Raw genomic sequence first — 142487 nt, 5'->3', positions numbered from 1 at the left:
TCAGTTATATATATATATATATATATAATATATATATATATATATATATATATATATATCACTAAGAACTCTTTGACCCGGCATGGGTTCGAATCCTGGCCGGGTCAAAGAGTTCTTAGTGATATATGGCTTGCGCGTTCATGCACCTTTCTCACTAATATATATCTATATATATATATATATTATATATATATATATATATATATATATATATATATATATATATATATATATACATATATATATATATATATATATATATATATATATATATATATATAATATATATATATATATATTATATATGTCGTACCTAATAGCCAGAACGCACTTCTCAGCCTACTATTCAAGGCCCGATTTGCCTAATAAGCCAAGTTTTCATGAATTAATGTTTTTTCGTCTACCTAACCTACCTAACCTAACCTAACCTAGCTTTTTTTGACTACCTAACCTAACCTTACCTATAAATATAGGTTAAGTTAGGTTAGGTAGGGTTGGTTAGGTTCGGTCATATATCTACGTTAATTTTAACTCCAATAAAAAAAAATTGACCTCATACATAGAGAAAAGGGTTGCTTTATCATTTCATAAAAAAAAATTATAGTAAATATATTAATTCAGGAAAACTTGGCTTATTAGGCAAATCGGGCCTTGAATAGTAGGCTGAGAAGTGAGTTCTGGCTACTAGGTACGACATATATATATATATATACATATATATATATATATATATATATATATATATATATATATATATATATATATATATATATATATATATATAATTTTTCTTTTAAGAGGAAATTTGCAGGGAACTTACACACCTTGCTGTACGGATGCCTATCTGCTAGGGTGTCAATTATGAACGAAAACGGTCGACGTCAAGCTCAGCTACAGGTGGCCAAACTTTGATCATGTTTCACTCAGGTAAGTAATTTACAACTTCAAGGTGTGACACAGCTTTCATTTATTAATCAATATACATGCAAAATACACCTTATATATAGAGTTTGTGCTTCTACAAATCTATCAGGACATTTTAATCCAAAGTCCATTTGTTGATTTTATAAATATTTATAAACATCATCTATTGCATATTTTTGGAAGGGGAACTTTGAATAATTGTATTATTGCACTAAACACTTTTTTTTATAAAACTGCTTGACGAAATCCTTTATTCTATGCTAATGTGATATCTGAGTGTTATAGAAATGATTTTAGTTAACACATGTGTTCCCTGAGAGTTTTTGAAAATGTTGAAAATTCGTTGCATAATACGTTGTGCATTTATTTCTCCCTTTCTATTTAGGGTGTGATGCTGAAACTTGGCCCAGTTGCAGCCCTTTCCTTCACCATTCCGCAAATAAATTTTTAAGAAAATTGCCTAACTTTTACTTTCCCCCAATAAACACCCTTAGTCAAACTAGAAATGCTTTACAAATCAAGGGACCTCGAATGTGGAATGACCTTCCCAATTATGTTATAGACAGTACCTCTCCCAACCAGTTTAAGATAAAATCTAAGTACCACCTAATTAACTCAATGTAACCTACCCACCCCAAAATGTCAACCCATGTCTTACGATTTTAAACAATGCTGTTTGTTGACCAAATTGTATTTTTGCTTTTTTTTCTGCCATGTTTCCTTCCCCCGGTTGCAACCCGCTCTCGCGCAAGACAACACATATATGACTTAATGCTTAATAGAATTCCTAACACAGATGTGTCCAAATTCAACTCAAACCTTAGAAATCTAATACTAGATAACAGACTGAACAAAAACCATTTAATTATCGCAGGGGACTTTAATATTGACCTTTGCGAGCCTGAACATCCTACTGCTGTTAGATTCCTCAACTGTATGAATTCCTACTTCCTTATACCCTTAATCACTAGACCTACTAGAATCACTGATAGTACTGCCACGACTTTAGATCACATCTGGACCTATATAACCTCTCCGCTTACTTCAGGTATAATCACCGATAGCACTACAGACCATTACCCCACATTTCTCTTAACTAACATTAACAAACCACCTTTAGAGACAAGGGAGTTCAGCTTTAGGCTGCACAATGAAACTGCTATAGACAATTTTATAACTACTGCTGCAAATGTCAACCGGGAGTCCGAGTTAGGTAACATAGGGGACATCAACCTAGCAGTGCAATCTTTTCTTCAAAAAACTCTCAGCCTTTATAACACCCACTGTCCTATGCTTACGAAACAAGTCACAACCAAAAGGCTTAACAATCCTTGGCTTACAAAGGGAATACTTAAATCCATTAATAAAAAACATGACCTTGAGAAGAAGTATCGGTTAGGAACCGTCTAAAGAATTACTCGTTAGTGCTTTCTAAAATAATTAGACGAACCAAAACTAAATACTACTAAGATAAATTTACCCAAATAAAGAGCAACATTAAAAAAACTTGTAGCACACTTTCACAAATATTGGGATCAAAGAAGATTTTAAATAATAAACCAACACTCCTGTCCAATAACGATGGTCAGCTTTCAGCCTCTGATTCTGCTATTGAGTTCAATAGGGTCTTCTCTTCCATTGGGTCATCCCTTGCAAATGACATTCCATCTTCCAGTACTGATGTTAAGGACTATCTTACAGGTAATTATCCACAATCTCTGTACCTAAAGCCTACAAATTCCACTGACGTTAATGAGATAATCCTTTCCCTTAAAACCAAGTCTAGTGCCCTTGAGAAAATACCAACTTTAATTTACAAAAAAGCCTCCAGATCTTTAGCCCCTGCTATTGCATTGCTCTTTAACAAGTCACTTGAACTCCAAACCTTTCCAGATATTCTAAAAAAAAAGCGAGAGTAACCCCTGTCCACAAATGGGGTGATCTCACAGATGTTAACAACTACAGACCTATATCAATCCTGCCTAACTTATCAAAAATATTTGAAAAACTAATCTACAAGCAGCTTTACTCTTATCTAGCCAAACACAATATACTTAGCTCTTGTCAATATGGCTTCAGACCCAGAAAAAGCACTAATGATGCACTTATTAGTATGATTAACTTGATTCATGCAGCTCTTAATAAAAATGAGTTTCCTGTTGGGTTATTTGTGGACCTACGTAAGGCTTTTGACACTGTCAACCACCAAAACCTTCTTCTTAAATTACTTCATTATGGAGTCAGAGGACACTCCCTACAATACCTCAAGTCTTACCTTACTGACAGGCTCCAGTATGTTTCTGTGTTCTATGTTTCCACAGACCCATCATACAAGTGGTATTGGACCCCTTACCCACCTAACAGCTGGTAGTGGACCCTACCACTACCATCCTGCAGTAGGTAGTAGTGGCGCGAGTATAAGATTTATTCGCTACAGGGCGAGTAAGTCTCATACTGGCTACAGTAGACACTATACCATCCTGTTTGCAGTAGTTTACCCCATAGACATTCCAACGTAACATCATTTTCTGTAGACGTTCCTTCAATACATTCGTTAAAGATTTTTAAAGCACAAACTAGTGTATATAATGTTGATTGGTGAAGCACTATTATTCTATGTAGTAATTTATAGTGCTTATTATAATTTACTAAGAACAACTGATAGTTCTCAAAACAAAACTACGAAACTTCAATAGGATGTAACTGATCTGTAATATTCTAAGAGCATGGACGTAGATTCAGGAAGCTCTGTGTATTTCTTCGTAAGGGGTTTGCTACGAAGGTTCCTAAGTGCGCCCTAAGAAGATGCTTAGGTGCGATTCAATAAGGTCCACTTAGGAAGAAAATTGTTGGTTCACCTACGTCTCGATAGAGGTCACTACTGTGTTTCGTTTGGCCAATCAGAAAGCAGCAACATTTTTCATATTGAAGATTTGGCGCTGGCTTATCGGAGCTCTACTGCCTCCTATTTACGTCGAATTTTCTTATAAAATTAGTATATTTCGAAGTAAAACAATGTTTTTTCAACTTCTACAGCCAGTACCGACATTGTATTAAACAAATATGTTACATTTGTTGTTTACCTACGTAATTCTAAGAGATACTGTGTAGCTGTCCTTGTTGCTCGGAAGATGCGCTGACAATTATTGTATATATTTACTGAATTTACCCAAGGGCCACTAACTATCTAGTGGCCTCGAAGAGGACAGAAAGCCGGCGGCTTGTTAAAGAGCCCGCCAATTATCTTAATGATATTTTTTAGCTGGAATTTGGCATTTACGGCTTCAGCGGGTAGGCGGTTTCATGAGTTTATAGCTCTCTTGGTGGAAAAAAACATCTGTTTTCAGTCCTACTTGAGAGAACATACTCCAACACTATATCTGTGATTGTCCTGTTATCAGTGACTTCATACCAAATGGTATGAGGTATTTTGAGCTTTGTAATTACTTCATACACTCAGGAATATTGGAAGATATTCTTGTGCTGCACCCAGATTTTGCCAGTGGGGGCTAATAGATCAGCATTAAGTATTTTGTTCTCTCCTAATTCCATGTATAACTGGTCATCCTGTGAGGTGATGATGTTGGATGAGCTTGTAGCTGGTTTTTGATCTACACTGTGTGGTCCTTTATACACAATAGGGAAGCAGCACATTGCTGTGTATACCTAAACATGTTTAAAAATACATTGTTTGAGAGGAGTCTGGTAGAAACTGGTAAGAGTAATTATAATATAATGTTTCCATGATTCAGTGCTTACCTCTTGTGAAAATTGCTTAGAGTTGTTTAGTCAGAATTGATTTTTTTTTTGTATTGAGGATGGTATTTTCTAAACTGATTCCATGTACAGTATGTCTAACCATCCTGTGAGATGGGAGTATTAGATAAACTTATAGCTAGTTTTTTATCTACACTGTGTAATATTCCATATAGAATAGGGTAGTAGTACATTGCTGTGTATATCTAATCATCTTAATAAAAAAAATCAGTAATATAGATTTTAAATTATAGTTTGTATTATTACAAATTCAGTACTGTATTATCCTTATTAAATCATGTTGACCATAGATCATTAAGATCTCATGTTGATATGTAATAGTCATATTTCTTTTGAACTGCTAATCCATGCTAATCATTCATTAAATTGTGCATTATGTCTTAATTTTTCACTTCCTTGGATATACTGTACAGTACAAAAAGATAGGATAAAAATAAACTTGTAATATTTCTTTCATTATATTTTTCATTTAAATAACTGAATCAATATTTTTACAGCTGACAGGATTTGTTTTACCATACAGGTGCATTATTTGTTAAAAAAAAATTTGGTTTATTGTTACACACAATGGTGCTACAAAGCCTTTCCAGCTTGGTGCCTTCTTTTAATACTTACTGATTAAAAAATAAATAATAAATACATTTTATTCAGGAAAAGTACATACAGTTGATTTACAAACATAATGTTGGATTTATAGACAGAGCTAGTACATACAATACCTAAAGCCACTAATACTCATAGCATTTTGGGCAAGGTGTGGGGGAAAAAACACAGACTAAAACTTAATAGTAATCGGGATTAGGTATAAATTGTGTTGAAAGAAGGAATAAAAAATACAAAAAGGGGGGTTAACATAGCATAAATCAGCAATTGCACATGTTGGTGAACAGCGTTGTTTAAAAAATAGCAAGACATGGGTTGACATTTAGGAAGTAAGTTAGGTTACATGGAGTTAATTAGGCAGTACTTGGTTTAACTCTTAAACTGGTTGAGAGAGGTACAGCCTTTGACATGATTCGGGAGGTCATTCCACATTCTGGGTCCCTTGATTTGTAGAGCACTTCTAGTTTGGTTACACACAGCCAAATTGAGTAACAGGAAGAGGTCTTGGACACAAATTTGTTCCATGCTAAATGTAGAGGAATCAGCTGAGCATTCCTCAAATAAAATAAGTTGCCTCAGCTTATAAGGTAAATAAAATAAGCATTTCTCGAATAAGTAGCTGCCTCACCTCACTGCCTTACTGCTACGTAACCTTCCCGGCATGGTGCCTTCTTTTGATAATTACTTGTTCCACACCCAAATTGTATAACAGGATGAGGTCTTGGACCCCTACTTCCCTCTCTCTTTTTTAATAATCTATATAGTCATAATTATAGCTTTAAGTATTCAATGAATAAAGTTTGACATTTTTACCCTTTTCCTTACCTAACATCATTTGTGCAGCATATTTTTATTTTATGTCTCACCCAGATTTAATTTCAAAATAAAACCAAACTAAATAAATTAGAAATGGGTATGTATAGCTAAGGTACACCCTTACTTCTAGGTGAACAGGGGCATTTGGTGATAGTAAATTATCCCATCAGGCAGGGCTCATCACCTCTCATATTTCATGTTCACCAGTGTTTATTTACTTAATAACTACTGGTATAATATCTTGCAATTATAAAACTAATTCTACTATCATCAAACACATATTTACTTCAAGTTTCAAGCAGAGAATGCATATATAACTAACACGAAGGATTCCTCTTCACTAGATTCACCAGCTATAATATTTTGGTCATGTTGCAATATCATAAATCGATCCCAGTGTTATGTAGTAGAAAAAATGACTTATATCCAGTTTATGTAAAGCTACGAGTGGTCGAAACCACACTTAAATCCCGGAATGAACTTACGAAGGTTTTTCCACTTGGGGTAGTTAATTGAATACGGACGTAGCCGCCACGAAGGCGCTAAGAGGAAAAACGTTCTTAGCTAAGAGGAAAAACCTTCGTAAGTACCTTCCTGAATCCGGCCCATGGACAATAGCAGGTACATTTCACAACCCATGTGGGACCTGAAAACTGCAATTTTCATTATAATTGAACCAATCACGACTATTCTGCTGTCTACGGCGACGGACGGGTACTGTGAGACGTAAATTAGTACGTGAGGAAGAGTTTGGGCCTTGGAAAAAAGATAACTGGGAATTGTTATGATCTCAGCCTACAGGAGAAACGAGTCTCCCTCCTTGAGAGTTATTCGTCAAGCCTGACCTGATTAGAAGGTCTAGCGAATATTGAAGTGATAACGCATATGTAAAATAGTTGCTTGGATATGTATAACAGTTTGAGATCATGGGCAATGAAGAAGAAAACAGATAAATGACTGGCGAGGAGATGTGGACATTTTGCTGGAGGCGTGAGGCTCGCTTCCGGAGGACCTTGACCTCACTTGAGTGCCAGACATCGCAGGGGGAAGCCGCGCTCCATTTGAGCTCCCGCCAGAAGGGAACCCCTAGTGATATATCTCGAAGAGAAGAGAAGTGTGTAGACGTGCCAGCTGTGGGACCGAGCTGGGAACGTTGTGGTATCAAGTCCTGGTCGACGAGCAGAGTTTAATAAGCTACTCAGAGGCATTTTCGTGGGCTGTGTGGAGCGCCCTGACCAGACGCCGTCAGAGGAAAAGCGCCCTCGATCAGTTAATCTGTGGTAAGCACGATATACGCCAGTTCATAGTGATCACTTGTAGTTGGTCGTGTGCCCAGCGACGGTAGCAATGTTTATTTATAAGTTAGACATGTTTTAATAAGGCAGAAAGCCTGAAATAGGAGAGTGAAGAGGGAGGAGCACGGAGCGACGTCCGCCCCCTCTGAGCGCTGGCGGACGACTGAGGGAGCCTGGCTCTTGACGGAGGAAGACCCTCCCAGCGAGTGAGGACCGCCGCCAGGCGAGGTGGAGTATGGACCCGCCCAAAACGGGGGAGTCCACTCTCACTGTATGTGGAGAACAGATAGAGGTTTGAGGCAAGCATATTGTGTGGTTATTTTTGTTTATGTGTTAAAGGGGAACATTTTATTGGAGTGTCGATGGGTTGCAGGTTTGTCTTTTGGGGAAGAAGTTGCTGAGAACTTCGAAGCCAGCAGATGAAGTAGCTGATGAGACTCCAAGGTAGTGGAGCAGAGGACCTCGAGCTGTGAGGAGAAGCAGCAGTGAAGAGGAGTGTCACGTGCTTCTGTAGAGGTGGAGAAGCACCATAGTTGCTCGGGGAAACTTCATGGTGTAGCAGCCAAGAGAGCTGTGGAGGACCCTAGCAGAAGGGTGAAGCACCGTAGTTGCTCAAGGAAACTTCATGATAGCAGCCTGGAGGAGCTGCAGAGGATCCTGGTAGTGAAGCCCGGAAGAACCTAAGGATATTAGGGTAGTGAACTTCCAGAGGTGGAAGGGGAAGTTCTGGTGGATTACTTATAGGGAGTTGATAGTGTTTGGTTGTCATTAGCGTGCAAGACGCAGTGAGAGGTGAGTGACTGTTGGCATTCTTACGTCAAGGAGTTTTTTATACTGAAGTATCAATGAACATTTATACTGGTATATGTTATTGCATTCAAATGCTGATTTTCTATATATATATGTTATCTTGCTGATGGTGCAACAGTGTATGTAGGCTTGATCAACTTGAGGAGGTTAATAGTATCAGGTGGTGAACCAGGAGATAGGATACCACTTGATAAGCTGATAATAGAGTTCTGATGGTGTTGGAGTGCAACCTGATTGTGATATTATAGAGTATAGGATTCATTATTATATGTGTGTATGTATCGTGTATGTGCTTTGTCCAGTAAATGTGTCACAATTTGCTGGTGTTTGCCCTTGTCCTAGTGAGGCTTCCCAGGAGGTAGTAAAGAAGGAGAGAGAGAGAGAAAGAACCAAGAACCACTGCCGTGGACAGGGTAAAAGGTAATACTAATAAGTCAAAAAGGGGATTGAGGAGATCATATCACCTAAGGAGAGAGTGGGGAGTCACAGCGGCTCGAGTGGGTGTGTGCACGTGACAACGAGGCTAAGTGTTGGAGCCGCATCCCCTAAACGTGTGACATTGAGCCCCTCTCCAAGAGCCAGAAGCGCCAAGGGTGATCTCCTAGTATAAGCACTCTGCCGAACTGTGGGTTGGGTTGTCCATAGAGAAGGATCAACGACGACAACACCAACCAACCCACAGTCTATATAAATTGGGGGCCTGTCCGGGAGAGTGAACTGACACACCCACACCCTGTCCAAGAGTGGATTTGTACACCCCTGCTGAGATAAACTGTGTGACCGCAGGTGTATACTCTCTCTCTTGGGAAGACTCACAGGACAAAGATGGATAAGGTGCAAGCGTTTGTGGAGTCAGGCAAGCCTGAGGACTTGGAAGGTTGCACGAGGGATCAATTGAAACAAATAGCAGAAAAATGTGGCCTTAGGTTGAAAGCATCTAAAGTAGCTGGGATGAAGGATGAGATCCTGAGGCAGTTAAGAGCCAAAAATGAAGTGGAAGAGCAAGGAGCCCAAAAAGGAGCTGAAAGTGGAAAGGAGGATGATGGGCAGGATGAAGTGAGATCCCAGGGATCGAGTAGGAGCAGCAAGAGTAGCCGCAGTAGCAGGAGTAGCCGAAATAGGAGCTTGGAGAGATTCCAGTTAGAGCTCCAGATGCAGCAACAACGAGAGGACAAGGAGAGACAGTTCCAGCTGGAAAAGATGAAATTAGAACTCCAGATGAAAAATGAAGCAGAGAAGGAAAAAGAAAAAACCAGACTGGAAATAGAAAAAGAGAAAGCAAGACTAGAGATGGAGAAAGAAAAAGAGAAAACTAGAGTAAGAGAACTGGAGTTGGAACAGGAGAAAGAAAAAGAGAAAACCAGAGTAAGGGAACTGGAGTTGGAACAGGAGAAAGAAAAAGCCCAAGTCGAAAAAGAAAAAGAGAGAACAAAACAAATGCAGATAGAAGCGAATAGAACCTTGGCTGAGCAAAGGATTGAACATGGGTTGCCAGAGAGCACCACCCAGGTATCACACCCACCAGATGTTAGGGTTAGGGAGAAGGACATTCCCTTGTTTGTTCCCGAAGAGGCAGAGAGCTTTTTCGAGCATTTGAAAAAGTAGCCTGTATCAAGGAGTGGCCACAGGAGGAATGGGCCCAGCTGGTCCAGTTAAGATTGACCGGTGCAGCCAGGGAGGCATACACCCAATTGTCACTGGAAGAGTGCCAGGATTACGCCACAGTAAAGAGCAGCATATTGCGCTCGTTTCAGTTAACCCCAGAAGCTTATAGGAAGCGCTTCAGAAATGATCAAAGTTGGAGCGTGTACGTTTGCTGAGACAGCAAGGGATCTGGAAAGACGATTCCAGAAGTGGATTGAGGCTGCTGGAGTTGGATCTTACGCTGACCTGAAGCAACTGATGGTCATGGAGAAGTTCTTGGAGATGATGCATCCCGAAACAAAGTTCAAATCCAAGAAGCAAGGATAAAGGAGGTGAAAGATGCCGCAGATAGGGCGGATATGATTACTGAAGCATACAAGAGCTTAAGAGAGAACAGAGTAAGAAGCGAGGCGAGACGCAGCAATAGCAGACCCAGTGGAGTCTGGGGAGGAAGAAGTTTTGGGGGGCAGACAAGCAGACCAGCTAGTTTTAAGCCCCAGGAAGGAAAGTTGCCGAGTCCGCCTGCTGGAGGTAAGCAGGAAAATAAAAATGTGCAGAGGAGACAAGAGTCCAATGAAGCTCCACAGAGTATGAGTAGTACATCTGGCCCGAGGAACTCCAATACGAGTGGGCAGAGTCAGAGCCACTCGGGGGCGTATAGGAGAGATTTCTCCCAAATGAGATGCTACAAGTGCAACAGATCAGGTCACATGATGCGAGATTGTCGGCAGGGCAAGAGAGTCGTGGCCCTGACGACATGTGATCCCCGGAAGAAGTACGTTGATGTACAACAAGACAAACCACAGAAGGTAGATTTGATGAACGAGCGGTATAGGCCGTTCATTAGTAAAGGTTGGGTCGGCATAGAAGGTCAACCCGAGGTGGAGGTTAGTATCCTCAGGGATACTGGAGCCAATCAGAGCTTGATTCTGAGAGGCCTAATAAGAAATGATCGACTGTTAGCTGGCAGTAGGAGGATAAAGGTTCATGGGTTGTTGTCTAAGAGTGACATGCCCGTGTGTGCTGTCCAGTTGAAGTCAGATTATTTGTCGGCGGAGGTGATGTTGGGAGTGTGCCCCAACATACCTGTTCCAGGAGTCCAAGTGATCCTGGGGAACGACTTGTGTGGGTCCAAGGTGCTGCCAGAGCTGATAGTAAAAGCTGTGCCGGAGGTGAACCAGAAGGACCGCGGTACAAGTGGAACGCCGGCAAGATAGATCTAGCCAGCATCCTTGAAAATGAGGCAGAGGACAGTCAAGTCATCGTATACCCGGCCTGTGTAGTGACAGAGTCGGACGTAGCCGCCGAGGAAGACATTGGAGATGATATGGCAGTGTCGACTCCACCAAGGGAGGAGGTCAACATGGACATGTCTGGGCTGTTCGACGAAGATCGAGCTCAGAAGAATGAGGATTCGAGGAGACAGGAAGTGAAAATGACCCTACCTGAAAAGTTCAGCGTGAACCGAGCGGACCTGATTAGGGCTCAGAAAGAGGAGTTTATAGTTCTAATCAGGGAGGCAAAAGGGGGAAATTCATGTCCGGAGTCCCCCGTGTACTACTACTTGGACGATGATGTACTAATGAGGAAATGGCGACCGGACAAAGCCGGCGCAGATAAGGTATGGTTGGAGAAGCACCAAGTGTTAGTGCCGAAGAGTTTAGGGCGGCTGTGTTAGAACTAGCCCACTCCGTAGATATGGCAGGGCACTTGGGGGTGAAGAAGACCTTAAATAAGGTGCAGGAGCACTTCTACTGGCCGAACGTGTGGAAGGAGGTAAAGAAATATTGTAGGACATGTTTGGCGTGCCAACGTGCAGGTAAGCCGGCTCCGGCTATACCAAAGCACCCTTAAAGCCCATACCGGCATTTGGCGAGCCTTTTGAGAGAGTCTTGATAGACTGTGTAGGTCCGTTGCCGAGGACCAGAAAAGGCCACGAGTACTTACTGACCATAATGTGCATGGCCACCCGTTTCCCTGAAGCAATCCCCCTGAGAAGAGTGACGTCGAGAGCCGTTCTGGATAGACTACAGAACTACATTGCGTGGGTAGGAATGCCCAAGGTTATCCAGACGGACCAGGGGAGTGTCTTCCAGTCGAAGTTGTTTAGGGAAACTGTGAAAGGATGGAGAGTAGAGCAAGTGCGCTCGTCACCGTATCACCCTCAGTCGCAGGGAGCATTGGAGCGTTTCCATGGAACGCTAAAGAGCTTGTTGAGGATATACTGTGCTGAGGAAGGGAGTAGTTGGGACGAGGCATTACCATCCGTGTTGTTCGCCATCAGGGATGCGGTAGTAGAATCACTCGGATTCACCCCATTTCAACTGGTGTACGGACACTCCGTGAGGAGCCCAGTGGGCGCGCTGAAGGAGCAGCTCACCGTGGATAGGCCTAAGGTGGACGTGGGAAAATATGTGAAGACTTTTAGAGAGCGACTCTCTAGGGCCAGAGATTTGGCCAAGGAAAATTTGAGGACATCCCAGGCAGAGATGGTAAGGTACCACAATAGGAAGGCGAAGGGCAGGAAATTTCAAGAAGGAGATCAGGTGTTAGTCCTGCTACCGGTAAAAGGAAGTATATACGAGTCGAGATTTTGTGGACCATATACCATCCAGAAGGCATTAGGGGATGTGAATTATGTAATCCACATGCCAGATCGTCCGAGGAAGTCACAGGTTTGCCACGTGAACATGATAAAGAGGTACTATGACAGAGATAAGCCTCTAGGCGATGAAGAACCGATGGAAACCCCATTGCAGGCGACGGTGCTGTGTGGAGGAGACGGAAAAGGGATAGAAGAGGAGAACTGTAAGTTAGAGAAGGCCGATGGCGCGAAGATATCAAATACAGAAAGCCTGGCCAAGATAGGTGAGCGTCTGGGTCATTTGGAGGATGACCAACGACAGGAGCTAGTGGAGATCCTACGGAGGAATAAGTCGTTATTCACGGACGTGCCTAGAAGACACCGCGGAACGGTGCACGAAGTGAATGTAGGGAGTGCTGAGCCCATCAAGCAGCACCCTTACAGAGTTAACCCGGAGAAAGCAGCGGCAATGAGAGCAGAAGTGAAGTATCTGCTAGATAACGACTTGGCAGAGGTTAGCGACAGTGACTGGAGTTCGCCGTGCCTCCTCGTGAAGAAGAGTGACGGCACGTACCGGTTCTGTACCGATTATAGGAAAGTGAATGCACTCACGGTCGCTGACTCGTTTCCGATACCGCGCATTGACGATTGCATAGATCGGATTGGGAGTGCACGGTATGTCTCGAAGATAGACCTGTTGAAGGGATACTACCAGATTCCCCTGTCTGAGGAGGCCAAGAGGATCTCAGCGTTCGTGACACCCGACGGCTTGTACCAATATAAAGTGGTGCCGTTCGGAATGAAGAATAGTGGTAGTTGTTTTCAACGAGTAATGAATCAGGTATTACAAGGCGCGACTGGATGTGCAGTGTACATCGATGATATTGTGGTGTTCGCTGATTCCTGGAAGGATCACGTGGATCGACTTTTAGATTTGTTCGATCGGTTGGAGAAGGCCAACATGACGATCAACTTGGCAAAAAGCGAGTTCGGGAGAGCCGCCTGGAGTACCTTGGATATATAGTAGGGCAAGGCGAGGTTGCTCCGGTAAGAACAAAGGTGGAGGCCATTGACAACTTCCGGTGCCCAGGAGTAAGAAAGAATTGTTGAGATACCTCGGTATGATTGGGTATTACCGGAAGTTCTGTGAAAATTTCTCCACCGTAGCCGCTCCTATGACGAGTTTGCTATCAAAGAGCAAGAAGTGGGAGTGGAATGGAACAGCACAAGAAGCGTTTGAGAAGACCAAAAGACTGTTGACTGAGGCACCTGTACTAGTGTCGCCAGATTTTGAAGCGCCGTTTACGTTATTTGTAGATGCCAGTGATATAGGGGCCGGAGCTGTACTGACGCAGCAGAATGATGGAATTTACCGCCCCGTGTCCTTCTTCTCGAAGAAGTTCGTTAAGCACCAGAGGTCGTACAGTACAGTTGAGAAAGAGACTTTGGCCCTGGTGATGGCATTGAAACATTTTGAAGTGTATGTGAGTGGGGGGGGACACCCAGTGACGGTGTATACAGACCATAATCCCCTAGTTTTCCTGAAGAAAATGAAGCATGCAAACCAGAGATTAACCAGATGGTTTTTATCGCTCCAAGAGTATGACCTGGTGATAACGCACATAGAGGGCGAGACAATGTAGTGGCTGATGCGTTATCTCGAGCCTAGCCACTAGAATAACTCTCAAAAATAAGGGGAGGGGAGTGTTATGATCTCAGCCTACAGGGAAACGAGTCTCCCTCCTTGAGAGTTATTCGTCAAGCCTGACCTGATTAGAAGGTCTAGCGAATATTGAAGTGATAACACATATGTAAAATAGTTGCTTGGATATGTATAACAGTTTGAGATCATGGGCAATGAAGAAGAAAACAGATAAATGACTGGCGAGGAGATGTGGACATTTTGCTGGAGGCGTGAGGCTCGCTTCCGGAGGACCTTGACCTCACTTGAGTGCCAGACATCGCAGGGGGAAGCCGCGCTCCATTTGAGCTCCCGCCAGAAGGGAACCCCTAGTGATATATCTCGAAGAGAAGAGAAGTGTGTAGACGTGCCAGCTGGGACCGAGCTGGGAACGTTGTGGTATCAAGTCCTGGTCGACGAGCAGAGTTTAATAAGCTACTCAGAGGCATTTTCGTGGGCTGTGTGGAGCGCCCTGACCAGACGCCGTCAGAGGAAAAGCGCCCTCGATCAGTTAATCTGTGGTAAGCACGATATACGCCAGTTCATAGTGATCACTTGTAGTTGGTCGTGTGCCCAGCGACGGTAGCAATGTTTATTTATAAGTTAGACATGTTTTAATAAGGCAGAAAGCCTGAAATAGGAGAGTGAAGAGGGAGGAGCACGGAGCGACGTCCGCCCCCTCTGAGCGCTGGCGGACGACTGAGGGAGCCTGGCTCTTGACGGAGGAAGACCCTCCCAGCGAGTGAGGACCGCCGCCAGGCGAGGTGGAGTATGGACCCGCCCAAAACGGGGGAGTCCACTCTCACTGTATGTGGAGAACAGATAGAGGTTTGAGGCAAGCATATTGTGTGGTTATTTTTGTTTATGTGTTAAAGGGGAACATTTTATTGGAGTGTCGATGGGTTGCAGGTTTGTCTTTTGGGGAAGAAGTTGCTGAGAACTTCGAAGCCAGCAGATGAAGTAGCTGATGAGACTCCAAGGTAGTGGAGCAGAGGACCTCGAGCTGTGAGGAGAAGCAGCAGTGAAGAGGAGTGTCACGTGCTTCTGTAGAGGTGGAGAAGCACCATAGTTGCTCGGGGAAACTTCATGGTGTAGCAGCCAAGAGAGCTGTGGAGGACCCTAGCAGAAGGGTGAAGCACCGTAGTTGCTCAAGGAAACTTCATGATAGCAGCCTGGAGGAGCTGCAGAGGATCCTGGTAGTGAAGCCCGGAAGAACCTAAGGATATTAGGGTAGTGAACTTCCAGAGGTGGAAGGGGAAGTTCTGGTGGATTACTTATAGGGAGTTGATAGTGTTTGGTTGTCATTAGCGTGCAAGACGCAGTGAGAGGTGAGTGACTGTTGGCATTCTTACGTCAAGGAGTTTTTTATACTGAAGTATCAATGAACATTTATACTGGTATATGTTATTGCATTCAAATGCTGATTTTCTATATATATATGTTATCTTGCTGATGGTGCAACAGTGTATGTAGGCTTGATCAACTTGAGGAGGTTAATAGTATCAGGTGGTGAACCAGGAGATAGGATACCACTTGATAAGCTGATAATAGAGTTCTGATGGTGTTGGAGTGCAACCTGATTGTGATATTATAGAGTATAGGATTCATTATTATTATATGTGTGTATGTATCGTGTATGTGCTTTGTCCAGTAAATGTGTCACAATTTGCTGGTGTTTGCCCTTGTCCTAGTGAGGCTTCCCAGGAGGTAGTAAAGAAAGGAGAGAGAGAGAGAAAGAACCAAGAACCACTGCCGTGGACAGGGTAAAAGGTAATACTAATAAGTCAAAAATGGGATTGAGGAGATCATATCACCTAAGGAGAGAGTGGGGAGTCACAGCGGCTCGAGTGGGTGTGTGCACGTGACAACGAGGCTAAGTGTTGGAGCCGCATCCCCTAAACGTGTGACGTTGAGCCCCTCTCCAAGAGCCAGAAGCGCCAAGGGTGATCTCCTAGTATAAGCACTCTGCCGAACTGTGGGTTGGGTTGTCCATAGAGAAGGATCAACGACGACAACACCAACCAACCCACAGTCTATAATAGAATATACCACATATGTACTAATTCATATGCAATTCATATTGACTTTAAGCATTAAGTCATATATGTGCTGTCTTGTGCGAGAGCGGGTTGCCTTTTTTTAATTTTTTTTCTTATTTTTTCTCAACACAATATATACTTTAATCTCAATTAGTATTAAGTTTTAGCCTTAGTGTTTTTCCTGCCCGAAACGCTTTGCGTAATAGTGGCTTAAGGCATTGTATGTACTAGCTCAATCTATAAATCCATCAACTTTTGTATTTCACCTTGTATGTATGTACTTTACCTGAATAAATATTTGTATTTGTATATGTATTTGTAGGGGCAGGCTGCTTATACTGGCAGTGCTTGCATATTGTTGAAGCAGCATGACGGCATAATCAACAGGTGAATGGTGATCAAGTTAACGTCTGCTAGGATGAGAAATCGTTTTAATTTTATTCCACGTTTGGGATGAGGATGTTGCATGATTAATGTCTTGCAAAAACTGTTCGCAGTGCTGGTTATATACTTGTTCCTTTAGCTTTGTAAACTCTCGGCTGGCCGTAAGAAATATGTTGGGGGATGTCAGTTGTTTTTTATTTATTTATTTTATTTATTTACATACAAGAAGGTTTAGATTAGTTCATTTATTATGCACACCATACCCATCTTGTGGGCGGTAGTGGAAAAGGTTACAGAGGCACATACTGGGCTCAGGGACTGAACCCCACAATTCATTTAGCTAAGCAAGTTACAATCTTGATGAGCTAGTTACAAAATTCAATATAAGTCGTCACATCAACAGTGGATTCGAGATCGACCTCAAGTACAGGTTGTAAATTAAGCAACTGCATGACATGTGGAGAGCTAGTGTCAAAATTTATATGTTTGTCCTGCACACCGCCCCCCATCCAGTGGGCAGCGGTGGATAGGTTACAATCACTTAGTTACTACCTACAGTTAGCAAACTGGAGATATTTATCTAAAATTTCTGGTAGCAGATCATTTTGAATGAAATATTGACACATCGCTGGAACATTGGTTATAAAATTCTCTCTAAATTCACGTATATATTCGCACTCCATCACATAGTGACGGAGGGTGTGCGAATAATTTTGTTGACAGTTTACATTTGGTCAGGTCGACATCAGCAGATAATGAGAATTCCCAGAGATACTTGTAACCCTGTCTTCTAAAAACCTAACTAAAAATACTCTCCTGTCTAATAACGATGGTCAGCCTCTGATTCTGCTATTGAGTTCAATAGGTTCATCCCTTGCTAATGATATTCCATCTTCCAGTACTGACATTTAGGACTATCTTACAGGTAACTATCCACAGTGTCTGTACCTAAAGCCTATTAATTCCACTGACGTCAATGAGATAATCCTTTCCCTTAAAACCAAGTCTGGTGCCCTTGAGGAGATACCAACTTTAATCTACAAAAAAGCCTCCAGATCTTTAGCCCCTGCTATTGCTTTGCTCTTCAACAAGTCACTTGAACTCCAAACCTTTCCAGATATTCTAAAAAAAGCGAGAGTAACGCCTGTCCACAAATGTGGTGATCTCACAGATGTTAACAACTACAGACCTATATCAATCCTGCCAAACTTGTCAAAAAATTTTGAAAAACTAATCTATAAGCAGCTTTACTCATATCTAGCCAAACTCAATATACTTAGCCCTTGCCAATATGGCTTCAGGCCCAAAAAAAGCACTAACGATGCACTTATTAGTATGCTTAACTCGATTCATACAGCTCTTGATAAAAATGAGTTCCCTGTTGGGTTATTTGTGGACCTGCTTAAAGCTTTCGATACTGTCAACCACCAAAACCTTCTTCTTCAATTACATCATTATAGTGTCAGAGGACACTCCCTACAATACCTCAAATCCTACCTTACTGACAGGCTCCAATGTGTTTCTGTGAATAATACAATTTCTCCCACCCTACCCATCAACATTGGTGTTCCCCAGGGCAGCATACTTGGCCCTCTCCTCTTTCTCATCTACATTAATGACCTTCCAAATGCCTCCCAACACCTCAAACCAATTCTATTTGCTGACGACACAACCTTCATTTACTCCAGTCCTGATCCCCTTGCTCTAAATGCCACAGTAAATACTGAGCTTAATAAAGTCCATCTGTGGCTAACTGCTAACAAACTCACCCTTAACATTGACAAAACTTTCTATATTCTGTTTGGCAATAAATCCTCTAATCCAATAAATCTCAAAATAAACAATACCCAAATTTGTAACAAATTAGATGGCAAATTCCTTGGCATTCTCATTGACCACAAGCTGAATTTCCAGGGACACATTCTAAACATATCAAAAAAAGTTTCAAAAACTGTGGGCATTCTTTCTAAGATCAGATATTATGTACCACGCCCTGCCCTGGTGACTCTCTATTACTCCCTTATCTATCCATATCTCAACTATGGTATTTGTGCTTGGGGCTCTACTACCCAAAATCACTTACGTCCTCTAATTACTCAACACAAAGCTGCTATTAGGACAATATCCAATTCTGGCCCCAGACATCACTCGGTACCCCTACTTAAATCTCTGAATATGTTAGACATTAAGTCACTGCACATTCTCTCATGTGTATTATACATATATAAAACGCTTAACTATAATGCCAATCCTGATCTCAAAAGCTTCATAGAAGGTTGTATCAGAACCCATGAGCATCACACCAGAAATAAATACAGTTTTGATATTCCTAGAGTACGACTTAATCAAACTAGAAATGCTCTACAAATCAAGGGGCCCAGAATGTGGAATGACCTTCCCAACCATGTTAAAGACTGTACCTCTCTCAACCAGTTTAAGTTAAAAGTGAAGCTATACCTAATAAATTCCCTGTAACTCACCTTACCCCTCTGTTGTCAGCCCATGTATGTTTTTTGTTTTTTTTTTGTTTTTCAAATCAACGCTGTTTGAATGTAATTTTCTGTAATAATTTGTAATTGTATTTGTGCTGCTTTTTCAACAATGTTCCCCCCTCTTTTACCTCTATTTTTATTTGTACTCAACACATCTTATTCATTTTACCCATTAGTTTTAAGCTTTAGTCATTAATGTTTTTCCTGCCCGAAACGCTTTGCGTAATAGTGGCTTTAGGCATTGTATGTACTAGCTCTATCTATAAAGCCAACAAACTTTGTAAAATCTCTTTATGTATGTACCTTACCTAAATAAAATTTTATTATTATTATTATTATTATTATTATTATAACCGAGTCTAAGCCGAGCAGTAGTAACATCTAGAAGTCTGCTGATTTTATTGGATGATCCATAGATGTGTGGCTCCTCTTGCATGATAGTATGATGATAGATGGAATTACTGGTGTCAATTTTACTTTGCCTCAGATCTACAAGATCTGAGGTACATTGGGATTATGAGGATACATAGTATAGTAATTACAATCTTGTAAAGCCACTAGTACGCGCAGCGTTTCGGGCAGGTCCTTAATCTAAGAAAATTTTAAGTATGTAAATACTTGCAAAATTTAAAAAAAAAATGATAACAGTTACAAAGCAAGAAAAAAAATAAAAGATGAGAGAAAATTGTAGGTATATTAAGCACATAGGTAGCTCAGATTTATGTGTTTTATACTGCTCAGCTAGGACGAGAACTCTTGTCATGCAGGGGCTTTAGGCGTGTGTCATGCAGGGGCTTAAGGCGTGAGTCAGTGAACCACCTCTGTCCCTACCTCACTGTTTTGGGTCCAATTTTATTTAGGTAAGGTACATACATAAAGAGATTTTACAAAGTTTGTTGGCTTTATAGATAGAGCTAGTACATACAATGCCTAAAGCCACTATTACGCAAAGCGTTTCGGGCAGGAAAAACATTAATGACTAAAGCTTAAAACTAATGGGTAAAATGAATAAGATGTGTTCTCAACACTTTTTATTCTTTATGCTCAATTAGTATTAAGTTCTAGATATTAATGTTTTTCTTGCCCGAAACGCATTGCGTAATAGTGGCTTTAGGCATTGTATGTACTAGCTCTATCTATATATCAATCCATTAATGTAACATCACTTGTATGTATATACCTTACCTGAATAAACATCTCTGTATCTCTCTCTCTCTCTCAATGGATTTTGTCTTTACTAGGCGTGTGCAGAGCTCTGCACATGCGCAGAAGTGCATCCACTAAGATAGAACTGTGTCCTTTAACAATTATATTATCGTGTGCTATTATATTTAAAGATACAATTCCAAGTACATTCTCTTAATGGAAAACACGAGGAAAACATAAATGTTTAATGGTAACAACCAGTAGTAAATAAAAATAACAAGATTTAAAAATAAAATAACCAGAAAAAACATTGGAACTCGTGTATGGGCCTCGAGCGCCATTTTCTCAACAGCAGCTGGTATGAATCCAGACACGAGCATAAAACCTTGATACAAACTGCACCTATCATAAATAAAAAGCACCACCATTGACCGCCAAGTGCTAACATTAAGTATAACTCTAAGAAACAACACTCAAGCCTTGCCTAACCGTCAACATTGACGCCGGACCCCACGTCTCCTGCTATCACCATTCATGCAGTCATCCGGAGAAAACCTTCACAAAACTGCACCTATCATAAGAGAAGATGAAGACTCACCAGTGTCCATACTGTGGGAAGGTATTCATTGATCTTGGACACATGAAGATTCACATGTTAGTGCATTCAGGAGACAAACCTCATAAATGTCCAGAGTGTGGAAAGAGATTCAGTCATCTTGGAAGTATGAAGCGTCACATGTTAGTGCATTCAGATGCTAGACTTCATGAGTGTCCAGAGTGTGGGAAGAGATTCAAACGTCTCTGAGATATGAAGACTCACATGTTAGTGCACTCAGGTAACAAACCTCACGAGTGTCCAGAGTGTGGGAAGAGATACAAGCAGCTTGGATGTATGAAGACTCACAGGATGAAGCACGCGGATGAGAGACCTTTTAAATGTGCCGATTGTGGAAAAACATTTAGAACACGTAAAGCTATAATAGCACACATGTTTGTGCATTCACGTGAGCAACCTCATGAATGTCCTGAGTGTGGGAAGAAATTCAGTCGTCTTGGAGATATGAAGACTCACATGTTAGTGCATTCAGGTAACAAACATCACGAGTGTCCAGTGTGTGGGATGAGATTCAGTCGTCTTGGAGTTATGAAGACTCACATGTTAGTGCATTCAGGTAACAGACCTCACGAATGTCCAGAGTGTGGGAAGAGATTCAAGCTGCTTGGAAGTATGAATGAATTCTAAATGAGAATCTAGCGATCCGCGCTAATCTCCAACAACAACAACAAGAAATAACCCTCCTCCGCGAGGAAATTAGAAACTGCAAGGCAAGCCAAGACCAACTACAGCATGATTTAAATGATCTCCGTGAGGAAAGCAACCTTCTGAAAACTGATGAAGCCATTAAAAAACAGGAGGAAGCCCTCAACAAAATGACTGCATGTATCAGTACATTTTCAGCCCAGCGTTCTGTCTCCCAGGATGAACAAGACCAGCAAAAGCTGCTAGACTCTGTTATAGTGTCGTCCCAAGATATACCTGTGGAACATGATGGTGAAAACTGTGTCGAAATAGCTCTGGATCTCATAAAAGACAAATTGCAGCTCATTCTAAACAAATCTGACGTTATTGCTGCCTACAGAGTAGGCAAAAAGAATCCATCAAGTCAAAACCAACGGAAAATTCGCCTGAAGCTGTCTTCCCAGTTCACGAAATCCGATCTAGTCCGGACAGCTGTAGCCCAACGGAAGGGATTATACATCAACGAGTGCTTGACTAGGAACAGACAGCACCTCCTCTACCGCCTGCGTCAAATCCGTCAAAAAAACCCAGATGCGATTCATCAGTACTTCGTTAGAGATGGACTGATAAAGGTGAGAAAAACCGCAGAGGGCAAAATGTTCACAATTACTAAAGAAGAGAACCTCAACGCTTTCCTCTCCCAATGTGGTCTGTCTCAGCTCATTATCACTCCCAGTGAATTAACTTAATTAACCCCCTGTCAACTAGTGGGGCTAGGTTTCCTAAGTCTCATTGTTTCATTTTCTGACTTAATTTTTAACTTACTCTTAACTAGTCATTTACTGAAATTATTTAATTGAGTGCATAAATAGTTCTTCAGGTCTTATTAATTATACAGTCATAACTGAACTATTTATAGTTAATAATCATTAGCTTAAATTTGCCTATGCTTATTATTCAACTTTTCTTTGATTCCATTTATTACCTAGGTTGCCTAGCCTCGCCATGCTCCCTTACTCCATTGTACCCCTGGCTTTGCCTGTATCTCAAATTGTAAATTGTTACTTACAGTGTACCTGAGAGTACTTGTAAGCAATCTACCTCATTTTTCATTTTTGCTCAATTTGTTTTTGTATTGCTTAGTCTTGTTTATATTTTTGTTTTGTATTTCTATATCTTGTGTTTTGTATAGTCCATGTTTATATGTTTTTTCGTTAATCTCATTTATTACCTAGGTTGCCTAGCCTAGCCATACTCCCTTACTCCATTGTACCCCTGTAAGCCCCTTTTGAGTTTGCTTTGTTCTGTATTGTGTACATCTTTTTCCCTATTTTATAGCTTATTTCTACCTTGTTATTTGCCTTTCTTCCCTTGTTTTTACTGCAATCAGCTTTTTTTATGCAGACAAGTATAGACCCTGAACTTAACCTCTTATCCACTATCTATGACAATTATCACTTTAATGATCTAAATTGCAGATATTTTGCAGCACATGATGTAAACAATGTATTAACTCATAATCACAATATCTCTGTAATCAATTTGAACGTTAGATCCCTAGGTAAACACTTCGATGATGTTAGTGCCTTGATTGAAGCTATTGACAACAAATTCTCTTTTATTATACTTACTGAAACATGGTTGAAAGAGGATACTACTCAGCTCTTTAACATGCCTAACTACTCAGCAATTCACAACTGTCGTCAAATTCAGAGAGGTGGTGGCACTGCTCTTTACTACCACCAAGAACTAACATGCTTAAAAGAAATTAGAACCAGAGACTGCTATGGGGAGTATATCTTCGCCAGCTTCAGAGTCAAGGGTGCCGAGTCTGTCCTGACTGTGGGTGCAGTTTATAGAATTCCTAACACTGATGTGTCCGAATTCAACTCAAACCTTAGAAATCTAACACTTGATAACAGACTGAACAAAAACCACCTAATTATCGCAGGGGACTTTAATATTGACCTTTGCGAGCCTGAACACCCCACTGCTGTTAGCTTCCTCAACTGTATGAATTCCTGCTTCCTCATACCCTTAATCACTAGACCTACTAGAATCACTGATAGCACTGCCACGACGCTCGATCACATCTGGACAAACATAACCTCTCCGCTTACTTCAGGTATAATCACCGATAGCACTACAGATCATTACCCCACATTTCTCTTAACTAACATTAGCAAACCACTTCTTGAGTCAAGAGTGATACGTTTTAGACTACACAATGAAACTGCTATAGACAATTTTATAACTGCTGCTGATGTCAACTGGGAGTCCGAGTTAGGTAACATAGTGGACATCAACCTTGCAGTACAATCTTTTCTTCAAAAACTCATAGCCTTTATAATACCCACTGTCCTATGCTTACAAAACAAGTCACAACCAAAAGGCTTAACAATCCCTGGCTTACAAAGGGAATACTTAAATCTATTAATAAAAAACATGACCTTGAGAAGAAGTATAGGTTAGGAATTGTCTCCAAAGAATTCTCAAAGAATTACTCATTATTGCTGTCTAAGATAATTAGACGAGCCAAAACTAAATACTACGAAGATAAATTTACCCAAATAAAGAGCAACATTAAACAAACTTGGAGAACAATTTCTCAAATATTGGGATCAAAGAAGTCTTTAAATAACAAACCGACTCTCCTGTCTAATAACGATGGTCAGCTTTCAGCCTCTGATTCTGCTACTGAGTTCAATAGGTTCTTCTCTTCCATTGGTTCATCCCTTGCAAATGATATTCCATCTTCCAATACAGACATTAATGACTATCTTTCAGGTAACTATCCACAGTCTCTGTACCTAAAGCCTATTAATTCCACTGACGTCAATGAGATAATCCTTTCCCTTAAAACCAAGTCTGGTGCCCTTGAGGAGATACCAACTTTAATTTACAAAAAAGCCTCCAGAACTTTAGCCCCTGCTATTGCTTTGCTCTTCAACAAGTCACTTGAACTCCAAACCTTCCTAGATATTCTAAAAAAAGCGAGAGTAACGCCTGTCCACAAATGTGGTAATCTCACAGATGTTAACAACTACAGACCTATATCTATCCTGCCAAACTTGTCAAAAATTTTTGAAAAACTAATCTATAAGCAGCTTTACTCATATCTAGCCAAACTCAATATACTTAGCCCTTGCCAATTTGGCTTCAGACCCAAAAAAAGCACTAACGATGCACTTATTAGTATGCTTAACTCGATTCATACAGCTCTTGATAAAAATGAGTTCTCTGTTGGGTTGTTTGTGGACCTGCGTAAAGCTTTTGACACTGTCAACCACCAAAACCTTCTTCTTAAATTACATCATTATGGAGTCAGAGGACACTCCCTACAATACCTCAAATCCTACCTTACTGACAGGCTCCAATATGTTTCTGTGAATAATACAATTTCTCCCACCCTACCCATCAACATTGGTGTTCCCCAGGGCAGCATACTTGGCCCTCTCTTCTTTCTCATCTACATTAATGACCTTCCAAATGCCTCCCAACACCTCAAACCAATTCTATTTGCTGATGACACAACCTTCATTTACTCCAGTCCTGAACCCCTTGCTCTAAATGCCACAGTAAATACTGAACTAAATAAAATAAAGTCCATCTGTGGCTAACTGCCAACAAACTCACCCTTAACATTGACAAAACCTTTTATATTCTGTTTGGCAATAAATCCTCTAATCAAATAAATCTCAAAATAAACAATACCCAAATTTGTAACAAATTAGATGGCAAATTCCTTGGCATTCTCATTGACCACAAGCTTAATTTCCAGGGACACATTCCAAACATATCAAAAAAAGTTTCAAAATCTGTGGGCATTCTTTCTAAGATCAGATATTATGTACCACACCCTGCCCTGGTGACTCTCTATTACTCCCTTATCTATCCATATCTCAACTATGGTATTTGTGCTTGGGGCTCTACTACCCAAAATCACTTACGTCCTCTAATTACTCAACACAAAGCTGCTATTAGGACAATATCCAATTCTGGCCCCAGACATCACTCGGTACCCCTACTTAAATCTCTGAATATGTTAGACATTAAGTCACTGCACATTCTCTCATGTGTATTATACATATATAAAACGCTAAACTATAATGCCAATCCTGATCTCAAAAGCTTCATAGAAGGTTGTATCAGAACCCATGAGCATCACACCAGAAATAAATACAGTTTTGATATTCCTAGAGTACGACTTAATCAAACTAGAAATGCTCTACAAATCAAGGGGCCCAGAATGTGGAATGACCTTCCCAACCATGTTAAAGACTGTACCTCTCTCAACCAGTTTAAGTTAAAAGCGAAGCTATACCTAATAAATTCCCTGTAACCTACCTTACCCTTCTATTGTCAACCAATGTCTGTTTTTTTCTTTAAAGAGCGCTGTTTGTCGACATAATTGTATTTGTGCTGCTTTTTCATCTATGTTTTCATTTCTTGTTTTCATTCTACTCATTATGCTCAATTAGTATTAAGCTTGTCATTTAAGTTTATCATGCCCGAAACGCTTTGCGTAATAGTGGCTTTAGGCATTGTATGTACTAGCTCTATCTATAAATCCACCAATATTTGTATCACCCCTTCTATGTATGTACTTTACCTGAATAAATATTTGAATTTGAATTTGAATTTGAATGAAGCGTCACAGGATGATGCATGCTGATGAAAAACCTTTTGAATGTGCCGAGTGTGGCAAAAAATTTAGAACTCGTGGACAAATAATTAAGCACATGCTTATGCATTCACGTGATCAACCTCATGAGTGTTCAGAGTGTGGGAAGAGATTCAATTTGCTAAAACATATGAAGAACCACAAGATGATTCATTCAGGTGATTGACTAAACACTTCGAGTGTGGAAGATAATTGAGAGAATGTTGAGGTATAATGAGGCACATATTTTAAATTAATTTACCTTTAATCTGATATACAATTTGAAAATTGAGTGTCATCATGAAAATATTGTACTATCACCATGTTAATTGGATGTCCTTCAGTGGTAATTATGTCATGTTTTGTTTGAGAAATACGCTTCATCATGAAAGGTAAAGATCTAAAGGAATTTTATTTTCTTCTTTTATGAGGGTTAAAGGCTCCTCACAGATCAAGCAAGAACTAGAGACGCTGTCAGTGTAGAAGTTAGGTGCTCCTCATAGACCAAGCAAGAACTAGAGATGCTGTCAGTGTAGAAGTTAGGTGCTCCTCATAGATTAGGCAGGAAAAAAGGTGTTAGTGTACAAAAACTCATAATTGATCAAAGGTAAAAAAATATTTGTTTATTTTAACAAGGATAAAACAAAGTTTTAAATGTATCATGTCTTCATATTTCCATGAATATTGTTTTTCTGTTTTTGTTTTCTGTAGAATCTCATATAATATAATAATTTATTTAGGAAAAGTACATACATAGTTGCAGAGTTACAGTACAAACATTCTGTTAGATTTAAAGATAGAAATAGTATATACAATACCTAAAGCCACTAGTATGCATAGCGTTTCGGGCAAGGTGAGGTGGGGGAAAAAACACTTAGACCAAAACTTAATAGTAATCGAGCTTAAAGTATAAATTGCGTTGAAAGAAAAAACAATAATAAAAGATAATAAAGGGGGGAACATGGTAGAAAATAGCCAATATAAAAGTTGGTCAACAAACAGTCTTTTTTTTTTTTAAATAATAAGACATGGGATGACATTTACAAGGCAGGCAGGTTACATGGAGTTAATTAGGTAGTACTTAGTTTTCATCTTAAACTGGTTGAGAGAGGTACAATCTTTGACATGATTGGGAAGGTCATTCCACATTCTACATTCCACATTAACATAAAATCTCCATAACATTTCATTGTAATATGATTTAATATTGGAGCTGGTGTAGAAAACAGTTTGAGATGTTCTAAAGATGAAACCATTTCATTAGGTCAAGAAATATAAATTCATTTATTGAAGGCATTAAAAGCTCATCAGATTCCCATGCAAACTCATGTCCATTTTTTTTATTTTTGTTTAGGCTTATTTATGGGTTTATACTATTCTTGATTAGAAATATAAATCACTTGAGGAGTATAGTAGCGTGACTGGCATTTGTAACTGTCAGAGTTATATTTTTTTTGTTAGCCTAACTTTAGCAGTTAGAAATATAGCAGTTAGCTATATTTCCCAATCTGACAATTATATTAGCCTGACTTGCAATTATGTCAGCCTGATGTAATTATGTTAGCCTGACTGGTAATTACGTTATCCTGACTAGCAATTGTGTGAGCCCGACTGGCCATTATGTTAGCATGACTGGCAATTATGCTAGCCCGACAGGCAATTAGCATGACTGGCAATTATGCTACCCCGACTGGCAATTATGCTAGCCCGACTGGCAATTATGCTAGCCCCAACTGGCAATTATACTAGCACGACTGGCAATTATGCAAGCCAGACTTGCAATTTTATTACCCTGATGTGTAATTATGTTAGCCTGATTGGTATTTATGTTAGCCTTACTGGCAAATATGCTAGCCTGAATAGCAGTTATATTATCCTGTAACTGGCAATTATCTTATCCTGTAAATGGCAATCATATTAGCCTGCAACTGGCAATTTTGTTAGCCTGACTGGCAATTTTATTAGCCTTAATGAATAATAATAATAATAATAATTTTTATTTAGACAAAGGTACATACATAAAGAGATTTTACAAAGTTTTTTGGCTTTATAGATAGAGCTAGTACATACAATGTCTAAAGCCACTATTACGCAAAGCGTTTCGGGCAGGAAAAAACACTACTGACTAAAGCTTAAAACTAATGGGTAAAAAGAAAAAAATGCGTTGAGTACAAATAAAAATAGAGGTAAAAGAGGGGGGAACATTGGTGAAAAAACAGCACAAATACAATTACAAATTAATACAGAAAATTACATTAAAACAGTGTTGATTTGAAAAACAAAAAAACAAAAAACATACATGGGTTGACAATAGAGGGGTAAGGTAGGTTACAGGGATAAGGTAGGTTACAGGGAAAATTATATTAGCCTTATTAACAATTATATAAGCCTGTAACTAGCAATTTTTTTAGCCTAACTGGCAATTATATTGACCTTATTGACACTTAGCCTTATCGACAATTATAATAGCCTGTAACTGGCAATTTTAAAAGCCTGACTGACAATTATATTTGCCTTACTAGCTGTACCCGGACATGTGCGTTGCTGAGCCACAGCAACCTTCCATGTCGCCCAGTCCTCCCCACCTTTCCCCCCCTCACCTGTCTCCTTGGCCTCCCAACCATTCCCCACTCCATCGTCCTCCACACCAATCCCCGCTCCACCATCCCCTCTTCCTTCCCACTATGCCCCACTTCCCTGTCCCTTTGTCCTTCCCACCATTCTCCATTCCCCCATCCCCTCGTCCCCACCATCCCAAACTCCCCCATCCCCTCCTCCTTCCCCACCATTACCCCCCTCCCTTGTCCCCTAGTCCTATCCACCATCTCTCACTTTCGACCCCTCGTCATCCCCACCATTCTCCACTCCCTTGTCCAAGGCCTTCCGAAATGGTCTGATGTTCCCATCAGAAAATTGGGAACATCAAGTGATCTGATATTCCCATCACTGAGATATAAGAAAAACTTTAAAGATAAAATGAAAATATGAAAAAATAAAAAAATAAACTATACTCAGGAAATGAATGATATTGTAAACAACGCAGCTCAATTCCAATGCAATTCACACAAAATAATTAACTCAAAATGAAAATAAATCTAAATCTATGAAAATTCAATTTATCAGTGCAATCAGAAACATTGAAATGGAATTGTAACATATATAGTATAGCATGTGTGCTGCTCTTACATGCAACAGATGGCACTGTTTTTCAAGAAAAGCATAGTTTTACCTGTCACAGCCGTGGCATCTATACTTATACTTATGAAATGAACGGTATGGTAAACAACACAGCTCAATTCCAACACAATGTCACACAAAATAATTCAATCTATATAAATAAAAAAAGAAATGTTCGTTTGTGCATAACCGCTAATCTACGAAAGTTCTTCACCGATTGCTTTGAAATTTTCACACAATGTTCCATTCGCATCCGAGCAGGTTTTTATATACAGTACATACTATATAGATGTCACGTCTGTGACAGATAAGAAAATATGCTTTTTCTGAAAAAATGTGTTTTTCATGTGAGGGAAATCTTCGAAACCTCCTTACCGATTGTTTTGAAATTTTGACACAACGTTGCATTTGAATAGGTGAATCTTTTTATATATCTACTATATACATGCCTCACCTGTGACAGGAAAAAAACATGCTTTTCTTGAAAAGCAGCACCAACTGTTGGACGTAAGAGCAACACATGCTGTAATCTCCAAAAGTTTTTCCACTGATTGCTTTGAAAATTTGACACAACGTTGCATTCTAATAGGTGCATATATTTATATACCTACTATATAGATGCCACCCCTGTGACAGGTAAAAACATGCATTTTTGAAAAACAGCTGCATCTGTTGCTCATAATAGCAACATGCACGATATACTGTATGTCACAAATTCCATTTCAATGTTTCTGATTGCATTGATAAATTTTATTTTCATAAATTTTGATTTATTATATTTTTTATTGAATTATTTTGTGTGACATTGTGTTGGAATTGAGCTGTGTTGTTTACAATACCATTAATTTCGTAAGTATAAGTATAGATGCCACCCCTGTGATAGGTAAAACTATGCTTTTCTTGAAAAACAGCACCATCTGTTGCATGTAAGAGCAACACACATGCTATACTAAATGTGTTAAAATTCCATTTCAATGTTTCTGCCTTCATTGATAAATTGAATTTTCATAGATTTTGAATTATTTTCATTTTGATTTATTTATTTTGTATGATTTGCGTTGGATGTGAGCTGTATTGTTTACCATACCGTTCATTTCGTGAGTATTGTTTATTTTTTTTATTTTTTCATATTTTCATTTAATGTTTTTAACTGTTTTTCATATATTTCAGTGACGGGAACATCAGATCACTTCAAGTCAAATCAAATCAAATCAAATATATTTTCAGGTAAAAGTACATACATAGAGGATTAGTTATAAACATAATGTTGGATTTATAGATAGAGCTAGTACATGCAATACTTAAAGCCACTAGTACGCATAGCATTTCGGGCAAGGTGAGGTGGGGAAAAAAACACTTAGACAAAAATTTAATGTTCCCAATTTTGTTCCCAAGTTCCCACGTTTGGGAGCCGGTCGGCCAAGCGGACAGCACGCTGGACTTGTGATCCTGTGGTCCTGGGTTCGATCCCAGGCACCGGCGAGAAACAATGGGCAGAGTTTCTTTCACCCTATGCCCCTGTTACCTAGCAGTAAAATAGGTACCTGGGTGTTAGTCAGCTGTCACGGGCTGCTTCCTGGGGGTGGAGGCCTGGTCGAGGACCGGGCCGTGGGGACACTAAAGCCCCGAAATCATCTCAAGATAACCTCAAGATAACCCAATGTTCCTACTTGATGATCCCAATTTTCTGATGGGAACATCAGACCATTTGGAAAGGCATCAAACAAGGGAGTGGGAAATGTTGGGGATGACGAAGGGACGGAAGTGAGAGATGGTGGAGAGGACGAGGGGACAAGGGAGGGGGTAATGGTGGGGAAGGACGAGGGGACTGGGGAGTTTGGGATAGTGGGGATGAGGGGATGGGGGAATGGAGAATGTTGGAGAGGACAAAGGGACAGGGAGAGGGGCATGGTGGGAAGGACGAGGGGATGATGGAGTGGGGAATGGTGGGGAGGATGAGGGGATGGGGGAGTGGGGAATGGTTGGGAGGCCGAGGAGATGGGTGAGGGGGGAATGGTGGGGAGGACTGTGGGACAGGGAAAGTTGCTGTGGCTCAGCAACTACAGCAATGCGTGGCCGAGTTCAGCTAGTAAAAAATAAAATAAATCGAAATCCATGAGAATAAAATTTATCAATGTAATCGGAAACATTGAAATTGAATTCGTGACATATTTAGTATAGCATGCATGTTGCTATTATATGCAACAGACGGTACTGTTTTTTAAAAACGCATGTTCTTACCTGTCACAGGGATGGCATCAATAGAGTAGGCACAGTATATGAGAAGGTACATTGAGTTTGTGAGAGTACCCTCTCCTCCCTTTCCAGCATGTTGTTGTTGTGAGGGGCCTTGGTGGGCGGCTGCCAGAGTCTCTTGCTCCATGGGATAGTCCTCTGTCCTTTTGAAGCCTTATGATCATGCTGTCGTCTTCACAAATTGTGCTGGAAGTCTTTTCCTTTAACTTATGTTTCATTTTTCTCCCCTCACTTCTATTTTCTAATTGTCATTTGCCGCCGACCTTTTGCCAGTCTTGATTATTCTTTCGGACATTTTCTGTTTTGACGCCTGGGTGTTGGGGAGTCACACTCTCTCAACCGTAGAACTGTGGTACCCAACGTCGCGAGCGAGAGGAAGTTTTTATTGTCAATCCTCCTTTCGTCGCTGAACCCAATCTCAATGGACTGATGGTTCTTAAGGGGGTGTATACTTATGATGCACCCTTGGGGGTGCCCCCAGCCTGTCTCTTGTTGGGTGTCCTATCCTCTAATTGTGGCTCCATGGTGGGTATGGGGGCTCATTCATGAATGAAAGTAATTCCTTCTTGTTTCTTTGTCTCTGAATAATGATCCTCTTATAACTTCTCAGGCTCGTGGGGTGGGCAAAAAAGCCCCCGAGTCGGACTGTGCTGGAAGACCGAGCTCTGAAGCCTGTACCCGTGCTACATTGGGCCCAGACCAGACCCTCCCACTCCCTTCCCTCTGTGGTAGGATCGAGCGCCAACCCCCCGTGGTGGCCTCCTCGTCCTCTGGCACGGCTCTGTCTCTCACCGTGACTACTATGCCTGTCAACCCCTCTCTGGGGATTCTCAATGCCGTCCCCACCATGGCTGCACTCGTACGATCCCTTCCCATACTAATATGTGCCATGCCTTTAGTCCCGCTACATGGGCAAAATACTCTGATCTCAACCATCTGGATTCTACACCTAATGATTTCTCCCTCCATAAACACCTTGTTGATTTGGTAGATGCCTCCGTTACATTTAACCCCACCCATCTCGGTACACGTGTCGTCGCTGCTCTTCAGGATGCAGCTGCCCGCTTAGCCACATTGTCCTGCATTGGGGAGACTCCTGTTCGGGTCTCCAAAAACGCTCAGTTAACCCTCAAACTGCTAGGGGCCCAAATGGATTCAACACCCACAGGCGCAAAAAAAAAAAAAAAAAAAAAAAAAAAAAAAAAAAAAAAATTCTTTCGTCTTATAGAAGTATTCATTTTTGTTCCCTGATCACGGAAAAAAAATCTAAATCTAACCTAAAAATCGTAGGTGGCATATTTTAGTCGCAATAGGGTAGGGAAGTCTGGCAAAAAAGGGGCGTTGACTGAGCCTTCGCCAGACGAGGTCTACTCCGCCCGAGCTGTCAGTCGGCAGTTGCCACAAATATATTATTACCTAATTATTTCAATGTCTGATTTTTTCTCAGTTTTTTTGCAGTAATATTATTCAATACAGTGAATTGTGATATATTTATATAATAAAATGTGTGAACCATCCCTGTACTCAAAATTATGGTGCGCATATTAGTGATTCAATTATGTTCATAAAACAATAAACAAATAGTTGTGCTGTTGTTACACTATATACACAGGTTATATATAAGTATTTGCTTGTTTTGTTCACCATAACGAACCACTAAGTTGGTCTTGTGAGTCAAAAAGCAACGAGGAGTGTCCGCCACACACCAGCCAGCCACTCCCTCCCTCAACAACACTTCACTCACCCCATTCTCCTCCCACAATACTGTTTTTGCATTTATTCACTATACACGGTCGTTATATATTAGTATTTACATGTTTTGTTCACCATAACTGTACATTTAAGCTTGTATGGTGAGTAAAGACACGAAGACGTAGCTACTCACACAGTCAGGTGGTGGCGGCTGCCCTCAAGACCAAACGCACTAATATTTCTCCTCCAACAATATTGTTTGTGGTGTTATTACACTATATACACACATTATATATAAGTATCTACCTGTTTTATTCACCATACCTGTACAAATAAGCTGGTATGGTGCCCAAAGACCATAGTGGCCACCAATAAACATGGTAAGTCGTGCAGACGACGCACCTCTCTCACCAAAATGGCGACTCCCAACCTACTCCTATTGCTGTTATCACACTCTATTCACACGTTATATATAAGTATCTACATTTATGTTCACCATAGCAAACCACTAAGCTGGTATGGTGAGTGCAGTCAATAGCCACACACAGTCAAAAGACCACGCCACCACCCTCCCTTCCACAGCCTTACTCCTCCCTCCATGGAGCACAGCGCTAAATACCACCACAATCCTGCTATTATCAGAATCCTGGTCAGTTTTATCACAATCAGGGGTCTTTTATAATATTATCATCGCTAAATAATAGGATCATATATATTATGGCATTTGTAGGCGATGCTGTGAGCTCATGCTGCGTGTGCCATCATTGGTGGCTTGCTCAATACTAACGCTCTCACACCCAAGAATGTTGGCCTGGATTTTTTTTCTAGGTGGCATCTGGCAACTATCGGTCATGGCTGTACTATAGCTGCCCCTATCCCAGGCAGGGCGTTTAAATTATAGCGCTAGACACGAAAGCATATATAAATGATGTGTGCAGTTTCGGTTTTGTCACTGATATCATATATATATGATATGTGCAGTTTAAGGGTTAAACCCCAGTGTAAGCACTCTTCTCCCACACCATGTTGCAACAGGTGTTAGGGACCTAAAAGACTGCCACGAGGATGTTAAACATATCCTCGAAGCCCAAGGCTATTCTGTCCTCCAGGTGGACACGTCTGGCAACCTACCATTTAGGGAGCATAACCAAGCAAATATTGTGTCAGCCAGAAAAACAATCTGATAGATTACGAGATATTTCAAATCCAGGGATCCCGTTACAATGGTTGTACTATACAATCACTTGTACTGTCCCATCTGGAGTACTGCTCAGTACTCACTTCCTCCTTCAGAGCAGGAGAGATTGCTGAAATAGAGGGAATACAGAGAACATATAAGGCATACATAGATGCAAAAAGCACCTAAAATTATTGGGATCATCTCAAAACTCTCCAAATGTGCTCACTAGAAAGAAGATGAGAGAGATATCAAATAATATTCATGCGGAAGATACTGGAGGGCCAGGTACCAAATCTACATGGTAAAATAACAACGTACTGGAGTAAACGATATGTAAGAAAATGCAAAGTAAGAGTTTTTTACATTCTTGTAGTCACTAGGACGCATAACGTTTCGGGCAAGTCATAAATCCTAATTTTCCTCGGAATACGACCCACAAAATCATTTAACAATCAGATACCCATTCACTGCTGGGTGAACAGAGGCTACAGTAAAGGATTGGCACCAAGCAATTCCTCCCCATTCAGGATACGAACCCAGGTCAAAGCGCTAGTGAAACAACAGGTGTGTTACCACTTCACCACGGGGACACAATTATGATTCAATGTGATTTGTAATCTTATTTTTTCGAAGATTTTTTGATGTGTGGTTAGATATTAGTCTATAATTGTGAGAAGAGAGATTACCAGCTAGCTTTTAGACTATGTTGGAATGCAAGCCATCAGGTTGCACTCTGACATGAGTGCACTGTTGTGTACTCATGCTAGATTCTGTAATTCTTAAGTTAGACATATCTTGTTTGGTGTCTATGGGGAGCATAGACTCAGGGCTGTTCAGTAAGACTATGGTGGTCGCCGTAACTTTTCTGTGAGAAGTAGTGCAGCCATTAGCACGTATTTAACAAGTGTATGGACAGAGGGAGGATATGTGGTCAGGTAGGCCCAACAGTTCTCAACGCTTGTGTAAACACGGGCTGGATGCCATAACGTCATAGGCACCACGTGACTAGAGGAAGGCCCATAGTTGGTTGAGGCGACCCTAGGCCGTGCTGTACTTTTCTCTGATTGAAGTATTCGAAAATGGGAGAAGCGGCATCTAGGTGCTCGGCTGCCAAGGATTCTGAAAACCGCAACCGTCTTAGTAGAATGTGGAAGATTGTGCTAATGGCCCTTAGCCACAATCTAGATAAGAGGTTTAGTTCTGGGTCTATTAGTTTGCATAAAAGGGCTGTTTGATGGAAAAAAGGTAAAGGACAATTATAAAAAAAAGATCTAGATATAAACAAAATTATACAGATTATACAAAAAATGAGGTAGATTGCTTTAAGGTACTCTCAGGCACAAGGATCTAGATATAAAAAAATATACAAAACAATACAAAAAATGAGGTAGATTGCTTTTAGGTACTCTCAGGTACACAAAATGTAATAAATTGCACTTGGAGACACAGGCAAAGCCAGGGGTACATTGGAGCAACTGAGTATGGAGAGGCTAGGCAACCTAGGTACAGTAAATAAAGAAACAAAGAAATATAGATTGAATAATAATCATAAAGACAAAAAAAATAATAATTTCACTAATTTCTTTGTTGTCATCTGTGAAAGTTCCATAAACCTTGCACAAGGGCCCAATTCTGAATGTGGTTTTTGTTTTAGTTCCCCATCCCTATCTGGCTTGTTGTCGACGTGAGAGGGCTTTGTGGTCGGCTGCCATAGTGTGATGCTCCATGGGACAGTCCTCTGTCCTTTTGTGGCCTTATGCTCCTGCTGCAGTCTTCTCTAATTTTACCAGATAGCTTTTCCTTTTCCTTATGTTTCGTTTTTCTCCCACCCTCTTTTCCTTACTAATTGTCATTTCCTGCCGACCTTTTGCCTGTTTTGATTATTCTTTTGGACTTCTTTTATTTTGATGCCCGGTTGTTTGAGTAGGCGTCCTCTTGCACCCATAGAACTGTAGTACACAACGTCGAGAGCGAGGAGACCCTTTTATTGTCTATCTATTTAGCCTATTATGCAATAGATTTTTTTTTATTATATATTAGAGAGTAGGGTGTATTTTTGTAGAATCAAGTAAAGGTTCGTCTGGAAGACATAGCGGGATGTAGACAATGTTGACGTCATCAAAGTGATACCTATTGATAACTAAAGGTATAGGCATCATAACATCTTAACCCATCTAACCCCCTTTTTTTTAATAATAATAATAATAATAACATATGAAATATTTACATATACTGTAATATTATATACACTTAAAAAAAAGGAGAATGAGCGTATAATTTAAATTGGTTGAAGCTTGTTTTTTCAACACTCACAGTTATTAAAGAACATTATATAAAATTCTCTATTTATTAGGTATAAAATATTAGAGGGGAGGATAGGATATTTTATTATATAATAAGCCATTAACGAATCATGGTAAACTAATGGGCAATATAAAAAGAGGCATTTAAATTTTATAAATCTTTTAACATTTTAAAACATGTTAACTTATCTGTTGTACTTATTTGTTTCCTTGATGAATGAAAACATATCCTTAAAGATTCACCTGATGATGGCTATTAAGATGATTTTTCATATTAATATATTGGATGAATCCTTTAGCACATGTAGAGCACTTAAAAGGTCTCTCACCACTATGGATTTTCAAATGATTTTTCAGACTAGTAGGGTAGAGAAATTCTTTAGCACATGTAGGACATTTAAAGGGTTTCTCACCAGTATGGATTTTTAGATGATTTTTCAGACTAGTAGGGTAGAAGAATTCTTTAGCACATGTAGAGGACTTAAAAGGTTTCTCACCAATATGGATTTCCTGATGTGTCTTCAAATTATTTTTAACTTTAAAATGTTTACTACACATAGGACACTTAAAGGGCTTCTTCTCTGTATGTACTACCAAATGTCTAATCAAACTTGATTTAAAACTAAAAATTTTCCCACATGTAGTAAACTTGTGAGGTTTTTCGCCTGTATGAACTCTCATATGTATCTTTAAGGTGCGTAACCCTCTGAATTCCTCCCCACATGTAGTACACTTGTAAGGTTTTTCGCCAGTATGAACTCTCATATGTATCTTTAAGGTGCATAGCCATCTAAATTTTTCCCCACATGTTGTACATTTAAAGGGTTTCTCACCAGTATGGATTTTCAGATGATTTTTCAGACTAGTACGGTAGATGAACATTTTAGCACATGTAGGACACTTAAAGGGTTTCTCACCATTATGAATTTTCTGATGTGTCTTCAAACTATTTTTATCTTTAAAATGTTTATTGCACATAGGACACTTAAAGGGCTTATTCTCTGTATGTTTTACCAAATGTCTAATCAAACATGATTAGTCATATGAACTCTCATATGACTCTTTAAGAAGCATAGCCATCTGAATTTTTTATTGCAACCTGAACATTCATGATGTTTCTTCTCATTATTTATTTTCGGGGGCCTTTCTTTGTGATGTTGTGGTTGAAATGTTGGTAATGATGTTGTAGACTGTAAAGTTACATTGGATTGTTGTATTTGCAATGTTGTGTAATGATGTTGTAGATGTTAAGAGGCGGCAGTTGCTGGAGGACCTCTAGTGCTTAATATCTAGAGTCTAGTGTGCTTTGGAGAGTATGGAGCCTGTCTTACCCTCCTCTATCCCACTCACTAGGTTTACTACTGTTGAGTTGCAATGGGATAAGGAGCTGGTACAGTTTCACTCTGCTGGCATCAGGTCACAGCCGTATTGTACAAACTCTCCGGCCGCTGCCGTGATGCTTGCTGCCTGCTGCCACCAACTAGCTATTTATTTATTTGTGTAATGATCATCCCAGTCTGTGCTGTGCTTCATGAGGACTACATAAACAGCAAGCAGCAAGCGGCTTCTCTGTATATTGTATACAGACTCTCCTATTGGTTATTGTGCATTAAACAACTCTCCCTATGGTCCTTCCTCTTTGGGGTGCGGGAAATAACCAGCTAGGACGTCTTGTACTCACCACACATAAACACAGGGGTTACAGTAAACTGGTATTTTGGCTAACCTGGAGTTTTATTATGCCTTTGGTATTATCAGTTTTTATAGGTTCAAAAATTATTATCCTTATGTCAGATCCATAATAAAAATACTGTACATCTTTTAACTTTTTTTTTTTAAGCCCATTTGAATTCAGATTTTGTATTTATGTCATATAATAGACATTTTATTTAAGAAAATATTGTAATTTTTCCAAGTTTATCTAATTATATTGTCTCTTAAACATGGTTCATAATTTAGATTCTAAGGAATGCAACCCATCCTCCTGTTTAGAAAATACTTTTTGTAATTAGTGGACCATCATACGTATAGACATAATGGATAATTAGTAGAATTGGGTATGATGCACTTCACTCTTGTATAAATAAATAAATAAATAAATAATAAATAAATAAATTAGAATTCGAAAAAATAAAGCTAAAAACCAAACTTGAATATTCATAGGCCTTGTATAGCACATATATGTACTATATTTGGCCTCAGATAGCATGTATTAGGCTAGGAAGGTTAGGTTAGGTTAAGTTTTCTTTGCAAACATCAGTACAAAAACTTTCCGTTTGTCCAAATTCATTTGTATCGATTTCTACTTTCTAATTCCCTTTTACGTCAATATATGTACAATGGTCCTCATTGTTACTATAAGTATTACCTAAACAGGAGGATGGGCTGAAAGAATGAGACTTGTTTATTGTTTATTATGATCAACTTGCATGTCTTAAGGCATGACCCTTAATGAGCAGCACTCATAAAAATTGCCACCCTGCCTGTGAGCAAAATTCCGGTGCTAAATGTAATGAAATGTGGCTTTCTGGAGGAGTCCCAGTGATTAAAGTGCTGAGATTGCTCCATACTACATTGTCACATTAGTCTCAGAAGTTGTTTGGTCTACCGGATGCCAGAACCTGGTCTCTTCTCACAAAAATGCAATGAGCAAGTGAGAATTCACAAAAAAAAAAAAAAATCCAGAAAGTCAGTGAAGTTTTTACAGACAACTGGAGAGTCGCAGAAAATAAAGCCTCAATACCAAACAACCCTGCAAACGATTCACACAGAATAAAAGTTTCACTCAAACTATCTCAAACTCCATAGTACTGACTACTGCCACAACACCATCAGGTGGCCCAGTGTGCTTCACCATGCCCGGTCCTCAGCCCTCGGCTGACTCCCCATTTCAGTTTTGGAATTGATGAACTGACGACTCTGGTATCAGGCTTGGGAAAATAATAGAGCTAGCAGGGCTCCTCCAAAAAGAGGCGTTTCATTACATTCAATGGTGGGCTTCTAGAGGAAGCCTCCTGGTGGCTCCATGAAGCTAACCACAGAGAATAAAAATGGGACCTACCAGGAAGGAGAGGCAGCATGCACTAGAATGAGGAAGAGAATCCTGATGGAAGGCACAGCAGCCAAAAGCCAGCACACACTACCAACTGGGACCAGGAACACTGACTAAATACTGGGCTGCATGAACCATGTTAAACACCAAAATCCCCAAGCCCAAATATCAGCCCAGACTTGTTGTAGAAGACAGCACCTGTTGGGTAGATCGCAGGTTGGCTAGATTAATGACATAGCCCCCTCTGTTTAAATCCCTAAACATGCTAAAGATACACTCATTCCACACATTTTTGTGTGCTATTTACATGTACCAAACCTTGTTCCTAAATGCTAATCTGTATCTGGAACGCTTGATAAATGTAATAGAATCCATAAGCACCACACACCAGAAATAAATATCTTTTTGATATCCCCTAGACTCAAACTAAATCTGTGCAAACACTCCATGCAAATCAAAGGACCCAGTCTATGGAATTCACTTCCCTAATGAATTAAAAAATTGTCCAACCTATGCCGTATTCAAAGTAAACCAAAAGTACCTTATTTTATCTTCATAATTTCCTACCTTGTACTTCAAACTCGCACTGTTTTGTGCTACCCATCCCCCAATATTAGTACTTAAGACATGCAACCTCACTAGTGTAATAATTTCCATCAATTTATATTGTAGTTATTTTGTTGAACTCAAATTTTGCTACAATGTATTTATTAATAATCTTACCTAATCTGTAAGATTAAGACCTACCCAAAACTCTATATGTGTTAGTGGCTTTGCAAGAATTTAAGAACAACAATGTTATGTACTCCCACAAACCCAATGTACCATTACACACAGAAATCACACTAACGTGATGTATCAAATGAACAATCCACAAGGGCCGTGACGAGGATTCGAACCTGCGTCCGGGAGCATCCCAGACACTGTTCCCTGTCATAGCTCAGTCGATTAAGGCAGTGTCTGGGATGCTCCTGGATGCAGGTTCAAATCCTCACTACAACCCTTGTAGATTTGTTCATTTGATGCATCACTTTAGTGTGATTTCTGTGTGTATGATGTAAGGGCGAAGAGGGAGAACGACCTATTGACATAGCTCGAGTGCAGGGGGGAATTGTGTAAAACCCTGGTTTGTGCCTCGGAGAGGCTGCGGGATCCAGTAAGTTCAGTAGAACTTTGGTTCAATCTTTAACCCTGTCGTAGCTCAGTTGATTAAGGCAGTGTCTGGGATGCTCCTGACGCAGGTTCGAGTCCTCGTCACGGCCCTTGTGGATTTGTTCCAATGTATCATGCATAAAAATGAAAAAAAAATGTAAAAAGCACTGAAGATGATTTGAGAAATGTGAACCTTGGAGCAGGGAACAAAGGAAATGGGGTAAACAATAAGGCACACCAGTTATGAATGTGTAACGTCACAGTGTAATGAATTTACTCAGTTTCTATAATCGAGCCACAGAGATTTTACAGGAAAAAGAAGGTGGGTTGATTGCATCTATCTGGACCTAAAAAAAAACTTTCAATAGAGTTCCACATAGAGGTTGTTCTGGAAACTGGAATATATAGGAGGGGTTGACAGGCAAGCTTCTAACATGGATGAAAAATTTTCTGATAGAAAAATGAGGGCAGTAATCTGAGGCAATGTATCAGACTCAGACAAATCGACTTGAGAATGGTCCAGGATGGACCAAAACGTCGTCGTCCCTTCAACTTCTAGTGTGTGGTCTGGTCAACATATCAGACTGGAGGAATGTCACAAGTGGCGTACCACAGGGTTCAGTTCTTGCACTGGTAATGTTCATTGTCTACATAAATGATCTACCAGATGGAATACAGAATTATATCAACATGTTTGCTGATGATGCTAAGATAATAGGAAAGATAAGAAATTAGATGATTGTAATGCTCTCCAAGAAGACCAGGACAAAGTAAGTATATGGAACACCACTTGGCAAATGGAATTTAATGTGAATAAATGCCATGTTATGGAAAGAGGAATAGGAGAACATAGACCCCACACAACCTATAAATTATATGAGAAATCATTATTGAATTCTGATAAAGAGATCTAGGGGGAATTCTAGATAGAAAACTATCACCTGAGGACCACATCAAATTCAAATGTTTATTCAAGTAAAGTACATACATACAAGGTGTGATACAAACATTGATGAATTTATAGATAGAGCTCGTACATACAATGCCTAAAGCCACTATTACACAAAGCATTTCAGGCAGGAAAAACATTAAGACTAAAACTTAATACTAATTGAGATTAAAGCATAAATTGTGTTGAGAAAATAAAAAAATAAAAAAAGGGGGGAACATGGCAGAAAAACAGCAAATATACAATTTGGTCATCAAACAGCATTGTTTAAAATAGCAGACATGGGTTGATATTCAGGGGTAAGGTAGGTTACATGGAGTTAATTAGGTAGTGCTTAGTTTTTATCTTAAACTGATTGGGAGAGGTACAGTCTTTAACATGATTGGGAAGGTCATTCCACATTCTGGGTTTCTTGATTTGTAGAGAATTTCTAGTTTAATTAAGTCGTACTCTTGGAATATCAAATAGGTATTTGTTTCTGGTGTGGTGCTCATGGGTTCTGTTACAACCTTCTAAGAAGCTTTTAAGGTCAGGATTGACATTACAGTTCAGCATTTTATATATATAAAATACACATGAGAGGATGTGCAGTGACTTAATATCTAACATATTCAGAGATTTGAGTAGGGGTACCGAGTGATGTCTGGGCCCAGAGTTGGATATTGTCCTAATAGCAGCTTTGTGTTGAGTAATTAGAGGACGTAAATGATGTCCCCTGCCATGCCCTGGTGACGCTCTATTACTACCTCATCTATCCATATCTCAACTATGGCATTTGTGCTTGGGGTTCTACTACCCAAAATCATTTACGTCCTCTAATTACTCAACACAAAGCTGTTATTAGGACAATATCCAACTCTGGCCCCAGGCATCACTCGGTACCCCTACTCAAATCTCTGAATATGTTAGATATTAAGTCACTGCATATTCTCTCATGTGTATTATACATATATAAAACGCTGAACTGTAATGCCAATCCTGACCTCAAAAGCTTCATTGAAGGTTGTAACAGATCCCATGAGCACCACACCAGAAATAAATTCAGTTTTGATATTCCAAGAGTACGACTTAATCAAACTAGAAATGCTCTACAAATCAAGGGACCCAGAATGTGGAATGACCTTCCCAACCATGTTAAAGACTGTACCTCTCTCAACCAGTTTAAGATAAAAACGAAGCACTACCTAATAAATTCCCTGTAACCTACCTTACCCCCCTATTGTCAACCCATGTCTGTTTTCTTAAACAACGCTGTTTGTTGACCTAATTGTATTTGTGCTGCATTTTCAGCCATGTTTTCCCCTTTTTTATCTTTATTTTTATTTGTTCTCAACACATTTTATTCATTTATACCATGTTTTTCCTGCCCGAAACGCTTTGCCTAATTGTGGCTTTAGGCATTGTATGTATTAGCTCCATCTATAAATCGATCAAATTATGTAAAATCTCTTGTATGTATGTACCTTACCTGAATAAACATTTTATTCTATTTTATTTTATTTTATTTTGGGTAGTAGAATCCCAAACACAAATACCATAGTTGAGATAAGGATAAATGGGGGAGTAATAGAGCGTCACCAGGGCAGGGCGAGGTACATAATATCTGATCTTAGAAAGAATACCAACAGTTTTTGAAACTTTTTTTGATATATTTAGAATGTGTCGCTGGAAATTCAACTTGTTGTCAATTAGAACGCCAAGGAATTTGCCATCTACTTTGTTACAAATTTGGGTATTATTTATCCTGAGATTTATTTGATTTGAAGATTTATTGCCAAACAAAATATAAAAAGTTTTGTCAATGTTGAGGATAAGTTTGTTGCCAGTTAGCCAAAGATAAACTTTATTTAGCTCAGTATTCACTGTGACATTTAGAGCAAGGGGGTCAGGACTGGAGTAAATGAAGTTTGTGTCGTCAGCAAATAGAATTGGTTTGAGGTGTTGGGAGGCATTTGGAAGGTCATTAATGTAGATGAGAAAGAGGAGAGGGCCAAGTATGCTGCCCTGAGGAACACCAATGTTGATGGGTAGGGTGGGAGAAATTGAATTATTCACAGAAACATACTGAAGCCTGTCAGTAAGGTAGGATTTGAGGTATTGCAGGGAATTACCTTCGACTCCATAATGATGCAATTTAAGAAGGTTTTGGTGGTTGACAGTGTCGAAAGCCTTACCCAGGTCCACAAATAACCCAACAGGGAACTCATTTTTATCAAGAGTTGCATGTATCAAGTTAATCATACTAATAAGTGCATCGTTAGTGCTTTTTTGGGGTCTGAAGCCATATTGGCAAGAGCTAAGTATATTGTGTTTGGCTAGATAAGAGTAAAGCTGCTTGTAGATTAGTTTTTCAAATATTTTTGGCAAGTTTGGCAGGATTGATATAGGTCTGAAGTTGTTGACATCAGTGAGATCACCACATTTGTGGACAGGGGTTACTCTCGCTTTTTTTTTAGAATATCTGGAAAGGTTTGGAGTTCAAGTGACTTGTTGAAGAGCAATGCAATAGCAGGAGCTAAAGATCTGGAGGCTTTTTTGTAAATTAAAGATGGTATCTCCTCAAGGGCACTAGACTTGGTTTTAAGGGAAAGGAAAGTGTTAAGTTCATGTTTGCTATGAGACAGGTAGGATAGTGGTCAGTTCTATCATAGTGTATACCAGATACAAGGGGATCTGTTATGTTAGTCCATAAGTGACCCAAGGTAGTGGCAGATGTTTGAGTGACTCTGGTGGGCTTGGTGATTGTGAGGATTAGCATACAGGAGTTCATGCTGTTAAGGAAATAGTCAACTTGAGAGCAATTTTGTTGACCTAGGTCAATACTGAAATTTCCTCCCAGAATAGTGAGACTTTTGTTGAGATTGTTGTTTATGATAAGATTCCTTAGGTTATCTGAGAATGAAGCTATGTTAGTGTTACGGCCCTCTCGGGTCGCACTGGGTTCTTACTTCTGATGTTATTGAGGAAGGTATCCGGCCCAACGTAGTGGCTTTCAAGGGATGTGATCCTAACGCCAGTAAATTAAAAGGGGAAGGAAAGAAAGGCAAACACTTAATATTATAATTAACACCTTCACCAAATAAATATATATAGAAGATTACACGGGGGGGGGGAGGGGTGGAATATGAACACTATAATACACGGTTGTCTTCTTCTGAAGACTCTGGAACTTCTCGGTGCCAAGCTCTCGGTGCTCTCGTGGCCTCACGACGAATCCTTCGAGAAGCTGAGTCTACCCCGGCCAAAGGCCAGCCAAAACACAGTTCCACTGGGGGCACCGCCGTGGAGGCCGTCAACCACAAGTCCAGCAGATAGCTGGCAGGTTCCGAATCAGCAACGCTGGTTAGGCCACTCCACAGAGCGATACTAGGGTAGCGCCCTAGTCAGGAGCCTCGTGTGATACCACAGATCACTCTCCTTTCCACAATACCCCAGTGGTTAAGCGTCTCCACCAGTCAGTCCCGGGTATGACAATCCTTCAACTGCCACTTCATAGGCAGGGTAACACCACAGTGTTCATCCGGGAGGCGACTCACAACTGCTGCAGCAAAACACTTGGTGTCGAGACGGCTGCCTTGGGTAGACTGATCCAACCTCCATTACAGCAGTCCCAGGTCGACTCTGTAATCAGACACGTCATCAGTAACAGGGACACACTAAAGCACCTCACTTACAGGCTCAGACCCAAACGCCCACCTATCCACTCCATAGATGGCGTTGTCGTCTGAGCACCACCTCACCAGAGGTCAGCAGCGGCTGTGTTGTGAGCTGAACAGGACTGGAAACTGGCCCTCGTGGCCAGTACACCTCGTCCTCACCAGGTGTCGTCGTCCATTTGGAGGGGGTTTCGGGAGCTGACCCACAGATGGCGCGGTCGTCACTGCTCCGTGCTCGGACGCTGGATCCGGGTCCGTAACAGTTAGTATTAGTATTCTTGGCCTATTCCTAGACAAGAGACTCAACTTCAGCACCCACATTCAACACATAACTAAGAAAGTCTCTAAAACAGTTAGTATACCCTGCAAACTGCAAGAAAAATGACAGGTTGGATAACAAGAACTTTTCACACTAGAGAGTTCCTAGAGTACGTCTTAATCAAACTAGAAATTGGCTCTGCAAATCAAGGGGCCCAGAATGTGGAATGACCTTGCCAACCATGTTAAAGACTGTACCTCTCTCAACCAGTTTAAGATAAAAACTAACACTACCTAATAAATTCCCTGTAATCTACCTCACTCCTTTAATCAACACTGTTTGTCAACCTATTGTATTTGTGCTGCTTTTTTCAGTCATGTTACCCCTTTTTTTTTTTTATCTTTATTTGTATTTGTTCTCAACACCTTTTATCTTTATGCTCAATTAGTATTAAGTTCTAGATATTAATGTTTTTCTTGCCCGAAACGCATTGCGTAATAGTGGCTTTAGGCATTGTATGTACTAGCTCTATCTATATATCAATCCATTAATGTAACATCACTTGTATGTATATACCTTACCTGAATAAACATCTGAATCTGAATCTGAATCTGAATCTGAATCAGATGCTATACCGATGATGACACTTCAAAACGCTTGTGCTCTCTAGAGTGGAGTACTGCTGCACAATGACAGCCCCTTTCAAAGCTGGAGAAATTGCTGACCTGGAGAGCGTGCAGCGATCCTTTACTGCTAGAATCCACTCAGTAAAACACCTAAACTATTGGGACTGACTAAAGAGCCTAAATCTGTATTCCCTTGAGCGCAGGCGGGAGAGATACATAATAATTTACACGTGGAAAACACTAGAGGGGCTGGTCCCAAACCTGCACACAGAAATAACATCACATGAGACCAGAAGACATGGCAGGATGTGCAGAATACCCCCGTTGAAAAGCGGAGGTGCAACAGGTACTCTGAGAGAGAACTCTATCAACATCAGAGGCCCGAGACTGTTCAACTCGCTTCCGCTACACATAAGGGGCATAACTGGCAATCCCCTCACAGTGTTCAAGAGAGAACTGGATAAGCACCTCCAAAGGATACCTGATCAACCAGGCTGTGACTCATACGTCAGGCTGCGAGCAGAGTCCAACAGCCTGGTTGATCAGTCCAGCAACCAGGAGGCCTGGTCAACGACCGGGCCGCGGGGATGCTGAGCCCTGGAAGCACCTCAAGGTAACCTCAAGGTAACCCTCCAAAATAAGATATTATGTTCCTAACTCTGCTCTCCTCTCACTATATTATGCACTAATCTATCCCTATCTTAATTATGGTATTTGGGCATGGGGGTCTACTACTGCAAACCACCTCAAGCCATCATCACCCAGCAAAAATCTGCTATCAGAATAATAACAAACTCTGCTTTCAGACAACACTCAGCTCCCTTGTTTAAATCCCTTAACATGCTAAATATGAACTCCCTCCACACATTTTCTTGTGTCAACTACATTTACAAAACCCTGTTCTTAAATGCAAATCATGCTCTGAAACTCCCTGGGCAGATGTAATAGGACCCATTATCACCACACCAGAAATAAATATCTCTTTGATATCCCCAGGGTCAATCTTAATCTGTGTAAACACTCTATGCAAATTAAGGGACCTAGTCTATGGAACTCACTCCCTAATGAATTGAAAAGCTGTCAAACTTTTGCCTCATTTAAAAACAAAACCAAAAAGTACCTAATTTCATCTTCGTAGTTTCCTACACTAAGTTTTTAAATTTGCTCTGTATCTATATAGTGTTACCCAATCTCCCAATCTTTATGTACTTAATCCAAACAACTTTATCATTGTGTTCATTGCTGTCTTCTTTTATGTGCTAGCCATATGCTGTATTGTGCCTACTAAGTTTTGTTAAACTACCATTCAAGCTGTCATTGCAATCATTCTGAGCTACCTATGTGCTTTAATATACCTACAATTTTTCTCTCATCTTTTATTTTTTTCATGCTATGTAACTGTTATCATTTTAATAAATTTTGCAAGTATTTACCTACTTATAAGTTTCTTAGATTAAGGACCTGCCCGAAACGCTGCGCGTACTAATGGCTTTACAAGAATGTTATTACTATGCTATGTATCCTCACAATCCCAATGTACCTTCTTGTAAATAAATAAATAAATAAAATAAATAAATAAATAAATAAATAAATAAATAAATAACCTACCTTACCCCTATAATGTCAACCCATGTCTGTTATTTTAAACAATGCTGTTTGTCGACCAAATTGTAATTTTGCTGTTTATCTGCCATGTTCCCCCTTTTTTTTTTTTTTTTTTCTCAACACATTTTATACTTTAATCTCAATTAGTATTAAGTTTTAATTTTAGTGTTTTTCCTGCCCAAAACGCTTTGTGTAATAGTGGCTTTAAGCATTGTATGTACTAGCTCTATCTATAAATTCATCAATATTTGTATCACCCCTTGTATGTATGTACTTTACCTGAATAAACATTTGAATTTTGACTTTGATAGTACTGCCACGGCTCATGACCATATCTGGACTAACATAACCTCTCCTGTTACTTCAGGGATAATCATTGATAGAACCACTGACCATTACCCCACATTTCTCCTAACCAAACATTAACAAACCACCTCTAGATACAAGAAATATAAGCTTTATGCTGCACAATCAAACTTCTGTAGACAATTTTGTAGCTGCTGCTAATATCAACCGGGAGGGGTCCGTCTAATTACCACAAGCTACCACAAGCTTTACAAAGCTTCCTGGCAATACGTTAGTATGATACGTTAGTATCATAATAAATATTATGATACGTTAGTATCATAATAAATATGATATGTTAGGTTAGGCTGACCTAACCTAACCTAACCTATCCTATCCTAACCTAACCTAACCTAACTTAACCAAATTAAACCTAACTTAACCTAAGCTCTTTATTTTCGTCTAATTTCTTTATAAAAAGATACTTTTTCAGATTACAATAATTTTTTTTTTCCAACATTATAATGAGTAAATATATCATATTTATTCATTACTAACATATTGCCAGGAAGCTTTGTGAAGCTTGTGTAGCTTGTGGTAGCTTGCGGTAATTAATAAAATAATAAAATAATAAATATGTTTATTCAGGTAAGGTACATACTTACATACAAGTGATGTTACATTAATGGATTGACATATAGATAGAGCTAGTACATACAATGCCTAAAGCCACTATTACGCAATGCGTTTCGGGCAAGAAAACATTAATATCTAGAACTTAATACTAATTGAGCATAAAGAATAAAAAGTGTTGAGAACAAATACAAATACAGATAATAAAAAAAAAAGGGGGGGAACATGACTGAAAAAGCAGCACAAATACAATAGGTTGACAAACAGTGTTGATTAAACAAAAAAAAATTACAGACATGGGTTGACAATAGAGGAGTGAGGTAGGTTACAGGGAATTTATTAGGTAGTGTTTAGTTTTTATCTTAAACTGGTTGAGAGAGGTACAGTCTTTAACATGGTTGGGAAGGTCATTCCACATTCTGGGTTCCTTGATTTGTAGAGCATTTCTAGTTTGATTAAGTCGTACTCTAGGAATATCAAAACTGTATTTATTTCTGGTGTGATGCTCATGGGTTCTGTTACAACCTTCAATGAAGCTTTTGAGGTCAGGATTGGCATTACAGTTCAGCGTTTTATATATGTATAATACACAAGAGAGAATGTGCAGTGACTTAATATCTAACATATTCAGAGATTTGAGTAAGGGTACCGAGTGATGTCTGGGGCCAGAGTTGGATATTGTCCTAATAGCAGCTTTGTGTTGGGTAATAAGAGGACGTAAATGATTTTGGGTAGTAGAACCCCAAGCACAAATACCATAGTTGAGGTATGGATAGATGAGGGAGTAATAGAGCAGGGCGGGGTACATAATATCTGATCTTAGAAAGAATGCCAACAGTTTTTGAAACTTTTTTTGATATATTTAGAATGTGACCCTGGAAATTCAGCTTGTGGTCGATGAGAACACCAAGGAATTTGCCATCTAATTTGTTACAAATTTGGGTATTGTTTATTTTGAGATTTATCTGATTAGAGGATTTATTGCCAAACAGAATATAAAACGTTTTGTCAATGTTAAGGGTGAGTTTGTTGGCGGTTAGCCAAAGATGGACTTTCTCTAGCTCAGTATTTACTGTGGCATTTAGAGCAAGGGGGTCAGGACTGGAGTAAATGAAGGTTGTGTTGTCAGCAAATAGAATTGGTTTGAGGTGTTGGGAGGCATTTGGAAGGTCATTAATGTAGATGAGAAAGAGGAGAGGGCCAAGTATGCTGCCCTGAGGAACACCAATGTTGATGGGTAGGGTGGGAGAAATTGTATTATTCACAGAAACATACTGGAGCCTGTCAGTAAGATAAGATTTGAGGTATTGCAGGGAGTGTCCTCTGACTCCATAATGATGTAATTTAAGAAGAAGGTTTTGATGGTTGACAGTGTCAAAAGCCTTACGCAGGTCCACAAATAACCCAACAGGAAACTCATTTTTATCAAGAGCTGCGTGAATTAAGTTAATCATACTAATAAGTGCATCGTTAGTGCTTTTTTGGGGTCTGAAGCCATATTGACAAGAGCTAAGTATATTGTGTTTGGCTAGAAAGAGTAAAGCTGCTTGTAGATTAGTTTTTCGAATATTTTAGACAAGTTAGGCAGGATTGATATAGGTCTGTAGTTGTTAACATTTGTGAGATCACCACATTTGTGGACAGGGGTTACTCTTGCTTTTTTTTAGAATGTCAGGAAAGGTTTGGAGTTCAAGTGACTTGTTGAAGAGCAATGCAATAGCAGGGGCTAGAGATCTGGAGGCTTTTTTGTAAATTAAAGTTGGTATCTCCTAGAGGGCACTAGACTTGGTTTTAAGGGAAAGGATTATTTCATTGACATCAGTGGAACTAGTAGGCTTTAGGTACAGAGACTGTGGATAGTTACCTGTAAGATAGTCCTTAACATCAGTACAGGAAGATGGAATATCATTTGCAAGGGATGACCCAATGGAAGAGAAGAACCTATTGAACTCAATAGCAGAATCAGAGGCTGAAAGCTGACCAGCGTTATTGGTAATTAGACGGACCCGGTCCGTCTAATTACCACAAGCTACACAAGCTTCAGAAAGCTTCCTGGCAATACGTTAGTAATAAATAAATATGATATATTTAATCATTATAATGTTGGTGCTGAATGTACAACACAAAAAAACATAATTTTAATCTGAAAAAAGTATCTTTTTATAAAGAAATTAGACGAAAATAAAAAGCTGGTGACGCCAAATCAAGTCGACGATCCAAGCTTCGGTTATAAATAAATAAATAAATAAATAAATAAATGTTTATTTAGGTAAGGTACATACATACAAGAAATTTTTACAAAGATTGGTTGACTTATAGGTAGAGCTAGTACATACAATGCCTAAAGCCATTATTACGCAAAGCGTTTCGGGCATGAAAAACTTAAATGAGAAGCTTAATACTAATTGAGCATAAAGAGTAGAATGAAAACAAGAAATGAAAACATAGCTGAAAAAGCAGCACAAATACAATTATGTCGACAAACAGCGCTCTTAAAAAAAAACAGACATTGGTTGACAATAGAAGGGTAAGGTAGGTTACAGGGAATTTATTAGGTATAGCTTCGTTTTTATCTTAAACTGGTTGAGAGAGGTACAGTCTTTAACATAGTTGGGAAGGTCATTCCACATTCTGGGCCCCTTGATTTGTAGAGCATTTCTAGTTTGATTAAGTTAGGTTAGGTTTGGTTTAGTTAAGTTAGGTTAGGTTAGGTTAGGTTAGGATAGGTTAGGTAAGGTTAGGTTAGGTTAGGTTAGGTCAGCCTAACTTAACATATCATATTTATTCATTACTAACATATTGCCAGGAAGCTTTCTGAAGCTTGTGTAGCTTGTGGTAGCTTGTGGTAATTAGACGGACCCGACGGACCGACCGGGAGTCCGAATTAGGTAACATAGGGGACATCAACCCAGCAGTGCAATCATTTCTTCAAAAAACTCTCACCCTTTATAATATCCACTGTCCTATGCTAACGAAACAAGTGACTACTAAGAGGCTAAACAATCCATGACTAACAAAGGGGACTACTTAAATCTACTAATAAAAAACATGACCTTGAGAAGAAGTATAGGTTAGGAATCGTCTCCAAAGAATTTTCAAAGAATTACTCATCAGTGCTATCTAAAATAATTAGAAGAACCAAAATTAAATACTACGAAAATAAATTTACCCAAATAAAGGGCAACATTAAGAAAACATGGAGAACTATTTCACAAATACTGGGATCAAAAAAGATTTTAAATAAAAAAATGGTCTCTGATTTGAAATACAAATCGGAGATGTTTCTGAAGAGGGGGGACAAAGAAACAGTTGCGCAGTGCGCCCCGCGCAGATGCGCGGGAAGTCTGGGGTCATATAAATTCCGGGGCAGAGAGGGGCTCTCTCTCACTCCACCCGACCGTCGCAGCACTCGAAACTGTTATACCTAGTTCAAATGACATTTCATCTGCCATTAGGTTTCTGCAGAACGTGTTTGCCATGACCTAGATTCAGGAAGCTCTGTGTATTTCTTCATAAATGGGTTTGCTACGAAGGTTCCTAAGTGTACCCTAAGAAGATGCTTAGGTGCAATTCAATAACGTCCACTTAGGAAGAAAATTGTTGGTTCACCTGAGAGCCGATAGAGGTCACTACTGTGTTTCGTTTGGCCAATCAGAGAGCAGCAACATTCTTCATATTGAAGATTTAGCGCTGGCTTATAGGAGCTCTACTGCCTCCTATTTACGTCGAATTTTCTTATAAAATTAGTATATTTCGAAGTAAAACAATGTTTTTTCAACTTCTACAGCCAGCACCGACATTGTTGTAAACAAATATGTTACATTTGTTGTTTACCTACGTAATTCTAAGAGATACGAATTCTCCATCTCCAATTCTCCAATTCTCCAATTCTCTCCAATTCCATCTCCAATTCTCTCTCTCCAACTCTCCAACTCCATCTCCAATTCTCTCCATTCGAATTCTCCATCTCCAACCATGTTAAAGACTGTACCTCTCTCAACCAGTTTAAGATAAAAACTAAACAATACCTAATAAATTCCCTGTAACCCACCTCACTCCTTTATTGTCAACCCATGTCTGTTATTTTATTATTATTATTTTTTTTTTTAATCAACACTGTTTGTCAACCTATTGTATTTGTGCTGCTTTTTCAGTCATGTTCCCCCTTTTTTTTATCTTTATTTGTATTTGTTTTCAACACTTTTTATTCTTTATGCTCAATTAGTATTAAGTTCTAGATATTAATGTTTTTCTTGCCCGAAACGCATTGCGTAATAGTGGCTTTAGGCATTGTATGTACTAGCTCTATCTATATATCAATCCATTAATGTAACATCACTTGTATGTATGTACCTTACCTGAATAAACATATTTATTTATTTATTTATTTATTTATACTGTGTAGCTGTCCATGTTGCTCGGAAGATGCGCTGACAATTATTGTATATATTTACTGAATTTACCCAATGGCCACTAACTATCTAGTGACCTCGAAGAGGACAGAAAGCCGGCGGCTTGTTAAAGGGCCCGCCAATTGAATTAATGTTATTTTTTAGCTGGAATTTGGCATTTACGGCTTCAGCGGGTAGGCGGTTCCATGGGTTTATAGCCCTCTTGGTGGAAAAAAAAACATCTGTTTTCAGTCCTACTTGAGAGAACATACTCTCCAACACTATATCTGTGATTGTCCTGTTATCAGTGACTTCGTACCAAATGGTATGAGGTACTTTGAGTTCTGTAATTACTTCACACACTCAGGAATATTGGAAGATATTCTTGTGCTGCACCCAGATTTTGCCAGTGGAGGCTAATAGATCAGCATTAAGTATTTTGTTCTCTCCTAATTCCATGTATGACTGGCCATCCTGTGAGGTGAGGATGTTGGGTGAGCTTGTAGCTGGTTTTTGATCTACACTGTGTGGTCCTTTATACAGAATAGGGCAGCAGCACATTGCTGTGTAAACCTAAACATGTTTAAAAATACATTGTTTGAGAGGAGTTTTGTAGAAACTGGTAAGAGTAATTATAATATAATGTTTCCATGATTCAGTGCTTACCTCTTGTGAAAATTGCTTAGAGTTGTTTAGTCAGAGTTGATTTGTTTTTTGTATTGAGGCTGGTATTTTCTAAATTGATTCCATGTACAGTATGTCTAACCATCCTGTGAGATGGGAGTATTAGATAAACTTATAGCTAGTTTTTTATCTACACTGTGTAATATTCCATATCTCACAGTCTCCGTGGTATAGTGGTAAGACACTCGCCTGGCGTTCCGCGAGCGCTATGTCATGGGTTCGTATCCTGGCCGGGGAGGATTTACTGGGCGCAATTCCTTAACTGTAGCCTCTGTTTAACGCAACAGTAAAATGTGTACTTGGATGAAAAAACGATTCTTCGCGGCAGGGGATCGTATTCCAGGGACCTGCCCGAAATGCTACGCGTACTAGTGGCTGTACAAGAATGTAACAACTCTTGTATATATCTCAAAAAAAAAAAAAAAAAAAAAAAAAAAAAAAAAAAAAAAAAAAAAAAAAAAAAAATATAGAATAGGGTAGCAGCACATTGCTGTGTATACATAATCTTCTTAATAAAAAAAATCAGTAATAAAGATTTTAAATTATAGTTTGTATTATTACAAATACAGTACTGTATTATCCTTATTAAATCATGTTGACCATGGATCATTAAGATCTCATGTTGATATGTAATACAAGTCATATTTCTTTTGAACTGCTAATCCATGCTAATCATTCATTAAATTGTGCATTATGTCTTAATTTTTCACTTCCTTGGATATACTGTACAGTACAAAAAGATAGGATAAAAATAAACCAGTAATATTTCTTTCATTCTATTTTTCATTTAAATAACTGCATCAATATTTTTACAGCTGACAGGATTTGTTTTCCCATACAGGTGCATTATTTGTTAAAAAAAATTTGGTTTATTGTTACACACAATGGTGCTACATAGCCTTCCCAGCTTGGTGCCTTCTTTTAATACTTACTGATTAAAAAATAAATAATAAATACATTTTATTCAGGAAAAGTACATACAGTTGATTTACAAACATAATGTTGGATTTATAGGCAGAGCTAGTACATACAATACCTAAAGCCACTAATACTCATAGCATTTCGGGCAAGGTGTGGGGGGAAAAAAACACAGACTAAAACTTAATAGCAATCGAGATTAGGTATAAATTGTGTTGAAAGAAGGAATAAAAAATACAAAAAGGGGGTTAACATAGCATAAATCAGCAATTGCACATGTTGGTGAAGAGCGTTGTTTAAAAAATAGCAAGACATGGGTTGACATTTAGGAGGTAAGTTAGGTTACATGGAGTTAATTAGGCAGTACTTGGTTTAACTCTTAAACTGGTTGAGAGAGGTACAGCCTTTGACATGATTCGGGAGGTCATTCCACATTCTGGGTCCCTTGATTTGTAGAGCACTTCTAGTTTGGTTACACACAGCCAAATTGAGTAACAGGAAGAGGTCTTGGACACAAATTTCTTCCATGCTAAATGTAGAGGAATCAGCTGAGTATTCCTCAAATAAAATAAGTTGCCTCAGCTTATAAGGTAAATAAAATAAGCATTTCTCAAATAAGTAGCTGCCTCACCTCACTGCCTTACTGCTACATAGCCTTCCCGGCATGGTGCCTTCTTTTGATAATTACTTGTTCCACACCCAAATTGTATAACAAGAAGAGGTCTTGGACCCCTACTTCCCTCTCTCTTTTTTAGTAGTCTATATAGTAATAATTATAGCTTTAAGTATTCAATGAATAAAGTTTTTGACATTTTTACCCTTTTCCTTACCTAACATCATTTGTGCAGCATATTTTTATTTTATGTCTCACCCAGATTTAATTTCAAAATAAAACCAAACTAAATAAATTAGAAATGGGTATGTATAGCTAAGGTACACCCTTACTACTAGGTGAACAGGGGCATTTGGTGATAGTAAATGATCCCATCAGGCAGGGCTCATCACCTTCTCTCATATTTCATGTTCACCAGTGTTTATTTACTTAATAACTACTGGTATAATATCTTGCTATTATAAAACTAATTCTACTATCATCAAACACATATTTACTTCAAGTTTCAAGCAGAGAATGCATATATAACTAACACGAAGGATTACTCTTCACTAGATTCACCAGCTATAATATTTTGGTCATGTTCCAATATCATAAATCGATCCCAGTGTTATGTAGTAGAGAAAAAATGACTTATATCCAGTTTACGTAAAGCTACGAGTGGTCGAAACCACACTTAAATCCCGGAATGAACTTACGAAGATTTTTCCACTTAGGGTAGTTAATTGAATACGGACGTAGCCGCCACGAAGGCGCTAAGACGGAAAACGCTCTTAGCTAAGAGGAAAAACCTTCGTAAGTACCTTCCTGAATCCGGCCCCTGGTCTACATCGGCAGATAATGAGAATTCCCAGAGATACTTGTAACGAGTCTTAGTTAGTCCTTTGGGCTCTCTGCTGTTGCTCCCGGAGAGCTGGGGCGCCCTCCTTGGGCCTGTGCCGGGCGCCCCCGTGCCGTGCTGGTCGCGTGGCTGGCTTAGGGTCGGCGTGCCCCGGGCCGCGTCCCTAGTGGCCTGCGTTTGGTCTCCTCTCATGTGGGGCCCCGTCCAGCCGTGCCCGTCCGTGTCCAAGGGGCCCCGCAGCGCGGCGTGCCTAGGCGCGCGCCCTGCCCGGGGCCCCCCGTCGGCGGCCAGGCGTGCCCTTGCCGGCGTCGCCATGTGGCCAGGCGTGGTGGGCCCTACGCCCTTTGTGCTCTGCCTTGGGGCCCTTTCCCTCGCCGCCATCGACCACGTGTCTGGGCGTGCCTCGGCGTCCTTCCCGCCTTTCCTTCGGGGCTCCCTGCCGCCGGCCCGCCGGGTTCCCTGGGTGTCCCAGGGGGCCAGGTTTCGCCTTGTCCGAGGACATGTGTCGCCGTCGGCGACGGATTGTGGCCAGGTTCGGTCCTACGCCCGGGGCGCATGTTCTCGGCGGCGGCGGCACGTGGCCAGGCGTGGGCGGCCCTATGGCGGGCCCCGCCTTGGGGCCCATGTATGCCTTGCCGGGCCGTCACGTGCCTGGCCGGCAGGGCGTGCTTCTGCGTCCTTCCTGTTTCCCTCGGGTGTTCCCTGTTGCCGGTCTGCCGGCTTCCCTGGGATGTCCCCAGGGGTCGGGTCTCCCTGAGCGGACAGTCGTTGCCCCTGGCGACGACTCGTGGCCAGGTCCGGCCCTCCGCCCGGGCCTGCTACGGGGCACACGCCTGGTCGTGCTGCCACGTGGCACGGCGTTCCGTGGCGCGCACGGTTGGGCTGTGTCCCGCCCTTCCTGTTCCCTTTTGGGTGCTAATCCACGTGGCTTTGCGCCACGGCTTCCCATGTCGGGGCTCGGGCTGCCTTGCGCCCGTACGGCCGCCCTGTGTGCGCCCCCCCCCTCCCCCTTTTCGTCTAGGCCCTGAGCATGCCGTGTGGCAGCGCGTGGTTGGTAGGCCACGGGGTCCTTGCCGTGTGTGGTGTGCTCTTGTTAGGCACGTCGCCCTCGGACGTCTCGCCCGGCCGTGTTGCCCGGGGTGTTAGCCCCAGGCCCTCCGGTGTCCCGGAGTCCCCAAGTAAGTCTTCCCCAGAGTGGCGCCGATCAAGATGTCCCCAGACGTCCGTCGGCCGGTATAATATAATATGTATTAATATATAATACAATACTACAATGGTATAATAGTATAATATAACTGTATACTGTATAATATACAGTATGGTTGGTAGCGTGGTTGGTAGGCCACGGGGTCCTTGCCGTGTGTGGTGTGCTCTCTGCTAGGCACGTCGCCCTCTGACGTCCCGCCCGGCCGTGTTGCCCGGGGTGTTAGCCCCAGGCCCTTCGGTGTCCCGGAGTCCCCAGGTACGTCTTCCCCGAGTGGCGCCGATCAAGATGTCCCCAGACGTCCGTCGGCCGGTGTAAGTCCGGCATGTAGTCCCCAGACGTACGTCTGGCCGGTGTTGCCCGGTGTGTTATTTCAAGCTTTCCGCCGTCCAGGCCCTCAGGCACGTGCCCTGCTTGCCTGGGGGGTAGCCAGGACCGTTCCCACATGTCCTCCGTCTGGCCGGTGTTGCCGGCAAGTTGGTTCCCAGGCGCTCCCGCCTGGCCGGTGTAGCCTGGTGTGTTTGTCTTAAGCGCCCTGCCCGTCCGGTGTAGCAGGGATTCCTCCTACGTCGTAAGTTCAGCGTTCGTCTGCCTGCCCGTTCGCCTGTGTCGTCTGTTGTTCTTCTTCGTCGGAGGGAGACGCCGGCGTTGGAGCAAGGACCCGAGATCAGCTCGACGACGATGGCAGGTTTACGTCTACGGGTACGCACCACAGGCCCTGGGTTCGGCGTTAAAGCCGGCAATCCAGGATGACTTCGTTATGTTCGTTAAGTCCTCGGCGTCCAGTTCCAGGGGCCGTGCCCTGGACAGGGGGGTGGCCCCCATGTTGCCCGGGGCACGGTATCCTCCAGCAGATGGCGGCGTCGAAGCGTCGTCGGGAACGTCGTATATTTAATGATCCCCATTCTTTGCCTCCTTAAGACACTGTAAATTATGTCTTTCTCACACTTGGTGTGAGAAAAAATTTGGAAGGTTTCTTATCTTGTACTAGCAGACTTCTCGCGACATGCCTTGCCCTTATTCATATTTATGTTCCACATTTCAGCACCGACATGCCTCTGCTTTCAGATCACCTCGGATTCACTTTGCCCCAGCCTAATTTTACTCAGGCATTCGTAGCCTTGTGCATGTCGTACGTTCAATCTTCGCGTCCGCTGTGTCACAGTTTGCTTGTTCACTTTTCCTTGTCTTACGTCATTAAGTAAAGTCGCCAGGATGTCCTATTTGCAGAGTTATAAGTAATTTACTAAGTAAAGTCAGACAGGACGTCCTATTTGCAGTATTTGCGGGCCCTTAATTTGCTTTACGTTCCCTGGCCCTGCATTTTGCCTAGTTTCCTCAGTAGTTACAGTACTTTCGCTGGGCCCTTGCAGTTTATTCACGTCGCTTATTTGGTTATATTTATGTTATGCATCTCCTCCGTTCTCTTAATGTAACATGGCTATATTCCACGCCGATTGTATACCCTTATTTTGTACTTGCAGATACCACGTGACATGCCTGCCCTTTTCATAATTATGTTCTACATTTCAGCGCTAACATGCCTCCTGTTCCAGGTTACCTCGCTCTCTTTCCCAACCAGCCTCCTTAATTTACCCCGACAGTTGATGAGTTGCTTGTCGCACGTTTATTTGTACGTTGCTGTGTTCAGTATGCTTGCCTATGTTACCCTGCCTTCCTCATTAAGTAAAGTCAGCCAGGATGTGCTATTTGCAGAATTACTAAGTAAATTATTAAGTGAAGTCAGCCAGGCAGTGCTCGTTGCAGAGTTACTAAGAAATTATTAAGTAAAGTCAGCCAGGATGTGTTTTGCAGAGTTCCTAGAATTATTAAGTAAAGTCAGACAGGCTGTGCTATTTGCAGTTTCGCGGGCCCTTATTTTAGCTTCACGTCTCCTGGCCCTGCAATTTGCCTAGAGTCATAGGTAGTTACAGTAGTTTATGCTTGGCTATTGCAGTTTATTCACGTCACTTCTATGGTTATTTATGTTATGCTTTCCTCCGTTGCTTAATGTAAAATTGGTTTTATTTATTCTAGGGCGATTGTTCCATTTAGCCTACCACAATTTAATACATCTTACTTATTTGCTAACATTTGTGCTGTGCTTCATTTATGGTTGTCATTAAGTATGTTTCTATTTATTATAGGGCAAAATGTCCCATTCACCACTATTCATCCCTGTTACTCATTTGGTTACACTTGTGTCGTGCATCCTTTATGTTTGTTATAAAAACATTTTGTTTGTTTACTATAGGGCGATTTGTTACATTTAGCGTTACGTTATTTAGCTTACGTTAAATAAATAAAATAAATAAATTTACTCCGACAGTTGATGCGTTGCTCATGTCGCATGTTTATTTTTGCGTCGCTGTGTCCAGTATGCTCGCCCACTTTTACCCTGCCTTACGTCATTAAGTAAAGACAGCCAGGATGTGCTATTTGCAGAGTTACCAAGTAATTTATTAAGTAAAGTCAGACAGGCAGTGCTAGTTGCAGAGTTACTAAGTAAATTATTAAGTAAAGTCAGCCAGGATGTGCTATTTGCAGAGTTCCTAAGTATTATTAAGTAAAGTCAGACAGGATGTGCTATTTGCAGTATTCGCGGGCCCTTATTTTAGCTTCACGTCTCCTGGCCCTGCATTTTTGCCTAGTTTCATCGGTAGTTACAGTAGTTCATGCTTAGCTTTGCAGTTTAGTTTCCTCAGTGGTTACAGTATTTACGCTTGGCTCTTGCAGTTTATTCACGTTACTTATTTGGTTCTATTTATGTTATGCTTCACCCCCGTTCTCTTAATGAAAAATGGTTATATATGCACGCCGATTGTATCCCCTTATTTTGTACCTGCAGACATCACGTGCCATGACTTGCCCCTATTCAGGTGACCTGGACAGGGGGGTGGCCCCCACGTTGCCTGGGGCACGGTACACTCCAGCAGATGGCGGCGTCGAAGCGTCGTCGGGAACGTCGTATATGTAATGATATCCCGTTCTTTGCCTTCCTAAGACAATGTAAATTAGATTTTATACGCTTATATGGAAGGTTTCTTATTTTGTACTGGCAGACATCTCGCGACATGCCCTGCCCTTCCTCTTAATTACGTTCTACATTTCAGCACTAACATGCCCCCTGCTTTCAGATTACCACGGATTCCTTTTCCCAAACAGCCTACCTTAATTTACTCCGACAGTTGATGCTTTGCTCATGTCGCTTGTTTATTTTTTGCGTTGCTGTGTTCAGTATGTTTGTTCATTTTCCTTGCCTTACGTCATTAAGTAATGTCAGCCAGGATGTGCTATTTGCAGAGTTACTATGTAATTATTAAGTAGTCAGCCAGGATGTGCTATTTGCAGAGTTACTAAGTAAATTATTAAGTAAAGTCAGCCAGGATGTGCTATTTGCAGAGTTACTAAGTAAATTATTACGTAAAGTCAGCCAGGATGTGCTATTTGCAGAGTTACTAAGTAAATTATTAAGTAAAGTCACCCAGGATGTGCTATTTGCAGAGTTCCTAAGTAAATTATTAAGTAAAGTCAGCCAGGATGTGCTATTTGCAGAGTTACTAAGTAAATTATTAAGTAAAGTCAGCCAGGATGTGCTATTTGCAGAGTTACTAAGTAAATTATTAAGTCAGCCAGGATGTGCTATTCGCAGAGTTACTAATTACTAATTACTAGTCTTTTGCTGGGCTACCTTTATGCTTCTCCCCTTCCTGTCTAGGTATGTTTAGGTATGGCTAGCGGTGCGCGAGCCGCGGCTTATCGGTTGCCCCGCCCCACCCCCCTGGCTCCCTGTTTACTCGGTCTCGCCCGCTTACTTCCGCATTCTTCCACCCCATTCTACGTTATCGCCTCTCGCTTTTGGGCCTATGTCCTTTCTCAGACCGGGTTGTGTGCCGTCCAGCGCGCCTCGGCGACGTTATCTTTTCTTCGGCCCTCTGTCATTTCCGCCCCCCCCCCCAGCCGTGCGGGCTCGCCTGTGGGAAACGTCCCCTTGGTTCCTCCTACGTCTGCGTGTCTGTTAAATCTGTTATTGTTGGACTCGCAATTTGATTTGTATTTATTACGGCAAATTTTTCTCCCGCAATTTACTCTTTGTTTATGTTTCACGTTCAATTTGTTATTAAGGGACTATCAATTAGGATTTGTATTAATCTATTGCTTTGCCTCTCTGCCTTTAAGTTAATTTCAGCTAAGGTACGCTAGTTGCAGTGCATTCGGGTGGGGCCCCCCCCCCCACAATTTTTTTTTTCCTCCGGTTATTTCGTCCTATTACACTCGTTTCCCTCTTTATATATTCTGATTATTGTGCATTATGTTTGACCACCCATTCTTCATCGTATCGACAGTACATTAAGGTACATTCGGATGCTAACGAGAAGTTTAGCATGGCCTCACGCACGGTGTCAGGCAAAAAACTGGCCATTCGGCCTTCCTTTCGGCAAGCTCAAGCCAGTCAGTTAGCATGACGTCGGCCAGCTTGTGGTTGGCCAGCGCAGCCAGCATGCTGTTGGCCATAGGTCGCTAACGTTCTTTGGCATCCGGCCTTCTGGGCTATTTTACTCTTGTTCCTTCGCCATTGTTGTTTCCTACTACGTATTAGTATTCTATTTAATTTTACCTCATCTATCATTAGGTTAGGGGCCCCTTACCTCCAACCGCTATTCCTTCCACTGCGCTCTGCCCGCTTGGCGCTCACTGCCGGTTTCTTCTGTTCCCTTTATTCGCAGCCACGACAAGCCGGAACCCCCCCCCCCCTTCACACCCTACTGCGGCGAGGAAGAGAACGCGAGACGGATATTCCTCTGATCACCATCAACGCACGCAGCGGTGCCGGGATGCAGCCGCCCAGGGCCTACGTTAATACTATTATCTTCTCTTTATTTGCTGGGCTATATGGCAGTATTAATATTATTCCGTACCGTTACTGTCATTCCAGTATTATTTTATTAAAATATAAATTGTTATTATGGTTTGGCGTTGCTTTCTTAATTTCTTCCATTCTGCGGCACTTGCCGTCATCTGTTATTTACGATATTACATTGTATTCTTCATTGTACGATTATTTACGACATTGTATTCTTATTATTATCCTTATTACAGTTACTGAATGGCAGCTCCCTGCCGTCGATTTCACTTTGCTCCTGTTCTAAAGATGTTGCCGAAGTTCACGGCGTACTAGCTGCGGCTCGCAGACGCTCATTGACAACACAAGACTACACTCAGCGGCCACTCAAGGCAGACTCCTTGGCTTCTATCCAGCCCAATCACCCGTCTGGAGGCAGAGATGGGATAGAGACCAAGGGTAATGTTCCCCGCTCACATTCTACATCCGATTAGGACACAAGCATGTTATAGATTTGGCTTTAAGAATTGGTTCTTATTCCATTTTATTGTTTATGTATATGTTGCTTAGTTGTTATACCCTTTCTTGGTATATGTATTGTTTATATTCAAGATTTATAGTGTTTCGTCTTACCCTGTTATAGTTGCTTTGTGCCTCCTTGCTGTTCTCCTCCCGGTTTTCTCCCACCTTTGCTCTTAGCAAAGGTACTTCCCCATTCCGTTTGCTGGAAGATTCTTAGATTTGTTAGCCCCCCTTCATTGCTACAGTATAATTATTCGGATGCTCTTTATTCATCCAGGATTGTTAATTAAGGTTTCTCTTAATTCCTGCTGCCGGGCTCCCTCCCCCGTTTTTCGTCTCCGTATTGATTCAGCTAGGGTTTCCCTCTCGTCTGTGCTCTTGCCTGTCACGATATCACTGCACGCCGCTTCTGCCCACCCTTACTGCCTTATATCTTTCAGCCCGGGGGAGGTGAGCTACGCGACAAAAAATCGACGCACGCTCCGACTGGACCAGGTATCGCTTACATGGTCAGGAATCAACACTCTTCGGATCCTACAAGCACAGATCCTACAAGCGCTCCTGTCACCAGGCGAGATTTCTCCAGGATCCTACGCGCTGCCCTCTCGGCGCTAGGCTTGACTTCAGATGACTACGCTCCGCACCCAGCTGTCTCGGGACGGGCTCGCCACATCAGAAATAATGGCAAACGGCAGGCGGAAGAGTATAGTGCTCACATCCTACGTCAGACGGGACGTTGTTGCTCTGCTACATGGAGTGCCTCACGCGGCCAGCTGGCACTCGCCCTTCGGGGGGGGGTCCGGCCGCTGGCCTGCGGTGGGGGTGCAGCGCCGGTCCCCAAGTGTCCCGCTGTCCGCAGCTAATACTTTGCCCAGTCTAGGTGCTAGTAAGCCCTACTTGTAGTCACACCCCCTTCTCCTTATCCATTAGGTCTTTTACGGCCTCTTGGCCGGGTACATTACGTGTTATGTGGTCTCTCACTTATTAGTTATTCTTTGTGTCCTGCCTGTTATATCCTAGTGTTATATAATTACTACACATTTGCACTCGGCCTTAATTCTAGTACCAGTTAACCTTTAGGTTTCTGCAGAATTAGTTTCCATGTCACTATAGGCTAAGGTCTCATACTTACTACGGGTGTACCTTTTAAGTTAAATCTAGTCCTTGGAATTGTTACTGTTAATTCTTACTTTATATATTTACTTTATATATTTACTTTATATATTTTAATATAAACGTTATATATTCCTTAAATTATATTTGAAACTTTGTATATTTACATGTTCATTATTAAGTTTTATATAATATCAACTTTGTTAAGTCTATAATATAAACCGTGTTTAATATAAACTTTATATAATTACTTACTTTATGTGAACTTTATATATTTACATGTTCTGCAGAATTTAATCTTCAATAAACTTTAACGCCCCATACTGCCAGTATCTTTCTCCCCCTGGTCAGAAAATGGTCACTGCTTGCATCACAAGCGGGGATGTTTCTGGCGGGGGAGAAAGAAACAATTGCGCAGCGCGTCCCGCGGCGTTGCGCGGGCAGTTTGGGGTCGTATAAATACGGGCGCACAATAGGGCTCCGCCTCACTCCGCCTGCCCTCGCCGCTGCCCTCGCAAAACCCCACCCTCCCCCCCTTTGCAAGCGGCTGCTTTTGTACCCCCGTCATGCTTTGCACAGTTGTCCCGATTGTCTCCCCACTGCATGTGGGAAGGGGGGTGCAGCGCCGGTCCCCAAGTGTCCCGCTGTCCGCAGCTAATACTTTGCCCAGTCTAGGTGCTAGTAAGCCCTACTTGTAGTCACACCCCCTTCTCCTTATCCATTAGGTCTTTTACGGCCTCTTGGCCGGGTACATTACGTGTTATGTGGTCTCTCACTTATTAGTTATTCTTTGTGTCCTGCCTGTTATATCCTAGTGTTATATAATTACTACACATTTGCACTCGGCCTTAATTCTAGTACCAGTTAACCTTTAGGTTTCTGCAGAATTAGTTTCCATGTCACTATAGGCTAAGGTCTCATACTTACTACGGGTGTACCTTTTAAGTTAAATCTAGTCCTTGGAATTGTTACTGTTAATTCTTACTTTATATATTTACTTTATATATTTACTTTATATATTTTAATATAAACGTTATATATTCCTTAAATTATATTTGAAACTTTGTATATTTACATGTTCATTATTAAGTTTTATATAATATCAACTTTGTTAAGTCTATAATATAAACCGTGTTTAATATAAACTTTATATAATTACTTACTTTATGTGAACTTTATATATTTACATGTTCTGCAGAATTTAATCTTCAATAAACTTTAACGCCCCATACTGCCAGTATCTTTCTCCCCCTGGTCAGAAAATAAAAAAAAGTTTCAAAAACTGTTGGCATTCTTTCTAAGATCAGATATTATGTACCCCGCCCTGCCCTAGTGACTCTCTATTACTCCCTCATCTATCCATATCTCAATTATGGTATTTGTGCTTGGGGTTCTACTACCCAAAATCATTTACGTCCTCTAATTACTCAACACAAAGCTGCTATTAGGACAATATCCAACTCTGGCCCCAGACATCACTCGGTACCCCTACTCAATTTTTTTTTATTTTTTTTGAGATATATACAAGAGTTGTTACATTCTTGTACAGCCACTAGTACGCGTAGCGTTTCGGGCAGGTCCCTGGAATACGATCCCCTGCCGCGAAGAATCGTTTTTTCATCCAAGTACACATTTTACTGTTGCGTTAAACAGAGGCTACAGTTAAGGAATTGCGCCCAGTAAATCCTCCCCGGCCAGAATACGAACCCATGACATAGCACTCGCGGAACGCCAGGCGAGTGTCTTACCACTACACCACGGAGACTGTGCTCTGAATATGTTAGATATTAAGTCACTGCACATTCTCTCATGTGTGTTATACATATATAAAACGCTAAACTGTAATGCCAATCCTGACCTCAAAAGCTTCATAGAAGGTTGTAACAGAACCCATGAGCACCACACCAGAAATAAATACAGTTTTGATATTCCTAGAGTACGACTTCATCAAACTAGAAATGTTCTACAAATCAAGGGACCCTGATTGTGGAATGACCTTCCCAACCATGTTAAAGACTGTACCTCTCTCAACCAGTTTAAGATAAAAACGAAGCTATACCTAATAAATTCCCTGTAACCTACCTTACCCCTCAACCAAAGTCTGTTTTTTTAAAGAGCGCTGTTTGTCGACAGAGTTGTATTTGTGCTGCTTTTTCAGCTATGTTTTCATTTTACTCTTTATGCTCAATTAGTATTAAGCTTTAGTCATTTAAGTTTTTCATGCCCGAAACGCTTTGCGTAATAGTGGCTTTAGGCATTGTATGTACTAGTCCTATCTATAAATCCATCACTCTTTGTAAAATCTCTTGTATGTATGTACCTTACCTAAATAAACATTTGATTTGATTTCATTTGATTTAATTTGATTTATATTATATATATTCTTATAGTGCACGTTCATCTTTAATTAAACAACTAGTTTAGAATTTAAACCATAATTTTTGTTGCGGCAGTTAACAATTATAGGTAATTTCCAGCACACCGAACCCCGGTATGTTTTAAAGTTCCCGCCACATGCATTCTTTGCATTTTTTGGGGAATGAGAATTTCAATGTATAATGTCTCGTATAAATTATTTTGAATTCATTAAATGTTGTAGTACTATTTTTTATAATACAACATATAAAAAGTTCTTGAAGCAAAATTTGAAAGTGACGATGTACACAATAGTTTAAAGAGTATGTAAGATGTCAATGTCAGAAAGAGGAGTACAGTCAGCTGGGAAGGGTGGTTCTCATTTCTTCCCTCTACACCTTAAAATGGATCAAAATATGGGAAGGTACCATGACTTGGATGTTTAGATGCATGCTCTAATATACCCTTTTTTCATCTATTTGTGGTGTTACGTAGGATGATAATGTTAAATATTACATAGCTGTTATTCAAGGTCCACTATTGTTTATATCATTAAATGCCTCCACAGGACGTATTTACCCGAGGGCCACTAACACTAGTAGCCTTGACGACTACAGGAAGCTAGCGGCTTGTCAAAGGTTCCCAGCCCTTATTTGTCTTGATGATTTGCTCTATCTGGATTTTAAAATCATCAGTTTTGGCATTTACGGCTTCGGTGGGTAGGAGGTTCCAGGGGGTTTATAACCCTGTAGGTGAAAAAGCATATGTTCTCAGTCCTACAATGTGATTTGTTGAGCTTGAAACCATTGTGCGTTGTTTTTTCACCTGGCCTCTTGAAGTTTTCTTGATCAATATCCTCCAAATTGTCCAGTCCTTTCAATATCGAATTTCAATTGTTCAATATCCTTTCAATGTGATCTTCCCTGTCATGCCTGGTTTACATTGTTATCCCTGTGGCCCTCAACCATTCCTGATACGAGAGTTGACTTGGCTCTGGAATTATTTTTGTTGCCCGGTGTTGCACTTTCTCCAGAGCAGCTATGTCCTGAAGATGGTCTCCATGCTTACGTTGAGGTTACCTTGAGGTGCTTCCGGGGCTTAGCGTCCCTGCGGCCCGGTCGTCGACCAGGTCTCCTCGTTGCCGGACTGATCAACCAGGCTGTTGGACGCGGCTGCTCGCATCCTGACGTATGAGTCACTGCCTGATTGATCAGGTATCCTTTGGAGGTATTTTACCAGTTCTCTCTTGAACACTGTGAGGGGTCGGCCAGTTATGCCCCTTATGTGTAGTGGAAGCGTGTTGAACAGTCCCGGGCCTCTGATATTGATAGAGTTCTCTCTCAGAGTACCTGTTGCACCTCTGCTTTTCAACGGGGGTATTCTGCACATCCTGCATGTCTTCTGGTCTCATGTGATGTTATTTCTGTGTGCAGGTTTGGGACCAGCCCCTCTAATATTTTCCACGTGTAAATTATTATGTACCTCTCCCGCCTGCGCTGAAGGGAGTACAGTTTTAGGCTCTTTAGTCGGTCCCAATAGTTTAGATATTTTACTGAGTGCATTCTAGCAGTAAAGGATCTCTGCACGCTCTCTAGGTCAGCAATTTCTCCAGCTTTGAAAGGGGCTGTCATTGTGTAGCAGTACTCCACTCTAGAGAGCACAAGCGTTTTGAAAAGTATCATCATCAGTATAGCATCTCTAGTGTGAAAAGTTCTTGTTATCCAACCTGTCATTTTTCTTGCAGTTGTGACGGCTACTTTATTGTGTTCTTTAAAGGTAAGGTCTTTCGACATGAGTACACCCAGATCCTTTACATTGCCTTTTCGTTCTATGTTATGATTTGCCTGAGTTTTGTACGTGGCTTCCGTTTTTATATTTTCTTTTTTTCCATAGCGCATGAGCTGGAACTTATCTTCGTTAAACACCATATTATTTTCTGTAGCCCATAGAAAGAACTGATCTACATCTGACTGGAGGTTTCCCGTGTCCTCTATGTTGCCTACTCTCATGAAGATCCTAGTGTCATCTGCAAAGGATGATACAGTGCTATAGGTTGTGTTCTTGTCTATGTCCGATATGAGGATGAGAAAAAGTACTGGAGCAAGCACAGTACCCTGGGGGACTGAGCTCTTCACGGTTGATGGGCTGGATTTTATTTTGTTGACTATTACACATTGGGTTTTGTTGGTCAGGAAATTGTAGATCCATCTGCCTATTTTTCCGGTAATTCCTTTTGAACGCATTTTATGTGCAATAACACCATGGTCACATTTATCAAAAGCTTTTGAGAAATCTGTGTAAATTACATCAGCGTTTTGTTTGTCTTCCATAGCATCTAATGCCATATCATAGTGGTCCAGCAACTGCGACAGGCAAGAGCGCCCTGTTCTGAAACCATGTTGTCCGGGGTTATGGAGATGCTGTGATTCCATGTATTTTGTGATGTTACTTTTTTGCACTCTCTCAAAAATTTTTATGATGTGCGATGTTAGTGCTATCGGTCTGTAATTTTTTGCCTCTGCCTTATTTCCTCCTTTATGAAGTGGTGCTATCTCTGCTGTTTTTAGTGTATCAGGAATAACGCCAGTATCTAGGCTTTGTCTCCACAGAATGTGGAGGGCCTGCGATAGTGGTTTTTTACAGTTCTTTATGAATATGGAGTTCCAAGAATCCGGGCCTGGTGCAGAGTGCATAGGCATGCTGTTTATGGCTTCTTCAAAATCCAATGGGGATAGGGTGACATCTGATATATGATTTGATGTTGGTATCATATCCATAAAAAATTCATTTGGGTTATCAATCTTTAGTGTGTTTAATGACTCGCTGAAAACAGAGTCGTACTACTTCCTCAGTAGCTCGCTCATTTCTTTGTTGTCATCGGTGAAAGTTCCATCTCCCTTTCGCAGGGGCCCGATACTAGATGTGGTTTTTGATCTTGATTTTGCATAGGAGAAAAAATATTTCGGATTTCTCTCTATTTCACTGATGGCCTTTTGCTCTCTTTGCCTCTCCTGGGTTTTGTATGATTCTTGTAGCTTCCGTTCAATTGTTTCTATTTCTCTACCTAACCTTACCTAACCTTCTTCGCCGTTCTTGAGATAGGGTGCGACAAGTTGTTCCGTGATTCGTTTCCTTCGCCTATATAGGGAACGACGTTCCCGTTCCAATCTGCATCTCTTCCTCTTTTTTCTTAGGGGTATGCGATTTGAACATATTTCTAGTGCTACTGAGCTTATTTTTTCCAGGCACTGGTTCAGGTTTGCATTTTCTAGCTGTTCTTCCCAGTTTATTTCTGTGAAGTCCTGGTTTATTTGCTCCCAGTTTATCTGTTTATTATTGAAGTTGAATTTGCTGAAATCTCCTCCACCGGGAATCTGGACTGGTTTTGAAGGTCTACTCCCCATGGTTGTTATAACTTCAATTAAGTTGTGATCTGAGTAACAGGTATTTGTAATCATTATGTTCCTGATCAATTCATCATTATTAGTGAAAATGAGGTCCAGCGTGTTCTCCTTCCTAGTTGGTTCTACTATTTGCTGGTTTAAGGCAAACCTGTCGCACATCCGTAGCAGGTCATTTGCATGTGCCTGTTCATTTAGGCTACTTCCTGGTATTCTTTCTGATATTACTGTATTAGCCAGGTGCTTCCATTTCAGGTGCCGTAGGTTGAAGTCCCCAAGCAGGGATGATGTTCGGAGCTGGATTTGTGAGGTTTTCCAAGCAGTGTTCCATTTTCATTAGTTGGTCTTTAAACTGCTGAGGGTTTGCCTCCGGTGACTTATATACAAGGACAATAACTACATTTAGAATCTCTATTTTGATTATCAGCACTTCCACCATATCATTTGAGGTGTTTAGCAGCTCAGTACAGATGAGTGTGTCTTTGATGTAGAGGCTGACCCCACCCTGAAGCCGGTGTTTCCTATCACATCTGAAAAAATTGTACTCTGAGATCCATATTTCACCATCATGGTAGTCCGTTGTGTGGGTTTCTGTTTGGATACAGTAAAAAAAAAACTCTGAACTGTAATGCCAGTCCTGACCTTAAATGTTTCCTAGAAGGTTGTAACAGAACCCATGGGCACCACACCAGAAACAAATACCTATTTGATATTCCAAGAGTGCGACTTAACCAAACTAAAAATGCTCTGCAAATCACGAGACCCAGAATGTGGAATGACCTTCCCAATCACGTCAAAGGCTGTACCTCTCTCGACCAATTTAAGAGAAAAACTTAAGTACTGTACTACTTAATAAACTTCATGTAACCTACCTTATCCCCTAAATATTAACTCATGTCTTGCTATTTTCAAAATATACTGTTTGTTGACCAGCTTGTATAACTGCTGATTTCTGCCATTCCCCTCCCCCTTTTTTCCTTTTTCAACTCAATTTATGCTTTGATATCAATTAGTATTAATTGAGTTTAGTCTAGTCTAAGTTTTAGTCTAAGTGTTTTTTCCCACACCTTGCCCAAAACCCTGTGCGTATTAGTGACTTTTAGGCATTGTATGTACTAGCTCTTATCTAAAAATCCAACATTATATTTGTAACTCTTCTTGTATGAATGTACTTTTACCTGAATACATATTTGATTTGATTCAAACGGGTGCACACCAGAGATTTATACAATTGAATCACAACTTTTTTTCCTTTATACTATGCTTTATTCTATACTAATACTAGTGGCCTCGATGAGGACAGGAAGCTGGCAGCTTGTCAAATGTCCCTCCATTTGTCCTTGTGGTCTTTTCTAGCTGTACAGTATTTTAAAACCTAACAGTTTTTTGGCGTTACAGCTTAGGTGGGAAGGCAGTTCCATGGGTTTAGAACCCAGTGGGTGAAAAAGCATCTCCTGTTTTCTGTCCTACGTTGTGGCTTACTGATCTTGAACCTATTGCTCCTCATTTGTGTTACATCTGATCTTTTGAAGAAAGTGTCCGGATCGACATCGTCCAATTTGTTTAATATTTTGAAGTTTTTTTTTGAGATCCGCCCAGTCATGCCTACATTTTTCCTGAAAAGCTATGCTTATTATTGGCTTTAGATATTGTATGTACTAGCTCTATCTATTAATCCAACATTATGTTTGTAACTCTGCATCTATGTACTGTATGTACTTTTCCTGAATAAAATATTATTTTTATTATTATTATTATTATTATTATTGTTAGTGCAGTGGCCCTCAACTGTGCCTGATACAGGAGATGACTAAGCTCTTGTATGATTTTTGTTGCCCGGTGTTGCACCTTCTCCAGAGCAGCTATGTCTTTCTGAAGATGAGATCTCCATGCCTGGGTGCAATAATCCAGGTGGGGATGCACCAGAGACTTATACAATTGAACGAGTACTTTCTTTTTCTTGAAGGTAAAGGTACGCTTGATTATTTCCAGGGTTTGGTTCTTTTTTTTTTTTTTTTTAAATGCCACTCCCACTTGTTGACCAACTTTAAATGAATGATGGATTTTAATTCCAAGGTTCTTTTCTTCATCTATCTGTTATAAGGTTGTGCTATTAATTTTGTAGTTGTGATATGAATTGTTATGCCCCAAATGCAAGGTCTGTCGTCTGACCATTGCCAGTCGTCTGACCATTTGTAGAGTTCATGTAAATCTCTTTCTAAGGTCTCACTATCACTTTTGCTTCCCACTTTACCATAGATCTTAGTGTCATCTGCAAATTTGATAATGTGGTTTGTTATATTCTCATCTATGTCATTGATGTATATGTATATGACAAAAAGGATTGGCCCAAAATGGACCCCTGTGGCACTTCACATAGCACATTTTCCCAGTCAGACTCATTCCCATTAAGCATGACCCTTTTTCTATGTTTTAACCATTTTATCCACTTCAATCACTGTATAATCAGTGATCCAGTATAATCATGGACAGAACAACCGATCACTCTCCTACCTTCCTCTCAGCAAAATGGACATAACACCCTCGGTTACCAATAAACTTACCTTTAGACTACACAGCAAATCGACGATAGGAAATCTCATTGTGACAGCTCCTAGGACAGGCCCCAAATTTATGTGACGGGTTGTGGTATCGCAGCTATACTGAACCAAGATGGTGTGGCTCTCCCTCACACAAATAAAAAAAATGCTGCTATTGGCCTTGCAGTGTGTATGTCACAGGTGGAAACAAATGAAAATCATCAAATAAATAAACAATTTACTGAAATAGTAATGAACAAAAACGACACATGACAATACTTGGCTATCATGTAATGCAAATGTGAACAAGATAATTTGACATTAATACAAAAATAAACTATAAGCAATGAATACAAATCATAAATACATATACTGGTGTACTGAAGACAGCTACCATACCACCATGGCATCAGTCACACGACGTTGGCTGAAGGTGGACGATGGGTGAGAGACACGAAGGTGATCCTAGAGCACTAAGGGGGAGAGTGGCTCTCCAGGTTGTTGTTGTTGTTGTTAAAGATTCGCTACCAGGAACAAAAAGTTCCTAGTAACACAGGCTATGGTGAGCCCGTAGTGCCTTGGCTGGCTCTCCAGCGAGGCGGCGCCCTTTATATAGTCCGGCGGTGATGACTCGTCCAGTGTCAACGCAAGGTGAACATCTGGTCAACTAGCAAACTGCTCGTTTGTGGCTGGCGGTGCCTTTGTGTTGAGCTGCACCACTGCCAGTTGAAGGTGGCTAACTGCTTGTTTATGGGGGGCAAACTACCGGTTAGCAGTGGCGCCCGGCTTGCCTCTGAGTCATACCAGGCCGTACCAGGCCCTGGGGGGTATGGAGAGGTGGCAGAACTGATGACTCATCTGGGCTGGTGTAGATATAGACTTCAAGTGCAGAGGCATTGAAGGTGAAGGGAAAAGACAGTTCCACTGCTATGCACCCCCTCACTGTCTGGCTCGTTGTCGCCGTGAGGGGGCTTGGTGGGCAGCTGCCGGAGTGTGATGCTCTGTAGGTCAGTCCTCTGTCCTTTTGCAGCCTTATGCTCCTGCTGCTGCCCTTACCAGCAGGGGAGCCGGTCGGCCGAGCGGACAGCACGCTGGACTTGTGATCCTGTGGTCCTGGGTTCGATCCCAGGCGCCGGCGAGAAACAATGGGCAGAGTTTCTTTCACCCTATGCCCCTGTTACCTAGCAGTAAAATAGGTACCTGGGTGTTAGTCAGCTGTCACGGGCTGCTTCCTGGGGGTGGAGGCCTGGTCGAGGACCGGGCCGCGGGGACACTAAAGCCCTGAAATCATCTCAAGATAACCTCAAGATAACCAATTTTGCCAGGCCCCTTTTCCTTTTACTCGTGTTTCATTTTTCTCCCCCCTCTTCTATCAAATTGTCATTTCCTGCCGACCTTTTGCCTGTTTTGATTATTCTTTCGACCTTCTTTTGTTTTGACGCTCGGGTGTTTGAGGAGGCATACTCTTGCACCCGTAGAACTGTAGTACCCAACGTCTCGAGCGAGGGGACCCTTTTATTGTCAATCCTCCTTTCGTCACTGAACCCGCTCTCGACGGACTCACGGTTCTTAAGGTGGCGTTTGTGGGCGTATACTCATGACGCACCCCTGGGGGGCCCCGGTAAGATCGGCGATAGCTTCTTGTTGGGTGTCCAGCCTCTAATTGTGGCTCCATGGTGGGTGTGGGGGCACATTCGTGAATGAAAGTTTTTCCTCGTTTTCATGGCTGATAATGTTTCCCTTGTATTTTCTCAGGCTTGTGGGGTGGGCGACCTAACTCCCGAGTCGGACTGTGTTGGAAGACCAGGCCCTGTAGCCCCTGCTGCATTAGGCCCCGACGACCTGACTACTCCCCTCAGCTCCCCTCCCTCCTCTGCGGTAGGGTCGAGTCCCCAGCCCCCAGTGGTGACCACCTCGTCCCCTGGCACGGCTCCGTCTCTCATTGTGACTACTGCGCCTTTTACCTCCATGAACTCCGGGGGTTCTCAACGCCGTTCCCGCCACGGCCGCACTCGCACGATCCCTTCCCGTAATACTACTTACAACGCCTCGTTTGGTCCCGCTACGTGGGCTAAATACTTTGATCTCCACCATCTGGATTCTACTCCTCCTGACGATTTCTCCCTCCATAAACACCTTGTTGATTCAGTAGATGCCTCTGTTACTTTTAACTCCACCAGTTACGGTACGCGTGTCGTCGCTGCTCCTTCTCAGGATGCAGCTACTCGCTTAGCCGCTTTGTTCTGCATTGGAGAGACCTCTGTTCGGGTCTCCAAGAACGCTCGGTTAAATGCCAGTGTTGGCACTGTTCTCCTCCCGCACCATGTTGCAACTCGTGTTTGGGACCTCAACGATTGCCAAGAGGATATTAAACATATCCTTGAAGCTCAAGGCCATTCTGTCCTCCAGGTGGACACGTTTACTCGACCCCCTCGTGGTCATTGCCGTCAGCTCCTTCGAGCTGACGGCAATGACCGATGGAGCCGGTGCTCCTTTTGGGTAATTTCAACTGTCGACATTCCCTCTGGGGTGATGTTCTGACAAACACCCGAGGCCGTCTTCTCGAACCGTTCGTCCTCGCTTCATCTCTATCTCTTCTGAATTCTGGTGAGCCCACTCATGTGGACTCTCGAACTCGCAACCTTTCCTGTCTTGATCTTTCTCTCTGCTCGTCGTCCCTCTACTTAGATTTCACGTGGCAGGTTCTTGATGACCTCCATAACAGTGATCATTTCCCCATCCTCGTTTCCTTTTTCTCTTTCCATCCTCCTCTTTCCTTCCCTAGGTGGCAGTTTGCCAAGGCTGACTGGTGCCTATTCACCCTCCGCGCTACTCTCTCTGACCTCTTCTCTTTGCCTCTTCCTCGCGCCCTCCTCCTTTTTTATGACACTGTCTTCAACGCTGCCCTCAGCTCTGTCCCTCGCTCTTCCTCCCGGGGCACACGGAAGTGTGTTCCTGGTGGAATGCGGACTGTGCTCGGGCTGTCCGCTGTAAGCGTGCAGCCTGGAAAAAACACCACCGCCGGCAGACGGCTGATTCTTTTATTCTGTTTCAGAAGGCAAGTGCAATGGCCCGTAGGACCATCCGTACTGCTAAACGTGAGAGTTGGAAATCTTATGTTTCCACCATTACGTCCGATACTCCTCTACCGTAGATCTGGAAGAAGATCCGCAAGATTGCGGGCAAGTTCGTTCCAGATGTCTCACCTATTCTCCACCACCGTGGGACTCTTGTGGCGGATCCAGTGAAGGTCGCGGCCGAACTGGGTTCCCACTTTTCTTCTGTTGGCTCTGGTTCTCATCTTCCTCACTCCTTTCTTCGTAAGCCTGTTCTTGAATCTTCTCCTTTAGATTTCCACACTCTTCTCCGCCTTCCCTATAACGATCCTTTCTCTCTTTCTGAACTTCGGTCTGCCCTGGTCCTCTGCGGATCTACGGCAGCGGGCTCAGATGACATTCATTATGAGATGCTTCGCCATCTCCCTCCGTGCACGTTTCGGTATTTACTGAATCTGTATAACCAGGTCTGTGAGTCGTCGTCTGTCCCTGAGGACTGGCTCGATGCCGTTGTACTCCCTATTCGGAAACCAGGGTCTCTCGGTACGTCCCCTCAGGACTTCCGCCCTATTACTCTCACGAGTTGTGTTTGCAAGCTGTTTCTTCCCGCGTGACCGAGTGCGTGGTTCTCGGTCACGCGGGCCAACCTGCCTCAGTTTACTACAGCTGCTGGCTTAGTGAAGATCACGCCTATAAGAAATTGCGTTTTTGTGGTGATTTTTTGCTTTTTGAACATAAAAGTAATTATTATATATATCATGCCATGGGTCCCAAGAAAGTCAGTGGTAAGGCTCAACATATGAAAACCCATGTTAGGATGACCATAGAGCAAAAACAAGACATCATTACTAAATATGAAGATGGTGTACGGGTTGTTGAAAACTAGCTAGGCAGTACAACAAATCTCAGTCAACGATATCCACAATACTGGATAAGAAAAAGGACATTAAGAGTGCTAAAGTGGCAAAAGGCGTATCAATAATCATGAAACATAGAACACAAACACTTGAGGATGTTGAACAGTTATTATTAATTTGGATACATAGCAAGGAGTTAGCGGGTGATAGTTTCAGAGGCCATCATTTGTGAAACAGCAAGGAAATTGCATGAAGACCTTTTAACCCTTAAACTGCGCAACGGGCTTGCAGGCTCACGTCTGGTTTGCGCAACGCGCCTCCAGGTACAGTATTTGTATTTTTTACGTTCCATTCAAAACTCCCGCGGCTATATGGGGTTCACATCAGCTTCCTCAGGGCTCTTGTAAACAGATGCCATCTTTAAAAAAAATCGTGGTCCACATTCCCGGGTGTGGGAGCCTCAGTAGTGTGTGAGCAACCAAGGCTGGCGCTCACAGCATGAGCGCACAGCACTGCTGTTCAGCGTGTGACCACAGCATCGCCTAATAATGTAAAAATATATATATAACTTGTATTATTTAGCCATGATAGTGTTATAGAAGAGCCCTGAGTGTGATAATGACTGGGTACAATGTTCAAATATCAGTAATTCAATGCTGTTCACGATGTTCACAGCGCTAGCCACAGCACCACAGCATTATTTCGTCCATCTAGGAATCTTCAAATGATTTCTTAGGTTCCTTTTCAAAATAAACGTGTGGTCAATTATTCATTTAGAGGAATTAATGACCAGGATTGTGATAATAGCAGGATTGTGGTTATAATTAGCGTTGTGCGTAGTATTGTGGAAGGAGGAATTTTGGTGAGGGAGGGAGGGCAAGAATTGAGGTAGCCTCATTGTGTGTGTGGCTACCACTCTTGTTTTGCTCACCATACTAGCTTAGTGGTTCGCTATGGGCAACACATATGTACATAGGTATATATAGTGTGTGTATATAGTGTAAGAACAGCAACAGGAGAATGTTGAGAGGAGCTATTTTCGTGAGGGAGGTGACGTAATCGTAGTGTCGTCTGCTGTCAGCTGTGTGATTTTTCATGCAGTGTATGGTGGCCACTGTACTGTTTGGACACAATACCGGCTTACTTGCGTAGTTCTGGTAAATAAAACATGTAGATAGGTATATAGAACATGTGTAATAAGAACTATAACAGTATGGTGGGAGGAGCAATGTTGGCGAGTAAGATGTTGGAGTGAGGGAGACTGGCTGGGTGTGGCTGCTGTCACTCGAGGTGTTCTAAGTGTGTTGATGATGAATGTATATAGTGTGTGACAGTGTATAGTGTGTAAATAGATTGTATATATACATAAATTAGCATGATACATAGTAAATATGTGCTACATATGTGTACACAAGTGTCATGCACGTAACACAGTGTCTTCGAACAGTATGGATGTTTTACTGCCATAATATAGTGTACGTGTTCACTATACATAGGATTAGCACATAAAAACAAATAAAATGTATTTGGAACTGTGCGAAACAAATGAACAAAAATATATTCGCGGCAACTCATGCGCCCCGCCCCTAGTACCCTACTGGCCCCGGGAGCGTACGTCACGGGCGAACAGGGAATAATGACATCACGCCCCAATTTACGGACCCCATAGCAGCCAAAGTAAGTACAATTTCGATTTTTTTTTTACATACCCATACTGAGGGAAGGGTTTTTGACACTTTAAAAAAAAAAAGAATTTTTTCCAGAGAATTTATTTCCTGCGCACTGCGGGGGTGTCATATTTGGAGGCAACGCAGTTAAGGGGTTAAAGAAAACCCCTGGAACGAGTGATGCAAATGCGAAAGAGTTTAAGGCGAGCAGGGGGATGGTTTGAGAAATTTAGAAAAAGAAGGGGCATTCATAGTCTTCAGAGTGTTGTGTGTTGTGAGCTGGTGGATATCTGGTTGATGGGGTTCTGGGAGTTCTTCTACTCCCCAAGCCCGGCCCGAGGCAGAGAAGAACTGACCATCGAAGAATTTCACAAGGAGCAGCAACAAAAGACAGCTGAGGAAATTTCTTCAGGGCAGGAGGAGACAATACAGAATGTCCCTTCCTCATTAACACTTTCGCTCACCCCGCACGCCACCCCTCAATAGTGCGATATGGGACCCAGGGTGTCACGGGAGCGCGCGTAAATTCTGAAAAGTGTATGCTCTCTTCAACTTTGTCACCTTAATTCTCGTCCTACAAGAATAAATTTGGTATCATTGTGTTTGCAATAGAATTCTCTACAGCACTAAATGCATATAAACTCCAAAAGCCCGGCTAATTACCCGCAGCAAACAGAGAAAGTGCGACGAGTTACCCAGGAGCGCGCAAACGCGATAAAATGTTTTCACTATTTTCACTCTGGTCACCTCAATTTTTGTCCTAGGTCTTTCATTTTGGTCTCAATGGGTTCGCAATAGAATTCTCTAGAGGAACATTAGCATATAAAATATAAAACCTGGTCACGCTCCAACCGCCGACGAGTTGAAGACGGGCCACACGTTAGCCGGGAGTGAGCGCTCAGACGCCTTCCAGCTACACTCCCAATTCCCTCCCTTTTCAAGCCTTTCTTTCGCAATTTTCTTCCTGGAAGGGCCTTGTTCATGATCACTATCCATCGTGGAGTAAGGGTAGATAGTTTCTAAAGCCGCAGTAAGAAATATAGCCACGGAAAATAGCCGAAATGTTCACACGTTTGAGATGCGAGGGGAGGCGACATTGGTCACAACAGTGGAGCGAAAACAATGGGCCCACGGCATGTGCCAATCCACCTGAGGGCCACGAGGCTCAACAAAGAAAATGGGAAGACATCGGCGCACATTTTAAAACCAGTCCCCAAAAAATCGGATAAAAACCTGATTTTTGGCGATTATTTAAAGTGGATGACGCAATGCTGCGTCATCCCCGGTATTACCGCCAGTAAACGGATGACGCAATGCTGCGTCATGCCCGGGCGAAAGTGTTAATTAAGAAAATGTGTGCAGCATGGGAAGAATTGCAAACTTTTGCTGAAACGACTCGCCCAAATCACGGTGCAGTAGGACGTTGCCTTAACCTTTTTATTGACACTGTGATGCCTCATTACAGACAAAAATTAAAACATATGGAAAAACAAAAATCTCTGGAAAGGTTTTTAGACAAACAAGCAGTGAATCACAACCAGGTCCTAGTGGTATGCAGGCAAAATGTAAGAGTGTGTGTACCCCAGAGAAGTCATCACTGCCTGATGTTATAATGGAAGGGGACTCCCTTTCCAAACAGTAATACCTCTCCTCCTCCCACCTCCTTACCATCTTCCATACGAATCATGAGTCCTCCATAAAGGTAAGATAAACATATGTACTGTATTGTAGTTAGAAAAAAACATTGTATTCATTATTAAATGTATTTGTAAGTTAATATTTTGGAGGGTGGGGAACGGATTAATTCAATTCCCTTTATTTCTTATGGGGAAAAATCGCTTCAACTTACGACATTTCGCCTTACGATCCGTCTCTGGGAACGGATTACCACCGTAAGTCGAGGCCCCACTGTATATAAATTGGAGATGGCATAGGTGGGCAAGGGTGGCGCTCAGAGCTGCAACTGGATATGCTCTCTGTATCATCCTCATAGGCGCTGTATTACTTGCATCCGACCTTTGTGTTAGGTCCTTATTGCGCCTAGCTTCATCAATATCATGACCCTTATTTTCTTAAAGCAATAAGGTCTGAATTTTACCGACAGAGAGCGATCCTTCAACACCGCGCCGAACAGGGAGCCAGAGGCGCGTGCGCCACCCATAGTTGCTCACTCTGTACTAACCCAGTCAGCAGCCCTAGGACATTCTGGGAAATTTTTCCAAGATGGCTGCCTCTCACTGGAGATCCCAAGAGTCCATTTCGTACCCAACCTACTGCGAGCACGTTTTGACTGTGTACAAAAAAATAAAAAGTACTTTTGTTGGTTGGTGCAGTAATGGGCGAACGGTATTTGTCGTTTGGCGCAGTGCACTGGTTAAAGATGAACATTCCAGATTTTTGAGCTAGTGAAGAATGGTTGGAAAGATTTAAGAATAGGCATAATATTAAGAACAGGAAAATTGCCGAAGAATCATTAAACAGCTAAAACCAACACAGCAGGAACGAACACAAGCAAAGCTGATGAAAACATCTAGAACATCATGTGTGGAGTGTACAGTTAGAACAAGTGTTAAATTAAAGTACATAGTGTTAAAGTGTTAAAATTAAGTTGAGGTAATTGTAGTGTACAATAGTTTTCATGAACTATTGTAGTACTCAACATTCAGCAGAAGTACATAATCAATAGTGCTAACTGCATAATACATTACTGTACGTATTTACAACTCTGAGAATTCAAAATGGACATACTCCAACAATAAGGTAAATAAAACTGTAACAGTATTTTTTTTAGTAGAGTAGTAATATATATAGGTACAGTATATAATATTATAATGCATTTATATTATGTACAAGAAAAAAAAGGCACGACACAACCACCACCTGAAGGTCACTTCTAGCAACGACTCCAACCCTGCAACGAACTATGATTGGTCCCATATAATGCGCCAAATCGAGGTTGTACTGTATGTGAGAAAATGGAAGGATGTCATCAGCAAAAGGTATTGGCTGTAGAAGTTCAAATACTTTTTAATTCATTCCAGGGGTGGGAAAAAGGATACTGACTAAGATTTTGATAAAGGAGTTCATCTTCTCATGCATGTGTGCACTGAAATTGGTTAGATTTGTAACACTCCAGCTATCGATTTTCTTGTTGCTATACAAATGTTTCATAAACTGTTTCATGTATAGACAGTGCTTTTCTCAGTACTGTTATTTAAAGATTCCGATTTATTTTATGGGTTACTACCCTAAATATTATATACTGCATATTAATTTTCAGATCATGCAGGTGGAATCAGTCCCACTCAGAATGCAGTAAGGCTACTAGCAACCCTTCTAAAGTAACAAGCGCTTTATGGAAACAGCTCAGTGAGGAATGTGATACTAATATTAAAGCTCCTCTTTCACATGCAACATACCCAACAGATAAAAAGGTCTCTCCAAATGAGAGGAATACTTCTATAAATAATTCTTCATTCCAATCACAAGATTTATGGCATACATTGCACTGTCCTGCTTCATTACAAAATGATTTTAACCACCAAATAATGCAAAAAGATCCATGGGAGCCATTAACTACAGATCAAGGATCTCATGATCTGACAGATATTTTTAATTCGAACTTTACTGACGATATATTTAGAAAGTCCAACACAGATGTAAATGTGATTTCTATCATAGGTAATGAAGAAAATATTTACCCTTCGTTTTTCAAGGATATGAGTGATAACAAATTTGACTCTAGCGTAACCTGTGTTGATGTAAATGACTCGACAAACCCAATAAGTCAACTGTTCCCATCAAATCCTTGTCTCGCTGACAGTATATGGAATGAAAGTTCAAAAACACCAGCTGACAGTGCCTTTCCTTTTACTTCTGGAAAAGATTCGTGTGGGTTACATACATCAATGTCATGGGATAATGCAATTTCTTCAGGATCTCAAAAACGAGTGTTGCAAGATTTGGAGACTAATAACCAGTGCTCAGTTATTGGCCCTCCAAAGACATGCCATCCATATTCACTCCGGACAGCAAGAGATTTTGTATCTTCTCACAAACTGCCTTCATCTTGTAATGCTGGCGTTCCAGAGTCATACAGCAATCAGGGAGCAACAGTTGTTTTCCCTCAGAAACAACACACAGGTAATCTAGTATATGTTAAAATAAATTAAATTGTTAAAATAATTAAATTCAGTAGTGTGACTTATAGTTGTAATAATAATAATAATAATAGTTAATTCAAAAGAATGTGTATACAAAGAACATAAGAATAATGTATAATTGCAGGGACAGGAATTACACATACTAATGAAGCCACTATTATGCAGAGCGTTTCTGGCAAAACTTAAAATAAAATAGAAAAAATTTAACTAAAGTTGTGAGGGGGTACAATACTTGATACTAAAGGTAACAAGATGATGATAACATTCATGAAAAATAAAAAATGCATGCAAAAAAGTTGATACTTAAAAAATGACAGGCATAGACTATTACATAATGGAGTCGGTTGATGTAGCAATAGTACAGTAGTTTATTTATATTAATAACAGGATGGAAATACAAGGTGTAGTTTAGAAAAGCAACTGGATACTCTCATAACATTTTCTTTGGAACATAACAGAATACAGAGTAATATAGTAATTTAAGGTTAACCACTTAACTGCACCACTAACCAAAAGGTTAGGGGTTAACCAAAAAGGTTAGAGACGAAGTGGAAAAAATGCTCAAGGAGCTAAATAAGAACAAAGCAGTTGGTCCAGATGGAGTTTCACCATGGGTTCTGAGAGAATGTGCACCTGAGCTCAGCATTCCTCTTCAACTGATTTTTCAGGCATCCCTGCATACAGGAGTTGTAGCTGATGTGTGGAAAAAAGGCTAACATAGTTCCAATCTACAAAAGTGGAAGCAGGGAAGACCCCCCTTAACACTTTCGCCCGGGCATGACGCAGCATTGCGTCATCCGTTTACTGTCGGTAATACCGGGGATGACGCAGCATTGCGTCATCCGTTTACTGTCGGTAATACCGGGGATGACGCAGCATTGCGTCATCCACTTTAAATAATCGTCAAAAATCAGGTTTTTATCCGATTTTTTTGGGACTGGTTTTAAAATGTGCGCCGATGTCTACCCATTTTCTTTGTTGAGCCTCGTAACCCTCAGATGGCTTGGCACATGCCGTGGGCCCATTGTTTTCGCTCCACTGTTGTGACCAATGTCGCCTCCCCTCGCATCTCAAACCTGTGAACATTTCGGCTATTTTCTGTGGCTATATTTTTTACTGCGGCTTTAGAAACTATCTACCCTTACTCCACGATGGATAGTGATCATGAACAAGGCCCTTCCAGGAAGAAAATTGCGAAAGAAAGGCTTGAAAAGGGAGGGAATTGGGAGTGTAGCTGGAAGGCGTCTGAGCGCTCACTCCCGGCTAACGCGGGCTCGTCTTCAACTCTTCGGCGGTTGGAGCGTGACCAGGTTTTATATTTTATATGCTAATGTTCCTCTAGAGAATTCTATTGCGAACCCATTGAGACCAAAATGAAAGACCTAGGACCAAAATTGAGGTGACCAGAGTGAAAATAGTGAAAACATTTTATCGCGTTTGCCCGCTCCTGGGTAACTCGTTCGCACTTTCTCTGTTTGCTGCGGGTAATTAGCTGGGCTTTTGGAGTTTATATGTATTTAGTGCTGTAGAGAATTCTATTGCGAACACAATGATACCAAATTTAATCTCGTAGGACGAGAATTAAGGTGACAAAGTTGAAGAGAGTATACACTTTTCAGAATTTACGTGTGCTCCCGTGACACCCTGGGTCCCATATCGCACTATTGAGGGGTGGTGTACGGGGTGAGCGAAAGTGTTAATTATAGACCGGTATCATTGACAAGTGTAATAGTCAAAATATTGGAAAAAATAATTAAAACTAAATGGGTAGAACACCTGGAGAGAAATGATATAATATCAGACAGACAGTATGGTTTTCGATCTGGAAGATCCTGTGTATCGAATTTACTCGGTTTCTATGATCGAGCAACAGAGATATTACAGGAAAGAGATGGTTGGGTTGACTGCATCTATCTGGACCTAAAAAAGGTTTTCGACAGAGTTCCACATAAGAGGTTGTTCTGGAAACTGGAAAATATTGGGGGAGTGACAGGTACGCTTCTAACATGGATGAAAAATTTTCTGGCTGATAGAAAAATGAGGGCTGTGATCAGAGGCAATGTATCGGACTGGAGAAATGTCACAAGTAGAGTACCACAAGGTTCAGTTCTTGCACCAGTGATGTTTATTGTCTACACAAATGATCTACCAGTTGGTATACAGAATTATATGAACATGTTTGCTGATGATGCTAAGATAATAGGAAGGATAAGAAACTTAGATGATTGTCATGCCCTTCAAGAAGACCTGGAAAAAACAAGTACATGGAGCGCCACTTGGCAAATGGAATTTAATGTTAATAAATGCCATGTTATGGAATGTGGAATAGGAGAACATAGACCCCACACAACCTATATATTATGTGAGAAATCTTTAAAGAATTCTGATAAAGAAAGAGATCTAGGAGTGGTTCTAGATAGAAAACTATCACCTGAGGACCACATAAAGAATATTGTGCGAGGAGCCTATACCACGCTTTCTAACTTCAGAATTGCTTTTAAATACATGGATGGCGATATACTAAAGAAATTGTTCACGACTTTTGTTAGGCCAAAGCTAGAATATGCAGCAGTTGTGTGGTGCCCATATCTTGAGAAGCACATCAACAAACTGGAAAAGGTGCAAAGACATGCTACTAAGTGGCTCCCAGAACTGAAGGGCAAGAGTTACGAGGAGAGGTTAGAGACATTAAATATGCCAAAACTAGAAGACAGAAGAAAAAGAGGTGATATGATTACTACATACAAAATAATAACAGGAATTGATAAAATCGATAGGGAAGATTTCCTGAGACCTGGAACTTTAAGAACAAGAGGTCATAGATATAAACTACCTAAACACAGATGCCGAAGAAATATAAGAAAATTCACTTTCGCAAACAGTGGTAGACGGTTGGAACAAGTTAGGGGAGAAGGTGGTGGAGGCCAAGACCGTCAGTAGTTTCAAAGCGTTATATGACAAAGAGTGCTGGGAAGACGGGACATCACCAGCGTAGCTCTCTTCCTGTAACTACACTTAGGTAATTACACTTAGGTAATTACAAACTAAGGGAGCCGGTCGGCCGAGCGGACAGCACGCTGGACTTGTGATCCTGTGGTCCTGGGTTCGATCCCAGGCGCCGGCGAGAAACAAGGGGCAGAGTTTTTCACCCTATGGCCCTGTTACCTAGCAGTAAAATAGGTACCTGGGTGTTAGTCAGCTGTCACGGGCTGCTTCTTGGGGGTGGAGGCCTGGTCGAGGACAGGGCCGCGGGGACACTAAAAGCCCCGAAATCATCTCAAGATAACCTCAAGATAACCAACCGAGTATTCTTGGTTGGTGGGAACGATTGGAACTATGTTAGTCTTTTTCCACGCGTCTGCTACGACTTCCGTACACAGGGATGCCTGAAAAATCATGTAAAGTGGAATGCTGAGCTCAGATGCATATTCTCTCAGAACCCATCGGTGAAACTCCATCTGGGCCAACTGCTTTGTTCATATTTAACTTCTTGAGCATATTTTCCACTTCGTCTCTAGACACTTCTATGTGCTCTATGTTGTTCTCTGGAATTCTTATTGTGTCTGGTTCCCTGAAGATTTCATTTTGTACAAACACACTTTGGAACTTTCGTTTAATGTTTTAAACATTTTCTTTTCATTTCCGTGAATCTGTTTCCCATTTTCGTCCTCTGAATATTATCCTATACCTGCAATTTGTTGTTTATAACTTTGTAGAATAGGCCTGGTTCTGCTTTACATTTGTCCGCTATCCCTTTTTCAAAATTCCTTTCTGCCTCTCTCCTCACTGCTGTGTAATTGTTTCTTGCATCTTTGTATTGCTGGTATGTTTGGGAGTTTGGCCTCTTCCTATATTGATTCCATTTTTGTGTCTTTTAGTCTGGCCTTCTCGCAATTTCTGTTGAACCAATCCTGTTTCCTAGTTTTGCATCTCTGCTTTGGTACAAATTTTGTTGTGCCTTTATCATATATTTCACAAAACTTGACATACTGTACATCTCATTTACTTCTTGTCCTAACTGCAAGTCTTTCCAGTCAAATTTCTTAAAGAAATGTCTGAGTTCCCCCATAATGACCTCTCCTGAAATCAGGTTTTTCAATTGCTTCAACCTCATTTTCTTCCAGATTATAATGCACTGCATACTTTATTTAAAAAAAGACATGGTCACTTTTACCCAAGGGAGGACGGTACTGAATGTCAAATATAATTTTCCTCTTTCCTGGTAAATATGAAATCCAGCATGGAGGGAACATCCCCTTCCCTCATCCTCGTAGCTTGTTTAGCATGTTGAAACGTGAATGTTTCCAGGATGAGGTTTATGAATCTACAAGTCCAAAAATCCTCTGTTCTAGCTTTATATACGTCACAGTCTATGGATTTCAAGATTTCAAGTTGAAGTCGCTGACTACCAACAGTCGTGATCTATCTATATCCGCTCTCGCTATAATTTCTCTCATTATTGTTATAAGACCCTCTCGTTTGTTATCTAGCTCCTCTTTTGTCCATGTGTTGTTTGGTGGTGGACTATATGCTATATGATCGTTAATTTATCATCCTGATTGCAGATCTCTAGTGCTATTATGTCAACTTCTCGTGGATTGGCAATTATTATCTCGTTTACCTATAGGTGTTCTTTCACCAGCACAGCAACGCCACTGCCTTAACTAATTTTTCTGTCCCGTCTCCAAACCGAGTAGCCCCTTGGGAATATGACCTCATTTAAAATATCATCTTCAAGTTTTGTCTCCATGAGTGCAACAATGTCTGGTGTCTGCAGCTGTATTACATCACTTCAAAAATTCAAAAGGTGACACCCCTAGGGTCAACACTTGCAGCAGAGGAGCTCCAGCATATTTCAACAATCCTAAGTATTGTAGTACAGGTTGATGGTAGTGAGTGGTGTCCCAGAGAACATAAAGGTATAGTGCTCTTGAAAAATAGGTGAGATAACAGGAAAGTGCTAAGGGAAGTGAAAAATCGGATGAGAAAAAGTTGCCCTAGTGTTTACAGTGCAGAGAAGAACATTCAAGATGGCCACTGGCAAGGGGAAAAACAAAACAGAGCTTGATTTTGAGGGATTCAATGAAGAAAGCATTGATATTAGTAGTCTACATAACAAGTTGGTAAATTTAGATACTATAGTGAACTCTCATGTAGAAATAATTAGTAAATTGAAAGAAAGTAATGACCATTTGAATAGCAAAGTTTTATGTCTTGAGGGTTTAGTGAAAGACTTGCGCAAGGATAAGAATCAATTGGAAACAAATTGCAAAGCCATGGAAGAAGAAAATAAACTCTTAAAAATAGCTTTGGAAGAAGTTAAAGTAAATTTAAACATAAATGACTACAATAGGTTAGGCAAGGAAATTCAACAGGAGAAACAGCTTTTGTCAGCACAGATGGAGGAAGTTACACAGGGAATAGAACAGTGCAAGAAAGATATGCAACTCACTTATGCACAAGTGGCCAAGGAGAAGGAAAAAATAGAAGAAGCAGTAAAGGAAGTCAAACACTGCAGCAACCAAGATAAAACAAACATTAGGCTAGAAGTGAGGAAAGAATTGGCATCTAACCCGAAGTTGGTGCAAAACACAGTTGATCGGAGTAAGTCCCTGATCATTTTTGGCTGCAAAGAAAAGGCGATAACATCTAGGTCAGAAAGAGCTGTAGAAGAAGCTAAAGTAGTAGATAAAATTGTTGGCCTCGTGGAAGGTCTTACAACCATAGAGAATGTGTGCGACTACAGGAGAATAGGCAGGTACGTAAAAGGGAAAGATCGACCTTTGAGGATCACCCTAAACGGTGCCAAACAGATGGAAGAAGTACTAAGGAATGCTAGAAAATTGCAAAGGGATGAGGATGGGAAAGGGTGGTCGTTAAGACGAGATCTTTCAAAAGAAGATAGAGAGAAGCTGAAACTGAACCTCGCCGAGGCAAAACATTTAAATGAGAGCAGGAATGAAGAAGAAATAAATTCTTTTTTTCTACAAAGTGATAGGGGTAGGCAAACCAGTAAAGTGGTACATAAAGGCAAACCAACAAAATCAATAGAGAGAGGGGGAGTGAAGAATAAGGAGAGGGGGAACAAGTTCCTGAAGATTGCATACACCAACATAGATGGAGTGAGATCGAAGATACTGGAGTTAAGTGATGTAATACAGCTGCAGACACCAGACATTGTTGCACTCACGGAGACAAAACTTGAAGATGTAATTTTAAATGAGGTCATATTCCCAAGGGGCTACTCAATTTGGAGACGGGACAGAAAAATTAGGAAAGGCGGTGGCGTTGCTGTGCTGGTAAAAGAACACCTAAAGGTGAAGGAAATAATGACTGCCAATCCACAAGAAGTTGACATAATAGCACTAGAGATCTGCTATGAGGATGATAAACTAATGATGATAAATGCATATAGTCCACCGCCAAGCAGCACATGGTCAAAGGAGGAGCTAGATAGTAAACGTGAAGGTCTTATAACAATAATGAGAGAGATTATAGCGAGAGCGGATAACGATAGATCACGACTGTTGATAGTCGGTGACTTCAACTTGAAATCCATAGACTGGGAAGCATATGAAGCTAAAACAGAAGATTTTTGGACCTGTAAATTTGTAGACCTCATCCTGGAAACATTCTTGTATCAACATGTTAAACAAGCTACGAGGATGAGGGAAGGGGACGTTCCCTCCATGCTAGATTTGATATTTACCAGGGGAGGAAGAGATATTTGACATTCAGTACCTTCCTCCCTTGGGTAAAAGTGACCATGTCTTTTTGGGAATAAAGTATGCAATGCGTTATAAGCTGGAAGAAAATAAGGAGGTTGAAGCAGTTGAAAAACCAGACTTCAGGAGAGGACATTATGGTGACCTTAGAAATTTTTTTAGTGAGTATAATTGGACAGACTTGATGCTAGGCAAGGAAGTGAATGAGATGTATGGCAAGTTTTGTGAAATATATGATAAAGGCACAACAAAATTTATACCAAAACAGAGATGCAGAACTAGGAAACAGGATTGGTTCAATAGAAATTGCGAGAGGGCTAGAGACCGAAAGACACAAAAATGGAATCAATACAGGAAGAGGCCGAACCCCCAAACATACCAGCGATACAAAGATGCGAGAAACAACTACACGGCAGTGAGGAGAGAGGCAGAAAGAAATTTTGAAAATGGGATTGCGGACAAATGTAAAACAGAACCAGGTCTATTCTATAAATTCATAAACAACAAATTGCAGGTAAAGGATAATATTCAGAGGTTGAAAATGGGAAATAGATTCACGGAAGATGAAAAGGAAATGTGTGAAACACTAAACGAAAAGTTCCAAAGTGTGTTTGTACAAAATGAAATCTTTAGGGAACCAGATACAATAAGAATTCCAGAGAACAACATAGAACACATAGAGGTGTCTAGAGACGAAGTGGAAAAAATGCTCAAGGAGCTCGGTAAGAACAAAGCAGCTGGCCCAGATGGCGTTTCACCATGGGTTCTGAGAGAATGTGCATCTGAGCTCAGCATTCCACTTCACCTGATCTTTCAGGCATCCCTGTGTACAGGAATCGTAGCAGACGGGTGGAAACAGGCTAACATAGTTCCAATCTACAAAAGTGGCAGCAGGGAAGACCCCCTCAATTATAGACGTGTATCATTGACAAGTGTAATAGTGAAAGTATTGGAAAAACTAATCAAAACTAAATGGGTAGAACACCTAGAGAGAAATGATATAATATCAGACAGACAGTATGGTTTTCGATCTGGAAGATCCTGTGTATCGAATTTACTCGGTTTCTATGATCGAGCCACAGAGATATTGCAGCAAAGAGATGGTTGGGTTGACTGCATCTATCTGGACCTAAAAAAGGCTTTTGACAGAGTTCCACATAAGAGGTTGTTCTGGAAACTGGAAAATATTGGAGGGGTGACAGGTAAGCTTCTATCATGGATGAAAAATTTTCTGACTGATAGAAAAATGAGGGCAGTAATCAGAGGCAATGTATCGGAATGGAGAAATGTCACAAGTGGAGTACCACAGGGTTCAGTTCTTGCACCAGTGATGTTTATTGTGTACATAAATGATCTACCAGTTGGTATACAGAATTATATGAACATGTTTGCTGATGATGCTAAGATAATAGGAAGGATAAGAAATTTAGATGACTGTCATGCCCTTCAAGAAGACCTGGACAAAATAAGTATATGGAGCACCACTTGGCAAATGGAATTTAATGTTAATAAATGTCATGTTATGGAATGTGGAATAGGAGAACATAGACCCCACACAACCTATATATTATGTGAGAAATCTTTAAAGAATTCTGATAAAGAAAGAGATCTAGGAGTGGTTCTAGATAGAAAACTATCACCTGAGGACCACATAAAGAATATTGTGCAAGGAGCCTATGCTATGCTTTCTAACTTCAGAATTGCATTTAAATACATGGATGGCGATATACTAAAGAAATTGTTCATGACTTTTGTTAGGCCAAAGCTAGAATATGCAGCTGTTGTGTGGTGCCCATATCTTAAGAAGCACATCAACAAACTGGAAAAGGTGCAAAGACATGCTACTAAGTGGCTCCCAGAACTGAAGGGCAAGAGCTACGAGGAGAGGTTAGAAGCATTAAATATGCCAAAACTAGAAGACAGAAGAAAAAGAGGTGATATGATCACTACATACAAAATAGTAACAGGAATTGATAAAATCGACAGGGAAGACTTCCCGAGACCTGGAATTTCAAGAACAAGAGGTCATAGATTTAAACTAGCTAAACACAGATGCCGAAGAAATATAAGAAAATTCACCTTCGCAAATAGAGTGGTAGACGGTTGGAACAAGTTAAGTGAGAAGGTGGTGGAGGCCAAGACCGTCAGTAGTTTCAAAGCATTATATGACAAAGAGTGCTGGGAAGACGGGACACCACGAGCGTAGCTCTCATCCTGTAACTACACTTAGGTAATTACACTTAGGTAATTACTTAACTCCAGTATCTTTGATCTCACTCTATCTATGTTGGTGTATGCAATTTTCAGGAACTTGTTCCCCCCTTCTTATTCTTCACTCCCCCCCCCCTGTCTAATGATTTTTGTTGGTTTGACTTTATGTACCACTTTACTGGTCTACCTACCCCTATCACTTTGTAGAAAAAAAAATTGATTTCTTCTTCATTCCTGCTCTCATTTAGGCATTTTAAATACATATAAAGTCCAAAAGCCCGGCGAGAAAGTGAGAGCGTGTTACCCGGGAGCGAGCCAGAGCAACAAAATGTGAACACTCTTCACTTTGGACATCTCAATTCTCGTCTTAAGTCTTTCATTTTGGTATCATTGTGTTCGCAATAGAATTCCCTACAGGAGTATGCAAATATAAAGTCCACAAGCCCGGCATACCATCCACAACAAGCAGGGGAAAGTGACAGAGCGTTACCCCCGTGAGCGCTAATAAAGTGCAATAAAATGGGTATTCTGTTTTTAACTTTGTTACCTCAATTCTGGTCCTAGGACTTTCATTTTGGTATCAATGTATTCGCAATGAAATTCACTACAAGAGTATATGCAAGAATGTCCAAAACCGCAGCAAGAAATTTCCGAAAACGCCGCTACTGTTGCCGCACGGAGGACTCAATGCTGAGTCCTCGCCGGACGTGCCCCTGTTTTACGGAGGACTCGATGCTAAGTCGTCGACGGGCGAAAGTGTTAAAAAGGGTGAGGACCGCTTGGGACGACGCGCCCCTTCCTGCACTGGCCAGTGCTCGGCCTTCCTGGCTGCCCTGGTAGTTGGTATTCCTTGGTTCCAGGCCCCAGACCTTTTAAAATACATATGTGGATACTGACATGATCTCTCTTACCCAGGCTCATGGGGTGGGCGACCAGGCCCCTGAGTCGGACTGTGATGGAAGACCGGGCTCTATAGCCCCCGCTATATTGGGCCCAGACTGGACTACTACCTTCTGCTCCCCTCCCTCCTCTGTGGCAAGGTCGAGTCCCAAGCCCCCAGTGGTGACCACCTCGTCCCTTGGCACGGCTTGTCTCTCATTGTGACTACGCCTTTTAACCCCCCTTTCTCTCTGGGGCTCTAAATGCCGTCTCCACCACGGCCGCACTTGCACGATCACCTCCCATACTAATATGTACCACGCCTTGTTTGGTCCTGCTACATGTGCTAAATACTTTGATCTCCACCATCTGGATTCTTCTACTCCTGACGATTTCTCCCCACTATTAACACCTTGTTAATTTGGTAGATGCCTCTGTTACTTTTAACGCCACACGTCTTGGAACTCGTGTTGTTGCTGCTCCTTCTCAGGATGCAGCTGCCTGCTTAGCCACATTGTCCTGCATTGGGGAGACCCCTGTTCGGGTCTCCAAAAATGCTCAGTTAAATGCCAGTGTTGGCACTGTTCTCCTCCTGCACCATGTTTTAATTGGTGTTAGGAACCTAAATAACTGCCATGAGGATATTAAACATATCCTCGAAGCCATTTGGTCCTCCAGGTGGACACGTTCACTCGACCCCCTCGTGGTCGCCGCTGTCAGCCCCTTCTAGTTGTAAAAATCACCATTGATAGTATGACCCTTCCGCCCTCTATAATTCTTGCTGGTGCCAGATGCTCCGTCAGGAGTACATTCCCTCTCCTAGACTTTGCAATAAGTGCAAGAAGTTCGAGCGATGTGTCCTCAAATGCACAAGTACTGTGTATCTGTGCCCTATGTGTGAGGACGATGATCACTCTAAGTCCGAGTGATCTTCTCCCCAGGCTCGCTGCCTCAATTGTGGTGAGGCCCACCCTACCTTCTCCCACTTGTGTATACACTACAACTTGAGGAAGCCATCCTCAACTTGAAACACCGGGATCATCTGTCTTTTCCTGAAGTGAGATGCCATGTTCGCTGTCTCACCCCTTTCACTGGCGTATTCTATGCTCGCGTGTTGCGTTCTACCTCTCCTCGTCCTTCCCACCTTACTCAGTCTCAACTGTTTCCAGGCCTTAGACCCGTATACGCCCACCGCCTCCTTCCCTGTTCCTTTACGTTCTGTCCCGAAGGGGCCCCCTCCTGGTTCTCCATTTGAAGTTTTCCTCCTTCCTACCCAGTCTGCCATGTCTCCTGTCTTCTTTCCCTTCTTTCCAGGGAAGAGTTGTCCTTCTAGCTCCTTGGTGGCCAGCCCGGCTTTGGTTTCAGGCGCTGCTTGCTCGGTGTCCAAACCCCGAGGGTCTTCCCGCGGCTCCCCCTCTTTCAGCAGATCGGTCCAGCCTGGTACGAGGCTGGTTCGTTCTTCTCCTCGAGTCTTCATGTCTGGAATTTCTGACTCGAGTCTATCATCACTTATATGGGGTGCAGGTGGCTTCGTTTTTTATTTTCCACCTGCGTGCTTTGTCTCGGCAGCAGTATGAAGTTTCTTGGCGGTCCTTATGGATTTTTCATATCACTGAGTAGGTATACTTCGGTCTCTGATAGGGTTGTGTTGTTCTTCCTTTCGTGGTTGTTCCAGGACCGTCATCTTATGCCGAATGCTGTCACCCTGTATCGTGCGGCTCTGGCAGAGCCGCCCCAGCCTGCTTTCAGTGTTGATGTTACTTCTACCCCATTCCTCAAGCTGTCTCGTGCGTTGTTTCACCTCTGTTCTGCTCATGCGCCTCCTGAGCTGTCCTGGTCTTTGGACCGGGTGCTCTCTTTTTCTCTCTTCTCCTCGTTTGTGGTGGCCCCTTCAGTTCAGGATTTTTTTCCAAGGCTCTTTTCCTGTAGGCACTGGCCTCTGGGGGTCGGTTCGGGGAGCTTCATGCTCTCCTCCGGCGCAGAGGTTTCAGCTCCTTCGGTCCTGGTGGTAGGTTTGTTCGGTTGCAGCCGTCTCCTTTTCTGGTGAAGAATGAGACTGCTTCTTTCCGGAAGGGTCCTTGGGTCATTGATGCTTGGTTGTTCAGGCTGGGGGTGCATCATGTGTTGTGTCCAGTTGCAGCTCTTCGCTGTTATTTGTGTTCCACTGCTTCAGTGGCCAGGGATGCGCCTTGGGTTGATCCGGTTTCCCTTCTTCCGTGTTCCAGGGCTCGGGTCTCTCAGGTCGTCCGCAGGGTTATTAAGTCTAGCCAGCCTGCGGTTTATCCTCGTGCCCACGACGTTCGTAGTTTGCTGCTTTGGCTGCCGTCTTTGGCAGCATGTCTTGAGTTGACATTCAGGCCCGGGGGTTTTTGGAGGTCAAACGGGGTTCTGGCTGCTCGCTAAATTGTCAATGTCCTTGGACCTGGTAGGGCCTGTGTTACATTGGGTCGGCGGTTGCAGCCAGTTGTCTCAACTTCGCGTTAAGGAGTGAGGACTGACTGTTTCCCGGGTAAGTCCCTGTTTTTCTTTGTCTTTGGGTAGGTAGCTCCTGGGAGCCAATGGGGCTCCCCCCCAGAAAGCAGCATTGAATGTAATGAAAGGCCATTTTCTTGGCGAGTCTTGTAGGCTCCCCAGCATCCCTCCCTCTGTTCTGTGGTGTATTTCACGTGTTTTTGACATCCAATCTAAGAACTGGTGCTTCGATCGCCAGAGAGAGGGTCTGGGGCTCCCCCTTTCCCCTCCGGGCGGGGGGGGGGGGAGTTTGTGCAGACAGTGGTGCGGCAATATGACGACGTCATGCCCGTTTGCTAATTTTCGTTTGGGGAGTTCTGTCCACTCATTCGACTTTTGTTAGCAATAGTTCCACCAGAATAAGGGTTTGTTTTTGGGCATCTTCCGCTCTGGGTGCCAGACCCGGTCGATGGCAGATATGGAATGTTCCCAACCACATGGGGGGGTTTCTATAAGCCATTGCTCCTCGTGCCTCTCTGAGGGGGCGAGGTTCTTGTTCGAGGTCCCCGGTAGGCAAGAATTCCATGCACATTGACTGATGCCAGAAAGTTATACATATCCATTCAGCCTGTATAGCTCCGGGGGAGCCTCCGGGATTTGGCCAGAAAATGGCGTTTCATTACATACAACACTGTTTTTTGTTTACAGACTTGGTTGCTTTAATGCAAGAACTGTCGATGATTGTTGGAGCAACGGATGCCGGACATCTTTTACAAGATGGAAGTATGTTACATGCTTACACACAGCAAAAAACTCCAGTCATGACTCCAGTGACTACTACTTCTAAAGGATGTGTATTTTGTAAGAACAATAACTACCACTCCACCTTCTATAAATCCCATTCATTAAAGGTAGCTGTCTTATTAAATCATCTTTTTAATCTTTAAAAATAAAATATAGTATTTAGCTAGAATTTATTATAAATGGTTTCTCATGACTATAAGCATATCAGTGATTTCTGTTTTGTTTATGAAGTTTTTATTTAATGAAAGGATATGGCATGATTAGTGCTGGTGTTATTTCTTGTTATATCTTGGTATTAATACAGTACATCTTTGAACTTTATTAGATGCTTAGTTGAGTAGAGCTCAAATTATTGATAAGAAGGTAGAGGAAAAAATACAAGCTAACTTTATTGGAGATAACATTTTAGTTTCCCATTCATTGGGGGACAGGAAGCCAGTTAGGCTTATCCAGATCCCCCTACCCCACCAAAGCCAACAACTGACCTTTCCCAGGATGCAACCCACAACAGTCGCCCAACTCCCAGATACAGAGGCTGGCCTGCTTTCCGAACCAATCGGGACTGAACTCTGCAAAAAAACCAGGTTTGTCTGGATAACGAGGTGTACCCTCTTGCCCACAAAAATTAATAACATGATGTCCAAAACTTTTGGATATAATTTGGTGCTCTTTGCTAGGTACTGTAACCTAAAGTCATGATAGTATAGGAGAGATATAAGTAAAAATAATAATGGTACATACCAAGGGTCCATGTGTTATTCTACAAATGACCTAGTAATGATGTTGAGATTAGGTTTCTATATGTACACACTCCTAAAATTTTGACATACTAGTCTGCTTCCTGCTCACATCTGAGGGGGAGTCCAGGTTGTTGCTTTGGTCCCCAGTAGGCCAAACTGAACTCCACAGCTGATTCATTCCAGTAGTTATGTGCGAACTAAGTGAGATAGCTTCAGGGAGCCACCAGGATATACCCAGAAATTTCCATTTCTTTACATTCAGCACTGTTTTTTTATGCACCAAAATGAACCACAAAGCAATTTATTCGGCTTTGTTGCTTGTTAGAGTATTGTGATGGCTCTTACTTGGGACTGTAGAGAATATACAAGGTTGTTTCACAGAACTTTATTGAGTGAGGTAATAAGATAAGTCCAGCCCACCGAGGTCCCACCTGCTCTAATCCTGGCTAAGTACTGGTGCCGTCCACTTGAGCAGGCACCCATCGGCTCTAAGGTGTTTGACGTCAGAGACCTACCGCCTCAAGATTGGCTATACCGTCTGCAATTTAAAGTCTGACAAATTCTTGTGGGTGTGAAATTGAAATCCAAGCACAGCACCAACCGACACCGGGGGTGGTGTCGGTGGCAGCCCCACAGCAGTGTGTGGCTCTGGCAAAGGAAAACAAACAAAACAAGGGCCCGAAACCTGTCGTTATTATAAATGAGGTACAGTACCTGTGAGCACGGGATATCGGGAAGAACAAATGGAACATGTAAGTACGATCACCCTAGAAAGTAAAGAATCCTCCTTAGTACAGGTAAATACTCTGAAAGCTATGAATTTTTTCACCCAGAACTTTGCAAGAAGTCCTTAGATAGGAAAGAGTGCTTGAATATGGAATGTCCAGCTTACATATAAAGGGTACCAGGCTAATAAGATCAACAAACCGCCTCGAGGAAAGCAGCCAAACAGGCTGCTTACCACTACTACTTACCACTACTTACCAGGAGGATTTTTTAGCAAGAGGACGAGAAGAATGGCTAAAAATATCCAGACTCTACCACCAACTCGGTCAAATGCTGGAGAGGACGCAAACACAGTGGCCTCCTTACCAGAGCCTCAGATAGTAACACCATGTAAAGCATCCAGCACTTACACAAACATAACATCATTTTTATTTGCCAACATTCAGGGTATAAAAACATGCAAATCTAACAAAGTGCAATTCATAGATGGCCTCCTACATGAGGCAAATGCAGTGTTTGCAGCCCTAACAGAAACTCTCACCAAGGACTACCATGATGGTGAAATAGTACAATGTTTTCAGATGTGACAGGAAACACTGGCTGCAGGGTGGGGTCAGCCTCTACACCAAAGACACACTCATCTGTACTGAGCTGCTAAACACCACAAATGATATGGTGGAAGTGCTGATAATCAAAATAGAGATCTTAAATGTAGTTATTGTCCTAGTATATAAGTCACCGGAGGCAAATCATCGCCAGTTTAACCCTTAGACTGCGCAATACATATATACTGTACAGGGGTACCTCGGTTTAAGAGTTTAATCCGTTCCTGGAGACGGCTCGTATTCCGAAAATTCGTATTCCGAAGCTAATTTCCCCATAAGAAATAATGGGAAATGAATTAATCCGTTCCCGACTACCCCAAAAACCCCACATCAAACTAAATTTTTATACCTAATTCATCTAAATAAACCTACAAAACTATGTTCAAGTTATTACTTACCTTGCTGTTAAATGCTGAAGGCATATGGAAGATGGTGAGGAGGGGGGGAGGAGGAGAGGAGTTACTGTTTGGAAGGGGAGTCCCCTTCCATTATCACATCAGGCAGTGAGGACCTTTCTGGTGTGCACTCCCTGGCACGTTTTATCTGAGTGCCACTAGGTCCTGGTTGTGGCTCACTGCTCGATTTTCTCACCACAAATCTGTCCATGGAAACTTGCTTTTCCCTTCTTCGCAAGCTGTCTTTGTAGTAAGGCATCACATGTCTGTCATTGAAAAGATTAAGGCAACGGCCTACTACAGCTTTCTCTGGGTGAGTCTTTTCAACAATTATTTGAATCTCTTCCCACATCTGACACACCTTCCTAATTTCTGCAGAAGGGACATTCGCTACTGCCTCATCCTCCTCCACTGTAGAATCATCAGCTGCATTGTCTTGCTGTTCCTGTTGAAGGGCTTGGAGTTCTTCGGTGGTCAGTTCTTCATTGTGTTCTTCCACCAACTCCTCCACATCATCATCATCCAATTCCAAGCCCATTTGCCGGCCCAGAGTAACAATTTCGTCAACAATAGGCGCATCATTTACAGGCTCAAACCCCTCAAAGTCTAGTTCTCTCACACATTCAGGCCACAATTTTCTCCAGCCAGAGATCAGGGTTCTTTGAGTCAATTCTTGCCAGGCTTTGTCAATGAGTTTTAAAGCACTAATGTTAAAATGGTGTTTCCAGAACTCTTTGAGAGTGAGGTTTGTGGCTTCAGTCACTTCAAAACATTTCCGGAAAAGTGCCCTTTCATAAAGTTTCTTAAAATTCGCTATGATTTTCTGGTCCATAGGCTGAATTAGAGTGGTGGTGTTAGGAGGAAGGAATTTAACTGTGAGGAATTTATTGTATCTGGGCAACAAATCATCTTCCAAGCCTGGAGGATGAGCAGGAGCATTGTCGAGGAGAAGCACGGCTTTGAGTGGCAAATGTTTCTCCTGCAGATATTTTTCTATGGCAGGGCACACCACTTCATTCACCCACTCCGAAAAAATAAGCCTAGTCACCCATGCTTTTTTATTAGCCTTCCACATCACACACAAATGGGTTTTCTGCACTTTATACTGTTTGAAAACCCTTGGATTTTCAGAATGATACACTAGCAAGGGTTTAATTTTCAAATCGCCACTCGCATTTAAACACAGCACAAGCGTAAACCTATCTTTCATAGGCTTGTGTCCGGGCAAGGATTTTTCCTCCTTGGTAATGTATGTCCTCTTAGGCATTCTTTTCCAAAACAGTCCTGTTTTGTCACAGTTAAACACTTGTTGCGGTAGGTATCCCTCAGCCTCAGCAAACTCTTTAAATTCCTCAATAAATCTTTCAGCTGCTGGTTTGTCTGAGCTGGCTGCCTCCCCATGCCTTGTCACACTATGGATACCACTTTTTCTAAATTTTTCAAACCAACCCCTGCTTGCCTTAAACTCTTTTGTATCTGCATCACTCGTTGCAGGGGTTTTCTTTAGAAGGTCTTCGTGCAATACCATGGCTTTCTCGCAAATCATGGCCTCCGAAACACTATCACCCCTTAATTCCTTGTCGTGTATCCAAATTAATAACAACTTTTCTACTTCTTCAAGTATTTGTGGTCTTTGTTTCGTCATTGTTCTTATGTCTTTTGCCACTTTAACACTCATAATCTCATTTTTCTTCTTAAGTATAGTGCATATTGTTGATGTGGCTTTGTTGTACTGCCTACAAAGTTCAATAACACGTGAACCGTTCTCATGCTTCCGAATGATCTCTTGTTTCTCCTCTATTGTCATCCTCACATGGACTTTCTTGCCTTGATCCTTACCACTGGCTTTCTTGGGACCCATGGTGAGATATATAATAACAAATTGTATAGTCAAATGACCAAAAATCCAACAGAACACTGAAAATCCGGGTGAAGAATTGATGTGGGATAGTCACTGGGTGGGAGACAATGGTGAACTGACGGGCGGAGGGGCGACGATCGCCGTATCACCACGCGCTAGGTCGGCCTGAACGCGTATCAACAAACTCGCGTTCCGAGGTAACCCTCACCTTCCGAGACACATTTTCCGAGGAAATCCGGCTCGTATTCCGAAAAACTCACATACAGGGACACTCATATTCTGAGGTACCACTGTATATGATTTGAGTAACAAAACTGAAACCTTGCAATGCATTAATAGCTGTTTTCGTGTCTAGCGCTATAATTTAAACGCTGCCACTACCCCGGGCGTGGGATAGTGGTAGTCATTGGCGAGCCGCAGCCGACCATAAACAAACGTCACCTGGGGAAAAAATCCAGTGTAGGCCACCATTGTGTACAGGCCTCAGCTACCCAGCGGACACCATGGCGAGTGCATCAAGTTCCATCGACCGACCTCGTTCAACAAGGCGTTCATCGCGACCTCTGACCGAGGATGAAATTAATAAGAATTTGTTCCTGGATGGTGATGAATCTGATATTGACGACTCCGACATTGATCATGACTACACACAGCCCTCAGATGTAGATACGACCGACGATGAGAGTGAACATGCTGGTTCCATGAGGCCTAGGCCTAATATCTCGCCCATGCCTCCTCGCCCTCATTCGACCCCCCCTCCTTCGTGCCAGACCACACAGTTCATGTGCTACATTGCAAGATATTGATGTTTTGGTCAACGAGTCTGAGGAAGGTGAATCATTTTCCGGTTTTAGTAACTTAGAATCAGAAAATAGTTTTGGTGCCACTAGTGCCAGTGGAGTGTGTGGTGTTGCCAAGTGACATTTTGTCGTGTCAGCAGCATCTGGCCATGCCATGCGGCACCGCATGGGGACGCTGATGGACAAAAACCCTCAACATAGTGATTTTGCTAGACCTGCTTCAGCTCCTGGTCACATGATTTCCTCGCCGTGGTGCCGCTATTGGCTCTCGAAAGACACCAGGTGTTTTTGTGTGGAGTGATGGGACAGATTTTGTTCCACAAATTCCTGTCTTTGATAATTCAGATGTTGGGATTACAGACCGTTTCCCTGATACAGGTCCCGATATGTGTGAAATTGACTACTTTACTGCATATTTTGATGAGATGCTCATGGAATATATTGTTCAGAAAATTAACAAATATGCAGCTGATCTCATTGATGAGGAGGAGGAGTCCGATTTTTCACGTTTACAGTGATGGAAAGATACAACTGTAAATGAAATGTGTGTGTTTTTGGCACTGTGTATGTTGATGAAACATTGTGTCAAACACGTACTCGACCATTATTGGAGCAAAGACTGTACTGTTCCAATACCAATGTTTGGCAAATACTGTATATGTCTCGAGACCAATTTTCGATAATCCTCAGGTGTCTTCATTTTGCAAATGATGAAGAGAAGAATGATGATGATAGACTTTGGAAGGTAAGGTACGTCCTGAATGAACGTATTGGAAAGTACTTGGGTTTAAACGTACAAGTTCAGAATCTGGTGATTGACGAATCCCTTGTGCTTTTCAAAGAACGTCTTGCCTTCAAGCAGCATATTTCCTCCAAACGTCACCTATTTGGATTGAAATTCTTTGTACTCTGTGACCGTGAAACAGGAATTGTGTTACACATGATAATGTATACGGGTACAAATGTAGACATTCCTGCTAATGACCCATATGGCTTCTCGGGTAGTGTTGTGAAGTCACTGCTTGCACCATATCTGAACAAGGGCCACATATTATACACAGATAACTATTATACCAGTCCATTGTTAACTAGGTTCTTGATTGATAATAGAACTGGAGTGTGTGGCACAGTGAAGGCAAAACGAAGGGAAATGCCAGTGTTTCACACTGCTATGCAGGTTGGTGATTGTGAGTTTAGAAAAACAAGTGCAATTCTTTCAGTGTGGTGGAAAGACAGGCGTGAAGTGAACATGTTGACCACCATTCAAGCTGGTACTGTACAATGTTGGACAGTGGCAAGGTGAACAGAACAACAAAACAAATAATCTATAAGGCAGATTGTGTCTTGGACTATAACATCAACATGCGTTTGGTGAATAAATGTGATATGATGATGGGGGCAGTGGAGTGTGTAGGGAAAATAGTGAAGTGGACCAAGAAAATGTTTTTCCACCTTGTTGTAACAATGCTGAATAGTTACAATATGCATCTTGTCAAAACAGGTGGTAAACGAATTTTCCGTGTGTTCAGTTTTACTGTAGTGACACAATTACTAGAGAAGTTTGGCAAAGCAATTCCTGGCATACAGAGGCTCATTCTGAGCCCTGTATTGCACCATGCTCCCGCACCCAGGCTCGCTTTCAAGGATGCCTTTGTCGCACACAATCTAAGGTATTTACCACCAACTGGAAAGCGTGCAGTAGGCTAGCGTGAGAGCATTGTATGCAAGACAACAACAAAGAGGGAATAGAACCATAAAATGGTGATGACTTGGTATACAGCGTGTCAGGTCCCTCTGTGCTGTGTCAAATGTTTTGACGAGTATCACAGTCTTGATGAACTCTAAATGTCAAAGACTGGTGCAAAAACATGTAAATACAGAATAAGTAGGTGTAAATAGTGAAAATAAATCATAAGAAATTGTATATTTTATTGAAAAAAAAAGACATTTTTGTGCAAATACTCGTGACACTAATATGTGGATACAATATACATTGACAACAGTTGTATAATAAATCATCAAGCGAGAACATATTGAACTACACCAGTGAAAAAAAATGGTGTAAAATATGGAATAGATACTGTAAATAATACAGCAAAAATAAATTCGCAGCAACTCTGGCTCTTTCTCCGCCGCCTCTTGACTCCGCCCGGGCACACCACGCTCCAGCGACGATTAATCGTGACGTCATTGGCCAACTTCTCACCTCATTTATGTCAATTGTAAGTACAATTAAATTTTTTTATTATTTTTTCCGTGCTCGGGGAACACAAACGCATTAACCCTTGTTTTGCTAAGGGCTAATTAGCCTTTATCACCCATGGGCACATACCAAAAAAAAAAAAAAAAATAAAAAAAAAAATAAAAAATTCTGTGGGGAGCCCCTATGGCTCCCCGGAGCTTACTAGGCTGATATGCTAATGACAGACTTTGGGATCAGTCATGTATATGGAGTTCTTTGGGCCTATCGGGGACCACGAGCCAGAACTTGGCCCCCTCTAGAGAGGCAAGGGGAGCAATGGCCTATAGAAACCCCCGTGTGATTGGAAGCATTCTATGTCTGCCATCGACTGGGTTAGGCACCCAGAAAGGTAAGCATCCCAAAACAAACCCCTATTCTGATGAAAATTGCAACCAAAAGCCGAACGAGTGGATAGAACTTCCCCAAACAAAAACGACCAAACTAGTATGACGTCACCTGTCATCGCGCCGCTGTCTGCGCAGCTTCCCCCCTCCCCGGGAGGGGGAAGGGGGAGGCCCAGACCCACCGCGCCAGCGATCCACACCCCCAGTTCTTGAGGCTGATGCTATCAGCTCGGTTGTGTGCTTTGGCTGCAGTCTTTTTGCGGCACTGTACTTAGTGTGTGGTGGCTGTACTCCAGGGGTGCGAGAGCCAGGAGTTAATCTTCAGTACTCAGGGCTGCATGCACCTAGGGTTCCCTTCTCTAGGTGCCTTGTAAGTACTACCCTTGGAGCTTGGGGTTACCTTCCACAAGTTCCTCAGGGTCGGCCTCTGTGGATCCGTTTAACTGCTCGGTTTTTCGGCCGCCCTTTGGGTACTTGGGTGTTTTGTCTCCCTCGTTTACCTTAGGGTACGAGGCAGTTTTTGCACTGGTATGGGATGCAGGGTTCTGCGCAGCTTGTTGTCACCTATTACAGTGGTAGGCTCTGTTCCTTGGGGTACGTTGTCCTCTTGTGGGGTTTTGTTTTTGCTTTTGCCTTGGTGGGGGGTTCTGCCCTACTTGCCACTGGTGTTTGGCCTCATCCTGATAATTGGTGGTGCCCCTGCTTGGTCCCCGTGAGTGTACACGTTCCTGGGGTTCAGCTGTAGACAGTTTGTTTGGTAGTTTTGGGCGCCGGTTTGCAGGCGCCTGGGTTTACCTGAGCGCGAGTCCTCTTCAAGTAAACTCTCAGGACCCTGGGAATCCCCTAGGGGATGCGTGAGTCCGATGGATGTGACCCCGGAGTCCCTCCTCGCTTCATACGAGTTTGAGGGTTGTTCGGTCCCTTTGTCTCAGGATGATCCTCACTGTTTTTGCCTCCATCACGCAGTCTGTTGGGTTGGTGACACTTTCGACCCGAAGTCCTGTGAGTTTTGCTGCTTGCTGATGACTCAATTTACCCAATCTGTGGATGATCATCTTTGGGTACAGCTTGCGCAGGCATTGCATTCTGGGTTTTATTTGTTGCAACGTGCTCGGTTGGCTGCTCACCCGGATGCCCTGTGGCTGCCCAGTTTTGCTTATAGGGACCCGGACTTGGGGGTGGGGGTCGTTTCGACCCTGGTTCAGTCCGCACTCCTCGTCCTTCCCCTCCTGTTGTTCGTTCTGGTCCACCTCCCATGCTTCCGGCCCCGAAACGTATGAGGGTTTCGGAGTCGGGGCAGGGGTTAGTTGGTCTTTAGACACGGGCAGCCTCAGGGGATGCCCCTTCCGGTGTGGCGACGGAAGCATTCGAGTCTAGATCCTTGGCTGAAGCCTCTGGGTCTGACCAGTGGGCCCCCCTTCTGTCCGCATTCTACGGCTGCGCCGGCCTTGTCTGGTAGGGACAGTGCTTGGGGTCCTCCCCAGCAGGACTCGGCCCTGGGTCTTGCTGAGGAGGACCTTGGGGCTGGGGAGGGGCTGACTTGGGGAACTTGGGCCCCGCTGGACCCCGCCTGGGTTTTTCTGCCCTCTGAGCGGGGCTTACTGTTACAAGGAGTGGGGTTTTCTTTTCCCTCTCTGGGTACAAGTTGGATGTGGTATCTGCCCCTTTCCCTGGTTTGTTTTTGTTTCTTCCCGGGTTCTTCGGTTCTGTCTTTCTGGAGGTTTTCGGCTTAGCGCATCCAACCTGCTGCAGTACGGGCGGCCTCTGCGGCAAACCTCCTGCATGACCCGGATTATGCCTTGGCGTTGAATCCCTCGGCTTTCAGGTTTGGGATTTCGTTCCCTTTCTGGCTCCGTTATGAGGTTCCGGATAATTCGCCAAATTCCCCGTTCGGGAATGGGGAATTTGGCGGTAAAACAGGGTCCTTGGCTGTTCGTTACCTTGTACACGTTCCTGGGCCCAGTCGGGCCTGTGTCGCTTTGGGTCGGCGGATGCGGCCTGTTGTCTCGACTTTGGGTTGAGTAGTGTGCGGCGACCGCCTCCCGGGTCAGTCCCTATTCTTTACCTCTGTGGGTAGTTAGCTCTGGGGAGCCATAGGGGCTCCCCCCAGAAAACCAGCGTTGAATATAATGAAACGCCATTTTCTGGGTGAGTCACGGAAGGCTCCCCAGATTCCCTCCCTCCCCTCCCGGTCGGCGATTTTTCGCGTGTTTTGACAACCAGCCTCAGAACTGGGGTATGGATCACCAGAGTGGTAGGTCTGAGGCTACCCCTTCCCCCTCGAGACAGCCAGAATGAGACTTCCCCAGACAGAAGAATGAGACAGCCAGCTTCTGTAGGAGTCCATTGGTGGTAGATGGTTGGTTGGTTAGGCCTGGGATGCATCATATGTTGCGTCTGGTGGCGGCTTTCTGCCGCTACCTGCAGGCCACTGGTTCTGAGATGGTGGATGCTCTTTGGGTGGATCCGGTTTCCCTGGTTCCCCTGTTCCAGGGCTTGTGTGTGTCAGGTTGTCTGCAGTGCCATAAAGTCCACCCAGCCTGCAGTTTACCCACATGCCCATGACATACGGAAGTATGCAGTGCTCACTATGGTATTTGGGAACATGTCTTGGGTTGACATCCGGGCATGTGGGTTTTTGAGGGCGAACAGCATCCTGGCTGCCAGGTATCTTGTGAACGTTCCGAGCCCTCTCTGGCCTTGTGGTGCTTTGGGGCGTCTTGTCGTGACCATCAGTCTCTACTTCATCTTAAGACCTGCAGTACTGCTACCATATGGGTAAGTCCCTGTTTTTACTTCTCTGTGGGTAGTTAGCTTCAGGGAGCCGATGGGGCGCCCCCAGAAAACCAACGTTCAATGTAATGAAGTGCCATTTTCTGGGCGAAGCCCAGGAGGCTCCCTAACACTTGTGACTACAGTTGGCAGTTTTGGCTTCAAATTAGGCCTCGTACTAAGGGGGCAAGTAGCCGGCTTACCTGGGCGGGCACTCCCTCCCCCTTATAAGAGGGGGGGGTGGATATGCTAACAAGCGGGAGTACTAGTTGAGGGGCAAGGTTGCCAGTTTTGGTTATTTTCTGATACTTTTCTTTCCTTTTAGCAGGCGTTTCTTTGCTCTTTCTGGCTGTAGGTTGCATTTTACTGACTAGTTGTTTGAATTGACTCGCCTATCTTTCTGGGTACCCACCCTGGTCGTTGGCAGAATATGACATAGTTTAAATGTAGAGTGATCGTACGCCATTGCTCCTTGCCCCTCTGAAAGGACCAAGTTCTAGTGCTGGCTCCCGGTAGGCATAAGAACTCCAAGTGACTGATGACCTCAGATTAATATAGTGCACATCAATTCAGATAGCTTCAGGAAGCCTCCAAGGCTTCGTCCAGAAAATGGGATTTCATTACATTCAACTCTGGTTTTTGGACTTCTCCGGTAAGAGTTCTGCTTATCCAGATGTCTGGCTTATGTGGTGAGGAATAATTTTCATATACTGTGGATAAGTGAGCTTAGACAATTCATCTTTATTTGGAGAGCGGTTTTATGATACACATACTGGACTACCAAAGTAGTTAATTTTTGTCTTTGTTAATTTTTCAATAATACACCTTACAACTTAATTTCAACAGGATGAACGTGGTCATTGTCAGTGTCCTGTGTTGAGGCTATATGTCTGTCCTCTCTGCAGTGCTACTGGTGATTTTGCTCACACATTGAAATATTGTCCACGAAATACTGTGACTAGAGGAGACCCAATCTCAGCAGGCCTTCCACCTGGGAAGGTCACAAATTGGAGGGAAGTAGCAAATAGAATGTTGGGACGATATAATTCAAATCACTGATATTTTGCAATATTGTTGACCACTTGTTGACTGGAATGCAGTATTAAATATTGCCATCTACACCAGACTACCTTCATGTTGTTATTTAAGCACTACATTGAACCACACGCACCTGGAAGGACAAATTTCATGACTACTATTGTTATGCATCATTTATTTAATGGCCTTTTCATAGTGTACATATACTTTCATAGTCACAAATTTAACAAATATTTTATGTAGGTTTAATAATAATCAGTGTTAATACCTGAAAATTTAAAGAATCAAAATATAAATTGACTTCTATAATCATGACAAGATATTTAAGACCATTGCAATAAATTTGATTTTTATTCATGTTGATTGCCTCTACTAGATGTCCTAAATATGTAGTTATCTGTATTTTTAATATAAGTATTTATGGAAAGATATGGAATATAGTTTTATAGTATATAGTTGAAAAAGATGGTATTTTTGTAATGTCTGGAAGCTTGATAACATAATTTTAATATTTTGTTTTTAATGTCCTCACGGATATTATGGTGATATAGAACAGTAAATGGAAAATTTGTTGAATCATTACATAATGAAACTTTTATACAAGTGTATTAAGTTTTGTTGAAAGAATATTTCTGAATTATGAACTTATGTATATTTGCTTTTTGATAGATGTTTATGTGTAGGTAGATCTACATATGTTGCAATAGTGGTATTTATAGTATTTTGTTGTTAATTCATTCTTGCATTTATTAGAATGCAAATGCAGCTGTCCTCTGTAGTGGTCATGGAATCCTCTATATTTGGTTAAGAGACAATTTTTACTTGACTGTATAATGTCTTTTAATATCAAAATACACAAAATTGGTTCACATTTTTATAGTGTATGTAAAATTTCATAATTTACATATTATTGTATATTGTAATATGTGATTATAGTGATGCTGTGATAATTCATCAGTACATTGTTGATCTTTCTTAAATACCACATCAAAGATTATGCTATATTAAGTTGTTTAACTTAGTGTGAGAAATCTTTATGGTCAAATAGGATGTTAAACGATTGACTAACACATAAGGAAATTTTTTGTAATGCTTTTGACATTATTTGTTTAATGACAATCATAGGAAAAATTACTGTACACCAAGTTACTAATGGAAATATATTGCTCCCAATCATCTTCAATTAATATACTGTGCTTGGTACACTTTTTGATAATATATAGAAGGATATCAATTGAAAATATATAACACAATAAATTTATAAATGCAGAAAACAAATTTAAGACAAATCTTAGAGCACAAGATTGGCAAAAAGCATAAATTTATCTACTTAAACCCTTATTTGTAATATTTATTTAGAAAATGCTTTTGATGTATTCCATATCCTCACTATACCTTACTAGTTTAAAGGAATAAAATAAAAATTTTTGTCTTATTGGAATTACAGTACGGATACTGTGTGTCTTTGTGAAATGCATATTGGCTAAACTTTATTTATTTTTGATGGTTGTATAATCTACTTGTAAAGGGTACCTGAATTATTTTTAAGAGATTTCTTTATTTGTTATTGCTGCCCTGACATTAATTGATATACAGATAAAATACTATAAAAAGTTTTCTCCATGTATTGTAAGAGCTTAGTAATTTGGAATTAAAAATGGCAGAAAACTACTGTTTGATCAGCATAACCTCTCATATCTGCAAGCTCATGCAGAAAATTGTAAGGGAGAGAAAAATTCACCATCACTGTGTACAATTAATTGTGGAGGTGGGGTCCCTCGATTGTTTCAAACGTGGGTTGGACATGCTTATGAGTGGGATTGGGTGGTTATAAATAGGAGCTGCCTCGTATGGGCCAATAGGCCTGCTGTAGTTACCTTTGTTCTTATGTTCTTCTTATGTTCTTAATCTAGTAAAATCAACACAATATAGGTTTCTTATAAATAGAACCTGCCTTACAAACCTGCTCACATTTTTTGGAAATGGTAAACAGCTACTGAAACAAAGGACTTCTAGTAGATGCAGTATACATGGACTTTGCTAATGATTCTGAGGACATTGGAAATAATATGCTTGACTGATATTTCTGGAGCCTGGAGTTATTAGGCTAATGTGCAAATCATTAGAGTGGGGCATTAGTCTATGGGGTTCAGCCTACCAGGGACCATGAGCCAGAACCTGGCCCCCTCAAAGAGGCGCAGGGAGCAGTGTCCCTGGAACCCCCCCCTCCCCCCTTTCCCTGTGGTTTGGGATTTTCCTTATCTGCCATTGACCTGGGCTAGGCACCCAGAAAGGTACACATAGAAAAAACGAGGAAGAGATATTTGACATTCAGTACCTTCCTCTCTTAGGTAAAAGTGACCAGGTCTTTTTGGGAATAACGTATACAATGCGTTATAATCTGGAAGATAATGAGGTTGAAGCTGTTGAAAAGCCTGATTTCAGGAGAGGTCATTATGGGGAACTCGGACATTTCTTTAAGAAATTTGACTGGAAAGACTTGCTCTTAGGACATGAAGTAAATGAGATGTATGTCAAGTTTTGTGAAATATTTGATAAAGGCACACAAAAATTTATACCAAAGCAGAGATGCAGAACTAGGAAAAAGGATTGGTTCAACAGAAATTGCGAGAGGGCCAGAGGCCAAAAGAGACAGAAATGGAATCAATATAGGAAGAGGCCAGGCCCCCAAACATACCAGCGATACACAGATGCGAGAAACAACTACACGGCAAGAGGAGAGAGGCAGAAATAAATTTTTAAAAGGGGATTTCAGACAAATGTAAAACAGAACCAGGTATTTTCTATAAATTCATAAACAACAAATTGCAGGTAAAGGATAATATTCAGAGGTTGAAAATGGGAAATAGATTCATGGAAAATGAAAAGGAAATGTGTGAAAAATTAAACAAAAAGTTCCAAAGTGTGTTTGTACAAAATGAAATCTTCAGGGAACCAGACACAATAAGAATTCTAGAGAACAACATAGAGCACATAGAGGTGTCTAGAGATGAAGTGGAAGGAATGCTCAACGATCTAAATAAGAACAAAGCAGTTGTTATAGATAGTTTCACCATGGGTTCTGAGAGAATGTGCACCTGAGCTCAGCATTCCACTTCAACTGATTTTTCAAGCATCCCTGTTTACAGGAGTTGTAGCTGATATGTGGAAAAAGGCTAACATAGTTCCAATCTACAAAAGTGGGTTGTTAACCAGAATAGGGGTTTGTTTTGTGGTGCTTAACTTTCTGGGTGCCTGTCCCGGTCGATGGCAGATATAGAATGCTTCAAATCACATGTGCAATTCTATGGGCCATTGCTCCCCATGCCTCTCTGAGGGGGCCAGGTTCTGGCTCGTGGTTCCCGGTAGGCCTAGAACTCCACCCACATCGACTGATGCAAAATAGTTAGGGTATCCATATCAGCCATGGATAGCTCCGGGAGCCTCCGGGACTCGCCCAGAAAATGGCTTTTCATTACACTCAACGCTGGTTTTTTGGACATTGCTGTTTGCTAGTCTGTGGTGGTGCAGTCTCTGTGGGCAGCTTCGTCTTGTTGCCGTCCTATGTCAAACTTGTTAGTCCTCCGGGGGGCTCGTGGGGAAGGCCTTCCCAGAAGGGTCGTGCCAGAGCTCGGGGTTCTTCTGTCGTGGTGGGTTAGTAATGCCGGCTTAGTGCCTTCTGTTATGTTCGGCGGGAGGATCGCCCTACATGCCATTTCGGTTCTCGTAGGTGCATCTGTTCTTTCGCGGGCCTCTTCTACTGTGCTTTGTCAAAGTAGTTTGGGTGTGGTTGATACGACTTTGTTCCACTAGTGGGTTCTTGCCTGTTCCGGTCCCGACACAGGACTGTGCAAACTTCCGATTCATTCTGGTCTTGTCCCGTCAGGTTTGGGGTTTTTTGCCCCTCCTTCAGATAATTACACTGTCCCAGGTCCGTCTTCGGTTGGAGCCGGACGATTGGATGGTGTTCCTGGAGCTCGTGGATGTGTCATGGCACATCCCGATTCATTCTCGGTTCTGGGACTGGTTCGGTTTTGTTGTGGGGCGTCAGGGTTACCGTTTTCTTTGTCTTCCATTCGTTTTGTATGTGGTGCCTCGTGTTTTCATACGCCTTACTCAGGTCGTGGTGGCATTCTGGCCTTCTTCGACGACTGGCTGGTTTGGACCCCTAGCCAGTCCGAGTATCTGCTCGCCAAGGATTTGGTTCTTTCCCAGCTCGCCCCTCCAATATTTTCCAGTTTCCAGAACAACCTCTTATGTGGAACTCTGTCAAAAGCCTTTTTTAGGTCCAGATAGATGCAGTCAACCCAACCATCTCTCTCCTGTAATATCTCTGTTGCTCAATCATAGAAACTGAGTAAATTCGATACACAGGATCTTCCAGATTGAAAACCATACTGTCTGTCTGATATTATATCATTTCTCTCCAGGTGTTCTACCCATTTAGTTTTAATTATTTTTTCCAATATTTTGACTATTACACTTGTCAATGATACCAGTCTATAATTATGTTGTTCAAAGGTTAAGTTGCTTAGGTTGCTCAAAGGTTTGTGCTGCAGCCTGAACTTTGCCATGATGGTCTATCTGCTGGGTTGGGTGTGGCTTCGTTGGCTGTTCTGGTTCCTTCGGGGACATCCCTTCCACCTCACGCGCAACCGCTGGGTTCAGCCTCCGGGGGCTTTGCGTCAGTTGGTGAGTCGCTGGATTCTTATTAGTTTTTTTGGGGGGTTCAGTGCCTTGGTGCCTACCCGAACCCCTCGCTCGACGTGTTCATGGACGCGTCGTCTCTTGGCTGGGGCTTTGTGACCAGCACACACCAGACCAGTCTGGGATAGTGGGCTCCGTCCTACCGTTGGGCTCACAGCACTGTGCGGGAGTTTGCGACTGTGTGGATGTCGCTCCAGAGGGTTCGGGTCGCTCGTGGATCGACGATCCGGCTCCATTTGGACTGTTCCCCAGTGGCTCATTGCCTGAACCAAAGGGGTTTCGTGCAGTCCTTGGCTCTTTGGGGTTTGTCGTTTTGCATGACTCATCTGTTGAGTTCTCGGGGTTTGACTTTCCTGGCGGTTCACGTTCGGGGGGTGTCCAATGTCCTAGCGGATGGCCTGTCTTGGTTCATTCCCCTGTCCATGGAATGGACGGTCGACGCCAACTCGTTCAGTTTGCTCTGCCGGACGTTCGGGGCTCCAGACGTGGATCTCTTCGCGTCAGCGTGGCCGAGGCGGCTCATGGTATATGTGGCGCCCTTCCCCTGACTGCGAGGCCGTTGGGGTCGAATTCTTCAGGCAGGATTGGGCGAGGTGAAGTTACCTGTACCTCCTTTCCCCGGTTCTGCTGTTGCTCCATGTTCTGGCTCACTTAGAAACTTACCAGGAAAGAGTTGTCCTTTTGGCTCCTTGGTGGCTGGCCCAGCCTTGTTTTTAGGCGCTGCTTGCTCAGTGTCTGAACCCGAGGGTCTTCCCGCAGCTCCGCCTCTTTCAGCAGATCGGTCCAGCCCGGTACGAGGCTGGTCCATTCTTCTCCTCAAGTCCTCGTATCTGGTGTTTCTGACTCGAGTCTATCGTCACTTGTATGGGGCGCAGGTGGCTTAGTTGTTGGTCTCCCACCTGCGTGCTTTGTCTTGGTGGCAGTATGAAGTTTCCTGGCGGTCCTTCCAGTTTTCCTATCACTGTGTAGGTGTACTTCATTCTTTGATGGGGTTGTTTTGTACTTCCTTTCGTGGTCATTCTTGGACCATCATCTTATGCCACATGCTGTCGCCTCGTATTGTGCGGCACCGGTGGGGTCGCTTCTGCTTGAGTGCGGTATTGATATTACTTCTGCACCATTCTGCAAGCTCTCTCCTGTGTTATTTTACTCTGCTGATGCGCCTCCTGAGCCGTCCTGGTCTTTGGACCGGGTTCTCTTTTTTTTTTCTCTCTTGGTTTGTAATGGCCCCTATGGTTTGGATATTTTTCTTCGGCTCTTTTTCCTGTTGGCATTGGCCAACAGGAATGTCGGCCAATCTGGGGGTCGGGTTGGGGAGCTTCATGCTCTCCTCCAGCGCAGGGGTTTTTGCTCTTTTGGGCCTGGTCATAGGTTTGTTTGGTTGCAGCCATCTCCTTCTTTCTAGCGATGTATGAGTCTGCTGCTTTCCAGAGGCGGTCCTTGGGTTGTTGATGCTTGGTTGGTCAGGCCTGGGGTGCATCATGTGTTGTTTGGTTTTGTCTTGGCCTCTCTGGCTGTGGCTGCACTTTGGATTGGCCGGGTTCCCTTCTCGGCCTATTACAGGGTTCGTGTCTCCCGGGTCATCCGCAGGGTCCTTTGGTTTTGCAGATTGTCTTGATTTTGTCTCCGCGGCCCGGTCATCGACTAGGCCTGCCTGGTTGCCTGGAGGGTCCTTCCCTCTTTTCCTAATCTTTGGTGATAAGGGGCTCCTCCCAGAAAACCATTAACATTGACTGATGCTTCGGTCTTGCGTTTCTTTTCCCTTCTCGAACTGTCTTCGGCCTGGATTGAGGAGGATGTGAAGACATTGAGTGCCAGGCGTTCGTCCGGTGTGCTGGCCTCGGCAGCTCGGGCGCTGGCTGCGATGTTGAAGTTGTTTGCACCTCTCCTGAAGGAAGTGGTGTCTCTGTTCTTTGCTTTTCGTCTCATGTGCTGTCAGGCTATGCTCTTGCTCTCTTTGGAATCCGCTTGGGTACTGGCTCATAGGTTTTCATCACCATTTTGTCCGTTGCTATTTGAGTCTAGTTGTCAGACTTGTTGGTTCTCCGGGGTGGCCGTTCTCGGACTTCTCAGAAGGGTCGTGCTAGGGCTCAGGGTTCTGCTGGTCGGCGTGGGCCATTGGTGCCAGCTTCTGAGCTGGCTCTGTCTTCGGAGGCAGTGTCATCTAGTTGGCACGATGATCGCTCTGTTCATCGGTCGGCTTCTCGTAAGGAGCGTCGGTCCTTTCACAGTTCAACTAGTTGATAGGGCCATGGGGGGAAAAGCTCGCTCTGTTTGCTCATGCTTGGTCCCACAATTCGTGGGAGTTTCGGGTCGTGTCATCTGGCCTGTGTTGGCCGGATGACATCTGGCCACCACAGGCCGGATGTCATTTTTAGGCAGCTCCTCCTCCTGTGGGGTGTTTGGGGCTGGTGGGGCAGGCTTCTTCCCCTGTGTTTCGTCGGGTCATCTCGGAGTGGGTGCACTTGGGCATGGTCGAAACGACCCTGTCCATCAAGTGGGTTTTCCCGCCTGTTTCCAGTTCCGAAATGGGACTATGCAGATCTGAGGTTCATTCTGGACTTGTCCCATCTAAACTCCTGGATTCTTTGCCCCTCCTTTCATATGACCACTCTGTCTCAGGTTCGGCTTCTTTTAGAGCTGGGTGCCTGGATGGTGTTCCTGGACCTCAAGGATGCATTCTGGCACGTTCCTATTCATCCAGGGTTCAGTGACTGGTTGGGTTTCGTGATGGGGCGTCTAGCTTATTGCTTTCGTTGTCTTCCTTTTGGTTTGAATCTGGCACCTCGCATTTTAACGCGTCTTGCCCGAGTCATGGTGACCCATCTGTGTCTGCTAGGGTTTCGGGTTCTGGCCTACCTTGACGACTGGCTGGTGTGGGCTCCCTGTTGCTCTGCTTGTCTGCTCAAAAGGGGTGTGGTTCATTCTGGCGGACAGCCTGTCCTGGTTCATTCTCCTGTCCGCAGAATTGACAGTCGACACCGATTCCTTCAGTTAGCTCTGATGGACGTACGGACTCCTGGAAGTGGACCTTTTCGCGTCGCCATGGTCTTGGCATCTCCCGATATATGTGACACCCTTCTCCGACTGCGAGGCTTATGCGGTGGACGTCTTTTGGCAGGACTGGTCGAGGTGGGGTTACCTGTACCTATCCAGTCCAGCTGTTGCTTTGGGTTCTGGCTCAATTGGAGTCTTACCTAGGAAGAGTAGTCCTCATGGCCCCTCGGTAGCCGGCCCAGTCTTGGTTTCAGGCACTGCATGCTTGGTGTCTAAATCCGGAGCGTTTTCTGCAGCTCCGCCTCTTCCAGCAGGTCAGAACGGTCCGGTACCCAGCTGGTTCGGTCTTCTCTTCCACTCTTCGTGTCTGGTCTTTTTTATGCTGGTCTATCACCATTTGTATGGTGATCAGGTGTCTTCATTGATGGTATTCCACCTGAGTGCTTCGTCACGGTGACAGTATAAAGTTTCCTGGCTTTCTTTCCACCATTTTCTCTCTCTCCATAGGTTGTCATCTATTTCTGATCAGATTGTTTTGCTCTTTCTGCCTTAGCTTTTTCAGGACCATCATTTGATGCTTAATAATGTCATCTCGTATCATGAGGCATTGGCGGAGCTGCTCCAGCTTGCATTCGGGGTGGATAGTACTTCTGCCAGGTTCCGTAAGCTTTCTCGTGCTTTGTTTCACCTCCAGCCTGCTCATGTGCTGCCTGAGCTATCCTGCTCTTTGGACAGGGTGCTCTCCTATCTTTCTTCTCCTCGGTTTGTGATGGCCCCTTCGGTTCAAGATTGTTTTTCCAAGGCTCTGTTTTTGTTGGCATTGCCTTCTGGGGATTGGGCTGGTAAGCTTCATTCTCTCCTCCAGCGCAGGGGTTTCTGCTTCTTCGGTCTTTGTAGTCGCTGTGTTTGGTTGCAGCCCTCTCCTTTTTTGGTGAAGAATGAGACGGCTGCTTTCCAGAGGGGTCCTTTTGTTATTGATGCCTGGTTGGTCAGGCTAGGGGTGCAACATGTATTTTGTCCAGTTTCGACTCTTCGCTGTTAACTGCACGCTTCGGCTTCTGTGGCCAGGTATGCGCTTTGGGTTGATCCGGTTTCCCTTGTTCCCTTTTTCCAGGGTTCGGGTCTTCCAGGTTTTCTTCAGGGTTATTAAGTATAGCCAGCCTGGCGGTCTATCCTCGTGCCCATGACGTTCTTAAGTTTGTTGTGTTGGCTGCCGTAATTGGCAACATATCTTCGGCTGATATTCAGGCGCTGGGTTTTTGGAGGTTGAACAGGGTCCTGGCCGCCCAATATTTGGATAACGTTCCTGGGCCCTGGGCGTTCTTGTGTTGCTTCAGGTTGCAGGTTGCAGTCGAGACAACTGCAGCCAGTTGTCTCGACTTCGCGTTAAGGAGTGTGTAGCGGCTGCCTCTGGGACAAGTCCCTCTTTTGCTTATCTTTGGTTATGTAGCTCCAGGGAGCTGAAGGGGCTCCCCACAGAAAACCAGCGTTGAATGTAATGAAACGCCATTTTCTGGGTGAGCCTTGGTGTTTGGAATTTCCCAGCAGGTAATTCATTGAATTTATTTATTTGAGTGGACTGTATTAGAAAGAAGTGGACTGTATTAACCCTTAAACCCTTAAATGCATACATATTCGATTGAGGGTCTAGCACACGATTTTAAATTTCCTGCGAGGGATAGGGCTGCTATAGTCAGCCATGGCCGATAGTAAACAGACGCCCCCTAGAAAAAAAATCGTGGATAACACATCCGGGTGTGAGAGCCTCAGTTCTGAGTGAGCCACCAAGGCTGGTGCATGCAGCATGAGCTCACAGCACTGTTGTTCAGCTTGTGACCACAGTATCACCTAAAAATGTCAAAATATATATGTACATGCTATTATTTAGTGATGATAATATTACAGGTGACCCTAGCTGTGATAAAAATAGCCAGGATTCTGATAGTAGCAGGATTGTGGTGATAATTAGCTCTGTGGTGGGAGGAGTAATCTTGGTGGGGAGGGAGGTAGCGTTGTCTGCTGACTGTGTGGCCACCTTTTACTGTCTGGCCTCACTATACCAGCTTAGTGGTTCACTATGGTGAACACAAATGTGGATATTTATATATAATGGGTGTATATAGTGTAATAACAGCAAAAGGTGTATGTTGGGAGCAGGAATTTTGGCGAGGAAGGTGGCATAGTCTGCACGACATGTCATGTTGTGTACTCGTGGCCACTATGGTCTTTGGACACCATACCAGCTTATTTGTACAGTTATGGTGAATGAAACATGTAGATACTTATATATAATGTGTGTGTGTGTGTATATAGTGTAATAACACCACAATATTATTGTTGGAGGAGAAATATTAGTGCATCTGGTCTTGAACCAGAGAAGGAAGCAGCCACCAGATGACTGTGTGTGTAGCTATGTCTCTTATTGCTTGAGCTCACCATACAAGCTTAAATGTACAGTTATGGTGAACATACATGTAGATACTTATATATAAAACGTCTGTATATAGTAAATAAAGCAAAACAGTATGGTGAGAAGAGAATGTTGGCAAGTGAGGTGGTGAGGTGTGGGAGTGGTGGCCACTCTTCATTGCTTTTTGACTCATCATATCAACTTAGTGGTTTGTTATTGTGACCAAAACATGCAGATACTTATATATATATAGTGTAATAACAGCAAAACTATTTGTTTGTTTTATGAACATAATAATTGAATCACTAATATGCACACCATAATTTTGAGTATAGCGATGGTTCACACATTTTATTATTATAAATGTATCACACTACACACTATTGAAGAATATTACTGCAAGAAAACAGAAAAAAATCAATCAGAGATTTTGAAATAATTAGGTAATAATATCTTTGAGGCAATTCCCCCTGACAACTGGGGCGGAGCAGACCTCGTCTGGTACCTGCTCTACCAATGCCTCTTTTCTGGGGGGAGCCCCATCGGCTCTCCGGAGCTGAAAGGATATGTATAACTTTCTGGCATCAGTCAATATGCTTGGAGTTCTTGCCTACTGGGGACCATGAGCCAGAACCTGACCCACCCACTCAGAGAGGCACGATGAGCAATGGCATATAGGAAACCCCCCCTGTTGTTGGTAACATTCTATGTCTGCCATCGACCGGGACAGGCACCCAGAAAGGTAGGTGCCCCAAAACAAACTCCTATTCTGGTGAAACTATTGCTACCGAAAGTCAAACGAGTGGACAGAACTCCCCCAAACAAAAATTAGCAAACAAGCATGATGTCGTCATGTTGCCGCGCCGCCGTCTGCGCAACCCCCCCTTCCCTGGAGGGGGAAGGGGAAGTTCCAGACCCTCGTGCCGGCGACCCAACCTGCAGTTCTTGGCTGATAACATTCTGGGAAAGTCTTGTGCCTCTGGCTCTGGAATTTTTGTCTCAGTCCTGTGTCTAGTGATGTGGGCTGTCTCTCCAAGTGGTGTGTGAGCCAGGAGTAATATTCCACAGTACTTGGGCTGCATGCACCTAGGGCTACCTTCCTTAAGTGCCCTGTAAGTACTGCCCTTGGGGCTTTGGGCCACCTTCCACAGGTCACCTTGGTGTCTGCCTCCACTGTCTTTTACTGCTCGGTACTTGGCCACCCTTAGGGTCTGCTGGGGTTTTTCTTGCCCTTGTGTTCCCCTGGGTAGGGGTAGTTTTCGTCACTGGTAGGGGCGCGGGGTACTGCACAGCTAGTTTTCACCAATTATAGCGGTTGGGTCTGTTCTGCCTGGGTATGTTGTCCTATTGTGTTTTTCTTTCATTTTTTTTCTGCCTGGTGGTGGTGTCTGCCTGCATGGTTCCCCTAAACTGTTGGGGGTGTATAGGTATATTCTGTGGTTGGTGGGATACCCCGCTTGGCCCCGTGAGTGGACATGTCCTGGGGGTTCAGCTTTAGCAGTTTTGTTGGGTAGACTTGGGCGCTGGTTCTCAGTACCCTGCCTGGGCTTCCCTTAGCATGTTAAAATAGCTAAGGGCCTTGAAAAACCCTGTGGAGGCTCCATGGTCCCGTGGATGGGACCCTTGAGTTCCCTCTTGCTTCTTGTGACTTTGAAGGTTGCTCTGTCTTCTTGTCTTGGGGCGACACTCACTAGTTGTGCCTCTGCCATGCTGCCTGATGGGTCAGTGATTCTTTTGACCCGAAGTCGTACGTATGTACAGACGACGATGTACGTTGTTGTCTGTACGTGGTCCAGTTCACCTGTACTCACCTATTTGTACTCACCTATTTGTGCTTGCAGGGATTGAGCTTTGGCTCTTTGGTCCCGCCTCTCAACTGTCAATGAACTGGTGTACAGATTCCTAAGCCTACTGGGCTCTATCATATCTACATTTGAAACTGTGTATGGAGTCAGCCTCCACCACATCACTGCCTAATGCATTCCATCCGTTAACTACTCTGACACTGAAAAAGTTCCTTCTAACGTTTCTGTGGCTTATGTGGGTACTCAGTTTCCACCTGTGTCCCCTTGTTCGCGTCCCAGGAGTGTTGAATAGTTTATCCTTTTTACCCGGTCGATTCCTCTGAGGATTTTGTAGGTTGTGATCATGTCTCCCCTTACTCTTCTGTCTTCCAGTGTCGTAAGGTGCATTTCCCGCAGCCTTTCCTCGTAACTCATGCCTCTTAGTTCTGGGACTAGTCTAGTGGCATACCTTTGGACTTTTTCCAGCTTCGTCTTGTGCTTGACAAGGTACGGGCTCCATGCTGGGGCCGCATACTCCAGGATTGGTCTTACATATGTGGTGTACAAGATTCTGAATGATTCCTTACACAGGTTCCTGAACGCTTTTCTGATGTTAGCCAGCCTCGCATATGCCGCAGACGTTATTCTTTTTATGTGGGCATCAGGAGACAGGTTTGGTGTGATATCACCTCCTAGATCTTTCTCTCTGTCCGTTTCATTAAGTACTTCATCTCCTATTCTGTATCCTGTGTCTGGCCTCCTGTTTCCACTGCCTAGTTTCATTACTTTGCGTTTACTCGGGTTGAACTTCAACAGCCATTTGTTGGACCATTCACTCAGTCTGTCTAGGTCATCTTGTAGCCTCCTACTATCGTCCTCAGTTTCAATCCTCCTCATAATTTTTGCATCATCGCACGATTCTATACCCTCTGGGAGATCATTTACATATATCAGAAACAGTATAGGTCCAAGGACTGACCCCTGCGGGACTCCACTCATAACGTCTCGCCAATCTGAGACCTCACCCCCTCACACTGACTCGTCTCCTGTTGCTTAGGTACTCCTGTATCCAATGGAGTACCTTCCTACCTGTGCTACTCAACATATGTGGGTGCAGGCAGCTGCTGCGTTGCATGCTCGGTTTGGTTGTTGCGGCACACTCGGTGTGTTGTGGCCCCGGATGCCCCAAAACTACCTGGTTTTGGTTATAGGGGTCCGGACTTTTGGGGTGGGAGTCGCATTGACTGGTTGTGTCCACCCCTCCTCGTCCTTTCCTTATGTTGTGCATATATTCCTCCCCTTGCTTTCGGCTCTGAAACGTCTGCAGGTTTTGGAGTTGGGGCTGGGTCTAATTGGGTTGAGACTCGGGCGGTCTCGGGGGTTTCCTCTTCTGGGGTGGTAGCGGAGGCATTCGAGACTGTTCCTCCAGCTGTAGCGTATGGGTCTGACTAGTGGGCTCCCTTCCTTAGTGTTTTTATGGCTGCCCCGGCTTTTTCTTGTGAGACCAGGGCTTTGGAGGGAAGGCTCGGCGCTGGGACCTGCTGTAGGGGTTCCTGGTGATAGCGAGGGGTCGACTGGTGGACTTTGGCCCGTTCACCCCCACTTGGGTTTTGTGCCCTCGGAGTGGGGCTTCCAGTTCCTCAGTGTGGGGGTTTCCTTCCCCCTCTGCTTCCGAGTTGGTTCGTTTCTGCCCCTCCTTGGGTTTGGTTCCATGTCCCTTCTGGTCCGTCGGTTCCATCCTTCCCGTGGGTGCTTTTCACTGCTTTCTTGCCATTTTTCTCTTGGGCATGTACTTTTCTCCATCCTGCACTCCTGTTCCCTTCGTATCGGGTTAGCTGCATGGCCCATGGTCAAGGGTGCCATTGGGCCCATATGTGCCTCCATGCTTTCCTGCTTGCTTCTCACGATTCTCGAGAGTTCCCGAAACTCTTTGATACTTCAAATATTATTGTAACTTCTGTTGACTTCTGGTGAGGCTTCCCTCCAGTCATTTCTCGGACTCGTTGGGAATCTTCCGTTATCCTTGTCTTCATTCGCTTCTGTTTCGCATTATTTTGTATTCGCATCATCTCTCCTTTCTGTCTCAACACTCCTGTTATTCATTACATACACCTTGCTGGTGTCCTCCCCGGGAGACGTGTGGGACATTTCGGACCTCAGTCGCAGGGACCGGGGTGATCGTTTTGTATTTGGGCGGTGTACACATGTGTTGGTGTTCCATGCCCTTTATCTCGGATGATATGCTGTTCTTGCTTATCGTCTCTCCGGTCATAGCCCCCTCGATACTGGGGGTGTTCTGGATTGTATATGTGGGGAATTCACCCAGTTATTTTCTCTGCTTACGGGTGTGGGGTGGCTCAGAATCACGCCACCTCCACCTCTGTACTGCACCTCGTCTTCTCCTCTTGGGCTCGTACTGCTGGACGTAATCCACTAGTGATGCTCCTGGTATATTACACGGCTCAGCTGTGTTGTGACACGGTCGTGTTTCCACTCTGCAGGTGAGATTGTACAGTCTGGCGACTCTGTTGGCCTGGTGCTGGTTCTCGAATTTTGGTGAGGGTGTTCAGTGTTGTGGGGTTTTGCTTGGCTCCTTTGCGTGCGTCTTTTTGTCACCTTACTTTTTTAGTGTGTCTAGTTCTTCGTTACACTGTGGGGCGCAGCCCCGATTTTCGGTGCCTTTTGTTTAGTCTTTCGGCGCCTGGATCTTTTCTCGATATCTAGACACTCCTTCGTTGCCTCTGTCCTTGCTGTCTGTACACTCATTCATTGCCTCAGGCTATGCTCTCTGGACACTCCTTCATTGCCTGTCTTTCAGGGCCTGGCTGCACCCATATATACATTGGAGGTCTGTATATGTGGTTGGTCGTGTACATTACATTACCGGCTGCTACTTGGGTCATCTTCATTCGTCCTATTCATTGTACTCTCTTGTCCCTAGCTACTGGTGTTTTGACCGTCTTTATGGTCTTTTCATTGCCTCATTCCATATTTCCTACCTCTATACTACACATTGTTGTGTATCTTGGTAGGTGCTTATTGGCTATACTGATGTTGGTGCTCGGTTGGCCTCTGTACATGTTCAGTTCCCTAATTTGGGACTTCCCCAGTGTTCGGTTATGAACCTGTGTTTTTAATTTTTCCTTGTCTGTCACTGCCTGCTTTTGGGTTGCAATGTCTGCAGGTGGATGTAGATTCCGATCAACCACTCCTGCCCCTCTAGTTCCTTTTCGTTGGGACAGGGGGGTGCTAGGATTACGGTCCTGGCTATGGCTTTTTTTTGTGTTCCTTTTCTAGAATGTACTGTTTTGTTTAAGTGCGGTACACGTCTTGAGTGGTTCTCCTCATATATAACTCGAAGACACGTGCATCGTTCTTCCTGGCTGGAGCTGGTTGCGCTGTTCTTGCGGGTTGTGGGGTTGCTGTTTTTCGCTTTGCGTCTCACAATTCGGTTCATGGTGCTTGTTTTCCTCGTTAGCCTCTGTCTGGGCCCTGGCTCTTCAGTTTTCATCACCATTTGGTCCTAGCTGTTGAGGTGTCTGCAGTTCGGCTCTTTCGGCAGGCGGATTCTTCTCATTGCCATCTGTTTTCGGCCTTAAATTTAAATTTTGTCCCGAGGGGCGAGTTTATTGAGCAGCGCCACTCATCTTGTGAGTGGACACACCGCCATAGCAGCATGTACAACACTCCCCAATAGGAAGAAAACCCGCTGGGTTGTTCATCCTGTCACTTGTACCCAGACACAGCTGGGACTTGCTTAACTGTCTCAAGTGAACAGCTCCTCAAACAAGAAGATTAACATCTATCAACCCTTAAAAGCTTACGTTATCTTGCGGGTGCAAAATGGGGAAATCTTTTAAGAACAGCATCAATATTTGACAAAGTGTTTTCCTAACTCAAACAATGTGGGGTTTATTATTCTACACATATTTCTGATATCTCTCAGGTGTTCACATTCACGTAGATAGTGGTCAAGGCGGTGTCCGTCACTCTCACCACAGATTCTGCAACTTCGCTGATCAACTGTTGTTTCCATTCCATATCTCCAAGGATATTTGTATCCAAGACGGATTCTTGCTATTACTGATTCCCTCCCTCGTCCTCCTCCTCTTCGGCCATAACGATTGGGATTGCCAGCTGCAATCATGTTGTACCATCGTATAGATTCACTAGTTTGTGCTTCTATCCTCCTTTCCTCAGTTACCTTGTCACGGTGATGTTGCCTGACAATACCTCTAATTTGTAGTAGAGTCTTGGGTATGAAGTATTCAATATGGTCTCCTTCAGCGCCTTCAGCAGCCAGCACATCTGCTCGTTCATTTCCACATATTCCAACATGGGAGGGGATCCACAGAAACTTGATGACTCTTCCCTGATTGGTAAGTACTCTCACAGCTCTCTTAATTTCAGCGACTATTGCAAGATTTTCTGCCCGATTTTTACTTAGGCTTTGCAGTGCTGCTTTTGAATCGGTGCAAATCACTGCACCATTAGTGTTCCGTTCAAGAAACCTTAACGCCATAACAATGGCAGTTAGCTCTGCTTGCGTTGAAGAGGCATAGTTCTCAATACGTGCTTTTTCTTCATTTCTGCGTTGGAAAGTATTATCCTTGATTATCGTGTATGCTGCACCAGCCCTGCCATTGACAGGATTAGATGACCCGTCAGTGTAGATTTGATCTAGTTCATCTCCGGCTTCTTTATAAATTTCCTCGAGATACTTGTGCCTCATTTCTTGTGGTATCATGTTGGATTTTTTCGTTGCCATTTCATTGATGATCTTGCATGAGTCATCCTCCCAGGAAGGTAACCTCTCTACAGGCAGGAGCTCACGGGCTTGCTCAAGCAGGTGAAGTTCTTCGAGGTAGCAGACTGATCAGTGATGCCATTTTTTGCTTCTCCTGTTTCTCCCTGAAAGTAGCACAGAGCTCAGTTTTTTCTTAGCAATATCATTGTAATGGGGATCTCTGGCTATCCTAATTGCAAGCTTATCATTCAGCTCCTGAATTCTGCTTTTAACACTGGGAAGGGACAACTCCTCTCGTAGATTAGACGTTTTGGCAGTCCTTGGAACTCCAAGAATGATTGTCATGGCTTCATTTTGAATGCTTTCAAGCCTTTTTATATCGCTTTGGGAGTAGGTGCACAGAACTGGTGCGGCATAGTCTATGACGGAGCGCACATAGGCTGTGTACATCATTTTAAGCACGGCAATAGAGGCTCCATGTCCATTCCAGGTCATAGCTTTCAGTGCCCTGAGTCGACTTTTGCATGTTCCTATGAGTTGATTGAGCTCCTCTTTCTTTCAGTTGGGGCCACCGATCATGGCTTCAAGTTCTCTACTTCCAAGACTTGTGCCATGACTTTTACGCGGAAACGGGTTGTTCTTCGTCCCTCTTTGTCACTTTATGGTCATCCCCTTGAATACAAAGATTCTGCAAAGCTTTTGGGGTTATTCCTTGACACTCGTTTGTCTTGGTCTCCCCATATCTCTTACCTCCGTGTTGAGTGCTCTAAGGCTCTTACCCTCCTTCGGGTCTTGTCCCATACTTCTTGGGGGGCAGATAGGCGCACTCTCCCTGCTTTACATTCCTCTCTTGTCCTGTCTAAGCTCGATTATGGTTGCCCTGCTTACTCGTCTGCTTCTCCTTCTACTCTTCGCCGTCTTGATGCTTTGCACCATACTGGGTTGCGCCTCAGTTCTGGTGCCTTTCGTTCGACTCCCGTCCTTAGCTTGTATGTTGACACTGGCTTCCTGTCTCTCCAGGACCGCCGTGATCGCTACTGTCTTCGCTATCTTGCGCGGTCCTTACAACTTCCTTCCTCTCGCCTCTGTCGTGCTTTAACTTTTACCCCTCCTGCAGTTCCTGTTCCTCTTCACCACCTCCCTCTTTCTGTCCGGTTATCTCGCCTCCAGGATTCTCTTTCCATTCGTATTTCTAATGTTTCTCCTCGTGTTGTTCCTTCTTTGCCCCCGTGGAGAGTCCCTCTTCCGCGGTTTTGTACTTCCTTGACTCGTATCATTAAAGCTTTTACCCCTCCTACGGTTCTAAAACGCCTTTTCCTTGAGCACTTTTCTTCTCACTCCCGCTCCGTTTCTGTCTTCACCAATGGGTCTAAGTCGGCGGACGGTGTTGGCTACTCTCTTGTTTTTCCTGATCACACTTATATGTGTCGCTTACCTCTGGAGACTAGCATCTTTACAGCGGAACTTTATGCTATTCTCTATGCTCTTCGTCTCCTGCTTTCTCGTTGTCAGTCTTCCTTTGTAGTTGTTGTTGACTCTTGTAGTGCCCTCATGGCTCTCGGGTCCTTTAATCCGGTCCATCCAGTAGTTGTCGAGATCCAGCATTGGCTGTTTCTTGTTCACAGTAAATTTAAGTCGGTTGAGTTTTGTTGGGTTCCCAGCCATGTTGGTGTGTCTTTAAATGAGCGTGCGGATGCTGCCGCCAAGGAAGCTGTCCGCTCTTGTCCCATCTCTCGTAAAGGCATTCCGTATTCCGACTTTTACCCGGTTATCCATTCCTCAGTCCTTACCCGTTGGCAGGCTTCTTGGTTGTCTGTTACTGGTAACAAGCTACGTACTCTTAAATGTTGTTTCCTCGTGGCCGTCCTCCTTCCACCGTAACCGGCGGTGGGAAACAGCTCTGGCGAGATTGCGTATTGGCCATACTCGCTTAACCCATGGTCACTTGATGGAGCGCCGCCCTGCTCCTTATTGTTCTAGTTGCATTGTCCCTCTTACGGTCGTGCATGTCCTTCTTGAATGTCCTGACTTCCAGGACGAGCGTGTGTCTTGCTTTCCGACCGCCCCTCGCGGTCACCTGTCCCTCAATAGAATTCTTGGTGACTCGGATACTTTTGATATCGTTCGCCTTATGCGTTTTTGTTCTCGTATTGGCATCCTTGGTGATATTTAGTGCCCTCTGATTATTTTGCGCATTTGATGGTGCTACATAGCCTTCCCAGTTTGGTGCCTTCTTTTGATAATTACTTACTTTCTTTCCCTTGTTAGAGCTGACAGTGACGCCAAGGTACCGATAGTGGTCAACCAATTCAAGTGCTACACCATTAATTTGCAGTTCTTCATTTGCTCTCCGCTTGCGATGGGAGTATGCCTTCGTCTTGTTTGTGGAGAGAGTGAAACCGAGCTCGGTAGATTTCCTTCCAAGGAGTTCAATGGACTGTTCAATTTTTCCCAAGGTGGGAGCTTGTATTAGGACATCATCTGCATATCCCACTTGTTGTGTTCCTTCTGGAAAATCAATATTTGCAATGGCGTTCATAAGTACATTGAATAGTGTAGGGCTTAAGACTCCGCCTTGGGGGGTCCCGAGTTCCATATTCATTGTTCTGGAGACTGCTCCATTGAAGCAAACCTTGGCTTTCCTTCCTGTGAGGTAGTCTTCAACCCATTTCATGAGTTTTCCCTTGACACCCATGCATGCAAGCTCGTCCAGGATCGCAATCCCCTGTGCTTTGTCAAAGGCTCCTTTGATGTCAACAAATACAGAGTACCTAGCCGTGTCATTAGCCAAGTAATTAACTATACAATTTGCTGTGCTCCGTCCTTTAACAAATCCATTGACCCCCTCCCCTAACCTGCCTATTTTGTGCAACAGTCGGTTTAGGATGATCCTTTCAAGCATCTTGCAAGTGCATGACACGAGACTGATAGGTCTGTAATTACCAGGGTCATTAGGCTTCGGTATGGGAACAATTATTGCGTGTTTCCATTGTGTGGGCAACACTCCACTTAGGAATGACTTGTTAAACAGGTGGAGTAGTGGATTCCCAGACACTTCACACAGTGCATTGAGTATGTCGTTGGTGACGCCATCTTCACCAGGTGCTGTACTTTTACCCTTTTTCATAGCGCCCCTTACTTCTTGGGCTGTGATTGGTTCCCCATATTCGTCATCACTAGACAGTGCTCTTGTTATCCTGATTCTTCTGTCATCATGTCGCAGGAGCTGTTCCCTGCTGATTTCTGCAGGGAGGGAGGAGGAGGATGCTGCATCACTCCACTTGTGAATTAGTTCCTCAGCCTTACCCTGGGGGTCTTTGTGAGCCGCAGGCCGGGCTCTGCCACCCTTAGCTATCTTAATTTTTGCCCACACTTGTCTTGCAGATGTTTCCCGTCCAATAGAGCTAGTGAACTCAAGCCATTGTCGTTCCCGCTCTTTAATCTTCTCTTCCCTGGCTACTTGACACACAGTTTTAAACAACTCTTGGTTACTTTCAGTGGGATGCCTCCGGTACTCTCTACTCATGTCTCGCACATTTGCGTTAAGCATCTTTATGTAATCATTCTCATACCATTTTATTTTCTTCCTCTGAGGGTCTGAGGGTTACTTCGCCCAGGTGTACGGCGCGGAACTCTTAGACAGCTCTCAATTTGGTGATTAAGGTCATCAACAAATGTGTCAATGTCTTCTGGGATTTGGTATTCCGTGAACCAGTCACTCATCCTGTTTATGAAGTGCGGCCTCATATCTGGTCTGAGTGATAACCTTTTTCTTTTATTTGTCTCTTTCTTTCTCTTACTCATGTCGACGGTGGTAATTAGTGCCCAGGGGTCACTACATAAACTGTGCACAATGTGTGTACTGGCATCCGTGTCCTGTGCATTCAGCAGGAGAGCATAGTCTAGTCTTCCTCCTCTGAGGTGAGTTGGCTGTTCATCACCCAGGACTCTAAGGTTTTCACTTCCCCTGACAAAGAGTGACAGTTTCCGTCCATTGACATTGGGCTGATGACAGTTGGCACCAAAGTGTGGGTGTCTGGCATTCAGGTCACCGACCAGCAGGGTAGGGTCTTCATTAACAAATTCAGGCAGTGTGTCAAGGTCAAGTTTACTCTGTGGCACATATAAGTTGATTATATGTATGACATTATTGTTTAAGTAAAGGGTTACTCCCAGTGATTCAAACTCATCCCCCATGTGCAGGTCATCAATAATCTGTGCGGGAATGTTGTTATTTACAAAAGTGATGAGACCCCGTTTTCTTTCCCCAGAGGGCAGGGAGAACTTGCGATAACCGCTGAACCTTGGGTTGAAGTCATCACCTACCATCGTCTCCTGTAGCACTATGACATCAGTTTGGTGTTCACGAGCGTATTGTATGATGTCATTAATTCTATTGCGAACGCCATTGCAGTTCCATTGTAGGATAGTGAGACTTTCTTCAGCGTGGTTATCCATCGTGGAGGTGTTGGTCATCAGATGTACTGTGTGCGGTGTTGTTGCTGGTGAGTGTGTGTGCACTGTTGGTGTTGTATGTGGTGTTGCACCACCGTCATGTGCTGGTGGTACTGTTTGTATGGGTGCCAGTGGTCAATGGTGTTGTGTACACTAGTGTCGTGTTCACTGGTGGTGTTGTGTTCACTGGTGGTGGTGTGTTCACTGGGGCAATGATAGCACTGAGTCTGCTGTTATGTGCCGTGGCTCGTGTTGCATCCTCATGCACCAAGTTGCAACCTGCTGAACTCGCCTGAGGCAACTTCAGGCCCTGCAGAATGTGAAGTATGTCCTCCTGGGTCTTCTGGATTGTACATAGGGTATTCTCAAGTTTATTTTGCTTGCTTATTAGTTCTTGCATGAGTGGGTGATTTTTTAGCACGTGGGTAATCATTGCTTCCATATCGGGCGGCATTGTTTTATCTGGACCCAGTGAGGTGTTGACTGGTGAGTGGGGAGGGGGAGTGGTAGGTGTGTGGAAGGGAGGGTCGCCTGAGAGGCGGAAGGGCTGGTTGACTGGGAGGCGTTAGGGGGTATGGGTGATGAGGCAGGAATGGGGTTGTTGGGTGGGGTAGGGTTGGGGTTAGTGAAGGAGATAAGGTTGGGGTTAGTTAGTGGGGTAGAGGTAAGTGGGTTTGTGAGAGAAATGGGGTCTGATTGGGCCTGTGCGGGGTGGTGGTGGGTCACTCCACCACTACCCCAGGCTGGTGTCTGCCTACTGGAGGCTGGACCCTGGCTTGCTGTGGTACTGTTCACAGAGCCATTCCCGCCCCTGTTCACTGGTCCACCTGCTGTCTGCGTCGGCGTCCTTCTCAAGCCCTGCCAGGGCTCGGCCTTGTTGGCCCTGCAGGGGTCCTGGAGGGGGGGGTTTCCTCCCGGGCGGGGTGTGTCTGCTCGCTCGGGTTGGTTCCTTTCAGGCTCGCCGGGTTTGGGTTCCTGGTTTCCCTGGCGGCCGTTTCTTCTGTTTTTTGCCAGCCTAGGTTGAGGGCACTGCTCTGCTCGGTGTCCGTTCCTAAGGCTCTTCCCGCGGCTCTGCCCCTTTTTGCGGATCGGTCCATCCCAGTACGAGGCTGGTTTGTTTTTCACCTCGAGTCTTCACGTCTCGGGGTTTTTGTCTCGATTTCTCGTCACTTGTGTGGGCACTGGTGGCTTCGTTGTTGGTCTCCCACCTGCGTGCTTTGTCTTAGCGGCAGTGTGTAGTTTCCTGGCAGTCCTTCTCTATCATTGCATAGGTGTACGACAGTTTCTGATAGGGTTGTTTTTTTCCTTCCCTTCGGGGTTGTTCCAGGACTGTCGTTTGATGCCGATTACTGTTGTCTCGTTTCGGGTGACACTGGCAGGGCCGCTCCAGTTTGCTTTCGGTGTTGCTGTTCCTTCTGCTCCGTTCCGCTAGGTATCTAGTTCGTTGTTTCACCTCCGGCCTGCTCATGCACTTCCGGTACCGTCCTGGTCGTTGGCCCGGGTGGTCTACCTTCTCCTCGGTTTGTCGTGACCCCTTCGGTTTCAGTATTTGTTCTGCTTGTTTGGTCCTGGTGGTAGGTTGTTCGTTAGCTGCAGTCTCCTTCTTTAGGGTGAAGTTTGGGGTCTGCTGCTATCCTTGGGTTGCTGCTTGGTTGTTCAGGCTGGGGGTGCTTCATGTGTTGTGTTTGGTTGCGGCTCTTCATTGTTATCTGCAGGTCTTGGCCTCTGGGGCCGTGGGCGCGTTTTGGTTTTCTCGGGTTACTTTACTTCCTTCCTGTTCTGGTGTTCGGGTCTCCTGGGTCGTCTACAGGGTCCTTTGATTTGGTCTGTGGCTTTGTTTTTGTGTTTGGGCGTGTGGTGTCTGCCTCCCGGGTCCTTCTCTCTTTTCCTTATCTTTGGTGAGGTAGCTCCAGGGAGCCGACGGGGCTCCCCCCCCCCAGAAAACCAGAGTTGAATGTAATGAAACGCTGATTGACACTGACACTGATTGACACTAATGATTGACACTAATGACACTGCCCTCCCTCCGGTCGGCAGTGTCTTTCGCGGGCTTTGACATCCAGCCTAAGAACTGCAGGTTGGGTTGCCGGCGCAAAGGTCTGGGGCTTCCCCTTCCCCCTCCTGGGGAGGAGGGGTTGCGCAGATAGCGGCGCGGCAACATGATGACGTCATGCTCTTTTGCCAATTTTCGTTTAGGGAGTTCAGTCCATTCGTTTGGCTTTCCTTAGCAATAGTTTCATCAGAATAGGGGTGCCTACCTTTCTGGGTGCCTGTCCCAGTTGATGGCAGACATAGAATGCTCCCAACCACACGGGGGTTTCTATAGGCCATTGATCCTCATGCCTCTCTAAGGGGGCCAGGTTCTGGCTCATGGTCCTCGGTAGGCAAGAACTCCAAGCACATTGACTGATGGCAAAAAGTTATACATATCCATTCAGCCTGGATAGCTATGGGAAAGTCTCCAGGACTCACCCAGAAAATGGCATTTCGTTACATTCAACGCTGGGTTTTTTACTGTTTATAATGTTGGACTGGAAGTTTTAAGGAGTTTAATTATTTTCAATGTATTTATGGCATGACTATTTTATCTCCTGCGGATGGGTCTAGTCACGTCGCTAATTTTTACTTCAGGTAGAAAGTTACTTAGTTCTGTCTTAAGTTTTAATTAAATCAAGTCTAATATAATATTTTTAAAGTATAATTTAATTGTAGACTGGAAGAATTAAGAATTTGGGAGAAATAATAGTTACGTCACTTATGCTGCTGACGCAATATTTCTCCATGCTTTTCAGGGAGCTTCTAGATATTTCCTCACTGGAAAATTAATACAGTTAGTAGGGTTAGTTTCTTGACATAACGAATTTAGCTTGTTATATCAGGGGTTAGTAATCTGGGGGTGGGAAATTTCCAACATCTGGAGGCTCCCTGGTAACCCTCCCTCCCCTTCCTCCCGTTGGCGGTTTTCGCATGGTTGATACTTAGCCTCCGAATTGGAGTGGCTGAATCACTAGTGTGAGGGTTCCAGGGCTTCCCCTCCTGGAGGTGGGGCGGGGGGGGGGGGAGGTGCGGACGAGAGACTCTGCAATGGAGTGACATTTGCTTGTTTCCTTGGGATTGGAGGGAGTTCTGACTCTGTTCAGTTTTCGGTTGCAATTTTCTTACCATGTGGGGTCTATCTTGTTATGCCTACCTTTCCAGGTGCCTAACCCTGGTCAATGGCAGATAAGGAAACCCCCAACCACAGGAGGGGGGGGGGGGTTCCCGGACCATTGCTCCCTGTTCCTCTCTGACGGGGCCAGGTTCTGGCTCGTGGTCTCTGATAGGCTGAACTCCATAGACTAATGCCCCAGTCTAATGATTTGCATATTAGGCCGATAGCTCCAGGGAGCCTCTGGGGCTCACCCAGAAAATGGCGTTTCATTACATTCTACACTGTGTTTTTTAGCATAATTGAGGGTGATTGCATATATTTGATGCTTTAAATTAAGTCTTTTAATACAAAAATTTTACCATAAGAGAAGTTAGAATTTCATATTTTACCCAAATGACATGGTTTCAAAACTACGATGGATATTTAAAATAGGATAAAAGCCCACACTTGTGTATTTGTGAATTTTATGTAAAGAAATTACACCAAGTCTTTCGCACTCTCCTGAGTGCTTGTCAAACAAAGTCTGAGTTTGTGGTTTGGACGAGAATTGTATCTCAAATGTCTTATGAGGCTGCTAGCCTGGGTCCAATCCTCTTGTGCTCCTTGACCTCCTTACCCATGTCACCTCTATTTCTGACTGTGATGCACCTGCAGTAATGTCTTCTATGGAATTATGGTCAGGTGTCCTTTCTGTAACCCTTCTAATCTGAGAACTGGAGTTGTTATTAATAGAGATGTTCATCTGGTTGCTATCCCTTGTAACCCTCTCCATACCCCTAAGTACACGGCTAATGTGACTGCTTGTATTCATCCATTTATTGTGATCTAATTTTAATTCACTTAGAATCATTTTCCTAGTAAAGCTATCCTCCGAAGTAAAGTTTTTGTTACCAGGAAAAGTATGCAGAGTATTTCTTAGAACCCTTTCCACTACCCTTCTAGTTCTAATATTATTACTTTTATAGATTATTTCACACTCCTTAAAATCAATATTGTGATCTTTCCCAACTATAGTTTGCTACAACACTATTACCAGCCATTACATGCTTTGTTCTTCAGTTGTGGACTCAAGTTTTCGCCCTGTTTTCCCCACATAGACTTAATTAATTTAATTAATTAATTTAATTTTTAAACACTTTCATGCCCCCTTCACTTGGATGTACGGGCGGTTTATTTCTAGCGCTTGTGAGGTCGCATCGTACATTTACGGTCTGTGTTATAGTAGGTATATACTACTCGATCGACTTGGCGTTTGTATGAATATGTTTGCCATTAAATTTCCGTTTTCTCTAATAGGCACAGTGCCTATTTGAGAAAACGGCATTGTATTGTAACTTAGAGGAGAGACTATTGAGTTAGTGACACAACGAGGGTAATCGCCCACTTCACACACTCTTGTGTTGGCCGCGATCATGATTCTACATTTATATGCATATGTCTGTGTAGAAAATTTTATTGCGAGTTCAGTGATATAAAATTTAACGCTGTAGGTCTAATGTGGAGCTGACAACAAACAAAAGAGTATGAACATTTTATTGCTGTTTGGGAGTACGGCGAGACGGCGAGTGATCTAGATTCAGATTCAGATTCAGATTCAGATGTTTATTCAGGTAAGGTATATACATACAAGTGATGTTACATTAATGGATTGATATATAGATAGAGCTAGTACATACAATGCCTAAAGCCACTATTACGCAATGCGTTTCGGGCAAGAAAAACATTAATATCTAGAACTTAATACTAATTGAGCATAAAGAATAAAAGATGTTGAGAACAAATACAAATAAAGATAAAAAAAAGGGGGAACATGACTGAAAAAGCAGCACAAATACAATAGGTTGACAAACAGTGTTGATTACAAAAAAGAAAAAAAAAAAAGAAAATAACAGACATGGGTTGACAATAGAGGAGTGAGGTAGATTACAGGGAATTTATTAGGTAGTGTTTAGTTTTTATCTTAAACTGGTTGAGAGAGGTACAGTCTTTAACATGGTTGGGAAGGTCATTCCACATTCTGGGCCCCTTGATTTGCAGAGCATTTCTAGTTTGATTAAGACGTACTCTAGGAATATCAAAACTGTATTTATTTCTGGTGTGGTGCTCATGGGTTCTGTTACAACCTTCTATGAAGCTTTTAAGATCAGGATTGGCATTATAGTTTAGCGTTTTATATATGTATAATACACATGAGAGAATGTGCAGTGACTTAATATCTAACATATTAAGAGATTTGAGTAGGGGTACCGAGTGATGTCTGGGGCCAGAGTTGGATATTGTTCTAATAGCGGCTTTGTGTTGGGTAATTAGAGGACGTAAGTGATTTTGGGTAGTAGAACCCCAAGCACAAATACCATAGTTGAGATAAGGATAGATAAGGGAGTAATAGAGAGTCACCAGAGCAGGGCGTGGTACATAATATCTGATCTTAGAAAGAATGCCCACAGTTTTTGAAACTTTTTTTGATATATTTAGAATGTGTCCCTGGAAATTCAGCTTGTTGTCAATGAGAATGCCAAGGAATTTGCCATCTAATTTGTTACAAATTTGGGTATTGTTTATTTTGAGATTTATAAGACTAGAGGATTTATTGCCAAACAGAATATAGAAGGTTTTGTCAATGTTAAGGGTGAGTTTGTTGGCAGTTAGCCAAAGATGGACTTTATTTAGCTCAGTATTTACTGTGGCATTTAGAGCAAGAGGGTCAGGACTGGAGTAAATGAAGGTTGTGTCGTCAGCAAATAGAATTGGTTTGAGGTGTTGGGAGGCATTTGGAAGGTCATTAATGTAGATGAGAAAGAGGAGAGGGCCAAGTATGCTGCCCTGAGGAACACCAATGTTGATGGGTAGGGTGGGAGAAATTGTATTATTCACAGAAACATATTGGAGCCTGTCAGTAAGGTAGGACTCGAGGTATTGTAGGGAGTGCCCTCTGACTCCATAATGATGTAATTTAAGAAGAAGGTTATGGTGGTTGACAGTATCAAAAGCTTTACGCAGGTCCACAAATAACCCAACAGGGAGCTCCTTTTTATCAAGGGCTGTATGAATCGAGTTAAGCATACTAATAAGTGCATCGTTAGTGCTTTTTTTGGGTCTGAAGCCATATTGGCAAGGGCTAAGTATATTGAGTTTGGCTAGATATGAGTAAAGCTGCTTGTATATAAGTTTTTCAAAAAATTTTGACAAGTTTGGCAGGATTGATATAGGTCTGTAGTTGTTAACATCTGTGGGATCACCACATTTGTGGACAGGCGTTACTCTCGCTTTTTTTAGAATATCTGGAAAGGTTTGGAGTTCAAGTGACTTGTTGAAGAGCAAAGCAATAGCAGGGGCTAAAGATCTGGAGGCTTTTTTGTATATTAAAGTTGGTATCTCCTCAAGGGCACTAGACTTGGTTTTAAGGGAAAGGATTATCTCATTGACGTCAGTGGAATTAATAGGCTTTAGGTACAGAGACTGTGGATAGTTACCTGTAAGATAGTCCTTAATGTCGGTACTGGAAGATGGAATATCATTTGCAAGGGATGAACCAATGGAAGAGAAGAACCTATTGAACTCAATAGCAGAATCAGAGGCTGAAAGCTGACCATCGTTATTAGACAGGAGAGTCGGTTTGTTATTTAAAGATTTCTTTGATCCCAATATTTGTGAAATTGTGCTCTAAGTTTGTTTAATGTTGCTCTTTATTTGAGTAAATTTATCTTCGTAGTAATTAGTTTTGGCTCGTCTAATTATCTTAGTTAGCAATAATGAGTAATTCTTTGAGAATTCTTTGGAGACAATTCCTAACCTATACTTCTTCTCAAGGTCGTGTTTTTTGTTAATGGATTTCAGTATTCCCTTTGTAAGCCAAGGATTGTTAAGCCTTTTGCTTGTGACTTGTTTTGTAAGCCTAGGACAGTGGGTGTTATAAAGGCTAAGAGTTGTTTGTAGAAAAGATTGCACTGCTAGGTTGATGTCCCCTATGTTACCTAACTCGGACTCCCAGTTGACATTATCAGCAGCAGTTATAAAATTGTTTATAGCAGTTTCATTGTGCAGCCTAAAGCTTAACTCCCTTGTTTCTAGAGGTGGTTTGCTAATGTTAGTTAAGAGAAATGTGGGGTAGTGGTCTGTAGTGCTATCGGTGATTATACCTGAAGTAAGCGGAGAGGTTATGTTGGTCCAGATGTGATCTAGAGTCGTGGCAGTGCTATCAGTGATTCTAGTAGGTCTAGTGATTAAGGGTATGAGGAGGCAGGAATTCATACAGTTGAGGAAGCTAACAGCAGTAGGGTGTTCTGGCTCGCAGAGGTCAATATTAAAGTCCCCTGCGATAATTAGGTGGTTTTTGTTCAGTCTGTTATCAAGTATTAGATTTCTAAGGTTTGAGTTGAATACAGACACATCAGTGTTGGGAATTCTATAGACTGCACCCACAGACAGGACAGACTCAGCACCCTTGACTCTGAAGCTGGCGAAGATATACTCCCCATAGCAGTCTCTAGTTCTAATTTCTTTTAAGCATGTTAGTTCTTGGTGGTAGTAAAGAGCAGTGCCACCACCTCTCTGAAGTTGACGACAGTTGTGAATTGCTGAGTAGTTAGGCATGTTAAAGAGTTGAGTAGTATCCTCTTTCAACCATGTTTCAGTAAGTATAATAAAAGAGAATTTGTTGCCAATAGTTTCAATCAAGGCACTAACATCATCGAAGTGTTTACCTAGGGATCTAACGTTCAAATTGATTACAGAGATATTGTGATTATGAGTTAATACATTGTTTACATCATGTGCTGCAAAATATCTGCAATTTAGATCATGAAAGTGATTATTGTCATAGATAGTGGATAAGAGGTTAAGTTCTGGGTCTATACTTGACTGCATAAAAGAAGCTGATTGTAGAATCAGAAATAAGTAGAAAAAAGCTATAAAATAGGGAAAAAAATATACACAATACTGTACAAAACAAACACAAAAGGGGCTTACAGGGGTACAATGGAGTAAGGGAGTATGGCTAGGCTAGGCAACCTAGGCAATTAATGAGATTAAAGAAAAAACATGTAAACATGGACTATACAAAACACAAGATATGGAAATACAAAACAAAAAATATAAGCAAGACTAAGCAATACAAAAAAAACAAAAAACAAAAAAACAAATTGAGCAAAAATGAGGTAGATTGCTTACGAGTACTCACAGGTACACTGTAAGTAACAATTTGCAATTTGAGATGCAGGCAAAGCCAGGGGTACAATGGAGTAAGGGAGCATGGCAAGGCTAGGCAACCTAGGTAATAAATGAAATCAAAGAAAAGTTGAATAATAAACATAGGCAAATTTGAGCTAATGATTAATAACTATAGATAGTTCAGTAATGACTGTATAATTAAAAAGACCTGAAGAACTACTTTAATAACTCAATTAAATAATTTCGGTAAATGACTAGGTAAGAGTAAGTTAAAAATTAAGTCAGAAAATGAACCAAGGAGACTTAGGATACCTAGCCCCACTAGTTGACAGGGGGTTAATTAAGTTAATTCATTGGAAGTGATAAGGTGAGACAAACCACATTGGGAGAGGAAAGTGTTGAGGTTTTCTTCACTAGTAATAGTAAACATTTTGCCCTCTGCGGTTTTTCTCACCTTTATCAGACCATCTCTAACGAAGCACTGATGAATAGCATCTGGGTTTTGTTGCCGGATTTGACGCAGGCGGTAGAGGATTTGCTGTCTGTTCCTGGTCAAGCACTCGTTGATGTATAATCCCTTCCGTAGGGATGCAGCTGTCCGGACTAGATTGGATTTCGTGAACTGGGAAGACAGCTTCAGGCGAATTTTCCGTTGATTTAGACCTGATGGATTCTTTTTGCCTACTCTGTAGGCAGCAATAACGTCAGTTTTGTTTAGATTGAGCTGCAATTTGTTTTTTAAGAGATCCTGAGCTATTTCGAAACAATTTTCACCTTCATGTTCCACAGGTATATCTTGGGACGACACGATAACAGAGTCTAGCAGCTTTTGCTGGTCTTGTTCCTCCTGGGAACAAACATCTACGTTTTTATTTATTTCGTGGTGGAATAGCTAATGCTTTGGTTACATTTTATACATATGATCTTGTATAGAATTTTATTGCCAACACATTGATACCAAAAGGAAATACGTAGCTCGAGAATTGGTGTCAGGAGAGTGAAAAGATTACACACTGTTTGGTGTTTACGCTCAAGAGAAAAAAACGCCGCGCGCACTATGCGTAGAGTTTTTTTTCACGGGTACCACTCGCATTAAAGTGATAAATTATTAAAAATCTTGATACGGTAATATATAAACATTTCCCGGGTTTCCATCATCTCCTACTGTATTCTTACAAGCCCTTTCCCTAATTGTATTTTGGTAACAGGAAACCATTTTGTCTTTTATCAATTACGATATAAAAAAAAAATAAAATAAAATAAAATAAAATGTTTATTTAGGTAAGGTACATACATACAATAAATTTTTACAAAGATTGGTTGACTTATAGGTAGAGCTAGTACATACAATGCCTAAAGCCACTATTACGCAAAGCGTTTCGGGCATATATGGGTCAGTTTACTAATTTAAAAATGGTTATATGGCAATTTCAAAACTTTTTTTTATCAGGATTCCAAGGGTGTCATTCAATTTTAGCATAATGGATGCTTTTAGCTTTACTGTGTGCTTTTTCAATGAACCATGAGGGATGCTAGTTTGCCAATTGCTGACTGGAATCTATTCACCCTACCTGCTACTCTTTCTGACCTCTCCGATCTGCCTCTCCTTCGAGTCGTCCTCCTTTTTTATGACACCATATTAGTTGCTGCCCTCCTGCTCTGTTCCTCACTCTACCTCCTGGAGCATACAGAAGGGCATTTCCTGGTGGAATACAGACTGTGCTCAGGCTGTCTGCTATAAGTGTGCAGCCTTGAAGAAACACAGACGCCAACAGACGGCTGCTTATTTTTTTTTGTTTCAAAAGGCTAGTGCGGTATCCTGTACAGACATCTGTACAGCAAAACGTGAGTTGGAAAGTCTCTCCCAATACGACTGACACTCGTCTGCCCCAGATCTCAAAGAAAATCCATAAGATAGCAGGTAAATTTGTTCCAGATGTCTTGTCAGTCATTCACCTCCGTGGTTCTATTGTGGCAGATTCAGTGTTGGTTGCGGCCGAACTGGGTTCTCATTTTTCAACTATTAGCTCCGGTTCTCGTATTCCTCAATTTTTCCTTACTCGTAAGCCCCCCTCCCTGTTCAGCCCGTTGATGCCGTGAGGGTGGGGGGCTTAGTGGGCGGCTGCCGGAGTGTGATGCTCTTTGGGACAGTCCTCTGTCCTTTTGTAGCCTTGTGCTCCTGCTGCTGTCCTCTCTAATTATGCTGAACAACTTTTCCTTCTGTTTCGTTTTTCTCCCCCCTCTTCTCCTATCTGCTTGTTGTTTCCTGCCGACCTTTTGCTTGTTTTGGTTATTCCTTTGGACTTCTTCTATTTTGACGGCCGGGTGCTTAAAGAGGCATACTCTTGCACCCGTAGAATTGTAGTACCCAACATCGAGAGCGAGGGCAACCTTTTATTGTCAATCCTATAGTGTAGCAATAGTGTGCTGATTTCCTCCACCTGTGAAGCAGTTGTGTGCTGGCCTGCACCACATGTGTATCAATAGTGTGCTGGCCTATCGTCACTGAACCCAATCTCGACGGACTGATGGTTCTTAAGGTGGCGTTTGTGGGCATATACTCAGGACGCACCCCTAGGAGGCCCCGGCATGATCGGCGATAGCTTCTTGTTGGGTGTCCTGCCTCTAATTGTGGCATCCTTCTCCTCCATCTCTTGACTCCCCGCCGCTTGTCAGTGCGGGCTGATGTCCATCGCTCTCCTAACGGCCGTCGTGTGTGCTCTCGTTCAGCTTCTGCTGTTGAGACGCTGGAATCCATTGCCCGGTACGTAGTTGCTGGGACACCTGTCTCTTTAAGTCAGAAGCGTAAGCCTGGCTCCTCTTCTTCCTTCTCCCCGGCGGGTAAGAAGGCTTCGCTTTCTTCCTCGGCCCCTACTACTGACTCTATCGCTCCTTCCCCTCCCATTTCGGTTGTTGCGCCCCCTGGCCCTGCTATGGAGGTTTCTTTGGCCCCTGCTTCCCTCTCGGTTGCTGCCCTTGCTGAGGTGTGCTCCCCTCTTTCTACTCCCCCCCTCTTCCTGCTGCTGTTCTAGACTGCTCCTCTCGGTTGTCTCCTCCTCTCCCTCCTCCGGACCCCGCCCGTCCACCTCTGGTCTGTTCTCCTGCATCCTTCCCTCCGTCTTTGCTCAGTTTACCCATGCCCCCTAACCCTGACTTTGCTGACCCTGATCCTGTCCCTGATGTTCTTAACGTGATATGTTGTTCTTTCGCCTTCGTTTCTTCCTTATTCTCTGTTGTTGTCTCTTCTCGTCGATGTCTATACTTCAATGGAACGTTCGAGGTTATTACGCCAATTTCCTTGAACTCCAACTTTTGATTTTTACGGTTTTCGCCCCTTTGTGTCTGTCTCCAGGAGGCGATGCTTGGTGCTCGTCCTGGTCGCTTTCGTGGCTATTCCTTTCTCTGCCCCCCCCCCCCAGCTGTTGCTGGGGCTCCTAATTCTTCTGCTCTCTTGATTCGCCCTGATGTTCCCTTTGTCCCCTTACTTTTTCCTTCGCCTCTCCATTGTTCTGCTGCTCGTATCTGTGTTGGGAAATGGTACACAGTTTATTCCATTTATCTCTCCCGAGTGTCCCGCTTTCTCTTTCTGATCTGAAACACCTACTGGACTCCTTGCCGGAGCCTGTGCTCCTGCTGGGTGATTTCAGTTGTCATTGTTACGGACCCGAGTCCAGCGGCCGAGCACGGAGCAGTGACGACAACGCCATCTGTACTCACCTAGTTGTGCTTGCGGGGGTTGAGCTCTGGCTCTTTGGTCCCGCCTCTCAACCGTCAATCAACAGGTGTACAGGTTCCTGAGCCTATTGGGCTCTATCATATCTACACTTGAAACTGTGTATGGAGTCAGCCCCCACCACATTGCTTCCTAATGCATTCCATTTGTCAACCACTCTGACACTAAACAAGTTCTTTCTAATATCTCTGTGGCTCATTTGGGCACTCAGTTTCCACCTGTGTCCCCTAGTGCGTGTGCCCCTTGTGTTAAATAGCCTATCTTTATCAACCCTGTCGATTCCCTTGAGAATCTTGAATGTGGTGATCATGTCCCCCCTAACTCTTCTGTCTTCCAACGAAGTGAGGTTCAATTCCCGTAGTCTCTCCTCGTAGCTCATACCTCTCAGCTCGGGTACTAGTCTGGTGGCAAACCTTTGAACCTTTTCCATTTTAGTCTTATGCTTGACTAGATATGGACTCCATGCTGGCCGCATACTCCAGGATTGGTCTGACATATGTGGTATATAATGTTCTGAAAGATTCCTTACACAAGTTTCTAAAGGCCGTTCTTATGTTAGCCAACCTGGCATATGCTGCTGATGTTATCCTCTTGATATGAGCTTCAGGGGACAGGTCTGGCGTGATATCAACCCCCAGGTCTTTCTCTCTCTCTGACTCTTGAAGTATTTCATCTCCCAAGTGATACCTTGTATCTGGTCTCCTGCTTCCTACTCCTATCTTCATTACATTACATTTGCTTGGGTTAAACTCTAACATCCATTTGTTCGACCATTCCTGCAGCTTGTCCAGGTCTTCTTGAAGCCTCAAGCTGTCCTCCTCTGTCTTAATCCTTCTCATAATTTTGGCGTCGTCAGCAAACATTGAGAGGAATGAGTCTATACCCTCTGGGAGATCATTTACGTATATCAGAAACAGGATAGGTCCAAGCACAGAGCCCTGTGGGACTCCAGTGGTGACTTCCCGCCATTCTGAGGTCTCACCCCTCACTATAACTCTCTGCTTCCTATTGCTTAGGTACTCCCTTATCCACTGGAGCTCCCTACCAGTTACTCCTGGCTGTTTCTCCAGCTTATGCATCAACCTTTTATGGGGTACTGTGTCAAAGGCTTTCCGACAGTCCAAAAAAATGCAGTCCGCCCATCCTTCTCTTTCTTGCTTAATCTTTGTCACCTAATCATAGAATTCTATGAAGCCTGTAAGGCAAGATTTACCCTCCCTGAACCCATGTTGATGGGTTGTCACGAAGTCTCTTCTCTCCAGATGTGTTACTAGGTTTTTTCTCACAATCTTCTCCATCACCTTGCATGGTATACAAGTTAAGGACACTGGCCTGTAGTTCAGTGCCTCTTGTCTGTCACCCTTTTTAAATATTGGTACTACATTAGCAGTCTTCCATACTTCTGGTAGGTCTCCCGTTTCCAGTGACCTACTATACACTATGGAGAGTGGCAAGCTAAGTGCTCCTGCACACTCTTTCAATACCCATGGTGAGATTCCATCCGGTCCAACAGCTTTTCTCACATCCAGCTCCAATAGGTGCTTCTTGACCTCATCTCTTGTATTTTCGAACCTAGGTTAGGTTAGGTTAGGTGAGGTGAGGAGGTTTGGTTAGGTTAGGTTAGGTCAGGCCAGGTCAGGTCAGGTCAGGTCAGCCTAACTTAACATATCATATTTATTCATTACTAACATATTGCCAGGAAGCTTTCTGAAGCTAGGTTAGGTTAGGTCAGGTTAGGTTAGGTTAGGTGAGGTTAGGTTAGGTCAGGTGAGGTGAGGTGAGGTTAGGTTAGGTTGGGTTAGGTGAGGTTAGGTGAGGTTAGGTGAGGTTAGGTTAGGTTAGGTTAGGTTAGGTAGGTTAGGTTAGGTTAGGTTAGGTCAGGTCAGGTCAGGTCAGGTTAGGTTTGGTTAGGTTAGGTCAGGTCAGGTTAGGTCAGGTTAGGTCAGGTTAGGTCAGGTTAGGTCTGGTTAGGTCAGGTTTGGTCAGGTTAGGTCAGGGTAGGTTAGGTTAGGTTAGGTTAGGTTAGGTTAGTTTAGGTTAGGTTAGGTTGTTAGGTTAGGTTAGGTTTGGTTAGGTTAGGTTGGTTACGTTAGGTTAGGTTAGGTTTGGTTAGGTTAGGTTAGGTTAGGTTAGGTTAGGCTAGGTAGGTTAGGTTAGGTTAGGTTAGTTTAGGTTAGGTTAGGTTAGGTTGGGTTGGGTTGGGTTAGGTTAGGTTAGGTTAGGTCAGGTCAGGTCAGGTCAGGTCAGGTGAGGTGAGGTGAGGTGAGGTTAGGTTAGGTAGGTTAGGTCAGGTCAGGTCAGGTCAGGTTAGGTTAGGTCAGGTCAGGTCAGGTTAGGTTAGGTTAGGTTAGGTTAGGTTAGGTAGGTTAGGTTAGGTTAGGTTAGGGTAGGGTAGGTTAGGTTGTTAGGTTAGGTTAGGTTAGGTTAGGTTAGGTTTAGGTTAGGTTAGGTTAGGTTTAGGTTTAGGTTAGGTTAGGTTAGGTTAGGTTAGGTTTAGGTTAGGTTAGGTTAGGTTTAGGTTAGGTTAGGTTTGGTTTAGGTTAGGTTAGGTTAGGTTAGGTTAGGTTGGTTAGGTTAGGTTAGGTTAGGTTAGGTTGGTTAGGTCAGGTCAGGTCAGGTCAGGTCAGGTCAGGTCAGGTCAGGTTAGGTT

The 142487-nt window shown here is 42.8% G+C and overlaps 2 protein-coding genes and 1 long non-coding RNA gene across 10 annotated transcripts in view; 2 read left to right on the top strand and 1 right to left on the bottom strand.

Annotated features, from left to right (window-relative positions):
* Window positions 1–31658, bottom strand: part of LOC138363359 (pneumococcal serine-rich repeat protein-like) — a 110031-nt gene extending 78373 nt beyond the window's left edge. The window contains exon 1 of the mRNA XM_069322387.1: window positions 31517–31658. Within this exon, the coding sequence (XP_069178488.1) occupies window positions 31517–31658 (142 nt within the window). The remainder of the gene's footprint in view (window positions 1–31516) is intronic.
* Window positions 31659–59194: 27536 nt separating this feature from the next.
* LOC138363085 (uncharacterized) lies at window positions 59195–65283 on the top strand. The gene is made up of 2 exons (XR_011228024.1): window positions 59195–63121; window positions 63380–65283. It is a non-coding gene; the product is annotated as an uncharacterized lncRNA (long non-coding RNA).
* A 1458-nt stretch (window positions 65284–66741) lies between these two features.
* LOC123774564 (uncharacterized) lies at window positions 66742–108352 on the top strand. Of its 8 annotated transcripts, XM_045768963.2 has the most exons (6): window positions 66756–66831; window positions 80782–80927; window positions 81209–82071; window positions 95066–95268; window positions 95656–95745; window positions 106493–108352. In XM_045768963.2, the coding sequence occupies exons 2-5, from the start codon at window positions 80869–80871 to the stop codon at window positions 95725–95727; spliced, it is 1197 nt and encodes a 398-aa protein (XP_045624919.1). In that variant the 5' UTR covers window positions 66756–66831; window positions 80782–80868; the 3' UTR covers window positions 95728–95745; window positions 106493–108352. The 8 variants fall into 8 exon arrangements, 6 of the variants coding, with proteins under 6 accessions (XP_069178139.1, XP_069178140.1, XP_069178141.1 ...); XR_011228022.1 differs by lacking the exon at window positions 80782–80927 and having other exon boundaries at window positions 66742–66831; window positions 95593–95745; window positions 106493–106552; XR_011228023.1 differs by lacking the exons at window positions 80782–80927; window positions 106493–108352 and adding an exon at window positions 102401–102443 and having other exon boundaries at window positions 66742–66831; window positions 95593–95745.
* The last annotated feature ends 34135 nt before the right edge of the window (window positions 108353–142487 follow it).

The sequence above is a fragment of the Procambarus clarkii genome, chromosome 10 (genome assembly GCF_040958095.1).
Source record: "Procambarus clarkii isolate CNS0578487 chromosome 10, FALCON_Pclarkii_2.0, whole genome shotgun sequence".
NCBI classification, from domain to species: domain Eukaryota; kingdom Metazoa; phylum Arthropoda; class Malacostraca; order Decapoda; family Cambaridae; genus Procambarus; species Procambarus clarkii.
Note: the sequence above shows the minus strand (reverse complement) of the source record. Positions and strands in the feature narration are given on the sequence as shown.

Bases quoted from the DNA above. Each gene is read 5' to 3' on its own strand.
- LOC123774564 (XM_045768957.2), top strand. From the start codon at position 66,746: ATGTCAGAAAGAGGAGTACAGTCAGCTGGGAAGGGTGGTTCTCATTTC. The intron at 82,072-95,065 runs GTAATCTAGTAT...TTTTGTTTACAG, and splicing joins CCCTCAGAAACAACACACAG to ACTTGGTTGCTTTAATGCAA. The intron at 95,269-106,492 runs GTAGCTGTCTTA...TAATTTCAACAG, and splicing joins ATAAATCCCATTCATTAAAG to GATGAACGTGGTCATTGTCA.